We start from the raw sequence: 144,179 nt of genomic DNA, 5'->3' as shown, positions 1-144,179 counted from the left end.
TGGAAAGGGGGAAATCTCAAACACCAGTCTTCCTGAGTGTTCTTCACAGAAGGAAGATACATCTTTTCTTAGTATTTCATATTATAGAAGTGGATATTATTATGCTTACTTTTTAATAAAAAGAAAACCATTAACATATAAGATTTTAGCCTCTTAGATAATCTACATAAACTCCTTAATTGACCAGGTTTGGTAACATATGCAGATAATCTCAGTTACCTGGGAGGCTGAAGCAGGAGGATTGCAAGTTTGAAGCCAGCCTTGGCAATACAGCAATTTACTACCTCAATAAGTAAATAAAAATAAAACAAAAATGGCTGTGGATGTAACTCAAAGGTAGAACACCCTGGATTCAATCTCCAGAACTACAAAAACAAAACAAAACAAATCCCCTAAATTGTGTGGATAGTTCACTATTAATGCCAGATACTGGGATCTTTTAACCTGATGACATAGGAAGTAAATTGAGTCAAGTAAGAGAACATGTAGACGAGGCTTTTATTGGGGCCTCTGTTTAGGAAGGGAGACACAGTTCTGGTAAGACCTCAGGCTGGCTCCCTGAGACAAAGGAGGGAGCTCGTTTTATCGGTCACTTTTAGGAGTAGAAATGTTAATTTGTTTTAGGTGTACTGAACTCAAGCCTTTCCCCCTGTGTTAAAGATAACTTACTGCAGCTGTTCAAGAGGATGCATTCAGAGCAGCCTGCCCTCAATGAAGCAAAACTGGTGTGGATTGAGGGTGGTACACCTGAAGCTTCCTGGGTTCTGCTGTCAGGCTGTGGGCCAAGGCCCATAAGCGCATTTGCCCCTCATTCCAGTGGTGGTCCTGTCTCATGGAGTGAACTCAGGCAGTTAGAAAACCAATCTGGACAATTCAAAGACCCCCGAATCCGCTCTTGCCTCTGACTTCTACTGTACTTTTTTGGATAAGAATCCCATCTGTTTGTGTGTGTGTATAACCTGCTTGTGGGGGCAGGTTTATTCTGTTGTCAACAAAAAACTGTTGTAAGATATACAAGTGCAAAGAGACCGTTGAGTTTTTTGAAGTGGGTAAAACTTAAATCTTTCCTCAAGTTTGGAGCAAATGTGTTGTGCTGTATGTTTTAGTGTTTATTTAGAGAAAAATTATATTTCTTTTCTGTGGACATAAAGGGTAAGTTAGGAAGATCACTCAGTATGAGTAGAAATCAGAGAAAATGATAAGGTTACTCCAAGTGACACACCAGACTGGCAATTCAGACCCTGTCTTGAATTTATTGATGACTTTTATGACTAAGAAGCAGAAACCTCACTATTACTGTTAGTCCTATGTCTGTCAACCATAATGTGCCATCCCAACTTAAAGTTTGAGACAAAATTTCCATCCTGTTTATAGTTGAGAGAAATCAGATGATACTAAAGGAAGTCATGGAGTTACTTTGTTATGAGCTGTAATTTTAATCTTTTTTAAAATTCAAGATTCAGGGGGCTGGGGCTCAGTGGTAGTGCACTTGCCTAGCATGTGTGAGGCACTGGGTTTGATTCTCAGCACCACATACCCCCCCTCCCCCCTAAAAAAAGGTCTAATCCACAACTAAAAAATAAAAATTAAAATTAAAAAAATTCAAGGGGCTGGGATTGTGGCTCAGTGGTATAGCGCTTGCCTAACACATGCAAGGCCCTGTGTTCGATCCTCAGCATCACATAAAAAAATAAATAAAATAAAGGTATTGTGTCCAACTACAACTAAAAAATAAATACTTAAAAAAATCAAGATTCAGTTCTTCTGTCTCACTAGCCTCATGATAAATGTTTAGTGGCTCCACGTATCTTGTGGCTACACTATTTGGTAGTAGAAATTAAAAAAAAAATGTCTTTATGTGCCCTTGTTTTTATTTTTTATAGACTCTTGTTCAATTAGGAAGGGGGGAGGGCAAAATGAGATAGAAGCTATTTCTCATTTTAAACTGTGAAATCTAAACTTAATTTGAAGGTTAGCCTGATTGATCCAAGACCATAAGTAAAGTTGTACCATCTTGACCCATCATAAAAAATATCATCATCATAAAATCTTTGAATAGGTGAATCATTTTACTCATTTTCATGTTGGGATTTTGTGATCCTCACTAGGGTAGCACAAATTCAGACCCTTAGCTGATGCTCCACTCATGTCTAGCAACATTCACCACAGCAAGAGAAATCGCGTAGCTTCTTCAGGTCTTTGGGCATCATCTTGTTTCCCAGTCTCTGAATAGCTCAGGTCATTCCGTCATTCAACAGGCATACATACAGAGCGCTGTGCTCTATGCCTCGTGTTGAGCTAAACATTGAGTCTGCAGACATAAATAAGGCACAGCGTCTGCCTTCGAAAAACTCAGAGCCTGGCATAGGAAATAGACCTGTAAAGAGAAAAATCATAATATGATTAGGTGAATGTAGTAATAGGCTTGGCATTTCAGATAGAGAGTCACGATGTACAAGTAAAAATTTTTGGTCCTAAATGATTTATTTTTTCAGTTTTTACATGCGAGTTCTTTTGTCACTGCCACATGTTGAAAAAAAATAAGGACCCAGCAGGGCAAGCTGCTTTGACACAACTTATTCTGTAGCTCAAGCCTTTAGGTTCTGATTGCCAGGGGAGCGCAGCTGTGTGCACGGAGCTCTTCTGGAGCAGTTGGGAGGTGTGTGCAGGTGGAGCGAACGCGCCCAGTCACCGCTTTCTTCCTTCTCCGCAGCTCTCTGCGCCATCGTCGCCACCATCTGGTTCCCTGTGTGCGCCCACCGTGAGACCACCATCGTGAGCTTTGGCTACTCCCTGTACGCGGGCTGGATTGGTGCGGTGCTGTGCTTGGTGGGTGGCAGCGTCATCGTCTGCTGCGCTGGAGATGCCCAGGCATTTGGTGAAAACCGTTTCTACTACTCTTCGGGCTCCAGCTCCCCGACTCATGCCAAGAGTGCACATGTATAAGAGAGCCGCCACCGTCCCGTGGAGGTGCTGTAGATGCCGGGCCTGTGGCCCTAGGTTCACTTCTCTGCCAGGCACCAAAGCCAAAGGTCTAGAAAACATCCTGCCTGGAGTTTTGTAGTCTTAACACTCCCCCCCCCCCACCTCCGCCCCCCATCACGTTTTGGTTGCCTTAAAAGAAATCTCTGGCTCAGATTATGCCCACATAGTTTCCATGGTGTTGCCCACTATTATCTCCTTTCTCGGGCATCCCTTTGTTGTTTAATAAAAAGTAATAATTCTGTTTCTCTCTAAATTTTAAATGTCTTGCAAACATGGCTGAGTTGGGTGTGGGTAGGGGAGCGAAATAAAAAAGACACTTTTCAAACTGTTACAGATGACAATGGGAGTCTCATAAAGATGCCTCTCTTGTTTGCTCCCTCCTCTTCAATTCCAAGATCATTTACTTCTAAGAGATAGAAAAAGATAGAGTAGGGGACGCGGGGTGGGGAGGGAGGGGAATTGTGGAACTTTTTCTCCATGGAAAAGTTTTCCCTTTTATAAGTTGAGGGCAAGGGGTGGGGAATATTTTTTAGTTTGTGATTTTACATTTATCTGTACATACTTTTTTCAAGATGGATCATTTTTATAACCATGGTTTTCCTGAAATTCTCAGTTCATCAGTATGAAGGAAATGAACCAAATAGACTTTAATCATGCAATAAATAACAGTACAAGTGAGTATAACTTTTACTGACATTCCACAAAACATTTTTGATTTCCAGATTTGTGTGATATAGTTTTTAATCCTACATTTGCATATGCTTCAAATTAACCCATTTTAAAAAGCCCTTTTCCCTTTCTTTGTTTTTGTTCTATTATCTATCATGAATCGATGTTTAATATAAACTGTACTGTTGAATTTGGCTTTACGGGTGTTAATGCTGATGGTGTTATCAGCATCTGAGACCCCCAGACTCTCCAAACACGGATGGTGCATTTGGTTCCTTAAGTGAAATCTGTGCAATAAAATAACAAACTGTCTGCAAAACTGGCCTTCAATCTCCTGATATATCCAGAGGTATCGTCTACTGATTTAAAAAAGTCTCATTCATAATAATCTACTGGTAATTTATAGGGGACCTGATCAGTGAGTCAGGAATAAGTTATTCTGCATTGCCCTGAGTAATTAAAAATTATACTTTATTCACCAATATTGTGGGTGGTAACGTATGATCATAAAAATGTAACCTTGATGTTCTCTAGGTTTCTGTAGCACAGTGACTTTATGGCCTCTTTAAATCATAGGTAAGTGGGCTGCAATCAGAAACCAAGTGCTAAGCATTAAGTGATTAAATTCCTTTATTTGCTTTGAACATTTAGTAAAGAATTGACTAAGTACAAGGGAGAATTAAAAAAAGAAACCCATTTTACTGGATCAAAAATATTATAATACCTAGATGCATTTTGTTGAAACACATATAAGTAAATGTTTGGAAATTTTGGACAAAGACACATACAGTTGATTTTATTTTGTTTTCTATTCCAGAAACTGTCAAATTATAGGCCTGTTCTAAGAAAATAGATTATTATCTGTTTTGGCAGACATTTTCCAAATAAAATACTAATCTCATTAGTTGATAGTAGAATAATTGGCAAACATTTCCTCTTTGGAAATATCCACTTGTGTCAGATATTTGCAGAAATTTATGTACATTAGGATATTGTAACCTGGGAGAAACTATTTCAAATTACCTGTGGAGAAAAGATAACATTCAGGTTGACAAAAATATTTATTTTGCTATAGGACGGTTTTTGGTAGGATGTGACTCATGTGACTATATTGGAGGACCCTCCCTACCTCATTAATACATGTCAGGGTACAGTGGATTGTGAACATGAATGGAGCAGAGGCATGTGGAGGGAGATGTAAGATGTTAGGTCCTCTTGCTCCCTCTCCTCACTGCCAGTTAGAAGCATCATAAATGTAGTAGTTATCTTAGGGACGTGCTGGTTCCTATATGAGGCTGCTGCTTGCTTTGCTGTAGGAGAGGTGAGCTATCTTAGTCCCACTTTCCCCTGAAGCATGAGGGGAGAGACCTCACATCTCTCCTAGCTAACATTGTCTGGACTAATTAAGGAATCCTATTTTGTAGGTCATAACCATAGTGTTAGGGTTTAAGATCAGTTTGAGGAAGGAGGATAGATTTTCCTCTAGAACAGCACTGTCCAATGAGTACATATGTACTTTAAAATTTTCTAGTAGCCACATTAAAAAAAGAAAGCTAAAAATAAAAGAAGAAATGCTGGGGAAAGATATTGGTCCAAATTATATTGTTATATTGTGTGCATGTATGAATATCTAGCAATCAGTTCTACCATTATGTACAATTATAATGCACCAATAAAACAATATGGAAAAGCTAAAAATAAACAAATAAAATTAATTTTAACTTATTTTACTTGATGTAGTATATCAAAATATTGCCATTTCAATATATAATTAATTATTTTTAAATTAAGCTTTTGGATTCCAATGTGTGTCTTACACTTAATGCACATCTCAATTTGTACTAGCCACATTTTAGGGGCTCAGTGGCCACATGTGGCTAGAGGCTTTTTCTTTTGCGGTGCTGGGGATTGAACCTGGGGCCTTGTGCATGCAAGGCAAGCTTTAATTAGACAATACAGTTGTAGAATAACAGGGTCTTTCTCAGTAATCATCAAGAGATATTCAATCTTATTATGTCTACTTTCAATAAAATTCCATTAGAACTTGGCAATTACAATTTATTGAACAATTATAATAAATCTTCCTCCAGGTGAAGACAATGACCCCCAATCCTGTGTGAAGTGCCAGACCTAATGTATTCTATCTAAATAACAGGGCAAAGGGAATTCATGCCTTTCAGACTGTTTGTGTCAGGAACTTCACATATTAATTCCTTCCTGCAGTCCCCACTTTATGGATGAGGAAAATGAAATGTAGAAAAGTTCAGTTTTTTTTTTGTCAAGGTCAGACACTATGAAGAATCAAAAGAAATTTAAGACTGTTTAAAATCCCCATTCTCCAACTTGAGAATCACTCCTAGGGATTGGGAGTCAGGTAAAAGGCAACTTCACTCTTCACCCCACCGGGACTGACTCAGTATATCTGGATCTTACTACAGACCTAAAAGTCTGTTATTTGTTTTTGGGAGTGCTGGAGGTCAAATCCAGGACCTTGTGTAGCTAATCAAGTGTTCTGCCACTGAGCTGCACACCCAGCCCTAAGAGTCTGTATTTTTATTGGGTACCCTCAGTGGTTCTGATGGGGTGGTGCCTCCACCACACGGTAAGAAACAATGAATGGAACATCTTTCTCATGCTTAGTGTAGTTGATGTCGTCCCTTGTCTCTTCTTGAAAAGTCGTCAGAAGTTACATGACTTTGAGAGTTATCCCAGGCTTTCTGCCCCTCTCTTTAGCCTATTCTTTTTTTTTTTTTCATCTTTCATACATTTTATTCAAGTGAGTTATGCACTTCCATTTTTACCCCAAATACAAATTGCAGAATCACATCAGTTACACATTCACAATGTTTACATAATGCCATATTAGTGACTGTTGTATTATGCTGTTTTTCCTATCCCCTACTATCCCCCCCTATTCTAAAGAGACAACATGCAGGGGACCTTTGGATTGAAACTGAGCCGGTCCTATTTATGCTTTCCAAGAATTTGAAACCAAATTAAAGAAAAGAATGTTTCCAGGGAATCTCTGAATCTAGGAATGTTAGTTACAATAACAACAACAAAAAAGAGAAGATTGCATGCTTAAAGAATACAAGATACATATTTGTGCTGAATTGGTGGTTTGGTGTAACAATAGAACAAGGTTTGGTTGTGTCTTGTCCTTTTTTTGAACAATTTTAATCTACACGTCAGTGTCTATACAATGTACACAATGTGAACTGCAACATCTTAAATGTTTGGCAGGACATTCATGCTCATGACATCACATGCTGGGAGGACAGGGAGGCCTCTGTGGGCCTGGCCCCCAGGAGAAGCAGCATCAGTGCTACCATTGAGATGGCCCCACAAAAGAGTGTGTGACAGCCAGATGTGCTGCTTAATGGAGACTGAACCAGGATTGTGAGTGGAACATTGGCACATGCTGCTGATGGCTTGAATAGCAGCTCTTGAGGAATCTATATTTCTCTACCTCACGCAGAAATCTCAGAGCTCGGGCTTTGTGGCCCTGTGGTGGCCGGGGGAGGGAGTGGAGATGGGGGAACTTGTCACTGATCCATGCCCCATTGTTGAAATGGAAAATGTGGAAACGTTGAGCCATTCCTCGAGGATTGGGTCAGGCAAGATTGCTTCATTCTTAACTTCCAGGTTACTTTCCAAATAGCAAAGAGCACCCGATGGTCACAGTTGGAGGCTTTCTTTAATTAAGATAGTTATGTCTCTATTTCTCTTATATTGAGTTATATACTGCTGTGATTTTCAAACTGGAACGTGCATACAGATCACTTGAGGATCTTGTTAAAAATGCAGATTTTGACTCAGCAGGTGTGGAGATTCTGCATTTCTTAGCAAGCCTTCTGAGGATGGTGCTGTTCCTGGTCCTAGTCTCACACCTTGAATAACTAGCCTCTGAGGGCTTCCTCATGCTGACACACACACTGTCCTCAGGCATCTGCGTAGCAATGGGGGCCTCTTCTGTGGAAAGTACTGGGAATGGTTTTTTGCTTTTTAAAATAATTCTGGTGCTCCGCTGGCCAGTTAACTCTGGTGCAAAGTCCTTCATTTGACTTCAAGGTTTTGTTCTTCATTAAAATATAAGCACCCAGTGGAATGCTGGGACCAACTGTTACTGACTAGTCATTCAGTACTGACTCATGAAAGCTGATTATTACAGTTTTAGGAATTTTGTGAGCCAGTGGATGACACATAGGTAGCCTGATAACAGTCTTGGTGGGATACTTATACCGTAGAAATCACTCAACCTTACAAATCGGGTACTTCTCCTCCGCTGTCTCCCACTTTCCAGCTGGTCCACCACTGCTCTGCTCTTGGGGAGCCATACATGAAGCGACACCAACCTTCAATGCCTTCATTGTGAATGACTGTATTCTTCCTTTTCCTGGGAATTTCTCATAAGGGAAGGTGAGAGTATATGGGGTAACTGAGGGAAAGCAGACACACCAGCTGCAGACTCTTGTAACCATGTGTGCCCTGATTCCTTTGCCCTGAGTCTGAGGGACCTGGTGACCTGGGCAGAGGAGGGTGACTTCTCTACCTCTTAGCTCTGATGCTCAAGGTTTGGAGAGCAGGCAGCAAAACTCACTTAATTATTAAATACCTTGGTACCAGCTTGGTGTTGAGGTCGTCCCAGTGCCCTCTGAGCTCGTATACTGTACTTATTGGTCCCACCAATCTGGCTTTTGAAAATTTCCTGGCAGATTTAGTTTTTTTTAAAAATATTTTTTTTAGTGTTGGAGGACCTTTATTTTATTCATTTATTTATATGCGGTGCTGAGAATTGAATCCAGTGAGGCAAGCACTCTACTACTGAGCCACAGCCCTAGCCCCCAGATTTAGTTTTTAAAAGTCACATTTTTTTCCTGATTGTAAAAGTAATAATAATCTAACAGCTAACATTTATTGAGAACTTGTTCCTTAGTAGGCACAACCCTAGTACTTTACAAATGCGAACACATTTAATTTTCATAACAACTCTTTTTTATAAGAGTTCGGGGTTATTAAAACTGTTCCTATTTTATAGATAATGAAATTAAGACACAGGCTAGCTTGCCTACATCACACAGCTATTGTATAATGTCTATTCTTATAAAGAATTCAAACACTGTGGAAAAATACAAATAAGAAAATAAAAATATCACCCATTACCTTTGCAGTAGAATCCTTTCTTTTATATGTGTTCTTGGTCATTATCTTACTTTAATATAAAAACTCCAACATATTCTACATGTAATTATATAACCTGCTTTAAAAAAAAACAGTATATGGAAAACATTTTCTCATACCATTTTTTTTCTTTATAAGGTTTTTAATATTTGCATAATTTTCTGTTGTTTGGCTGCACCATAATTTATTCAATGAATATCCAAGAAATCTTACCTATTTGGGTTCCTTTCTAATTTTTTTCTGAATAATTTTGCCATGACCATCTTTACAGGTAAATCTTTGTGTATGCCAATGATGATCTCTTTAGGAGAATTTCCTGGGAAGGAGTTGCTGGATCATATATTCTAGGTGGTGTCCTAAGAATAGCTTATTTTTTTGTGTGTGGTGGTGGGGGGGTGCCCAGCTTCCCCTAATACTTATAATAGGATACAGTAAATAAATTTAATATGCTGTTCTTTTAAAATTATTTGAAATATTTAATCTTTTTCAGTTGGTGTGAAATGATATAAGAGAATATTCGTAATAAATGGTTGATACCAAAAAATTCGAAGGTATTCATGATGGGAGAGGCTAGGGGCCAAGGAAAGGTGGAGGCCAGCCTGGCATGACAGTTCTGCTTCAGTGGGGCTCTGGTCCGCAGAGAAAGGAGCATGGGTGTCTCTAGGAAAATCTGTGAGGGACACTCTGATCTGATAGCCCAAGGCTACAGTGGAAAGCTCTGGGAGTTTCTTTAGCTAAATCACTGTTCTTTTCTAAATTACTTCCACCATATTGTACTAAACATAATCTATTAAGACAAAAACCAAAAAGGAGTCATTTGCCTTTTCCCCAGGCCTTTTAGATGCTGAATCTAATGCTTATGCTAGAAAATTTATCTGGATTCCAGTGCTGCCTGATATTTATTTATTGTTTTGTCAAAATGTCAGGGAAAATGTACATCTAGAGGAGTGAGAAGGCCCAGGACTGCTGGGAATGAGGGCATTTGGGTAGCTGAGGCCTCTGGGTGTTTCTCTTGGGTCTGCTCTGGCCTCCTGGAGCTGAGCAGAACCTTCTCACTGTCCTCCCAGTCCACTCTTCCCTTCCATTCCAGGTTATACAGAACCCCTCCTCCCCCACGGGGCCTTTCCCCAAACAGAACAGAGTTCAGATGGCTTCAGCCATGGAGTGTCTAAGCAAGGATCTCGGGCCATTCCATCCAGTATTTCTAAAGTATGGAATGGGAATCATCAGGGTATAACTTCACTGAGTAAAACAGAGATCCCCAGGTCCTATCCAAGAACCTACAGAGGCAGTTTCTGGGGGAAAGCCTGGGAATTTGCATTCTAAATGTCTTACCAGGTGATTCTGATGCACCATAAAGTTTCAGTGAGTGAATGGAGGTCAAAAGTGATTTGACCAAGGCCATATTACTAGAGAGTCCTTTCCTGTTACCTATTTATATTCTGTATAAAATTTTGGGGTTTGCGGGGACCCCTGATTCTTTGAAGGATCTGTTCCATCAGCATGAGAGCTGACTTGTCCAGCTTGATGTTTACTACTGGTCTTGAGAGGTGACCACCAACTTCAGGCTGGGCCATTCATGGTAGCTTACTTCCCTAAGATTGGCTCAGGATTGGCCCAGGAGTCCAGCATTTCATCCATATATCTCCATTCTTTATTGGAGTTGTGGGTCTGAGCACTTTTCTCCTTGGAGGAAAACTGTGTAGATATGAGCCTGGACGCTCTCAGCTCCCCTGTTTCCAGCAATGTGGAAAAAAGTGAGCCTGGGAAAATGAAGCCAAGTGCAGAGAGAAGTCGAGGCTTAAGAACAGAGAGTTTGGTGGTACACAAAACACAGAGGCCGAGTTCCATTTTTGTTTCTGAAGTCAGTTTCACAGGTGCCCTTTGGTTACACAAACCAGTACCCCTCACATTTCCGACTCCGTAATGACAACATAAAAACTTTGTGACTCTGCAGATTCTGGCTAAGACACAGTGCCACCAGGCCCTTGTCTGTTTTCTCCCCTTCCTTTGGGGCATTGCACCTTTTCTTTCACTAGGTCTGATTGGGACCCTGCCCCTGTCTGATTGCCACGTGAGGTCTAGAAGGTAGATGTGTGACTCAAGTCAGGAAAATCAAATTCTGTCCTGGAATTCCTCCTGCTGTGGTTTAAAGAGGAGACCTGCTCCAGTATCCATGGTGTCAGCCAACCTGGGGAGGAAGCCTGTGTGTAGGGAGGGACAGGAAGCAGCGATGAGAACCGAGGTCTCTAGTTCTAGGTGACCCTGGGGCCAGCGCCAACATATTTTGGTCAAAGCTAGTGGGAGGAGAGTCACTGTCACTTTCAATCAAAAAGTCCACTGGTGGAGGGCTTTCTGAACCACTGGGCTCACTCTCGAACGTGAGGTTTTGTATTTGGGCTGCGGTGTGTGAACTCACCCAGGGCAGAGAAAGGGCCTTCATCACTAGTGCTCATTCTCACTGAAACTCACGAGGCCCCTGCACCTCCTGCTCACTGCTACTCCTCAGGCCGTTCCTCAGGCTGGGGTGAAATATTCCGGATATACTTCTTTTCTGGGTGGGAGGGATAGGAAAGAGGAAAACTTTCCCAAGGGAAGTAAAGTGCTTTTACCCCCAAAAAGAGGACATGGATGATAAAAGTGTTCAAAATAACACTGATGTCCATGCTGCTTGCCAAGATCCACTAGGGTTGATTCAAGATTGAACTTTTATTACATTGGCCCTCTGCTGCTCTAGCATATTATGGTCGGTCTCATCAAGAGAGAATCAATCATCAGTAAATAAGGGATACTTTATAGGAACAATATCCTGGAGAATTAATTATCATAAAATTTAAACTCTTTCCTAAGGCTATTTGTATTTTCAGGAAATCGAAAAAGCTTTATTAATTAAAACATCTCCCTCATTCTCCCTTCTGCTCAGAATGGAACCAAATTCTGAATAAGGAGGACTTCAGGGCCCAATGCCTGCCACATAATTCGTGGCTGCACTGTTTTCAGATCTAGGCTTCCTTAGAACCTACTGATATTTTATTAATACCTGAAATCTCACTTATTTAAAAATTCATGAACTCTTAAAATTTGGCTCTCTTAAAATGGGTTTTCTGAGCATCTGCTGATTATGTTGTTTATTAATTATTAATTAGCTAATTAGTTCATTAATTCAACAAGCGTTTAATGAGCACTTGCTAGGTGCCAGCCTTGCATTAGCCACCAGCTAGAAAAGGAAAGCCCAAAGACACTCCCAGCCCTCAAATAACTCACAGTTTAGTGTGGTCAACTGCGTCATGAATAACAATACTATGAGTTTCTTATCATTGTGGTCTTTAACCTGGGTTGGAAAGTTACACACCGACTGAAAGGGAAAATAAAGTACCAACAGAAGCACATGGTGGCCCAGATTAAAGATAAGAGGCTTCAAGATATTTGATGGGTGAAGACGTCTTCACTTTACATTTTCCTCAACCTTGCACTTTTCTTGATGGGTGTGGAAAGTCAGCCAATCCCTAAACTTCCTAAAATCTAAGGATTTGCTGGGAGTGGTGGTATAAGCCTGTAATCCCAGCAACTAGGGAGGCTGAGGCAGGAGGATCACAAGGCCAGTCACAGGCAACTTAGTGAGAACTTGTTTCAAAATAAAAAGGGCTGGGGATGTGCTCAGTGGTTTAGTCCCTCTGGGTTTAATTTAAAACCAAAGGCGCTAATGATCTGATTGTGAGCAAAGCTGTGGAGCACCTTCTTTAGGCTTCTGTGGCACGTCCTGCCAAGACCTTTTGCAGAGGAACATTCTGTTTCTTCTTCGGGCTCTAACTTAGGGAGGGTGTCAAGCTTTTGCCTGTCTGAATGATGTAAAAACTCACTCTCCAGGTGTCAAATTTCAGCTTCTGTTGTGACAGGTGCAACAAAAACATGGGTGACTCTGCTGGCACAGGCACACGACAAGATGCCTGGCCAGGTACAGCCATTAGAGTGAAGGAGTGAATAGAAGCTATGATCTCCAGGGTGGGGACTGCAGATGGTGTCAGGGGGCTGAACCGTCCCAAAGAAAAATAGGAAGAATAATCTTGCTTTTCACAGTGATACAAAAACCAACCAAACAGCAAATAGTAACAGCATGCATATGGGCATTTACTGACTAATTAAGGCAACACACCATCATGTGAGCCATACAATGAAATCTGTGTTACAAAATGTGTAAGTCCAGTAATTCACAGTCCAGGCCTAGCGTATTGGTGATTCCCAAGCTCTGTGGTGAAGCTATTTCAAGCTTGCTACTTCACCAACCCTAGGAGGTGACTCTTTAACTCATGGTCCAGATGGCAGCATTTACACTGTAGGTAGAAATGGTCAAAGAAAAGAGGAGGGTCCCTCATGCCTCTCTCCTGAAAAGGAAGGTTCCTGATATCGCCCCAGGATTCTCTTTTAGGTGGAACCTTGCTGCAAGAGAGGCTCAGAAATAGCGTTGGTATCAGGGCAGGCTGCATAATATGAGGTTCTCAGTGCAAAATAAAAATATGGAACTCTTTCTAAAAAATGTTGTTAGATAGTAAAATAAAAAGCATTTTCTTTTTCTGTGTTTTCTATCTCTGTGTCTTGTTTTTGCTATTTAATGGTATTCTCAGTAAAGAAAAATTAAAAATGCAAATTACCACCATGAATTTTGCCATCTGATTTTTATACTGTGTAATGTTAATTTTAGGTGCTAACATAGGTGCACTGCACTTTTATGCAGAAACATTGAAGTTCCACAATTTGAATCTGGTAACTCATAACATACTTTTACTAGAACAGGGGCAACACTGAATAAAACTAACTCAACTGTTTTTTATTTTACTCTTTTTTTTTTTTTCCTTTTTGGTACTGGAGATTGAATCAGAGGCAACTTACTACTGAACTACATCTTTAGCCCTTATTAGTTTTTATTGTGGGACAGGGTCTCACTAAGTCGCTTAGGGCCTCACTAAACTGCTGAAACTGGCCTCAAAACTGTGATCTTCCTGCCTCAGCCTCCAGAGTTCCTGGGAATACAGACATGTGCCACTGTGCCCAACTTTCATTTTATTTTTTAAGTGCACATATTCTGCAAACACTCTCTACTTTTATCTTCCTGGCGAATAAGGAAGAACTGGCATGAAAGGGAACGATGGGTTGTCCTATCTTTCCATTTCCTTCTGCATCTTCATTTTCAGTGTGAAGTGGTGATAAGACAATGAATTAACAGAAATGAGAAAGGATACAGTAGGGTTCCTTGTTTATTTTTGTTCTTAGAATTCCATTCCTTCTTTCTGTATTTGAAGCAAATCCTGGTCTTAATGGTAAGTGTGGCCCTGGGGACCATCAGTGCATCCACTCAGCCCTAGACACACACTTAGCTTTGAATCTTGCTGACCTCCCATATATCATGGGTCCAGCTGGAGTCTGTGTTCATGGGACATTGTGATGCCCCATGATATAGGGTAGCAACAATATAGGGTGCTCATTGTGAGTCTTTGCTCCCATGCATATGCCATTGTCCCATCAGGATTCACTTACAGAACACAAGGTCAGTGGCCAGATTATTAGCAACGTCAAGATGTCAACAGCAGAGCATTAAACCAAGTGCTGGCTCCTTCTGTCCTGGGGCCTGTGAGATTATGCAAGTCACGTGTCTGTGAAGCTGGTCACAGACTTTCTTTTCTTTTTTTTTTTTTTAGCTGGCTGGGAGCCCAGTTAAAATTTGATTAAGTCTGTAAGAAGTAAAGAGTGGATCTTGAGGGAAACTTGTAGGCTAAGTCATACCTTCTAACACTGCTCTAAGAAAGGTATTGTCTCTTTTTGCCATATGAAGAAACAGGGGCTCAGGGAGCTCATGTATGAGTCAGTATCAAGGGCAAGATCTGAACCCAGGTTTTCTAATGTTCGGGTCAGTCTTCATGCTGCTGTGGCATATTTGGAGCTTATAAAATAAAACTAAATTATGTTTAACAAAATACAGGTGTGTTAGTTAGCTTTGTGTCTCTGTGACAAAATACCTGAAAAAATAACTTAGAAGAGGAAAGATTTATTTTGGCCCAGAGTTAGAGGTTTCAGTCCATGCTTAGCTGGCTCCATTGCTATGGGCCTGTGGTGAGGCAGAGCAACATGCAGAAAGGGTGTGTTGGACCAGAGCTGCTCATCATGGTGACTGGGAAACAGAGAGAGGGAGAGAGAATGGGGCCAGGGACAAGATATAGCTCCCGAGGTCATGCCCCCAAGGACCCATTCCTTCAAGTAAGTTCTATCTCCTACAGTTTCCACCACCTCCCAATGATGCCTTCAAATTACAACGCCATTGATGAGGCCAGAACCCTCATGACCCAATCACTTTCCAAAAGCCCATCTCTGAATATTGCTGTACTGGGGACCAAGCCTTCAACACACGAGCCTTTGAGGGACACTTCATATTCAAACCATAGCACAGTAGAATAAGAATGTAAAAAATGTGGATCTTTCTCATAGGATATTAAAGAGAAATAATTTTATTTAAAATAATGACACAGATACACTCTACATGTATTCATTCATTTAATTCTTCTAAGAGTCCCATGAGTTAAGGCTTATCAGTAGACCCATTTTACAGATGAGGCAGCAGAGACACAGAAGGGTTAAGTAGATTGTTTTTATAAATGTAATTGTAAATGTAATTATTCCACAGAGAGTAAGAGAACCCATGGTATATGACTAGAAAGCCTGAGGTACTAACCACTGCCCTTGCCTTCAAGTGGAATTTATTCCCTATGAAAGTGAAATGAATTGTAGTAGAAAGCCATTCAGTGAAAGAACAGACTCAAACATAATGTTAGATACTTTAATATAAATATGTCCAAGTTACAAATATCAGTTTTAGGGTTAGGATTAAATTTTGGGTCTGCTCATCTTCAGAACAGATATTCTTAGAAAGAAATGATTTATTTGTAGCCCATTGAAAATTAGGGAACCCAAACTTCTCCACAGCATAAAGGCAAGGGGATACTGTGTCTCTGGAAAGAAGAAAGGAGCTCATAGTCTCCATACTCCACAGTGGGAAACAGGGGAATCAGCTACTGAAGTGTAGTCTCTTGTTATAGGCTTTGGGGTCCTAGTCAATGACAGAGCTCATAATGTGTATGTAAGAGATTCCGATTGCCTGAGAGATGTGGTTCATGGTGCCCACCGACCGCCTCTTGGTGATTCTCAGTGTTGTTAGGTGAGGGGATGGACAGGGTTCAAACTGTGGATTTGACTTGCAAACAAAATGCCCAAACGAGAGAGTACACTCTGTTTTTAGCAAAGAAATCACTGGGCTGGAAAACCCTGGACACATCAATCATTCAATAAGGCCTCCTTAGGAAAACAATGTTATGATTTTTACACAGAGCCCTTTTGAAGTTAATCAGTTTGGGCTTAAATTTCTAAAAGAAGACAGCATACTGGATTGTGAGGTCTTCTGAACTACTTTCAATCCCGGAAGGACCCTAGAAGGGACAGAGGACCTTGGCTTTGTTAAAATAGAAGAAGAAAGGAAGACAGAAGAAAAAAAGACAGGAAAAAAATCCCCCAAGACAAAACTGGCTTCAAGATGGAAAAGAAAGAGAGCCAGGGTTCTGATTTCCTAGCCACGTCCTCTCTCCTAGCCCAAGGAGAAAGGGCCGTGCCAAGACCTGGGAGGCTATCAAAGACTCCTTCTGTGTTTTAGGATTTGGAATTTGTTTCTGATGTCGTGATAAGAATAAAAGAATCTAACGCTGTATCAGGCCAGGGTGGCTGCTGTGCTCCTGGTGGGGAGAAGGGTGGGGCAAGTGTCCTCCTCCTAGAGGGCCATGCCCAAAGCCTGGAGTTTTCCCAGAACAAACCCAACTTTCACTTCACAGCCTGTCAGAGAATCATTCTCCATGAATGCATCTGAACCCTCCTTGACCCTTGGAATATTCCAGCTAGCACTGTTGCTTGGAGTTAACAAGTTCCATATGTTTACCACCCATGGCAAAATGAGCTTTTTCTTTCATCAGTCCTCCAGTTGTCTCCTGTAGGGTGGTTGCTTCGTTCTATCAGTTGGTCATTTGATTGCCTGTCAAGGTGGCTTGCCTCATCTCATAAGGTCATGATATTGAACTCAGCATCCGAGAAGAGCAGCCTTTGGGACGCCAAATTTGGGGAAAGAAGATTGGTAAACTCTTTTGCAGGCTATGGGAGGTCTGGACATGGCAACAGTGAGTTAGCTTTAAAGGCATCCATCTTCTGATCTGTTAAGTGGAAACAAAAGCAAAACAAATATGTTTCAATCTCATTTTCAAAGCACTAAATTGCTACATAATGATAAGTGATAAAAATGCCTCTAATTTTCCTCTCTGTTCTTTTCCCTAACTGGCTGGACATTTTCTGGCTACATAGAATATCACCATATTCATGAATTCAAATTAGAGTGTTCTTAGGAAAAATACCAGAATGTGCCTTTGTTTGGTCAAGTGAATTTATTTAAGGATCAGATCATCAGAATTTGCCAGAAAATACCACTAAACTTTATATAATTCCTCTCTATTATGCTTTCTTATATGGATATATCTATAATTTGACATAATTATATTTTATTAAGTTCTAAGGTGCCAAAAATTTTAGAGGGATTTTGTGTTTTCCTTCACATTCTCTATATAGGACTCATAGTACTTTTTATATGTGTGCTAGTAGAACTTATAAGAGGACTGAGATGAGCTCAATAATAGAGCTTTTGCCTAGCATGTATGAGGCCCTGGGTTTAATCCTGAGCACTGGAAATAAAATAAAATAAAAACCTTAAAAGAAGATTTTCATTCTGTGACCTTTTATTAACTATATTCTCTGGCTACACATGTACCTATGTATAATTATTTAATTATTTATAAATGTGTAACTGTACTGATATGTTATATATGGTATAAAATGTACATCAAATATTAAAAGAATGGGAAAAAGATAGCATAGCATCTGAATTATTGATGCAAATTCTTTTTCTTCATTTAATACTTGTAATATTTTAGTAAGAGCACTGAGTTTGAACTTACTTCATTCTTTAATACTTGGAATTAAAAACATTTAAAATTTTATTACTTGGTTTTAATGGCTTCTCTTGTTTTTGTTTTTCTGGTTTGCTGCAGTGTTGGGGATTGAACCCAAGACCTTGCTAAGCATGCCTTCTATCAGTGAGCTACAACCCCCAGCTCTGTAATGGCTTCTTTGAGATATAAACTATCTCTTATTAATACATAGAATTATATTGGAGAAATACATCATTAAATCATTACATTCTGTGTCAACTTCCTCCTCCAATTTTGCAAAGCCTTGCATTAAAATTTGGCAGTATTTCTCTATTTTCCTTGTTGCCTTTCAGTTCTTGAAAACTAATCAGAACATGTTGCATTTTTATATTTCTAACAAATGGTTTGAACACTCACAGAGACCCTTGATTAGTAAGATTGTCAAAACAGGCTTAAAAATTCTATGTTTTCTGTATTTATAACTATATGGCAGGACCATTTTAATAGTTTTTATATATCATTTTTAGTAATAAGATCTCATGCATGTCCATATATCTCTTTTCAACCTGGCTTCTCCTTAGCATTAATTTCCTTAGAAAAGCAATTGCTTTTTCATGAGTTGTTATATTACCACGGATTAGCAGTGTTCCTTTTATTTTTAAACTCTTGTTAGGTGGCAAACTTTTGTGCTTTTTGCTTCACTGTTTTTGCTGCAATGATTATGTTATAATGCTGTTGTCAGGATCTTTCTAAACAATTTGTGTGTGTGTGTGTGTGTGTGTGTGTGTAATGTGTTTAGTAAAAACAGATAATACAATATAACTTTGAACATGTAAATTGACATAAATAAAGAATGCGATGCGAACCTGTGGTTGAAGGTGGGGGCAGAAGGTAAATCCTAGAAATTCAAAGAGAGGAGATATATTTGAGAGCAACTTGAAGTAGGAGTTTGCTGAATGGAAGAGCCAGTGAAGGTTGTGCATGACACAGAGTGACTTACCCATTGAAGAATCAGAATATGGTATGCCTGGAGGAGGGTTAGATCCTGGACCCTGGACGGGATATAGACTGTGAAGGGCAATAGGGAGCCACTGGAGATAGGTAAATTTTGAAATAACTACATTTTTGGCAGGTCTGGAGAAAACTCTGTTCAATCTAATTTAATGAATAACTATTGAATATATTCTATGTGGCAGTCATTGCAAAACAAAAGTATATTTGTGCATATTTTACTTGGTGGAAGAATTAAGCTGAATATTTACAAATGAAATATACAAATACACAAAATTGTCCTCTAACTTGTGACTTTTTTTTGGGGGGGGGTTATCCTTGACATCCAGAACACATTAACACTAGTTCTTAAAAATACACAGTTATGTGCCCTATAGTGATGTTTCAGTTAATGATAGATGGTGTATACGACTCTGGTCTGTGTCTTGCTCAGTGCTATCATAGCCATCTTAGTTTGTGTGACTGTACTCTGTGACGTCTGCACAGGGATGAATCACCTAGAGATGCATGGCTCATTACATGATGCGTGATGGTGTATGTTTGGGGTTTACACTGTGGCACTACATTATGAATGAGGCAGTGTTACCATGACATTCTTCAGAGACTGAGTCCCTAAATGTCCAAGGCTGACCTAGAGCTAAAGGATTCTGTGCTATCACACTGATGACCATATTTTCAGAAACCCCAAATACACTTTTTTCCCCAATTGAGAATTTATACATGTCTATGTGAAATGATGCTTACATCCTGAACCCCATACCCCCATATACATGTGAGCCAAGCTTCCATGCTAAAGAAATCTATTCAAGTGTGGACTCCTGAAGGAGTAGAAGAATTCTAAACTGATATGCCCCAGTGTAGACAGAGAGGCCATGTATGGGATGACCTTGAGGGTGCAGCTTCTGGTGTTTTTCTCATTGCTTGATGAGAGGTGCCTGGATGCCCTTGTGGTTTGTTAAATATCTGAAAAGACTTTTATGTCACAGGAAATAAAGATGAATTGCATTTATTTCTGATTATAACAGTAAAAATGTGCTTTGAAGAAAATCTATAAAATGTGAAAAGTAAAAAGAGGAAAATGCAAAACCATCCCAAATCAAACTCCTCAGACAAAGGGGAATGAGGGAAGTGAGAGAGAATGATAATAGGAAAGACAGTAGATTGAATTAGACATAATTTTCCTATGGTCATATAGGAATACATGACCAGTGAAATTCCACATCATGTATAACCACAAGAATGGGATCTTAATTAGAATAAGTTATATGTATGTATAATATGTCAAAATATATTCTATTGTCATATATATCTAAAAAGAACAAATAAAAAAATAAAACCCTCAGAGGTAACAATAATTGATATTTTATGTAATTTTCTTCTAAGTGTTTTTCTATGCTATATAAAATTCATATATTTTCAAAATGAAAGACTTATTATATATAATTTTTGCATACTGCTTTTAGAATTTAACATGATTAATGAAGATTTCCCATGCTGTTAAACATTCTTTGAACACGTGTTTTTAGATGGCTGCATAATACAGTTGATTCTCTGACTTTGGAGGTGTTCTGCACCTTGGATTTAAAAAACCACAGATTGAAAATATTCAGGAAAAATGCATTTGTACTGAAAATGCACAGATTTGTTTTTTGTCCTTATTCACCAAACAATACAGTGTAACACTATTTACATACTATTTACACTGTATTAGGTATTATAAATGATCTCAAGATGATTTAAGGTACATGGAATGATGTGCAGGTTGGTTATATGCAACTAGTATACCTTTTTATAGGAAACTTGAGAATCTGTGGACTTTGGTATCCTCAGGGGGTGTCTTGAAACCAATCCCCTGGGGCTATCAGTCACCCCTGAGGAGTGACTATATTGAGTTCTTTTGTTGTAATTAATTCAAACAATTTCCATTTTGGGATATTAGGTTGATTTCAATATTTTTGGTTATTTTCCCCCTGTAATAATAAATATATTATTTAGCATAAACTCTTGGCCATATCTCTGATTATTTATTTTCTTAGGATCTATTTCTAAAAGTGATTCAAAGTATATAAAATCTGTCAGAGAGGTGAACTGTTATTTTACAGAGTGATGGAAAATATTCTCCACTTTGGCAAAGGTGCAGTATGACAGTGAGGGCCTCTGGATGATGGAGAAATATTTAAATTTAATTTCCATTTATTAATTTCTTTGGCAGATTTTTAAAAATATTTTTTAGTTGTAGTTGGACAAAATATCTTTATTTTATTTATTTATTTACTTAATGTGGTGCTGAGAATTGAACCCAGTGCCTCACACATGCTAGGCAAGTGCTCTATTACTGAGCCACAACCCCAGCCCAACAGATATTTATCGAATACCTTTCGTATCCCAGGCTATGCACTGGCTACTGGGGTACAGCAGGAAGCTAAAGGGATGTGTTCACTGTCCTCTTGGCAGTGACCTGGGTCAACTTCTTGTTTACACATGAAGAAAGAGGGGAGGTGGCTTGCCCATGCTTACGAAGCCAATGATGGAGAGCTGAGTGCAAGCCACTCACAGTTCAGGGCTCTGTGCACATCCCCTCTGTGCACATCCCCTCAGTGGTACCCAAGGCTTCATTTCAGGATAGATTTTTGGTGTACTCTAGCCTATCATATTTACATTTAGCTCTGGGCAAGGTTGTAAGTGTGTCTTTGGTACCCTGGTCTCTCCCTTCTGTGCCCTTTCCCCAATTGGGTTCCCCCTAATTCTTCCCAGGCATGCAGGGACCTCATAATCTTTTTTTTTTCATGATTTATGAAAATCTGCTTTCTATGAAGGGGCCTATGGTATCAGTCATTTATATTTCATGGTGGACAAGTTAAGACACTGTGTTCCTTCTTCTGGGGGAGTTAGCAGTGAAGGTATTTAAAGATTCCCTTCTTATTGAGAAACACCAGACTTTATTTCCAGTGGGGGAATTCTAAGCATCAGGCAACAGATAGGGCAGAGGTGCTTTTCTCTGCTGGGCTTCAAAGTTCCCAGCTTTTCTATGGAAGGATACTTGGCAAAACATCTGCTTCTAGGTCTGGGGTTGTGGCTTAGTGGTAGAGCACTTGCCTGGCCTGTGTGAGGCACTGGGTTTGATCCTTAGTACAACATAGAAATTAACAAAATAAAGGTATCATGTCCATCTACAACTAAAAAATTAACAACAACAACAACAACAACAACAAATCTGCTTCTAGCTGGGTGCAATGGGGCACACCTGTAATCCCAGTGACTCAGGAGGCGGAGGAAGGAGTATTGCAAGTTCAAAGCCAGTCTCAGCAACTTAGTGAGGCCCTTAAGAAACTTAAGGAGACTCTGTTTCAAAAGAAAAATTAAAAAGAGCTGGAGATGTGTCTCAGGGGTTAAGTGTCCCTGGGTTCAATCCCTGGTACCAAACAAACAAAAATAGAAACAAACAAACAAACAAAAAATCTGCTTCTACTTCTCTGCCCTTTCCACCAAGTTTGCTTAGCCCAGTTTCCATCTTCTTGTACAAGACAGACAAAGCTGGGGGAGAAAGTCAAGGACATTGTATCAAACCTTGAACAAACTTAATCCCAGTCTTTTCTAGAGGCTGCTTTGGAGCTTGATGGAACAGGGAACCCCATTGCCAGGAAGCCCCTTTCCTTTTCCCCACCCCTCCCAATGAGGAGGGTCTGTGCTCGGAAGGAAATTCAATCATGGTCATCCAGCCACCAGCACTGAATTTGGATGAACTGTTTCCTCTTTGGATTCGGTTCCAAATTGCATTCCTGTTTCAGTGTTTGAAGTTAATTAGAGTCACAAATCATTTGTATTTCCCTTCTATGAAAGAAAGCCTGCCATGGTACTTATCTCATCGAGTTAATTGACTATCAGAAGGCTCGTTCTTTCCTGAAAACACTCTAAATGGCACCGATGGGTAAACACCAGGCTTGATCATCCATGTAATAAAAGCTTAGAGAATTCGAATTTCTAGGTTTTAGAAATGGGGGTAGGTGATTTCTTTCTCTGAGCCACACAGCCAAGCATTCTGATGTCCTGGATTTGATTGAGACCAAGGTGAGAATGGATGAACCTACCCACTGGTAGGGGACACAGTGTGTGTGGACAAAGGAGAGGAAGTGAACAAAGTATAAGAAAGACTGTTTGCCAGCCAGTGGGCTATTGACAGCTGGAAATCAAATGTGGAAGCTCTGTCAATGTAATAATGTTTGAATTATGAGGACTGCTTAAATTTCTATTAGAATATTTAATTTTTAAAAGAGTTTTGAGTTATGGCCTCAGGAAAAGATGGCCTCTAAACCAGCTTTGATACTCTGAATAAACTTTTAACCTTCCCCAGTTTGAAAAAACTGTGATGAAATACACATAACGTAAAATATGCATGTTAACTATTTTTAAGGGTAAAGTTCAGTGGCACTAAGTATATTCCCATTGTTTTGTGACTGTCATCACCATCATCTCCTGAACTCTTCATCTTGCAAAATGGAAACTGTATCTCCTAAATAATAACTCCTCATTCCTGCTCCCATAGACCGTAGCAACCACATTCTAGTTTCTGTGTCTAGATTTTGACTAGTCAAAGTACCTTATGTAAATGGAATCATACAGTATTTTTCTTTTTTGGGGACTGGCTTACCCAGTTAGCACAATGTCCTCAAAGTTCATCATGTCATAGCATGTGTCAGGATTTCTTTCCTTTTCAATTGTATGAATTTTACCACTTGTGTAGTAGCATCCATATTTTGGCTAATGTGAATAATGTTGCTACAAGCTGGTTATACAAATGTCTCTTTGAGATCCTGTTTTCAGTTCTTTTGGATACATGTAAAGATTTGCTTGGAGGAGGTCAAGGTGCAAGTCTCTTTGGTCATCCCAAATCCGGCTTCATTTGACACCAGCCACCTCCACCATGCCACCCAAGTTCGATCCCAATGAAATCAAAGACATGTACCTGAGGGGCATTGTTGGTGAGGTTGGTGCCATGTCTGCTCTGGTCTCCAAGATTGGCCCCCTGGGTCTGATTCCCAAGACGGTTGATGATGACATTGCCAAAGCAACTGGTGATTGGAAGTGTCTGAGGATTACAGGGAAACTGACTATTCAGAACAGACAGGCCCAGATTGAAGTGGTACCTTCTGCTTCTGCCCTGATCATAAAAGCCCTCAAGGAGCCACCAAGAAACAGAAAAACATTCAACACAGTGGCAATATCACTTTCGATGAAATTGTCAACATTTTCTGACAGATGTGTCATCAATCTTTAGCTAGAGAACTTTTTGGAACCATTAAGGAGATTCTGGGGACTGCCCAGTCTGTGGGTTGTAGTGTTGATGGCCGCCATCCTCATGACATCAGAGATGACATCATTAGTGGTGCAGTGGAGTGCCCAGCTAGTTAAGAAGTACATGGGAGAATTTCTTTCCCACAGAGTTAAGAAACACATGGGAGAATATTTTAATAAAGGATCATCTGATATAAAATAAAAGAATTGCTAGATCATATGGTAATTATATTTTGAATTTTTTGAGGAACTATATTGTTTTCCATCGCAGCTGTACTATTTTACATTCCCATCAGTGTAAAAGTGTTCCAGTTCTCCACATTCTAACACTTGTTTTCAGTAAACTTTGAATTGCAAGATCCATGTAATGAAGTTATATTTTGAAATATTAAATAATTATTTTTTATATTGATAATATAGTAGTGCCATCTTGGCCAGTGACTCCTCTTGGATACTCTATGGTTTCTTCCATGATAAAATATGGACAACTCTTCCGTGAGTCATGAGACTTATTGTCCCTAAGAAGAAGAATGAGGTGTAGAGAGTCCTTGCCAGACAAGAGGAAGAATGGAAATCTAGCCCCTCCTGGTCCTGCTGAATGGTGAGCTGGGGAAGGGAAATCGAGGTAGGAAGGGGAGGGAAAAATACTGATTCAGACTTTTCCCTCCTCTATGGGTAGAGGTGTGGCAGGAGTGAGGAATTTGAAAACAGTGAATGGGTTAGTGGTGTACGTGTTTGAAAGGGATATAAGCTGTAGTGTGCTGGTAAACATTTGCGGCCAGCTCTTTGTAGAAACTCAAAAGTCTCACTTTTGTAGCGTGTGCTAGTTTCCATGGTCTAAGTACTCCCACCATGGCCGATTTCAAGTTATCAAGGTGAACTCTCCACACATGCAGCTGGGAAGGGCTGTGCAACAGCTCATCATTAGGGAGCATCTTTTTCCCCAGACAAAGCAGTTGTAATTAACTTCAAGAACATAAATAGTAAAATGTAATAGAAATAATTAGCTTTGAGTATTTATTACCTTTTTTGAATATAATTAATTTAATTTTAAGTTTTAATAATGGTTGTGATTAGCAACTGAAAAGTCATGAAAAATTAGCCATCATTCTCATGATCAGGTTGCAGCACACCACTGGCTCTAAGCCTGCATGGACAGAGCCCAGAGATGATAGTGTTTACTGATGGAGGAAATGGCCTGAGGTGCTGCTCATGATTTCTTCCTCAAGTCTCAAGGCAATATTGCAATGGATCCTAAAGTGGACCAGCAAAGTCCACACTGAACAAAGAGGCATCAGTGTGAAAGAACTTCACGACTGATTGAATTCAATGATGGACTAGTGGACTTTGAAAATAAACATCCTCATGAAGTCTACATGACTGGATGGACCGGTGATCACCTGTCCAGGAAGCAGTTTAGGTAGACACGGTGCAGCAGCCTCCATTAAAGGTCCATAACATCCTACTTCTCATCTGCAGCCTCAATCTCCTCCTCCTTAGGAGATCATATAAGCTCTGTTCCCAGATGCCATTTTGGAGAGAAGCAAGGTGTTAGGTAGAGAGGGGTAGGAGGAGATCCAAAAGATTGAGCATTTATCCCAAAGAGACTCACTCATCTAAAAGACACTAAACTGGAAGTTAACTGTGATTCTGTAAATTAACACATTTAACATATATTTTCTTTCTTCTGCTACCCAGGCAGGTGGAACTGTGCAAGGGAGATCAATGAGTTGTAGGAAATAAAGATGTTGTCGGTTCTTTGTATTTCATGTTTTGTGGAAATTATGTGAGTCTGTTACATCCTCTATCTTTTCTTCAGGTGTCAACCTGTACAATCAAAAAGAAAAATAAATTAAGCCACCATTATGCTATGGTAATTGGGTTTGGGGCTGAAGGCAGGTAATATATTTTTTAAAAAACTTGGCTTTAAAATGAATAGGAACAGCAATGTAATGTTCTGTATTAACCATGCTGAGGGTAGTGAGCTGCTATGGCTTGAGTAGCAGCTGGTACTGGGGATGGCGTAATCAAGGAGGCAGTATAGTGAGCAGGGTCCAGATATAGACCTTGTATCTTTATTAGAGGGAGACTGAACCTCACTTTGGGTTATCCCAAGTTCACTAATGTGGAAATTCTCTGCTCTTCTTTCAGAAGTCAAGTAAATTTAAAAAGGTTGGATGGTACTGACTTTCTTCAAGTTTGAATTTTATTAGTTGATCAGCTGTCATTTTTAAAATATTTTTATTCTGAAAATGAATTTTCCACAATAATGCAAAAAGTTTCAAAATGAGATATTTATCTGTCTCTTCTATAAGGAAAATTAAAACACTTAAGGTAAAACTCACTCATTCATCTCCATTTTAGGATGTAAAAAAAGTAACAGACTTCAGATACTTGTTAAGGTTAGCATAATATGGGAAGCTTCTTTGATTTTTTTTCCTCTTTCTTTCTCTCATTGTCTCCTATGTAAGAGCTTTCCATTACTATAGATATTTTTAAAGTAAGACACTTTTGTTTCCAACTTTCTTTATAAACTCATTTTTTAAATTTAAAGGCACACCAAAAAGCTTTATGCATTTATTAAAATATACACATTTTGGTAAATTTAGAATTTTCCCTTAGAATTTTGACAAATCAATATATTGTCAACATCACAGTCATTTAAAAATAAAATACACTCCATAATACATCTGCATATTATTTCTTTCTTCATGGTACGTTACAACACCCCATTGTACAGTGCACCAATGGGAATTAAAAACCACACAACAAACAAACTTTAACAAGTACAGCAATTCTATACAGAAAAAAAAAAAGTAGCAGAAAACGACACCAGAAATCACCATCTGCAAAATGCAAGTTGAACTTCTCAAGGACCAAACAAAAAATGAAACAAGTTAGTAGAATTTACAAGCTGTATTTATAACTTTGGATATGAATTAAACAGTAACATTTCTTTACCACAGTGAGAGAGACTAGAATGTCAAGTCCTGTTGTCAGATGGTTGGAACCACACGGAATGAGGACTGTAGCTGCTCTCTTATAAACCTGCAGCCCCTTCTCTCAGCCCAGACAGTTGAGGTATTTATGCGCCATCATAACATTAACAGTGTCTCTGCTTGGGAAAGTGAGGGTTCATGGTTTCCAGTGTAAATTCTCAACTTTGGGACCGTGAGTGAGACAAGTGTATCAGCAACTGCCAAGACCAAGCAATAGGTGTGCATGGAACAAACAGTTTCCTCATCCCAATATTGGAATGAACACAATCCTTCAAAGTCTGTAACGTCGGGAAAAATTCACATGACCCACAATTTCCTTTAGACAATGTCACCCATGTCAATGTCAAGAAAGCATAATAGAAATAAATAAATAAATAAATAAGCACAGAGGAAGTCCCTAGCATGAAAATCCAGGCTGCCCTTGTTTTCTATTAGTAATATAGAGCCATTGTCTTTCCTCATATGCCACGGACATGCACTGCATGTCTCAAAGAGTTAAGAAAGCAGAGCTACCTGCTGTCAGGCCCAAGCTGATTCAGGGATAGTTCTGTATGGGTTGTGGAATTCCATGCATGTAGTGTACTGGTTAGTGACTTATAACACTACTTTAGTTGATACTACAGACTACATGTTCACTTTTGATGGGCTTTCAAAAGTCCACTGATCCCTTTCAGGCTTTAAATCCTAAAAGAAAAACAAAAAGACCATTCTATTTTCTTAGAGAATTAATTTTGGCAAAAGGCAACTGCCTAGGTATTTCAGAATGATGCACGCCCTCCTCCAGCACAGCGAGATGAGCCCAGAGAGAAAAGCATTTCAGAAAGGAAGCTGCTCTTTTTTTTTTTTAAAGAGAGAGTGAGAGAGGGAGAGAGAGAATTTTAATATTTATTTTTTAGTTCTTGGCGGACACAACATCTTTGTTTGTATGTGGTGCTGAGGATCGAACCCGGGCCGCACGCATGCCAGGCGAGTGCGCTACCACTTGAGCCACATCCCCAGCCCTGGAAGCTGCTCTTGAGGAGGAAACTAAAAATCTAAATAGCCTCCTCTCAAAAGTCTTAGAGAAAATCAAAGTAGGACACAGAACTAATTATTATGTGCACAAAAGGGGCTTTTTGCTACCCATCACCAGTTGAATGGAGAAATGCAAAGGAAACACCTCATGAACAACATTCTGGCTCTTGCTCATGACCTGGGATGCTGTTTCTGTTCTTGCAGATTGTTTAATTACAGATATTGGCTTGTTCATGGCCAGGCCACCACTGGTTCCCTGTTGGGGTGTCTTTATTAGGGCCTCCAAAGGAACTCTGTAGACAAATGGATCTACAGCATCAGAGGGGTATGTGTGAATGGGGAGGCAGAGGGTCCACGAAAATTGTAATGGAAACACTTATCTGAATAAAGCTTGTTGCAAAGGGCATGAAAATGGAACACTGAGACACAGCCTGAATGGCCAGCTTTGGGGTGAGTTTCCTTGCTCTCCTCCCTCTCTCTGCTCCATAGGAAATTAAGGCCATCTCTGGACTGCTCATGAATCTGAGGTTTCAATCCAAGAGTTGGACCGACCACTCACTGCCACCAGAACTCCACATGAGCAGATCCCAGCTCTGGCTTCAGATAGTTTCCTATCTGTCTTCACACAACAAAACAGTGTAATCTGAGATACAAAATTAAGCCAACCTGTGATTGACTTGCAGGGGACTTTCTACTGACATCTCAGGTACCTGATAAAACCTGGTGGAAAAGGGGACAGCAACTTCTTGTAGCCCTGTCTGCGGACTCTCAATCTCCTATAGCTTCTATTTATGATGCAGAGAAGAGGTAGTCTCTTGAAAGCAGGCTTCCAACAAGCGTGACTTAAAGGATAAGTTTGTCAACCTTTTCAGCAGTAGAGAGTAAAGACATTTCTTTGAGTTTTGTTTCCTAATAATTCCCGGGTTTGTATCCTGACTGATCCATAGGTTCTAGAGAAGGATGAATTGTTAAATTCATCCACTTCCCCCACCCCCATTTTTTAAACAGGTTCATCATGACCACCATATAGGCATTTCACTAGTTATTTGTTACTAAAAAGTAGAACTGATTCTTCACCTAATTCTATTATTATTCAGCTTCTTCTCTATTTCAAAGTGGCCTCAAATTGAATAAAACCAGGAGCTGAAGTTTTAGTGTTTAGATAAACATAAAAATTGTTAGATTTGTTGTTGAAATTCATTATTGAAAACTTTAAAGTAGCTATAAATAGCTTTAGATTGTGAGCTTGCTGTGTTATTATTTTAACCTGCTGTCCCAGCATCATTTTGTATTATTCCATGTTTAAATCATGCAAAAATCGTAAGCTCCAGTCAAACTAGCTCCTTGCTTTCCCTTGAAGGAGGCACAGTACAAATTATTAGTCAGAGGACAGCCATCAGCCACAGTCTATGTTTTACTCACCCTCTGCTTGGCAGGCCTTCCTCCCATTTCTACCTGGCAAGATTCTGCTCATTCCACAGGCTCAACACAGGGCTGCCTTCTTTAGGATCTTTCCAATGGAAGGAGTTCTTTTCCATATTCGAAGCCCCACAGCATATTCTCACCTTCATCTCATCTGGTCACATTCACTGTGGTTCTTTACTTATAATCTCAGTCCCCTATTTCTTAAGGTCTGGATTTCTATCTTACTGATTATTGTATCAACAGATGCCATGTCATATAATAGGGACTCTATGAATAATTGCTGAATAAAATTTTGTTTTCCTTCAGTTTGCTCATCCATTCATCCATCAGACATTTGTTGAATACCTATTATACCCCAGGCACATACTTAGTGAAATCCAGGTTTAAAGAGTATCTACGATCTGTGACATGCAAGTCTTGCTATTTCAATACTTTTCCATAGCCTTCTATTTCTATATTTATTGAGTTGCTCACTTTTGTGTATTTTAATAGCAGCCTCACACCCTTCAGAAACAACACAGTGCCAATAAACAAATAAAGAACTTTTAAAAATCAAGTAACTAGCTCCAAACCACAAATCCACCCACTGAAACTTCACTGGAAGAATTCTTACTGTAGCGAAAAATTCAATAAAATGTAGATCTTCCATGAATCCTTTTCAAAGAAAATGAGTTTCTAAGGTAATTATGATATGATCTTACTTCTAATGTGGTTCCACAAACATGGTGTTCAGAAATCTGTTTAGAAATCCCTAATATATTAATTCTAGTGGTTGATGGTATATGACAATTACATTGTGAAATCCAGGACCATTTCCCAAGCTGGGAAACATGAGAAAAACACATCTACATGCCTTGAAACACTTTCCCTACCATTTTAATTTTTATTTTTGAGCCAAGGTTACCAGGAAGGTTTCCTATCACCTTTAAAAAAAAGAGAGCAAGGCTTAAAATACATAAAAATACTGTTTGGGAAAAATGGCTTCTAAAAAGTGAGTGGCTCATAGGATCTGTACAAAACCAAGACCAATAGTGTTAATTAAAGCTTGTGTTTTCTCTTCTTGTGCTACAGAAATTGCATATACCTGTCATCTGGCTAATGCTACTTTAATACCTAAATGTCACCAGTAAGAGGAAATTATTTACCCACGTCTTCACATGGGTAAATTGGTTATTTTGCATTCATATTTCTCTTGAATGTATTTGATGATTATCTAGATGTATATCAAGCTTAACAGATTCTATTTAAACTGGGAACATACCTTGAATTTAAAACTTTGTTTTCATGAAGACCACCAATACTTAGTTTACAGTAAATCCCCAAGGATATATGTCACAAACCAGATCCTCTCTTTATGGTTAAGCTTAGGGAGGAGAAAACAGCACTGTCAAGCCTACATTAAAATACAAAATGAACACAGACAGCTGGCATTCTAAACAATTAATATGGAGAAATAAAAAAAGAAGATCTAACAGATTGTTGTGTTTGAATTTAATGGTATACTTTGGCTAGGGAAATGAAATGCAATTTATCTAAAGGCATATTTTTAAAAAACCTGGTTTCAATTGATCTTGGTTATGTTAAAGCCCAGGTCACCAGTCATGAAGACTTATGTTTGTTTCTTTCATCTACATTTGTCAGGCTCCAGAGCTGCTCCTCCCTGGATTGTAATCTTCCAAGGGCAGCTGTTATAATTGTCATGCCCATGTTAGCACTTGGTATATTCTCAATCACTGTTAGTTGATTGAAGAAAAAAATTGGACTTTGGCCTTCTTTCCACAACCGAAAGCATTGCCAAAAAGTCATGCGCCTCAAATTTCAATGAAGAATAGATTTGCTGGGTGCAGTAGTGTATGCATGTAATCCCAACAGCTTGGGAGGTTGAGGCAGGGGGATTACAAGTTCAAAGCCAGCCTCAACAATTTAGTGAGACCCTGTCTCAAAATTAAAAAATAAAAAGATAATAAATAAAAAGGGCTGGGCATGCAGTTCAGCGGTTGAGCTCCCTTGCCCCTGGGTTCAATTGCTGGTTATATATTAAAAAAAAAAAAAAGACTTAAATGTTAGTTGATGTGTTTTGGTAAACTTTTGGTAAGATGATAAATTGAGGAGACAGAGGGCAAAAATATTTTTCCCCCTTTCAGAAAATTCTCATGAAGATTTTAGCATATACATCTCAACTCTGCCATGGGAATCCTTGCAGAGTTGGAGTAGAATTTACAGCCTTTGTTGTTGTTGTTTTCCTTGTTGCAAATTCTCTCATCTATTCTATTTCTGAGAAAATTCTTTTAAGAACCCCTCTGTGGCCCCAATTTACATCTAATCTGGTAGATATTTTGCTGGAATTTGATGAAACTGCTTTGGGAAATAGTAGGAAAAATAAAAGTGGGTTACCCCAGAGGAATAAGGTTCCGAAGTGCAACGTTATCTCATGGAATGCAATTACCTAAGTGGATGTGCTTCCACATTTCTTTGTTTCCAGAGTAGCCCTCACCAATCAAGTGGTCACATGTCTCATAAAACTACAGAATTTATAATTTTGGAAATATGAAATAGAACTTGCAATGTGATCTCAGTGGCTGGGTCACTTATCTTTGCAAGGATTTTTATCTGATTCTAAAACAAATGGGCTACTTCTTCAAGGCATATTAATGCTATGAAATCATGTTCCACCTTTGCCCCCTTTCATGTCAGCAGGAGCTTAGGGAAGGTATGACAGACGGTTCATATCTGCCAATGCCTTTCTGGCCTTCACTTCAAGAGAAGGCGATTTCATTTTCTCTGGGCATGTAAGTAGAGCTTTGATGGTGCTTCTTACTATATTATTGGGTCTGCATGATGCTTTACAGTGAATCTGAAACCTTTGGAGGAAAGATCTCAAGAGTCCTTGACCCTTGCTGGGTTCTAAAATTATAGTGTGGAAATTAAATAAAAAGAAGTTTGTGTCTTCTTCATGAAATTTTTTTTTTGGGTGAGATTTCAGGACCAAATGTTGCTTACTGAAGGAGAGCTGTCCTCTACCTACCGTGACCCTGGAGAGCAGCTGTCAGCCCTACAGGCTGAGAACAGAGCTTTGCCCTGGTGGTTTTCAGGTGGTTGAAATGCTGCCTTGTGCCCATAGAGGCTGCTTTGGTGCATCTCCAGAGGAGCTGCAGTCTTAATGGGGTCCAAGAAGTTTTCCCCTTGCTTCTTGGGGGTCTCAAAAAAAAAGAAGCAAAAACGATTCAACCAGCAAAGCAAAGCCCTGAGAAACATTTGCAGCCAACAGATCATGGTTGTACCTAAGATGGAATTTTGTGTAGCCTTTTGTTTAGTGTTGTTTACAAGGGGACCACTTAGGAACCCTGGGTTAAACACTTTGACAGATCTATCCTGAAGAGCAAAAATAGCAAATGACAGGCTATGACCGGGGATTGACTTTGAGGGCAGGCTGGATTTGTGAAATGAGAATCAAAAAAGTTTTCGCCTTCGAGCCCACAGGTTAAATTACTGAAAATCAATCACCATCATCATCTCTACCCTCTTGTGTTTACTCTTACTCTGGAGAGTAATCTAACTCATCATTTGCAATCAGGGCCTCCGAGTTCTGTTTGTGTTTGCTTTTGCTCTTTGCTTTGCTACTCGTCCGGCTGTTTGTCTTCGCATCTGACATCTGTTGGTAATAGAAGCCTTTGTCTTCCGCCGGCCCGCCCCAGTCCTCCTGGCTCTCGCCCTCAGTGGCGTAGGAGAAACCGTCCTCCACCGAGAAGGGCTCATCCATGTCGTAGCGCTGGTACGTGCTTTGATGCAGGGCCTCCTCGCGGGCACTGATTTCCAGGGTGCTGTTCCAGATGCCATACCCAAAGTAGATGAGCACACCTGCAGAGGAAGGCACAGGCGAATAAGAAGTTGCTTGGGGATCCAGGGCACAAGCGGGGGAATCACCCTTGGTAAAACCAGAGCAGGAAGCTATATGTATTCTTGGATCTGTGAAGTGTCTAGAATTAGATGCTATTTAAAAATTAGGAGATCTTGATAGGGTGTGGTGGCGCATGTCTGTAATCCCAGCAATTCAGGAGACTGAGGCAAGAAGATCGCCAAGTTCAAGGCCAGGCTGGGCAATTTAGAAAGACCCTGTCTTGCAATAAAAAGGGCTGGGAATGTAGCTGAGTGGTAGAGTGCCCCTGGTCATTCCTAGTAGGGGAAGGGGTTGGGGGGGTGATCTTGCTATAAGCATATTACAGCTTCCCTAAGGTCAAAAAATCTGACAACATTGCACCCGCATTCCTATGTGGCAATTTTTGGCTAGAGGTGAGAACTAGCTGCCTTTTAGACAAGATACAGACCCACTTCCCCTGCTGACATCCAGTTCATTACTGTCATATAGCTGCTAGCCAGGAATTTGCATTTTCTGGCCTGGGTTAAATATTTATGGATCAGCAACAGTATATTCCCAACTTTCTCATAACATGTTATTATCCCTTGCCTTTACTTAGGGACTCCGTCTCTTGTTTCATTGCTTAGCAACATGTATGAATCATTTTATTTCTTATCTTACCATTTGTCAACTTGCCAATAACATAATACATTGCTGCCCTCCAAGTTGCCCACTTTCTTCTATGGGCTCTCAGAGTGTCTAGGGCATAGTACTTCTGTGGCCCTTCGAACATCTGTTGTGTGATTATCAGCACAGGGTGGTTCTGTTTTATAGGCTGAAGAAAACTGGCACTCAATGTTTGCTAAATGAATGAATGAGAATTCCTGATGAGCATGAAATGCCCAGTGCAACTTCTCTATGTGGACGTCATTCCATCCAAACGAAATTCACCTCCCTTATGGGCTCATGCTTCATTTCTATGATCTTTTTGGAGTAATATGATAATATAGTTTGAGAGCCCCCATCTTCCACTTTGAAAGGCCCATGAGAACCACAGTGGTGGCAGCCATAGGGCAGGATGTTTAGTATCCTACCTCTATCACTGCTAACTGTGCAACCCTGGGCTGTTACTCAACCTTTTAGGTTTCTGTTCTGTAAAACCACGAGTGTCAGAGCAACTGTATAAAGTGGGACTGCTTGAGGATGAAATGAGTTAAGTGATAAGCCTCAACCCTGCTTGCACTGGAGAGTCACTTGGGGAGTTTTTGAACAACTCTGATACCCAAGCCCCATCCTTGGAATTTGGATTTAATTGGTTTTTGGTATGACCCCAATGTAGTTTTTTTTCTTGGTACTGGGATTGAACCCAGGGGTGCTTTACTACTGAGCTATATCCCCAGCCCGTTTATTTCTTATTTTGAGACAGACAGGGTCTTGTTAAGTTGCCAAGACTGGCATTGAACTTGCAATCCTCCTGCCTCAGTTTCCTGAGTTGCTGAGATTATAAGCGTGCAGCACTGTACCTGGCTCATGGTTAAATGGTTTTTTTAAAAAAATATATATTTTTTTGTAGTTGTAGATGGACACAATATCTTTATTTGATTTGTTTCATTTTTATATGGTGCTAAGGATTGAACACAGTGCCTCACACATGCTAGGCGAGTGCTCTGCCACTGAGCTACAGCCCTCATAGTTAAGTTTTTAAAGCTTCATTGACCAGGCTGAGAACCCCTGGGACAAATTGCTTGATGCATATTCTCTGCTGCCCACTAGCAGGGCCCTGCCACTTGGGCCCACCAGTCATGCAACCTCTTTCAGACTCTCAACACCCTCTTCTAAATGGCACTGGCTTCTTTGACTTTGCTAACCCTTGCTCCTTTGTGGTATCTGTTTGGTTGTTTGTACAGAACCACAAGTTAATCCTGCTTTCCTGTTCTGGGCTTGAGAAATCTTGCTCCCTTTTGCATCCAAAGTATGTCTTTTTAAGCTTGGATTTCTCCCTCCTTGTCTCAAATGACATTTCCCCTTCCTCCTCCTCAGTGCCCCGCCTCAGTGAAATAAACTTTCCAGGAGCCAAAGTAAGCAGAGATTTATAGTCCTAATTGGTAATAAATCCTAGAGTTAATCATTTGCAGATGTAGCTATTACTGCTCAAATAGCAACTTCATCTTTTTGAGTATGGGTCTTTACTCTTTCTTGTCTGGTGGGGGGTGGACATGGGAGGTAGTTATTATTCTTGTGAAGAACAGGGCATCACATTAAAGCTTATTCAAAAGGGCCAATGGGCCAGTTCTTAGAGAATGCCTGTTTGAAGCATGTCTGGGACCTGAAATGAATTTTAAGTGACCAAGTGGGACCAGCAGGAACATACCTTGTTTTACCGGATTGTGCTCTTTTGCTATCTTTATTTCTAGATATCTAGGCAGGTGCCAAATCTTACCACCTACTCCTGCTTGGTATCTATTATGCCATTTCTTTTCTTTCTGATCCCTCACTCTGACCCTATGTGGTGCTAAGATGGGTCATTTTCCTTTCGAACTGACTACAATTTACCCCTTTCCCCTAATTTCCCTCTTCTGCCACTACACAGGCACTACAGAACTCCATCACAGGTAGACACCTATTTCTTTTTTCTTTTTAAATTTATTTCTTACATACATGACAACAGTGGAATGCATCACATTCATAATTATCCATTCACACCTATTTCTAAAAGGCTTTTCCTTGCCCCCACCTGGAGTGGGAATTCCACTGGGAATTCTCTAAAAATGTTGGTGTGATTGCTCATAGAATCATAGACGCTTGAGTGGAAAGGATCATATAAGTCATCTATGTATTTTAATGCCTTCACTTAACAGAAGAAACAGACTGGCCAACATGAAGTGACATGCCCAGGCTCCTAGAGGGACAGAACTGGCCTTCCCTATGGGTAAGGTCTTTTTCATATGTAATCTTTCACACTTCTCTTCCCCAACCTGTCTTATAAACATGCTTATTAGAGTAAATGTTCAGTAAGTGCTTAGGTGTTTTTAGGGAGTAGCCAGGCCTGGGAGGAGCATGTTTGTGCACATGCATGTGTGTTTGTGTTTGTGTGTGTGTGTACAGACCACAATTACTCTGGAGAAGGCAACCCATGGAGACCTGCTCCATAAATATTTATGGGTCTTTTAATGTTCTTCCAGCCCCTGCAGTTCCAAAGGTGTGTCACTCTGTCTTCAAAAATACAATTCAAATATGGATGCTGTGAACTAAGAAGAGCCTGCATCAGGCAGCCTGAAGGAACAATCCGTCAGTCAGCTCAGGCAGAGCCATTTTCCCCGGTCTTGGCATTCTGTCCTTTCTGCTGGGTTCTTGAATCAATTCAGGAAAAGTGGTATGAAGCAGAGGAGGGGAGAAAAGGAATATTGGAGATGGACAAAGAAACAGAAGGGAGCAAATGAAGGGAGTGAGGGAGGGAGGGAGAGAGGAGAGAAACTCGCTCTACCATCTGTCACACATAAACAAGGGCTTTGTGTGAGGAGTAAACAGCGCTGCTAAAAGCCTCCTGTGTGGAAGCAGGGTGTTTTGTTTCTGCTCCTTTTTTTTTTTTTTTTTTTTTTCCACTTGGCTTGGAGAACTGTGCATGAGGTAGCTTCTGAAAAATCTGCCGGATTCTGGGAAACCTGAATTATCTAAACTAAACTTCGCACAACACCTGCGTGCTGAAGCTTTCTAATCATGGCAGTGAAGCTGCCCCTCTCTCCTGAGGAGCTTGAAATGTTACACAAACACTGTCTTGTTCAGACTCCATCTGGCCTGTTTGGGAAGGTGTGATGTGTGTGTGTGTGTGTGTGTGTGTGTGTGTGTGTGTGTGTTATGGGGGAGGTGGTCATTATGAACATCTCACAGACAGGAAACTGGTGGGCAGGAAAATTAAGGGACTATCCCCAGCAATGTGGTGAGAGACTGGGCCATAAATCCTTCCAGGTGCTCGTGCCCAATCACAGGGGGTTTGGCCCTCTCTTATTTCTCCCATCTGCCAGAGGAGGCTCTGAGGTAGATATTGATGGGAAACAATTTTGCACTTTCAAACATATAGGAAAGGGTGATGAATGGTATAATGAGTCCCATGTCCTCTCCTGCCTGCTTCTCTTTAGGTTATTTTGAAACAAGTCCCTTCTATCATGGGTTTTATCTGTAAATATTTCAGTATCTTTAAAAATAGGTCATTTGAAGACCACTATTTGGAATCATTACCACATCTAAAAATTAGTAATAATTTCTTAAAATTCTCTATTATCAGAAGTATTAAAATTTCCCCCAATTATTACACACGTAGGGGAAAACTTTCCACCTTATGAGCCTACACACTTGTTCTACCAATGCTATCATTACTTGAAATAGTTTTTGGGCACTGTTATTTAAGGCAGTCATTGGTCCTGGTATCATATTCTCCTGTGAACCCTTATAGATAGCCAAGTTTTATCTTTTGAGGGTAGATTTGATTATCAGCATAAATCAGAAGTGGAAGCAGGCTTCAGGAATAAGGTAGCTAATTAAAAAAATAAGATTTTTTTTTTTTGTTCTGCTCAGTATTGTGTTCTACCTGTTCTTATCCACTTTGATCTATTGCTTTGCAATTACACATCTTCTATTAGTAATGAATTATTTAAAGTAGGTGTGGTGCTAAAAATCAGAAGGGAGTAGGCTTTTGTGTTGTAGCAGGGTCTGGAGGCCTCCCTGTTGGGCTGCAGTGGTTTTCTTAGTTGTTGGGTTACACAGGGTGTGGTCAGGGCAGTGAGCCCAGAAACGCATCAGCATTTTAACAACAGCCAGGGCTGCACCAGGGCTCACCGGGCGAGTGCCAGCCCTGGTGGGGGTTCTGGCAGTGGGTCCTGTGAAAGGCTGCAGTGAAGGGGGGATATCCAAAGAGCGGCTTTGGCTTCTTTTCCAGACAGAAGTTCCCTGTTAGAGAATGTACTATGAGAGGTTCAGGCTAGACAGGATAAAGAACCATGCCTGTAGCAATCGAATAGACTTTGTTTATATAATAAAATATTCTGTGATCTTAAAGCCCTTAATGAAGAAGTACTGTCTCAGCCATCATCCCAGAGTGATGTCAGTCACTGAAATAGTGTTGGAGCTCACATCTCCGGATGCTAAAGCTGAGGGCTGTTCCTGGCCCACTCAGATTCCCCTTGAGAAGATGTAGGAATGTCAGGCCTGCCTCTAGATGCTGGGGTACCTCAGCATCATCAACCAAGCACTATTCCCCTATTTGTGTTGATCCATCTTGTGCAAGTTAAGCAAATGATCCTCAAACTATAAATGAGAGAAGTCTGGGGAGGTGGATCTCCAACAGGTGGGAGAAAACCTAGAACAAAAACTGAACTCTGAAAAGAGACTGGATACCATAAGCCATAGCAGTAGATTTCTGACTCTGTGGGTACAAAGTCATGTTGAAGAACAGGTCTCTGATCTCTAGAGTCCCCAGGGAGTTCCTTGCCCTCTGTATGAAGCTCCATACTCAGACTAAGAGGAGAGGGGCCACTTGACCTCAGGCTGGGTGGAGCTGCCTCTTCCTGGGGTGTACTTTCCAGCAGGAAGCCCTGCCCTCCACAGATAGCTGAGGCCCTCTGTTATGCCCGGAGGGGTTTTTATTTTGACTACTCTGGGATCAACTTTCCAAAACAGACATTTGCCAACACAGGAATGGAGACTGGATGGTAATGAGAAGGTGTCCTCTCCACCCACCACAGTCCCCACCAACTCCCACTCTTGCTGATGATTTTTAAAAATACCACTGTGTCCTGTTGATTGTAATAACAATGAGGTTTGTTTAATATGGTGTGGTCAGGAGGAGCAGGCTTAGCATGCAGTTGAAGGGAGGGGAAGGTTTTCTCCCTGGTCTTGCAACTGCTCCGAAATGAAACCATGTGACTTTATGCTCAGTTTCTCATCTGCAAAATGGAGTTGGAGACCCTTATTTTATTTGAGGCATATAACAGCCATGACAGGTAACACAATCCTCTTAAAAGAATGTGGAGCCCATGCGTTGGCGCATTCTGTAATACCAGCTGCTCAGGAGGCTGAGGCTGGATGATGGCAAGCTTGAGACCAACCTTGGCAACTTAGCAAGACCCTATCTCAAAATGAAAAACAAAACAGGGCTGGGAATGTAACTCAGTGGTAGAGCACCTCTGGGTTCAGTCCCCAGTGCTGAAAGACAAAAAAAAAAAAAAAGGTGGGGGTGGGTGGGAATCATCCAGTAATATGAACCAGCAATTCCACTTCTAACTTAACAAAAATTCTAGAGATATGTCTGTATGTGTCCACCAAGGACATGCACAAAAATGTTCATAGCAGCTGTGTTCTTTACATTCCCAAAATGGAAATCACCTAATGTCTGTGGACACCGAAATGGATAGATATTGTGGTGTATGAAAGAGGTGAAGGCTAGCCAACGATACAAATAAAACTATAAAACCACAAGCAACAATGTCATTGAATCTCACAAACATAACGTTGAAGAAAAGAAGCCCATTGTCCCCTATTGGTGGCTGGGTATCTGTTCCAGGTAAATGCTCAAACCAGCTCCAGGGCCTTCTACCTCTGCAGTAGTTCTCTCCCCGGGCATCCTTTTAGTTCAAAGGTAGTCAACATTCTGGCTGCCACTGGTGGCAGAGCCCTGCCATTGCCCTGGCTCTTCCTGCCCATGCATCTTGGTTGCCCTGGCACCCACTGCCTGCAGGTAGCCCCCTCTGTTGCAGGATTCATCTGCATACACCCTCCTTCTTGAAACGGCATCAGCCCTGTGCCTTCCTCATCCTGGACTTCATGATTTTTTTTTTTTTTTTAGCATGATTTTGATCTGGAAAGTACAAATTGTTTTCTGCTCTGTCTCTGAGAAGAGTTTCAGACCTATCTATTGGATGTGTCATCAAGAATTTGGTCATCTTGGTGCCTTCTCTGACCCAAATTCATAACTATCTTCTTCCCTCCTCTTCTTTCCCTAACAATGGCTGTTTCTGGTCAGTTTCCAATAGGACTTCAGATGATAGCTCAGGTAAAGACCACAAGGGTGTATCTTTTCTTTGGAATTATTACATTTTGGTATGGGATTTATGAAGTCCACTGTCCAAATCCCAACTTCTGCATGTTTTCTAAATCTATAGACAATAATCCATTCTCCTCAGAGGGATTGAAAAAATATTCCAAATGAAACCTTGGCAGGTCTCAAGGTAAGGGTGCCAATGAGCAAGGCTACCAGATGATTAATTCATAGTGAAGGCCCACAGAGAACAGTAAGCCTGAACCATGTCCTGGAAAACACCATGGTATGGTGTTCTCTCTGAGTCCCTGCTAGTTTCACATTCCCCCAGACTCTGCCTAACCCTTTGAGATGTTCTTTTACGATTCTGCATCAGCTAAAAGGAAATGAAGGCAGCTTTGTGTTCACTTTGTTGGGATTAATAAACATTTACTGTTTGCATTATTGCTCTTGTCTGAAGGAGAAGAAACATGTGCTGGGTAATCTTGTTGGAGATTGTATTACATTTTACTCTATGAGTTATGCTTTTCTGAAGGTCAAAAGCTTAGCAAAACATTGTTACAAAAATGCTATAATTAAGATTCATTTAGAGAAGGTTGAATAAAAAAATGTATTTAAGATTATCAAGTTATGACTCAGCTTAACCATGTAAATTTTCTTTTTAAAAAGTAGCTGATGTTTCCTAAGAAGCTCCATTTAAAAATATCTCTACTGCTCTTCCTAGGAAACTTATACTGTGAATAGAGAAATTGAGAAGAAAAATCGGATCTTTTAGAGGCTTAGAAGTGAAGATATGGGATATTTATTCTATATGATCATTATACATTTGATAAACCATCCGGGTGGGGTGCATGCCTGTAATCCCACCAGCGCAGGAGGATACTCTGCAAAGTGGGCTGGCCCCTCCAAAAAATTTGATAAGCCAATTTGGGGTTCTGGGATGACTATATTTTAAAATTTTGTAAAAATTTGTTTTTGAAAAACAATTTTTGTAATGAAATTATTTGCCCTGCTTGTTAATCTATTCTTCTTCTCTTTAGAGCAGTGGCTTTCAAATTTGAACATTCATTAGAATCCCTGGGAGGGCCTGTTAAACCCTAAATAACCCTCAGAGATTCTGATTTGGTGGGTCTGGGATGGAGTCCAAAATTGCCCTCTAACTAGTTCCCTAGTGATATTGCTGCTGGTCTGGGACCACACTTGGAGAACCATTGATCTCCATCATTGTAAACCTCACTGCCCACTAAAATTACCTGGGGGAGCTTTCAAAAGTACCCCAAACTTAGCTAACCCAGGCCAATTGAATTAGAAAATCTATGGGGGGTTGTGGGGGGGGGAGCCTGGGCTTACAATATTTCAAAAGGAACCCACAATATTATTGATGTATAGCCAAGGTTGTCAATCCTTGGTTGCCTTAAAAAATCATGATACCAAAGCAATTAGCAGCAGCCGCCCAGAAATACCAGCCATTTCCCCCAAATGTGGTTTGTGGGCTATGCATCATGATCAGTGTGGTGCCCACTGTCTGGCCAGCCCACTCTGCAGGGTGGCCTCCTCCTGAGTCAGTGAGTAGCAGTTTCTGCAGGGACCTTGGAGTTTGTGCTATCAGCAAGATTACAAGAGGCGTTCAGGGAGTTTTCCTCCGTTTGATAATTAGAAGGGCAGCCTGAGTCAGTACATGTTCACATTGTGCTTTGTGATAACTAGTCTGTCCACACTGGCAGACAATGAATCATTTTTAGAATTTTCAAAAGAAAAGCAGTAAATAAATATTTCTTATGACTTTCTCTAATGTTTTCTCATTTGCTCCCCAAGCAGGAATCAATTTAAGGATGATAGAATTATCTGCATTTTTTACAGATGAGTAAACTGAGGTCCAAAGAAATTAGGTGAATTTCTCAGTCATAAGACAGGAGGTAGTGGGCTATCTATTGTTTGAAACTAATGCTAATTCCAAAAGCGAGGGCCCCTGCCACCTTCCCAGTTTTGCAAAATGCCTCTGATGCTCCAGAAACCATAGCTATGCAGAATCAGTTATAGAATTTGTGAAAAATGAACATATGAGGACTCTTGTTCAGAAAGTATAAGGAATTCAAGATGCAACAGCAACTCAGGAGGTTGTGCTGCACAGGTTGTATGCCCACAAAGCTGATCCTGATGCTAAGTGTCAATCCCCACCAAACTTTTTTTTTTTTTTTTTTTTTGGTGGTGCTGAGGATCAAACCCAGGACCTTGTACATGTGAGACAAGCACTCTACCAACTGAGCTATATCCCCAGGCCTCCACTAAACATTTTGATCAAATAAGAAAGTCTGCTATGTGAGGGATATAAAAAAAGAAGCTATGTAAGGGACATAAAAAAAAGTTAATAAGGAATTTTAAAATTAGGCTTCTTTTAGGTGCTTAGAGAAGCCCCACAGCTGAGTGTGAGCATATTGGATTCTAGTAACAGCCCTTCAAATAACTTCCTGGTGCCTTGCATGCTGTCGAATTTCTTAGAGCTTTGGTTTACTCTTCTGTAAACCCATAGAGGGCAGGATAAGGAGGTAGTGGACTACATTAGTGTCTCCCCAACTCTAGTTAGTTATATGCCACATTTTTAATATAGTGGTTATGACCATGGACTCTGAACCCACCCTTCCTGAGTTCTAATCTTGACTTTAGTTAAGTGATCTCAGGCAAGTGCCTCAGTTTCTTAGTCTGTAAAATGAAGACTGTGAGATTAAATATGTAAGATGAGTAAATGAATTAACTAAGTAAAGCCCTCAGAATGATGGTTGATATGTGATACATGCTTATTAGTATTGTTACTATAAATCATATGGCACCTTTACTAGTACAAATGGTTTTTTAAAACATGATTTGCTTTTTAAGTTAAAAAATCACCTATAGTTTTGTCCTAAGCAAAACTACCTGTGAAACCACCAGATTCATGTGTATGCATGGTTTTTTAATACATGTGAAAAAAAAAATCTATGACTATGGAATATTCTAGAAAGTTCATTCAATGTCTCTCTAAAACCAGCTGAAATATTACCAATGGGATGGGCACCATGCTGTGGGTGGCACTGTGCTAGCAATGGGAGCCCCTCCAGCTTTAATCTTCTGTAAATGAGGGAATGTGTATCTTCTTTCACTTGACATATTCATGACTGAAATATTTCTACCCACTTTGGTCACTTCTCCCCAGAATAAAATCTTTCCTGGTTAGCTACATGTTCCGGTGGCAAAGTATTTAAACAGAGATGAGAGATTGTAAGTAAATAATATAAATGGTGAAAATATTGATGAATCAGTGGAGTCCTCTCAAGAAATCTCCTTAAGTCTAACAAGGGATGAGACTTAGAGCAGTGAAAGATTGGGACAAAATACAAACAGGAAGGCACAGAGTGGCCTGCAGAGGCAAGGAATCTGCTTGAAGATCCATGCCATTTCCTTTGACTGCTGCGTTTTACCCCAGTTTCTTCTACCTAAATCTTACATCACAGGCCCTGTTCAAATTCTACCTCTTCAAAGTCCTTTTTGACTGTTCTAACTTGAAGTTCCTTTTTCCCCCCATTTGCAAAGTACTGTATAATAATGTAAGACATATTTCTTAAGCACACAGCATAGGCACTGTTCCAGGCATACAGGACACATGCTGAACCCCAGTACCCTGGCCTAAAGCTGTGGACAAGTTGCTAATGAATAGGAAGGAGTTCTGTTCTCTTGCCCAGGATGGTTGATTCAGGGATTGTCCTGCCCTTTGCAGGGGGATACTTAATCTATTGCTTTTCTGTAAGCTCTGAAGGATCCTCCTTAGCTAAGTATTTGTTATCAAAGAAGCTATGTAAGGGACATAAAAAAGAGTTAAATAAGGAACTTTAAAATTAGGCTTCTTTTAGTTATTTCTCTCAAGTTACCCTGAATTCAATCTCTGACCTTCTCATAAACATTAGCAATTGTTAGATATGAAAAATCTGTAATGCAAATATAATACAAATTGATCAGAAGTAAAATTTGAAATTTCAGAAGAGGTAGGACCTTGACGTCAATGAAAGTGAATTTAGAGAACAACTTGAATTCATATGTAAAGCTATGAACAGTTGATCTAAGAGAGTCATATTAGTTATTAACAACAAAATGGAGACAATCAACAAGGATGATGGTGTGGTGGACATTCTCCAAGGGAATGGTTGGAATATCCAAGGATGAAGAAAATACCTCAGGGGAAGAAATGAAAAGCTCTTGAATATTCTACTAAAGTCAGTATGAAGTGAAGGCTGTTAAATGGTACCATGATAGCAATATTGTCAGAAAAACAATGCCCTCAAACCCACATTTAATCCATACTTTGTTCATTTTAAAAACCAGAGTATGATTGTTCTTCTCATTTAATTTTGCCAAATGAGAAACAATTTTTTTTCATAATTTTTTGTTTCACCATTTTAATTTTCTTTAAAATTTTTTAAAAAAACATTTTTATTTATAGATGGACACCATACCTTTATTTTGTTTATTTAGTTTTTCTATGTGCTGCTGGGAATGGAACCCAGCTAGGCAAGAGCTCTATCACTGAGCCACAACCCCAGACCCCTCACCATTTTTATTTTTTACAGCAGAATTCCAAGCAAACTCTTCCTCTTTCTCATTTCTATGCTATTTTTGTCCCTCCCCTCTTTTATTTTTTAAAAATATTTATTTTTTAGTTGTAGGTGGACACAATACCTCTATTTAATCTATTTATTTTTATGTAGTGCTGAGGATCAACCCAGGGCTTCGTATGTGCTAGGTGAGTGCTCTACCTCTGAGCCACAATCCCAACCCCCCTCCCCTCTTTTAAAAAGTGTATTTATTTTAAGCAAATTTTTTTTCTGATACTAATTATCCTTGCACAAGAACTTCAGTCATTCACTATTCACTATTTAATTCCATCAGGTTGATCAGCATTATTCTTCCAGAACCAAGCAGGAAGGAAGAGGACAACTGGCTTTCTTGATTCTAATGCAGAGAGCAAGGGTTCAGTTTTTCACAGATAAAAACAGTTCTAAAATTCATTTGGAAGAATAGGAAACCCAGAATGTCCAAACTAATTAAAAACAAAAATAAATGCTGAAGGCATCACAATACCTGACTTCAAATTATACTACAGAGCTATAGTAACAAAAATTGCACGGTACTGGCATAAAAACAGACACGTAGACCAGTGATACTGAATAGAAGACACAGAGACAAAGGTGCCAAAACCATATGTTGGAGAAAAGACAGTCTTTTAAATAAATGATGCTGAGAAAACTGATTATGCATATGTAGAGGGAGAGATTAGTCCATATCTTTCACCCTGAACTCAGAGTGGATCAAAGAACTAGGAATTAGACTAGAAATACTGCAACTCTAGGAGAAACCCAGGGCCAACCCACCAAATATTAGTGCAGGCATTAACTTCCTTGATAAGATCCCTAATACTCAAGAAATAAAACCAAGGGCTAGGGGGCTGGGGTTGTAGCTCAGTGGTAGAGCACTTCATTAGAATGTGTGAGGCACTGGGTTTGATCCTCTGCACCACATAAAAACAAATAAATAAATAAAATAAAAGTATTGTGTCCATCTACAAACAACAACAACAAAATTAAAACAAACAAACAAACACCAAGGGCTGGGGTTGTGGCTCAGGGTGGAGTGCTTGCCTTCACATGTGAGGCACTGGGTTTGATTCTCAGCACCATGTTAATAAATAAATAAATAAATAAATAAATAAATAAATCATGTCCATTTACAACTAAAAATATTTAAAAAAAAAGAAATTAAACCAAGAATCAATAAGAGGGATGGAATCAAATTATAAAGCTTTTGCATAGCAAAGGAAACAATAAAGAGTGTGAAGAGAAGCCTACAGAATGGGAGAAAATCTTTGCTAGCTACTCTCTGACAGGGGATTAATATCCAGAATATATACAAAAAACTCAAAAAGCCTCCAACCCCTCCCCGCAATAATCCAATTAATAAATGGACAAATAAACTAAACAGACACTTCTCAAAAGAAGAAATACAAATGGTCAACAAATATATGAAAAAATATCTAACATCTTTAGCAATTAGGGAGATGCAAATTAAAACTACACCGAGATTTCATTTTACTCCAGTTACAATGGCAGCCAGCGAGAATACAAAAAATAACAGATGCTGTAAAGGATATCAGGGAAACGTTGTTAGTGGTGTTGTGAATTAGTATAACTGCTATGGAAATCAGTATGAAGCTTCCTCAAAAGATTAGGAATGGAATCACCATTTGACCCAGCTATACCTCTCCTCAGAATATATCCTAAAGAATTAACACATGCATACTCATGATTATAGTAGCATAATTCACATAAGCCAAATTATGGAACCAGTCTAGGTATCTCCATCAATAGATGAATGGATAAAGAAAATGTGGTATACATACCCAATGGACTTGTATTTAGTCATAAGGAAGAATGAAATTATGTAATTTTCAGGAAAATGATGGTACTTGAAAGCATGATGTTAAGTGAAATAAGCCACATTCAGAAAGCCAAGGGTCATATGTGGAAGCAAGAGAGAAAAAAAGAGGGGGCAGGGGAAAGCAAGCAAGCAAGCAAGGGTCCATAGAACCAGCCAGATTTCTCTAAGAATGGAGGTGTCTAGTCCAGTTAGGAGGTAATTTTGGGATAAGCCTGTTCAAGACCTTAAAAAAAGGCTCCAGGGGAAGTTGCTTACCCACAAAGCACCAGACCGCAAACCGGATCCATGTGATGGTGGAGAGCTTTAGCATGAGATAGATGTTCACCAGCATGGCAAAGGCAGGCACAAAGGGGAGGCAAGGCGCCATGTAGGGCAGCTTCTTGGGGTTCTCTGGCTGCTGCAGGATCACAAACACCAGGGCGCTGATCAGCAGCACCATCAGAACAACCAGAAGGATGGCCCACCAGCTCTGCTCTGATATGTAGTCAGAACCAAAGATGATGAAGGAGCAGAAGATGAACATGAGGATGAAGAGCAGGAGCACGCAGATGGTCACCGTGTGCCCTGTTGCTGCTGTGGGCCGGTCCATTTTGCCTGGAAGACCCAGTCGGATTCTCAAGGTATAGTAACGGGGCCCAATCAGCTTCTTCAACTTGATGAGATAAATGTTTTCAGATTCATCAGCTTCTATGCCTGTGGTCATGTCCACGGTGCCATAGTTGGGGTGGTTGACATTGTAGGTGGACTTGTCTGATTTCCCAATGAGCATCTCATTGTCTCCCAAAGATGGTAGGTTTTTGGCCCCACATGTATTGGTGGCTGGGCTGGAAAACTCTTCCCCTTCACTCACAGGAGAACAGGTTTCCTTCTCACATTCGGCCAGAATGCCCTCCTTCTTCTTGGTGTGCTCCTCAGACAAGAACTTGACAAAACCATCAATGTCACTCTCAGGTTGGTATCGAAGGAGCAAGACACAGACGGAGACCAAGGTGTAGGCAAGGAGTGTGCCGATGGACATCATCTCTATCAGGTCTCTCAGGCTCACCAGCAGCGAGAGCAGAGCTGCCAGGAACCCTGACACAATGCAGGCCACCACTGGAGTCTCTGTGTAGGAGCTTACGTGAGCCAGGAACCTGCAGCAGAGGAGCAAGCGGAGAGTTAATGGCATGCCACACAGGTGGCACTGATTCTAACACGACCAATGTAGGGGACCAGAGTGTTTGTAGGTTTGTGCGGTTAGCTCCTCCTCATCCTGCCCTTCCAATTTACTTGTGGACACTGCCTTAATTCTGATGGCTATTTCGTTAGGGGTTGCTCCTGGAGTGTCATTTATAGAGAATTCACTTTAATTCCTTGATTTTGAGGCAAATGTCTTCATTAAATTTTCTATTCACTATGAGACAAAAAAGGCTGATGGAATCTAGGAGGTCTGGGGAGATCTAAATTGGAACCCAAGGCTTTGCTGGGAAAAAGGGATGATTAGAGGAAGTCATGCAACTGCTTGGGAATCCTCCGAACCTGTGGGTTTGCAGCATCAGCATCACTTTTAGCTTGTTAGAAGTAGATATTGTCAGGTTTTTACCCAAGATCTGCTACCTCAGAATCTCTCAGGGTGGTGCTCAGCAAATTGCTCTTTAAAAGACCTCTAAAAGGGTTCTAGAGCTTGAGAAACACTGCCTTGCAATAAAAGTACAGAAGTGTAGCTGGACAAATAGCACAGTAATCAAGAACCTGTGCTCAGAGATACAGGTTCAAGTTTAGCTAGTTACTCCCTAAAGAAGAGAAGACCAACAGGGCCATCAATGACAGGCACTTCTGTTGCAGTTCCTATAGGATGAAGGAGGCTCCCTCTTCCTATCTCTTCTCCTGGTCCTGCCTCCTTCATTCTCTGTCATTTCTCCCTTATTTTCATGATTCACACAGAACTATAAATTTGCCCAAAGTCCTTGTATCTTCCCTCTTTGTTTTCTTTGACAGCATAAAAACATTTTGGATGTGTGACATGTTCACTCCTCCATCAATGTAAGCCCTTCTTCTTCTTTTTCTTTTCTTTCTTCTTATTATTTTTTAATTTGTTCTTTTTTTAAAAAAATTTAAGTCATTGATAGACCTTTATTTTATTTATTTATATGTGGCACTGAGAATCAAACCCAGTGCCTCTCACATGCCAGGCAAGTGTGCTACTGCTAACCCCCAGTCCCAGCCCCTTAATTTGTTCTTTTTAGTTATACATGACAGTAGAATGTGTTTTGACATATTATAAATACATGGAGTATGACTTCCCATTCTTATGATTGTACATGGTGTGGAGTTACACAGGAACATAGGAACATTATATCTGATTCAATCTACTGTTTTTCCCATCCTCATCCTCCCATTCCCTTCATTCCCCTTTGTCTAATCCAATGAACTTCTATTATCTCCCCCCACCCCCCATATTAACTTCAGCATGTTAGACAACATTTGGTCTTTGGTAAGCCCTTCTTGATCTGCTTACCAACCCACACATGGAGCAGATGACAGTTGGTGGTAGAGATAAAGTACCTGGGGCAGCTCTCTCTGCACTCCTGAATGTTCCTTGGCTTCCCATGGTGGGCCTAGGGACCAAGTGGCAGGGCCACATCCCTTTATGCCCTGGGCAGATAGGCCAATTCATTGCCAATGTAGGGGACTAGAACTGTCCGTATGTTAGTAGTTAAGTGTTTGGCTTTGGGAGTCAGATAGTTCTGGGTTCAAATCCTAGCCTGCCACTCAGTGAATCAGAGATTTGAGGTAAGATTTGTTTTTTAACCTCTCTAATTCCTAGTATACCCATCTGCAAAACAGAGTTGTTGTGAGAACTAAATGGGATACTATACACAAAGCACCTGGGAAAGTCCAGCAATAGTAGCTATTGTTGCTACAGTTACTAGATTCTGTTGTGAGGGTTTTATCTTCTTTCTGATTGATTTTTATTTTAAACTTCAGTGGAGCTGTGAAGATAGGGACAGGCAGCTAGTCTCAAAACGAGGGCAGGTCTAAAATGTCCCCTGGGCAGGTTCTTCCCTTTGGAGCCCCACCCACACCCTTTCCCCTAGTCCTTTGTATAGTGATTTGACACTCACCATCTTCACAAGGGGGATACAATGTCAAAGAGAGAAGGGCAGGTGAGGGAACATGTCAGTTAGTACCAGACTAAGGGACCCTGAGTCACTCTGAGGGACTGTTTTAGGGCCTGAGCTCTTTAGACTCAAACTCTCTCTCAGGATATATAATAAGGTCCACCGTGTATGTGAAAGGCACTTATCAAAATTCTGTCCAGTTGACAGTGGGTGACAGTTTTCCTTGAAAGACACAGGAGAGCAGAGGACATTTCACAGAGCATAGCCCTTACCTGAAAAGGAGCCCATCACCAGCCATGGCATAAATGACCCTTGGCATTGGGAAGAGGGAGCCCAGCAAGCTGACTGTCAGTCCTGCAACCGACCCAATGGCTACTACAAATTTTGCAGCATAGAAACCGTGAGCCACAAACATCTCCATGAGTGGGGATTCTGTGTCAATGGCGTAATATGGCACCATCAGAGTTAAGATCATGCTCACCTGTGAAAAGAAGAGAAGATATGGCTGGAGGTGGAGGAACTGACAGCATGGTAGATGGCCTGCAGGAGAAGAGGTCCTCTGGACCCCGAGGCAGATCCTTGCACAGGAGTTTGGATCTACCACTGATTGGCATGTGGCTTTATTTTAGATCAGTTATTCAGCCTCTGGGGCTCTTGGCCTCCATTTCTTCTCACATGCAACTTTAGTGAACTGGTTCAGATAATGTCTAATATCTCTCTGTGGCCTTCTCATATCTGAGAAGTAAGTGTTTCTGCCCCCATGAAATCAGAGCTACATGGATAGTACAATGGGGACAGATGCTACCAGATGGAAGGAGCTGTATCCAGGAAGCTGCTAGCAGTGACCGTGAATAGCTGCCCTCAAGGACAAGACTCTCAATTCTTTTATTCCTAAGGGTCCTACAGGGACTTATCTGTATTCCTTTTACTCCAAACACCCAAGGTCAAAACTCCAAAGGTAAGCTCCTAGGAGGCCCATAACCAGTTAACAAGTGGGACCACAATGAAAACTCATATTTCCATTTCCTCTCTCTAGCTCAGTTCTGGGGGTCATGCAGGCCAAGGAAGACAATATGGTATCAAGATGGAATCCAATTCTACCATAGTAAGACCACTGTGGCTTTTCTTAACCAAGGAATACTTGGCTGGGGGCTCCAGGACCTATCTTCCTTCACATGGCATAGATCTGCCATGACATTGGTCTTTCAGAATTGGCTCAAGAAAATGGAGCCACCAGTCATAGATCAGATATGAGTTCCCTCAGGCCTGTGAAGACCGATCCTGAACTAAGGGAGTTCAAAGCCTGAAAGTCATAGGTAGACCGTTTCTTTGCCAGGTCCCCAGGTGCCAAGATCCTCTAGTGAAAATATGAGATACTAGGGAAGATAGCAAGATGTATCATCATAGTCTAGCAATTTGGGTTTTACCACAGTGATGGGTCTGCTGACCAGTACAAGAGCAAGCAGCTCCCAAGGCAAAGCTAAAGCCCACATAGTCTAAAATAGAATGCTTCCCAGGGATACCACCACTTGCTACATTCCCTTTGGGGATGGGGTAGGGTTGGATTACAGCAAGGCACATTGAGTCTCCTGGCCATGTTAGACCAGGATGAGCAAAAATTTGGTAGAGGCATAGACTCGTTGTTCTGTAGTCTATAATGTTGCTCTTCTAAGAAAGGAACTGTGAGTATTGACTTTGTTGTGTGTGTGCTGCCAAGGCCCTTTCTGGAGAAGGGGAGGCATGAGGAAGGGGCAGAAAGCAAATGTAGAGCAGGGTGTCTCTGCTGCCCCTACCCTACATCCTATCCTGCCACCCCTCCCTCAATATTCTGCCCTCAGGGATAATTAAAGTGCAATAGGATGAAGCTACTTGCACCTGTGTGTATAGAGGGAGGTGATAAATTGACCCATGCATAAAACATTTGTCTGGGCAACTAAATTGCTCTCAACCATATCTAAGGACACTCCTGTTTTTGTTTGGCTTCTAGGACAATCCTGTTTTGCAGACTGCCTTAACCATGAATAAGTCAGACTTTCTTAGTTGGTTGCTAAAGATGATTTTTTTTTTTTTTAAATGAGGAATGGCAGGGCTGGCAGGCTGCACCACCAGCTGCTAGCTCTTTCCTAATCATGACCCAAGTCAGTAGGACCCTAAGGATGTTGGAGCATTTGTGTGATCCCACATTTGATGGCTCGGCAGCCATCAGGTTCTCTCTGTTGCAAGGCACTTAGGGGATATTGGATATGGCTGAACAATCTCTGTGATAGAAATTGCAAGTGGGAGCTGGACGATGAAACATCAAAGATGTAGGAGGAGCGTCTCAGGGGTCCTGAGAGAGGAGGCTGAGGGCTTTACTCTGAGAGCCACCTTAGGCAGGGAAACCCCAAGGATGGATTTGAGCTAGTGTGAAAAGATGGGGCAACAGACGAAAGAAACTGCATCTCCCCCACCCTAGGATGAAGGGGAAGAGAGTCTCCAGAGGACAATGGATTCTCTCTCCCCACTGCGGGAGCCTCGCCTCTTTGCTGCCGGGAAGCTCCCAGTAGACAGAGGAGCATTGAGGGCTGTGCACAGAGGCCACAGTGGCTCTGCTCGCACACCACCCGTTACTGCCAGCCTATGACCTGAGCTCCTTGGACGGCAGCCCACTCCCTGCACACCATGCCCTGGGACAGCGGCAGGAACTGCGAGCCTGGGTGTAGTGAGGGATGAGGGTGGGGGACTCCAGAGGTGAAGGCCGAAAGGGCCTGCGGCTGCTCCTCTCCTGAGGGGAGTCCTGAGTTTCTTCTTGATGTCTTGGCATCCAAATGCCCAGAAGGCAGAAGGCAAAGCCTACTTCCTGACAGAGGAGGGGTCACAGTCCTAGAGCCACGTTTTCAGGTTAAAGATAAAAAGTCCAGGAGGAGGGTCGGTTCAGCATTTGGTACTCACAGACACATAGGCTGTCAAGCAGATGACCAGGGAGGCAGTGATAGCGTAAGGGATGGACGTGTTGGGATTCTTGGCTTCCTCTCCGGTGGTGGCAATGATGTCAAAGCCAATGAAAGCATAGAAACATGTGGCCGCTCCTTGCATCACCTGTAGGGATAATGGCATCTGTCAGGCTCAGGAGTTTAGGGCAGAACCAGGGCCTTCAATGTGGCGCCCACAGTGGTCCAATGTCCTGCAGAAGTCACTGAGTGGAGGAGGGAGTAACATGGTAGAGCTGGCACCCAACACCCAAGTTCTGGTCTCCTCTGCTTTCTCTCTGTGTGACTGAGCAATTTCCTCAGGTGTTAAATGGAGATAAGAATTTTTTATGGCCAAATAAAAATTGGATCATTTAACACATTTGAATCCTTTTTGGAAGCAAGTAGGAGTATATCAGTAAATCAATATATCGGGTTTCTATGTCTTAGGGAACTCATTAGCTTTTATTTTCCTCCAACAGTTCTCAACCACAGCCATGGGCCATGTGGCTTAAGGATGTTTGGCGAGGGAGGGAGCTTCTGGCGTTTAGTGGAGGGGACTCAAGTACTTCTGCGTAAAGAAGAATTTTTCTGCCCAGTGTCACGTTAGTGTCCCTGATAGATGATCTCTGTGAGTAACTTCCAGATCTGAAATGATATAAAAGATTTTCAGATCTTTAGATGTTCTGTTGCCTTCCAAGGGAAGACAGCAGAGACAGAGTTTGATTTTCTCTTCCTTTTGGAGGTTTAAGTGACCTAGCTGGGCATGAGGCAGGAGGTCAGAGTGAAGCTGGGGAGTGGGCATTCAGCCACATCTGCTGCTTGTCTGTCTGCCAGAGCCTGTGAGCCTCCAAGGGTGGTGGGGTCTATGTTAAGATGTCAGTGAAAATTTTCCACTGAGGAGTGTGTGACTTCCTTCTAAAGAATCTATTGAAATTTAAATGAGGTTTCCCCATCACAGTATTTTCCTTATTAGCTGGAAGTAAAATATGTTCCTCTGAATACTCAGAGGATGTCCTTATAGGGGAAGATGAGAGAATTTTTTGGGACTTGTGTGACTGTGAGGGGACAAGCTGCAACCTCTAGAGGAGTCCAGGAAGTGAGGTCCCTTGTAGATTGGAATATTTCCCCTGCTTTTTCTCTACGTTCAACTTATAAATGATGTCATTCAAAGCTGAGCAGATGCTTGTCTAAAATTTTTGCTCTTACCTTACACTCTAACTTCTTCATATGGAAAAACCGAGATACTGGATACTAGAACCTATAAGGTATATCAAAAAATTGAAGAGCTTCTTAAACCTTCAAAAGCAACCTTTGCTCATCTGTAAAATGAGCTAGTATCTTCTACAGTCCCTCCCAACTGAGATTCTAATGTTTCCATCCCTAGCCTAGCTAGGGGTTCTTACCCTCAGGCCAGGGACATTTAGGGGCTCTGCTGGGAAAGAGTTACATTTTTATTTTCAATAATTTCCAACTGGATGTTAGCATTTCTTTCTACCATGAATGCAGGTGATTTCTGTCACCAATAACAATCTGATATAATCATAGAGATTAGTATTTAAAGCACTAATTAAGAAGCACATTGTTATTATATCACAATTAAAAATATTTATTACTCTATATTAATATGATTGATTTACCTCGAATTACGGCATAATTGGGTTCTTCATTGAAAATCCTAATTTTCATAAGGTGTCCATAAGCCTCATCAAACTGCAAAGGGGTCTATGGCACAAAAATTTAAGAATTCCTGTCTATTTTAATAAGTCAGGCAAAAACAACTTCCCAAACATAAGTGGTTCCATCTTGCGAGTGCTACTTTCTGGGAAGCAAGAGAACTACTTTGCCTCCTGAAAAACCTTCATGTCAGGGTATGGAAAGTGGATTTGGCTGCCAGACAAGGAGAGAAAACAGATTTCACCTCCCTATCCAGGGAGATTCACAGTCTTGAAATGGTGCTGGCTTTCACTTGCCTAGAACATATCACTGGTATTCAAGGATGAGCAGATGATGGGATTGCAGGCTCACTAGGTTATCCTGAGCAAGCCAAGCCTCACTTTAAGACAGCTTCCAGAAAACAGGTCTTGCTTTCCTTTCCTTTAGCATCTTTCTTCCCTTCCACAGAGGAAGACAGGTAGACACTCAGCCATGGGCACATCCCACTCTTGTAAATCACACAGTACCTGGCACAGTAGCAGGTGAATTTGAATAATATCCTTAGAAAAAGGCAAGAGATCTATGAACCACAATACATGAGGCATAATGGGGGACCCAGGGATGTGTAACCTGAAGAGCAGGAGGCTCTGTAGAAAGCATGGATACCTACAAATTTCTGAAGTACTGGAAGTATCACAGCTGAGGTGGAGGTGCCCTGTAGGCTCCAGAGGGGACTCCAGAGCCATGAATTTGTGGATTTGTGTTTATTAGAACAGTAGACCTTGTAGACTGTCAGACCTAGGCTGGTTCTGCCACATATTAGCTTGATGATGTAGAACAGATTCCTAACCTCTTAATCCTTAAGTTTCTTTATCACTAAAAGTGAGATAATAATAAATAACACATAGTTTAATTACATTGAATATTGACTTTTACCACCATTACTATAATTACTATTGTAAATTTTTCTAGAGCAGATAAAACCCAAGAGAACAAATTCCTTCTCCTTCCTATCTTTTTCTTTCTCCTCCTCTTCTTATTCTACTCTCTTTCATTTAGAACTCTCTCTCCATATATACAGAGAGAGAGGGAGAGAGATAGGTAGAGAGGGAGAGAGAGAGAGAGAGAGAGAGAGAGCGCACTGCCATGTGTCAGGCACTGTGTTTGGTAATGGTGATAAAATCATGAGCTCAAAGTACTCTGAACATGACCTTGGGAGAATTGAAGTCTGGAATATTTGGAGTCTGCAAGAACCTAAATGCAAACTTGACTGTAATAATAAACTGGAAGATATTATTAGGTATTTACATTATTTGGAAAACATAAATGCTTTTATTTTCCAGATGAATGAAAGAATGGATGGCAATTATTAATAACGATTAGATACCAGAAAATTAAGTATTATCAAGCTGGGAAGAGAGAGAATGTTTATAAAGAGGATGTATGTGAGGCTGAATTTGCCTTTATGGAATATGAAAAGCAATTAGAGTTGAAGAAAAACTGAACAGTTCAAAGTTAGGACATCTGGAGGTTTTCCTGTATTAGGCAGTCAACAGAATTTAACTCAGATGATTCAAAAGAAATGACATCAAAGAAGGAACTATAGGTGGATATGAACCAGAAGGACAGGGTTAAGGAGCCAACTTGGGATGTTGAGGCAATAGTAAGATAGTATAATCCCTAAGCCCAGAGGCAGGGTAGAATGGTGTTCCTGGATGCCACCGGGAGCTGGAGAAGTGGAGCAGGGACTGCCAGTGTGGTTCCAGGGCTGGGAGAGAATGAGGAAGAAATCCCCTGGCTTTTTCCTCTTCTCATCTTCTGCTCACCTGATAACATCTTCCACTGGCTAAACCCAACAGGAAGCAATGAGCAGGAGTCTTCTGGAGCACAGGACAGAGCATGAGGGTTGGAGAATGGACCTGGGCAGTGGAGGCAAAGGGGCAAAGACCAGCACAGCTGCCAAGGTCAAGCACACCTGGCTAATCGAGACACAGATTAAATAAACAGATTATCAAAGGGAAGACAAAATTAGCAAAAAGGTTGCCTTTGTACTTGAGCTAATTCAAATGAGTTTTTCTTCCCTGCAAATGGTAAATATAAAAGAGTCATGAAATGAAACTGTGTAGGTGCATCTCTACCCAAATAATCACTAAAACTGTTTTTCACTTCACTCTCTCCAGATCTCCTATCTGTCCGTTTATGATTAGGATACCTTTACATGCATGAAAGAATATGTGAGGTTCCCTGGGAGTGAGCATCTGGGAATAAAATTGGTGAGTAAAGTGGTGTGTGTGTGTGTGTGTGTGTGTGTGTGTGTGTGTGTGAATGCATGTGTATGTGTGTTTCTGGGGTTATTGGTACTTTATCCTAATTCTTTCCTTTAGTGGCTTACATAATTTAGAAATTGTATTGACTTTTACATTTGATGACAAAACTGAAGTTGTTTTCCAAAGTAAGCCAGGTGATCCAGAATGGGTCCATGCCTCTAAGAGCTTTGTGGGGAAGCAGCATGTGCCTCAGTTGCTGGAAGGCTGTGGCTTACCTAGTTGTAAAAAAACAATGTCACTGTGGCCTGCTACTCAGTGTGTGGGGTCCTTGAAAGCAGGCTCCCGTGCCTTGATGATATTTGAGAGGCATTAGGATAAGGTGGCCCTCCCATATTCTGTCATGGCCAGTCTGCCAGATGCCTGGGAGACAATTAGGCACCTTTACATAATTCACTCCCAAGGTACAAGACAAATTCCCACTTTAACAGCATTTTTCAGCCACCCTCGTGCCCCATCTCTATTAGCAGCCCATCCACCGTGACACTGGAATGTGCTAATAGGCTCCAACAAATGGATTCAGATGTGGGGAACATGAGAAACAACTTTCTCTTTGTTTGGGAGGTTGTCAGAATTCCCCACACATGCTTGCTGCAGACCATTTTCCTGGGAGCTATTTGTGCTGGTAGAGTATCTTACGTGGTGAAAGAAAAACTGTAAGATAGCATCAAGAACAAATAACATAAAGGGAACACACATCCAACAATTTTCAGGGGATGAGAAATTGCAGATGGAAGCTGGGGTTCAGCTCAGGGCTGGAGTTACTTGATATAGGGGAAAATGTTTGTTGTTCTTCAGCTCTTCAAGACCCAAGAAGCATTTGACCCAGACCTGTAAGTGAGTAAACCATTCCTTAAGCTATTTTCTTTGGAAAGAAGCAATTGGAGCAGGGGAACTAGCAGGCTTGTGAGGACTGGCTGTTCCTTAACCCTTTTGAAGTTCTTGAGAATTATGTTTAATGTCATCCTTACAAATGCATCCTTACAAATGATGGGCCCGAAAAAATGGTGTTCCCCAGTCCATCCTACCCAGAGTAGATTGGAACTCTGCATCTGTCTCCCAGTCAGCAGTAGGGGTCAGGATTTTCCAAAGGAGTGAAGAGTTCATGCAGCTGCTGAGTAGGAAGTACATTTTTGTTGATATTTATTAGGTAAGAATGGGAAATGTGTTTACTACCTCAGTGGATAATATGCTCATGAGAGGAGACCTTCAAAAATAGGATTTAAATTCACAGGGGCCTTGCTGGACTGGAAAAGTGACCTGAAACCAAAGTTGAGAAAGAATAGGGCCAGGCCCACGTACTAGGGAGGAAATGTACTCTGTAGCAATCCAAGGCCAAGCAGAGAGCAGAGAGGATGAGTCAGCAATGTCTTCACACTGGGCTGGGCCTCGGCCTCAGATGATACTTTTAGTCACAGTCACTAGGACGTACACTTGAGTTCCCTTCAGGGATAATGGATTTGCGCTGAAAATCCAAAATCCCAGTTAAGCTTTTTTGGTGATAATGACGAGTCTACTGAAGATGGTAGGTGTGTGTTGGAGGAGGTGGTAACCAAGGTGCAAAAAAAGACCATGGGTCCCACAGGTCCAAACCTGGGGTGGGGCAGTGGAGTAAATATGGGCGTTGGCTCATCCAGAATGGGGACTGGATTTCCATCTATTACAGTCCAGATCTGTGATCTTCAATTTTTAAAACCCGTTAATTTGGTCTAAAAGTGGAGATGGTCATACTAATTTTAAAGGGTTCTTATGAAGATTAATTGAGAAGTATGTATGAAAGAGTTTATCACACAGAAAATGGAAAACAGTAGGAAAGTCAGACTTCTTTTATTTTTTTTTATACCTAAATTCTGATCTTCCCTTGGTACAGAAGCTGGTGGGAACCCCAGGACGAGGGACCCCCTAAGGCTGACTTGATTACTCCTTCCTTGACAAGGTGGTCCTTAATGGAGGAGGGCTGTGGAGCCCCTGAGAAGGGAAGAAGGGACCTCAAAAGAAAATCAAGACCCCAGAACAAAGCACCAGGGGAAAGAAAAGCCTACAAGGCTTGTTTAATCTTTTTTGAGTGTGTAAAGAGCTTTTTCACAGAGGATATGAACTCTTTCTACTTTACCTGGGGCCTGAGCTACAGTGTGCACCATGCAGGTGAGCCATTAGGAGGATTCTGGCAAGAAAAGAGCCCGATTATCTTTTAATGTGCCTCCCAGCTCCAAGATTCCAAGACTTTGTGAAAATTTAAAAAGAAATAGAACATGCCACATGAATTACCTTATTATTTTATTGTTTTTAAGAAGGCTTACAACAAGGTACTTGATAAAGTAGAAAAGAGCTTGGGAGTCACACAGAACTGGGCAGGAACTTTAGTCCTGGAACTGACTGGCTAAGTGAGATCAGGTAGGTTACCCTACGTAGGCTGCCCCACAGCTGGTCAGGGGTGAGTTTCTCTGCACCCTGCATTCTCTGCTTTTAAGTTGGGGCTAACATCACCCGCTTTGAAGTATTATTATAAGAGAGATAATATTCAAAAGTGTGATGCCAGCATTCAACAGGGTGGTCAGTAAAGGGCCAGCTCTTTCCTCTCACCACCATAACTATTTGTAACTGCAAGAATGTACGCATAAAAACAGCTAAGGTTTTGTTCTTGTTTAAAAGCATTTGGTGCAATTTGTTTTTCCACTGATATGAAGAGAAGAATACCAGGAGCACGAAGGTTAACTGATGCCAAAGTCTTGTACGAAATCCATGACCCGATAATTTCTTATATTGTTAAGAAAATGGTGAGAACATTTTCATGCACTATAAGAAAAAATTCTATTGAATTCCAGGAAAACATTCTCTCTTTTCACTTTTATAATTTGTTGTTTCTTTTATGTGATAGGAAGGGAACAATTTGTACCATAAGAAAATAAAGATGTGGAAATGCAGAATAGGGTCAACAGTATTTCTTTGTCTCTTCTTCTGGTTTTAACCAGTTTCATTGTTTTTTCATTTCAGAAGGGAGTGATGAACTTGGTGGTTCTGCGGAATTTTTATAGATAAGCACAAAGATAGAAATTTTGACTTAAATTGCTCCCTTGCTTGTTTCTCTGCATTGAACAGCATGGCACAGTTCAGAATAAACAGAAGTTATTTTGAGTGTTCTCCAAGAGTGATTTCGGATCCCTGGACATCTTGGAGGGAAACCAGTTTAAGCAAAAGCTACACAAGCAAAGCCAGTAGACTCTTGGACTTGCATTTTTGCCCCCGGAACTAAGCAGACTCTTCTCTCTTGGCCTCTGGTTATTCATTCTTTTGTCAGATGAGGGAATAGGACCAGAGGACCTCTAAGATTCCTGCCAGCTGAAAATTCTCTAGAGGATTTATGTTCTACCATCAAAAAAAAAAGCTTGTGAATTTTACCAATAAATCCCAAAATGAGCATTTTTAGTTATACTAGAGAAAGAAACCAGACACAACTTAGAACCACCTGTCATTGTAAGGAATTTGCCACTCTGACCTTCTCATTTGGGTTTAACATAAACCACACCACCAGATCATGGGGATGAGATCTGAAAATGTCCTTTGGTCTAGCCTGCTCTCTTGCCAACTCCCTGACAACACTAGGTAGATTTCTCTGCTGTGAACCATGCCTCTAGAATGGAATTTACAACCAGCCCTCCACTGAGCCAGCTCAAATGCCCTCAGACTTTCAGTGGGTCAAATGTTGGGACTGGATTAAAAACTGTCCTTTGTCTAATTTTATACCAAGGCAAGCCTCATCCTTCCCTTTTGTGTCCACTCTCCCTGGCTTCCTTTACTGCCTTTTCTATTTATTTAGGTGCCTGTTTGTCTTAGTAGACTGGAACAGACTTCTACAGAACTGAGCTGTTCTTGTACAGGCTTTGGAGTCCACAGTCCTGGTTTTGGGTCCTGATTCTGCCACTTACACAGTGTGCTTAATAGCAAGTCCTTTGTCTTCTCCAAGCATGTTTTCTTTTTTAAATGTGTATCTTTAAAAAAATTTTTTTAGTTGTTGATGGACCTTTTTTTATTAATAAGTGGTACTGAGAATCGAAACCAGTGCCTTACACATGCTAGGCAAGTGCTCTAACACTGAGTCACAACCCCAGCTCTACAAGTGTGTTTTCTTTGCCCTGACTGTAAATATTTTCCTCTTGAGATTATTGGGATGATGAAATGAAATATCAAATGCAGAGTACTTTGCACCATGTTCGGCATATTGCAAGTGGCCACATGGGGGTCATTATTATTATTTGTATAGAATAGAATCATGATAGATGTTTGTGAAACAAATACATTTAAAAAAAGCCATTTCTTCAGAACATTCCAATTAAATTCAGATTATAAGGAAGAAGAGGTGCCATGAGAATTATGGAACAGAGCAACATTTTCTTGAAAATATGTCTTAGACGGATCTCAGGGTGGAAGACAGACAGCATCTACAGGGCTTTAGGAATGAACTCACCCCTGACCAGCCATGGGGCAAGAACTGGCCTTCTGCCCAGTACTTTCCATTGATGAAGAAGAGGCCTGCGATCATGATGAACACCCACACTGCCAGGTTCAGCACATTGAGCACGTTGTTGAAGCCCACGGAATTCTTCACCCCCAGAGCAACAATAATGGTCACAATGACAGCAATCACCAGAGCCAGAAGGTCTGGGTATGATTCTTCACCTTTCCCTAGAGCAGAGGGACAGGGTTTAGTATTGTCCAGAGAGAAAAAAGGGTCAGGCCAACTCCTGACCCATCCCATATTCCTGCACTCAGCTCTGTCCCTCCAAGTGATGGTCAGTCTGTCGGGAGAAGAAGGAACTCTGTGTGTGTGTGTGTGTGTGTGTGTGTGTACACAAGCCTATGCTGTGGCCCACAAGCAAATATAAGTGTCCATCAGGTAAGATGACCTGATATCCTGGACCCAAAATTGGGATGTGTGATGTGACAGTTACAGCAGTATCTATGGAAACATGGCACAGAGTATTTGAAATCAGGACAGTCCTAGAATCTTTGGGATGTATCTAGAGATCTAACATGTTCTTTGAAAATGTTTTTATCTTCATGGTGGTTAATTTTCTAGTGTGTAAAATTTCCATTACCTTCCAACAATCTTTTATTAACAAATTTAAAAATGCCTATCTCTCAGCTATCCTACTCCTTGGTCTATATCCAAAGGACTTAAAAACAGCATACTACAGGGACACAGCCACATCAATGTTTATAGGAGCACAATTTACAATAGCTAAAATGTGGAACCAACCTAGATGCCTTTCAGTAGATGAATGGATAAAGAAAATGTGGCATATAAACACAATGGAATATTATTCAGCTTTAAAAGAGAACAAATCATGGCATTTGCAGGTAAATGAATGGAGTTGGAGAATATAATGCTAAGTGAAGTTATCCAGTCTCAAAAAACCAAATGCTGAATGTTTTCTCTGATTTAAGGATGCTGAGTCATATTGGGGGTGGCGGGGTGATGGGAGAAATAGATGAACTTTAGATAGGGCAAAGGGGAGGGAGGGGAAGGGAGGGGCCATGGGGGTAGGAAAGACGTGGAATGAGATGGACATCATTACCCTAAGTATATGTATGAAGACATGAATGGTATGACTCTACTTTGTGTACAACCAAAAATATGAACAATTGTGCTCTGTATGTATAACATGAATTGTAATGCATTCTGCTGTCATATATAACAAATTTAAAAAAATACTCTGAAAAAAAAATGCATGTCTCTGAAAACCATTTTAAGAGGAATTTTCTTTCGATTCGTGGGGATGTGATTGTAGAGAGAAAATGACCAGCACACAGGCCCTTCCTGCTTAGTGTTGCCCATTGGTCAGTGAACTCCTGCCCTCTATAGAGTAGAAAAGGCACTGCTGCCGCAGGCATCTATGGAACATAAATACATTTTGTGCTTAGAGTTGGGTCCTGAATTTCAGATGTGCTTTGGCCAGCAGCCGGTGGTGTGGCCTTGGGTGTGATGCCTTGTGCTGGACGTCATCTGTAAAGTTTAGGAGATGGATGACTGAATTTTGGGCCATGTCATTCCTAAATTTTCTGAGATCAGTATACGGCACAGGCACAGTCTGCGTACTTTTTATTTTGTCATGGTATCTCAGTGCTCAACATTTTTGTCAGTTTTTCTGAGCTAGAGACACTGAATTTAAATGACTTGTCACAGCCACAGACTCATTCCTTGGGAGTTTGGAGGAAAGACTGCAAGACTTCCTCGCTTACAGGTTAATTTCCACAACTGTGAAAGGATGGAAAGTGAGTGGCAGGTGACAGATGGAGCCTGAGGTCTTGTGGTATGCTAGGTGTTTCACTGTCATTCAGCTCTATTACCCTTCCTTGAGCTTTGCTAAAATGGAATCCATTTTAAATATTTTATTTTAAATTTGCTTACTTATGAAAATCTGAAAAATATATTCTGATGAAGCTACCAGAGAAGTTCTTTCCAGTTCTTTTTTTCTGAGTTTGTTTTGTTTTGTATAGTCATTGACATGGTGCTGTTTGTATCCCTTTATATATGACATTACGTTAAAATATATTTCATATTATTATCACAGGCTTCCCTAATCATCTTTTTAATTGTTATGTGCGTAATATGTACAATTTTACTTACTTGCTCCATTAAAGAATATTTAGGCTCTTTCTAATTTTTTGATTATTATAGGTTCAGCTTCCCTAATCCCAAATTCCTAAATCTTAAATGCTGAAGAATTTGAAACTTTTTGAGTCTTGACATGATTTTGCCACAGTGGAAAAAATCACACTATGAAACTTTGTTTCATGCATGAATATATTAAAAATATTTAATGAAGCTATCTTCGGGTTATATATATAAGGCATCTATGGAACATAAATGAATTATGTGCTTAGATTTGGGTCCTGTTGCCAAGATATCTCATTAAGTATTGGCAAATAATCCCAAGTCTGAAAAAATCCATAATTCAAAAAATTATGATCTCAAGCATTTCAGACAAGAGATACTCAACCTTTTTAAAAATAAGGCTGTAAAGAACATCTTTTTATATAAAGTGTTCAGGGAAGTTAGAAAAATTTTCTTAGTATGAAGAATTTGCAAAACCAAAAAGAAGCAGGTGAGGTTCTTGATACATTTTGCCAAATTACAGTCTGAAAGAAGAATCCATTTGTTTGGCTCAGTAAATTTGCATGTTGGGGAAAGAGGCTACAGCATTCTCACCCAGTCCATTGAGGGTTCCCACACTGTTCACCATCCAGCGGCTGATGGTATGGTTTGCCAGTGAGTCAAACATGCTGCTCAGAGCACTGGCGCCAGCTGCAGTGCCAATCAGGTACTCCAGGATCAGGTTCCAGCCAATGAAAAATGCCACAAATTCACCAACAGTGACATAGCTGTAGGTGTAGGCAGATCCTGTGGTTTTGGGCACTCGGACTCCAAACTCTGCGTAGCACACACCTGCAAGGAACAAACACACACAGATGGTGGACTTCAGGAGTGAACTCACTTTTTGGTGGCTAACAATCTTGGGTGAAAGATATTGGGGATCTCTGGGATCTTAGAACAAATACACAAAGTTTTATGTACCCGTCATGTGTCACCTAACAGTGGGATACTTTCTGAGAAATGTGTTAGGTGATTTTGTTCTGTGGACATCAGAGAGCTTATTTTCATGATATACCTAGATGGTATAAGCTACTACCTATTGAGGTTATACGACATTTATAAGTATATATCTGTCTATAACTATATATGAAATAGCTGGTTTACAAGAGAAAATGATATAATCGAGAAGTGCAGTAAATACAGTATGAGGCTATTGCTCATGTAACACAGCCTACTGTTTTACAGTAACCATTTTTTATAAGTAGAAGGAGTACAGTCTAAAACACGGATAAACAGTATGGTATATTAAAAACACAAGCCAGTGACATAGTCATTTATTTTCATTACAAAGTATCATGTTCAGTTAATAATCATATGTGCTATACACTTATAAGCTTGGCAGTGCAATAGGTTTGTTTATACCAGTATACCCACCAACATGTGAGTAAATGCGTTGCACTACAGATATTGAACCATTATGATAGCTATGATGTAATTGACTGATAGGAAATATTCAGCTCTATTGTAATCTATGGCACCCAGTCATATGTGTGCTCTATCATTCACCAAAACATCATTATGGGACACATGACTGGACATGAATCAATTCTACACTAATTCTAGCCAATTTCAATCTCATTTTCAAAACACTTTTAAGTGAATGTCTGGGAAGGCAAACAGAACTAATTTTATCGAACTATTAAAAACTGATCTTTATTTAGAAAATTTCCCCTTTGTATGTTGTCTCTGTTGTATTCCTTAGGTGACAAAAATCCTGAGTTACTTGGGCCTAATTCAGTGTGATCCCTTCAATGGCACCAGGGTTATAGTAAGCAATAACATTCTTTTTTTTTTAAACTTTTTTTTAGTTGTCAGTGGACCTTTATTTTATTTATTTATATGCGGTACTGAGAATTGAGCCTAGGGCTTCGCACATACTAGGCAAGTGCTCTATACCACTGAACTACAACCCCAGCTTCCTGCCATAACATACTTCTAGTTCAATGTTGACATGTTATAGAAGATACTCCTCATTTGAGAGTGATGCTTTAAGCAGCCTGTGAAAATGCTTTACTATATCAAGGGGGTAAATAAAAATATAGTTATTAATAAGGAAGTTAGCACATGCAGATTATAATTTAATAAACACTTTTGGAGTGCTTGGCAGAGTGTTAACTGCTAGGAATAAGAAATACACATGCCGTGTACCCCTACTTTCAGGGGAAGATATGCCATAAAATCAGTGCACATGGTTGGCTGTACACACTCAACAGTGTGGAAATGCAGGAGAACAATGACAGCAGAGATGTGAGATGTGTACTCAGTTGTCTGAGGTCTAGGGAGGAATTCATTGGATAAAAAAGAGGTAAAGACATAGTAGAGAGAGACAGTGTGAAGCATTTGGGTGGAGGAGCCGTGTACATGGGGTTATCAGGAGATGAGTCTGGAGGGAAACAGAAGCTGTACATTTTCCAAAGCAGGTTCAGGGCCTCTTTTCATCAGATCATCCACTGAACCCTAATTTCCAGGGGGATTTGCAATTTAACAAGCACCTCAGTAATGCTCTTGTTCACTTACATTTGAAAAATATCAGAACATTTCTTTATTCTTCAATGTGATTAGAGATCACATTAGAAAAAAAAAAACAAAAACTGAGCATGCACCAAACTTCTGGAAGCTGGCAACTTCTTTTGGCTGGCTGCAAATTCTGGGTGTGGGGCCAGTGGGAGGACAGAATAGGACAGCTTGGAGAAACACCAGGAATTGGACAGACGTAGGCCAATGTACGTGGAACTCAAACTTTACCTTCAGTCCCCATGTTATTAAGGGTTAACCCTGAGGTTCTCTCATCACAAACCAGAGAACAATAGTTCACTCTTTTGTGAATAAAGAGAGCAAGTTTCTTCTCCTTTTGAAGGGGGTAAAATCAATGCAAGGAAGTGAAAACAGAGGTGTCAAAAGCAGTGACACGATACACGATTCAATGTGATGTAATCTCTCTTCCTTCCCCTGGGTTGCTTCAGTTGTGAAGATGTCCCTATGGAAGAAATGCTGTACCTGTTAGGCTGGGCTCCTGTCTCCTTGACACCCCTTTAGATTCAGTTTCCTTATTTGTAAAAGAAAAATATTATACAAGATGCTGTCATAAGGGTCTCCGAACTCTGACACTCTAGGGTTCCATAAGTTATATTGAATCTTGCTGCAAAATATGCTGAGCATAACTTAACTTTTCTTCTGTTTTTAAGTTAACTCTTTTCTATCAATTACTAAATTGTCCTGTATTATGCAGATGCTCTTGGGGATAGTCAAGCCCTTTGTCCCCATATTAAATGGCCCAGGTTGCTATTTAGTTTTAGTTCCTATGTCCTCCCCCAACTTTGAAAAATAACTTTTCCATTTCCTTCCTTCATGTTAGACTGTCAGTTGTTACTTCTTGTTGCTGTCGTGGTGCTTACCTGAAGCAGTCAGACCACCTCTTTTCTAAATTGCTGCTTCTGACACAGGATGTTTAAATTGTTAGAGTGAGTCTAGAATTAAAAGGAAATGGTCTTTGAAGGAAAGCCTGAAGAACTCTGTCATGAGGAGAGTAGAGAGTATGCATTAAGTATGAGGACCTAATGATATTTTCTTGGAAGCCTGGAGACTTTGTGTTAGCTTCTGAGTTCTTGGGTATTGAGTTTGCACATACAGATTGTGTTTATCTACTAGTTCTGGGTGAGGAAGTGATTAGGAGACAACTAATTTCTTTTTTTGATGTAGCTTTATCCAATAATCCCTGTATACCATGAGCTTATTCTCTCTACCCATTTGAACTTCCTAAAAACGTTCAAGGCTCATAAATAGAATTTTTTTTTCCAAGTGATGCTTTGAAACAGCATTGATTTGACTGTAGATTTAGTTTGGAGAGCCAGTGAGTATTGTGGAGTTTGTGCAATCAAATATACCCTCCATAATATTTGATATGCTAAATTAAATGTAAAAACACCCAATTCACCATTAGACCCCACTTGCGGAGGGTAATTTAGTTGAAAGCCAAGTCTTCTATAGGTCTTGGGAAGGGACCAGTCCTTTGCTGTCCTGAGTCAGAGGAAGAGGACCTGACTGTGCATGGTTTAAGCAGTCTTTGGAATCTCAGTCATTCATTTCACAAGGTCCTAAGGGGAACCTGGTGACTATAGCATGGGGAGAACAGGGAGAAGGTCAATCAGCCAGTAACCATAGAACACAATTTCTGTTTCAAGAAATTCTTCTTTAGACACATCTTAAGTGCTCTTCTAGTGTTTTCAATTCCTTCTGATTTGTTTGTACGCAGGAATCCAGGCTTCCAGTGGGTGGGCACCAGACATTATCTAACTGGTCATTGAAGCTTAATGGAGAAGTGAAAGTTTACAAGCCCAAATGTCCTTGATAAAACTGGAAATTTTGTCAGTCAATCAACTATTTAAAAATAGTTGATGCATGAGAGAGATACATTTAAAAATATCCTTCTAATTTCAATAAAAAATAAAAACTATGGAAAGGGAAACCTGATTTTCTTCTTAGATTACCTAGTAACTGAATGTCCAAGACTAGGTTTCTTACCCCTCTCGTGGGTGAAATGAAGAGACCTACTTGATAAGCTTTAGAATCTCTTCTATAGTGCATCCTCCTTGGGTTTCACAACTAGAGTCAACTTTTAATCATCTGGGCCAATGGGGGAAACCTATAGAAAATACTGCCAAGCTGTGGTTATCAACAAAGGCAGAACTTTCTCCTAGTGGGGATTTTGGAAATCTTTGGGTTCATCTATGATTCTCACAATGATTGTGGTCACTTGTGGCATTAAATGGTCAGGGGCCTGGGCTGCTAGACATTCTGTGAATAATGTCCCAGAGCAGAAAGCACTGTCTTATGTTTTACATGACTTCTGAAGGTTCCAATGGACATTCATTTAAGTACAAATCTGTTTGCAGTTTCTCAACCTGAAAGTATCTCTATTTACATATAAACTTTTTTTTTTTTTTTTGCATGGCTTTATATGCGTTTTCTAACACTGAAACAACTGGGTCAATTGAGGGACAGCTGGAACTTATTTTCTTTGGAATTTATCAAGACTTGGTCAAAATAAAAAATTAAAAAAAAAGACTTGGTCATCATTTTGGAAAACAACATTGTCAACACAACATCACTCAGTCTCTGAGCATCACATATACACCCAGGTGAGTGTGCATTTGTGACAATTATATTCATAGTGCTCTACAAATGACTACAAGCCTCTGACAGCTTCATTATGTCTCCTGATATACTTGGGTCCCAGCGTTCACACAATGAAATAAATATTGTTTTTCTTAGAAATTTGCTTATCTTTCATGCTCAGAGCAGATTGATTTTTTTTGAAGAATTAAATAGATAGGAACATAGCATTATCTCTAGTCAATACACAGTGTTTATTTAAAGAGTTATTTTAGGTGTACTAGGACGGAGAATCACTATTCTAACTGAGAAATAAATGTATAAAGAATCTATGTAATGTTTTGAACAACTAATAAAAAATTAAAAAAAGAATCTTTACTTAGTTTGAGAATTCATTAAAAATATTTTTGTCCTAGAGTTATCTGCCTAATCATATGTGCCTTATGTTTTTATCCAAGTGATTTTGCTTTTCTTGATTATCCATCAAATGAGTGGAGAAGAAGAGGCATATTAATTCCACAAGAGGATCACTTTGTAGCTGGAGAAAATCAATATTGAATACAATATTGGGGTGCAGGTGGCTGTCAGAAAGTGACTGCATGCTGTAAAACACATGCTGAAAATTTTCTCATTAGAGTTTTTCAGAGTTGGGAACTCCAAGGCTGGCCTGGTGGGGATAAGAGTGATTTCCCACAGTCACAACTTCAACACCTTATCCCATCAGCCTTCCTTTAAGAATACTGTAAACATATCCTGATTTACATTTTGTCATATCCCTGCTGTTCAGTTTTATTTCTATATCCAGAACTATTTGAGGGTTAATTGACAAGTTGCTAGCCTAAAAGCAGTTAAACTTAGAACTTACACATTTAAAAGAGGGTTGGTAAAGACCAAATGTTTTCTCTGATATGCAGATGCTAATTCACAATAAGGATGGGGGAAGACTAGAGGTCATTTGGACTAGACCAGAGGAATGAAGGGAGGGGAGGGGGCATGAGGGTAGGAATGGTAGTAGAATGAATCAGATATTCTTACCCTATGTGCATATATGATTACATGACCCCTGTAACTCTACATCATGTACAATCAGATAAATGAGAAGTTATATTTCATTTATGTATGATGTGTCAAAATGCATTCTACTGTCATATAGAACTAATTAGAACAAATTAAAAAAAGGGGGGTTGGGATAAGATACCAGGAGGCTCTTTATTTGAAAAAGCCCCCACTATTTCCCTCTTGTATATCCTTGGTGATATGTGTGATATGGGGTTCAGAAAAATATAATGTCTTCAGTGTCAAGTTCTTTCCAAGTCAGAGTCTAAGATTCTTCCATATGTAGGAAGAGTCATCTTGAGGTTCATTGTTTCCAAAGAGCCTGTGTATGATGTTGAACTTCCAAACTGGATCTCATACAATGTTGCCCAATAGTAAACATATTTAGTCCATGTAGTCCCATCCCACCCCTGCCCCAAACCTGCCCCAGATCTTGTCATGTCACTTACAGCCTGCCCTGCTCTTTACACTCTCTTGGAACCAGGGGAAAAGATTCTCCATCCTCAGAGTGGGTGATGGAAAATGACCCAGCTGGAAGTAGGCAGAGGGTGGAGAAGAACTTCTCCCCTTAAGCATTTTATTTGCCTCCACATCCCACCAAAGAAAGCTATGAGATAAATAAGTACTTCCAAATAGGTGTACTTTCACCTGGAATGTTGAAGTCTCGTGGTTCTTCACTCTTGAATGCCAATCACTCTACACAGAGAGGGATTCCCATTAGCATGTAGCTTAGCTTACTCTAATTCCCTAACCTACTTACCAGCTAACTTGGCAATTTTCTAAATTCTGACTTCCTAATTTGCTTGCTTTATGTGACATGCATTAAGTGCCTACTAAATCAGGCACTGTAGTGAATGTCAGAGATATAACCTGTGAGTTGACCTTGAAGCATTTATTTTCCAATCAGGAAGAAGCTTAATAAACAGCTGAGCCCACAATATTAGCTGCACACATTTGATACTACAGAGTACTTACGAGGTACCTGGGGGCCCAGTGAGGTGAATGTGGCTCTTAGGGAGCACTTTCCTTTATTGCTGAGGAAATAGGAAGGTAGGGAGGCTTTTGAGTTGCATATTGAAGTGTGAGCTGGGATTTGCCAATTACAAAAAATGGGGGCTAGGGTAGCTTTAGACAGAAGAAGGGGCATTGCTGGAATGCCACGTGAGGCTCCTTTGGGGATTGAGGAGGAGTCTGCAGAGGTGGGTCAAGTGATTGAAGGGCTGGGCTTTAATATATTAATAGGATTAAGCAGCAAAGGACTATACATTTCACCATTTTCTATAGTTTTAAAAACTTTCTTGGTTGTAGAATCCTTTTTTTTCACTCACAGTTTCATTTGAGAGCTTGGTACATACATAAGCAAAAACAGCTCTATCTGAGGGGGTGGGGAAACCGAGGGAGGTCTGCTTAGGATCCCCTTCATCCCACACCTCCCCAAAGCCCTTGACACCCCTTTGTGGACCCACAGAGTAGTTCTGAGCACAGGAGAGGGGAGACGTGTCAACTACTCATTGGGGTTGTTTCTTTACTTTATAGATGATGCCACTGAGCCCCAGACCTAAAGTTGTCTGTTCATTTAATGACAGAGCCAGGGCTGGAACTGAGGCCTCTTGATAGCCAGTGTGGTAGCTTTCCAATCCATTCATTCATCCCAGACATTTATAAAATATTATCTAAGTGTATCTATGTTAGATCTTCGGGATTTAATGCTGAACAGAAAAAATGTAGTCCGTTTTTTTGTGGGTCTAACAGTCTAATAGAGAAAAGTGATCTGAAAAATCTACCCACCAGAGAACTATCCAGAGTGGGAGAGAGAGATGGGAGGGAATGGAGCAGGGAGTCCATGGGAGCAATCTTGCAGTTTCATCCAGGCCTCTGGGATGGGCAAAAGTGTGATGGGTCAGAGGTCATAGGTATGAGGCCTGATTGATAGTTTTGAGCATATTTTATCTATTATGCTGCATATGGGGGAGAGGGCAGCAGGTTGGGGTGGGCTGATCTAGTCAATTCTCTTTAGTGCCAGTTATCTGCTCTCTCCCAGGCCCAGGATGGAACCCACTGCAGGTCTATACCAGTGCACTTTCAGAACATCCTCACAAAGCATAGCATTTTGCAGAGACAGTTGTTACCCATTTTCTTAGTTTTCATAAGACATCTCTGTTTCTTTTATAAATTCACAGCAGAGCTAAGACATGTATATCTTCCTATGGTTGCCAGTCCTGCTTCAGTGTAGACTGGAGATGGGGTATGAAGAGAAATTATAGGATCAAAGAGAAAAACAGAGCGTGAATTCTCTGGGAAATGTTTGTTTTCTCTGTGAAACCGAGTTCCAGATGGCAGGTAACGAGGTGTCTCCATCATTGCTGTTTCCCTTGAGAGGCAGGTTGCTGAATTCTGAGAATCACCTATGTAGCCTCAAGTCCCGTGGGATCCAACTAACCAGTCCTTATGTCCTCTTTCTGATGCTCTTGGTTAGCCAAGAAAATCATAGTTTTCTTTTTCAAGGGAGTGATCTGTCAGGCTGTCTCTCTACCTGAACAACCTTGGTTACCCCATCGCCTGTCAGGGAAACCCAGGCAATTTTTACAAATGTGTCTGGAAGAAAAGCAATTTGTCTGGGAATGCCTATGTATCTTTGTGTCAAAGAAGAGACTTATGATTACTCTGCCAAAGCAGGGCCCAGGTGGACAGTAGCAGCCCGTGTTCAGGGGCTGGGCAGCATCGTCAATCAGGGAGGGCATGACACCATTAGTTATTGAACCTGACAGGGCTCCAATTAAAGCTGGGTAGGGAACAGAGAGCTCTCAAGTCCCCAAACCACAGCACCCATAGATCAACATATAAACAAGGAGGAAAGAAGCTGTCCTTATAGCCAGAGAAATGACTCCAAAAGCTGCTTCAGGAAGTTTAATCACTAGCTGATTAAATGTGTGACTAGCCAATCTGTTTACTCTCTTCTCTGGATCTTCTTCTATGAAACAATTTCAAAGATTATTAGTGATGCAGTTTCCATAATATGATCAATTCAAGAATTCTATTTTTTTAGTCATGCTATTTTTAATCATCTTCATTGATGTAATTCTCATGGCACTATATTCACAGGGTGAGCTGTTCCTGGAGCCAATCTTAAGCCCTAGATTGGTCCCCACCTGGGAATGGCAATGGTTTGGGTCTTCAAAGGATACATGTAAAGCTCCTAGCATAAGGCAGGCACTCCTTTAGTGGGAGATAGGGCTATTATTTACAGATGAGGAAAAGAAATTAGAGGAGTCTTAGTTAGCAGTAGCTTCTGGAGTATTCATATAGGTGCATGGGCTTTGGATATGGAATAAAACAGGTTGGAACCCTATATTGTTGACTGATGATTTTAGAGCCTCAGCAATGACAGATTTGTTGGAAATCATCTGGAGTATAGACCAGGTCCCACATGAGCTCAATGCATTTCTAACATAGAATCTGGAAAATTTCTTCTTATATTTAAAATCTTTAATCTAGAAACTTCTTGTTCCATTCCGTGACTTCAACTAGAAATTGTGAGGGTGAAGAGAAAGTTCCCATTTTCTTGCTAACCTTTATGAAACCTGCTGCCGCTTGTCCAAGTGACTTTGATAAAACTGAGCTGAAAAGACTGTGCACACAGGAAAAGGAGTGGGAACTGAGGTGACCACCAGCAGTTCTCTCTCACCCAAATATTTTCCAGTTGCTCACTCTCAAGGATCAGGCAGTGCCCATTTCTACTGCAGATGAAAGTGACATGGACAGAGACAACGGAAGCTCCTGTGTGGGGATGAGGCCACCATCTATTTCCTTGAGAACATGATGGGCAGGTTAAAGGTGAGTGCCTCTGTGACACTTCTGAGCACTCACGCGTCCGTCAGCTCTCACTCAAGGAGCACGTACCCCTGAGGTTCCACAGAGAGAGGTGCATTCTCATCAGGTGCCCTGGGAGGGTGGGGCACAGCACATCTTTTGAGGGCATGGATCCCTTTCCATGGGGGACCTTCCCAAAGGCATGAGAGACCCTCATGAGAGGAATGCCACCTTGACTTTTTTCAAACAGGGCCAGCATGTAGGGAGGAGAAGCATGGGGGCTGAGATTAAGAATTTAGGAAACTTGCTGGAGAGACTCTTTTGGGTATGGGGATTTGGTTACAGCTCTTACTTCCAGTTCTCCCTACTCCTGTGATATGAACACTTACCATCACCTCCCTCTTCCTCCCCTGCCCTTTATACTCCTTGACCCTCAGAACTATAGGAGAGACTGGTCTTCTAATGGGCAAAAGTATTAAATTTGTATCTCCAGGCATAAGTGTTGCCACCTGCTGGTCTGTGAGATCAGAGGGTTGGTGTGTGAATGGTGAATGGTGGCTGCAGTCTCTTCTGTGCATAGGTGGCAATAGATCAGGTTGCTATTCTTCCCAAGAGTCTCACCTACATGGTCCTGATGGATGGCTTCCACCTAGACAGTCCCTGATGAATGAAATGGCAGTGGCGGGTTTTTGGCTGAATTTTGTACGCTGGTACAGTAGGGAATGAAGAATGACTCCCTTGGATATGTTGGTGGCTTCTTGAAAGAGGCATTTCCTCCAAGGAAAACATCAGTGTTCTTAGCTGGACTTATAGTATTCTGCCACATGTATATTCTCAGAATTAAAACATTCTCAGAAATGTTTTGAAAGGGTGTTTATCCCATGGTTGTTTGCAGGCACCTTACTTATCTCTGCATACTTGACAGTGCATAGAGATGAAGCTACTTAAAGATCACTTCTTCCGAGAAGGAGGAAGGGAGAAAGACAGAAAGGGAGAGAGAGAACTTTGCCATGGTGCCCTGCTTATTTTCCTTTATGGCACTTATCATGACTAGTAATTATTGTATGAATTCATTCCTGTGTTTTCTGAGGCACAGCCTATTTATAGAAGGCTATCCCTGTGGAGAAGAAAATTTCTCTTGGTTAAAAACCTTTAGGACTCAAAGCATGCTTTTCTGCAAGGTCCACCTGGAGAAAGGTGTGTAGGAGGCAGGCCTCCTATGTTCTTTAGCTAGGAGTGGACTTCAGGACTTCAGGATGGGAAACAGGGACTGCTCGTTTGCAATAAGAAAGACTCTAGCCTTGTTAGGTTGGCAACCGGCCAATAGTATTGATGGTGATAATGATGAGAGTCAACATTACTGAGAACGTACTATGTACATAGGCCCATATTAAATACTTTACAAACACAATCTCCATGAAAACGCTATGGTGCAGAAGCTCATGTTCAGCTACATAGTAATTCACTTACTATCTTATTATGTTCCTCTATAGGTGATGAATCCAAGGTCTAGACAGGTTATCAGGTTATCCCAGTCTTTACCATCTTATACCACATAGAAAATGATATTTGTATGCATATGGGAAAGAAGTAATGTGTGAAAGGGTCAGACTGTTCACAGGCAGAGGTGACTAGCCTGGGGCCCCTGCCACATGGCAGCTGCCCTGAGGGCTGAAGGATCGATACCTTGGCACACCTGTAACTTTCAACCTTTCTGGGAAGTTGTGGGTTGAGTATATTTGTCAAGTCACTCAGGGATAAATGGCAGAGAAAAAGTTGGATGGAGACAGCTCAGCTACAGGGAGTAAGTACATCTGGAGCCCAGATTCTGGGTAGGATTGGAGGGCCTATGTGGGGAGTTGAGACAATGGGCCTTTTTAAAACACATATTTTCCCTTCTTGAGTTTATCCTAACTCTTGTTATGGACAACCACACTCAATCTCTTCATTTTGCAGGGGAGGTACCAGACATCAGGAGATGTGAACGTCTTGCCCAAGGGCCTTGAGCTGCCTAGGGGCAGACCTGGAACACGATCTCAGGTATCCCTACTTTTGACCTGAGCCTGATTGTATCTTGCAGCCCTTACAATTGTTTCATGGGTGCTTATCTTGTTTCTTCTCACTTCTTGTTGCTTTGTCTCAGAGTTCTTTCCTATGTTCAGCAGCATGTCCTGCCATGCTGAGCCCAGAGCAGGTGGTCAGTCCCTTCTACAGCCATACTAGTGCTCTTGATATACACTGTCCACTCTACTAGGGCCTGCAGAAGGTGTAGAAGGAGTCCAGGGTTTCCTGGGATTGCCAGAGGAGGCTCATTTTCACCATCAGTGATTTGAGAACCTTGCAAATTTCTTTTAAAATGTGATCACTGTCTCTGAACTAGTAACTGACATCCTTCCTACAAGGGCTGTCAATCAAGCCCTATATAGAAGAGCTACATGAACTTCATAACACCTTTCTCCTCACTGATGACAGGTGACAGAAAGATGCTGAGCTTAGGAGTCATTCTCATGACCTAATTTCAAGAAGTTTTGATCCAGGAAAGTGCTCTCCTAATCAATAGAACAGGATGAGATACAGGCTCTTTTGAAACCCCAATAAGTGTGAAGATTTCCTCTATGCATTAGATTCTCTTGATAGGTTTTTCATTTGGGAATGTGTGTCTTCATGAAATAGCTTGGGAGTAAGAGTCTCTGGGTCAGGGGCAGATTGGATTTATACTCAGCCTTTGTTTTTGACCATTTTGTGGTCCTGGATAAGTCACCTAACCTGACTGACCTAGGTTTTGTCATCTGCAAAATGCAAAATGGCATTGATTTTTGTCGGGTATTGTAGAAGGATTATGTAATTGGTGTCCAACTAGGGCTCGGGGTGTCAAAAGTCCTCAAGATTTTGGCTATCATGATGAGCCATCACACAGAGACACTGATATCCAGCTGGCAGGGAGGCTGAGAGGACTAAATGAGGTAAGGTGGGCACGGTAATCTGATGCATGGTATTTGCCTAATAATAATAAAAACAATAGTAAAGGCTAACATTAATCAAATGCTTGCTAAGTTATATCTTGGAGTTTTATAAACTTGGGGGTAGCTGCTACCCTTATTAAGATTTCAGCATTTGATTGTGTATTGAATCCTAGTTTGGAGAGCTAGTCACCCCTAGGTTGGAAGACAGACACATTCATCTTTGCATTTCCTCCCCACCCTCTCAATATTTTTGTTTCCACCATCCCCAAGTGTGATAAAGAGCAGTCCTCAGAGGTGTTTCAGGGAACAAGCAAATGCAAGTTTATGCATGAATGAGTGATCTTAGGTCACTGAGAAGGGGTTGCAAAGCACCAACCCTCCTGGTTCACCTCTCAAGTCTGGCTTCAATCTGAGAAAGGAAAAATTGGTTTGTTGTTCTGAAAAATAAAACCAGGGAATTCATCAGGCTCTATATAGAGACTCTGAATCTTTAGAAATCTTTCATGGAAAAGATTTTTATGTCATGGAAAACCCAACCGGAGATAAACAGCAGAATAGGAGACTCTGTTTGTGCCCCCGGGAAGAAGGCTGAGAGGCTCCCCAGAGCTCTGCTCCCCTAGTACCTCCCCAGGGATTCCATTATGACCGGGGCTCACCTAATGTCCATGACAAGATGCAAATGAAGGTGGCAGGAAGCACAGTTTAGAAACCCTAATGCTAAACTCTAACCTAAGAGTGCCACGAAAAATACAACTCAGTGTGATAGCCCTTCATTGCCTTTAAGATCCAATCAATGAGAATTGATCACAACTTGTCAATCCATATTGAATGAGAAAGATTGACTTGCTTCAAACATCTCAAGAGACAGGCCCCTGAAGTGGAAGAGAACGAGCTATGGAGTCCAACGTATTAGCTTTGAGTTCTGACTCTGTATACCTGTGGGACTTTCCTTTAACCTCTCATCCTGCTTCCCCTTGGTACAGCAGAACAGAAGCCACCCGCCTCTCTCCAGAGGGTGGATGAGGATGGAGGGAGGATTCGCATTCAGGCCCCTTCTGCCGTGCGCTGTCCACGCCAGAGCTCAGCATCCCTCGGGTGTTCTCTGGTGGCCCTTTTGCTAGAGTTTTCTGTTTCTCCTTTCACCTTCTGTTACCAATACTGTGTTGTAATATTTATTATTCATTGTTTCAAAACGTTCTCATTTATTGCATGTCTCTTTTTGGCTATAAAGACAATTTCCCCTTTCCCTCATTGTCCCTCATCCACCTGTACCCAAATCCTCTCCATTCTAAAGCTTCCTCTTGACTTCCACTGTCAGGGACCAGGCACTCATAATTTCTAGTCTGTTTTGTGCAATACGTGTATAATTCCGTGGCCTTACTGGTCACATCACTGCACTGCTCAATGCCTATAGAATGACTTCTAATTTTCTTGGCTTCACAAGTTTCAGGGCTTGACAGTGAGCAGGCTCAGAAGAGGAGGTAAGGTTGAAGGAGAAAGGCTGCTTATGAACGGGGGAAGGAGGTTACAGCCAAGAAAAGGTTGAAGGCCTTCCCTGCAGTCATAGAGAATTGAAGTGTCCTATATTCAAGGGTCAGCTTGGCCTCTGCTGGGATTAGCTGTGTTGTGTCCTCCATTTCTGGCCCACACTTTCCATGAGATCCACTGTGCATACAACCTTGCATTAGTTATGCTTTGGGGAGAGGAGAGATTGGGTGACATTTGTTTGATGATAATCTAAGGAAAAGAAGCAACAGGAGGTGATGTGCTGAGTGGTGACAGAAGCTTTGTGAAGGAAGAGGTTCAGAGCTAGAAAAAATCAGAAAAATGTAAGCTTTACAACACCCTAGACATATTGAGGGGGACTCTAGATTTTCCAACCGCACATAGACGGGAAATCAGAACCAATTTTAAAAAAAATATTTTTTATACCTTTATTTTGTATATTTTTTTTTCTTTTTATGCGATGCTAGGGATCAAACTGCTAGGCAAGCACTCTTCCACTGAGCCACAATTCCAGCCCTCCAGAACCAATTTTATTTGAACATCTCAGTATTCAGCCTACTGGAGATCTTAGGGGTTATACATCTATTATAGATGTGGTAACGCCAGTCACCTAAAGGTGTCCTTTGGGTTAGGGACAATTCCTTTTCTATTTTTGGTACTACCCAGGATTGGTATATGGTGGGGACCCAATAAATTTTTACTGAACCATATTTCATCATATTTTTTCCAACTATTTCTTATGGGTAGATGATAAAAATGACTAGCATTGTGTACCAGGCAGGGGATGCTGTGTGTGCATACTGACATTTAAATCCTTACCCAAACCCTTGAGATATGGGCATGAAGGGTTATTATAGAAAGTGCATGAGTTTAGGAGTCACTTAGACCTATGTTATGCCTGAAGTTCAGCTTTAGAAATATTAAAAGAAAACTGGACATAAACCTAGGGGGAAAAATCAAACCTGCCATTCTTCCACCATTCAAGTTCAGAGAAGCCTCTTTGGGCTTTGAATGGCCAGATGTCGCTGGCTTGATGACTTTGCTTTGTTTCATCCCCAGCCAACTAAGTTAGAGAAACTCCATAAAGCATCCTGCCTCCACCCCTCCGTCTCTCCACAAAGCTGTAGGTGGGAACCAGGAAGAAAGAAAATGCTTTCCTTTATCTGGGTTTTTATAATCTGCAATATATAAAGGGGTTTTTAGGGTTGGCATGGGCATGGAGCCTGGCGGTGGCCTACTGAGCTATTAAAGAGTAGATAAGCCCTTTAGGACACAGGGGGAAAGGTTACAGGGCCAGCTGCTTCCTCTGATAAGTTGCCTCCACTTGTGATAGGCCTGTGGGCAATCATGGTGTTGGAGCAGAACTGGTAGGAGGAGCTTGGGAAGTTACTGTGCCTTTGGGTCTTGTCAAATGTAAAGAAAGTTTCTCTCTGAGTCAGATTTGCCTCCTATTATAAACTGGCTCGCAGAACATAGGGAGTGGAGCCACATGACCAAGAGAATCGCTTGAGATTCAGCTGGTCAAATGATTCTGCTTTAACACGTTTCCTCTTTGTGTGGGTCACGGCTGCAGCAGAAGGTGGGCCCTAGTTTTTATAATGCAGTTCTCAACTCTGGCTGTAGATTAGACCTCCCCTTGGGAACCTTAACAATTACTGGTCATTGGGCTCCACCCCTAGACAATCAAATTAGAATTTCAAGGAGTGAAGTCTGGGCATCAGTATTTTTAAAAAGAAATAAATAGAAATTAAAGGAAAATTAACAGAAAAGCCACAAATTACATGAAAATATTTGCAAAAATACTTTGTGTATCCAGAATATATATATATATATATATATATAGAACGCTTAAAAGTTAATAATAGAAAAACAAATAACCTAATTTAAAAATGGTAAAAGGTTTAAATAGAAACTTCAACAAAGAGAACATTTGGATGGCAAATAAACATATCAAGATATTCAACATCATTTGTAATTAAGGAAGTGCAAATTAAACCATACTAAGATATCACTGTGTACCTTTTAAAATGGCAAACAAATCAACAACCAAAATAACAACACTTGACAATTCTGGGGGCTGGTAAGGAATGGAGCAATTAGAACTCTGGTAACTGGCATGAATGAAAAATAATGCAGCCTTCTGGAAAAAAGTTTGGCTCTAACAAAGTTAAACAGCTACTTACCATACAAACCAGCAGTTCCACTCCTAAATATTCACTCATGAGAAATCACAACTTGTGTTCACACAAAAACCTGTACATGAATATTTACAGTGACTTTATCCACAGTGACCACAGACAGACTGGAAACAATCCAGTTGCCCTTCAGCAGGCAAATGGATAAACCAACTGTGGTGTTCTCACACAATGAGATACGGCTTAGCAACAAGATGGAACCAACCTTGGATGCACATGACAACATAAATGAATTCCAACAGCATGTCTTACTAAGTGAAAGGACGAAGATTCAAAAGGTGATATGCCAAATGTTTCCCTTTCTATGGCATTCTTTAAAAGGCAAAACTGTAGGGTCGGAAAAGGGATGAGCGGTCGTCAGGCGTTAGGGGTAGGAGGGGGAGATAAATAGAGGTGGCTTGATGGAACATGGGGAGGGGGTGAAACTCTTCTGTACCTTGATTGTAGTGAAGGTTATATGAAGGTACATGTGTGTGTTCAAATTCATAGAAATGAAAAAAAAGGTGAATTTTACTATATGGAATTATAACTCAATAAAACTGACTCCCAAATCCATTATTCTAGAAAAAAGGAAAAGCTCTCAAGTGATTGAAATCAATAGTCATGGTTGAGTGTTTTTCTTGGCGTAATAGATTTGTACCAGGCTCTGTCATTTAAACCTTGGTTTTCACATATGTAATTTTGGAGATAATAAAACCTACTTCTATTGTTTGGATGTGGTTTGTCCCCCAAAGGTTCATATTTTAGTACCTTGGTCCCCAGTGTGGTACTGTAACAGGTGGTGAGACCTTTGTGTGTGTGTGGGGGCGCCGATTGGGAGGTGCTTGAGTCACTGAGGGTGCTGCCCTCAAAAGAGATTAAGGTGGTTCTAGTAGGATCCTGGTTAGTATCTTTGAAAGTAAATTGTCCTAGAAGAGTAAAACTGACCCCTTTCCTGTTTGTAACTTTCTGTCTCACTGTGTGATCTTTCTTTTCTTTTTTTTTCAGATTATTTATTTATTTAAAAAAAATAAATGACAGCGGAATGCATTACAATTCTTACTACATGTATGCAGCATAATTTATCATATCTCTGGTTGTATATAAAGTAGGTTAACACCAATTTGTGTCTTCAAAAATGTACTTTGGATAATGATGTCTATCACATTCCACCATCTTTGCTGATCCCCTGTCTCCTCCCTTTTCCTCCCACCCCTCTGCCCTATCTAGAATTCATCTATTCCTTCCATGCTCCTCCTCCCTACCCAACTATGAGTCAGCCTCCTTATATCAGAGAAAACATTCGGCATTTGTTTTTGGGGGGGGATTGGCTAACTTCACTTATGCCATCCGTCAATCAACAAATATATGAAAAAATGTTCATCATCTCTAGCAATTAGAGAAATGCAAATCAAAACTACTCTAAGATATTATCTAGTCAGAATGGCAGCTATTATGAAGACAAAAACATTAGTGTTGGCGACGATGTGGGGAAAAAGGTACACTCATACATTGCTGGTAGGACTGCAAATTGGTGCAGCCAATATGGAAAGCAGTATGGAGATTCCTTGGAAATCTGGGAATGGGGGATTTAACCCAGCTATCCCTCTCCTTGATATATAACCAAAAGACTTAAAAATAGCACACTACAGGGACACAGCCACATTAATGTTTATAGCAACACAATTCACAATAGCTAAACTGTGGAGCCAACCGAGATGCCCTTCAGTGGATGAATGGATAAAAAAATGTGGCATATATACACAATGAAATTTTACTCAGCAATAAAAGAGAACAAAATCATGGCATTTGCAGGTAAATGATCTTTCCTTTTCACACATGATGCTATCTGCCATGATATGTTATAATCAAAGGGGGCACTTCACCAGAGTTGCTGCTGTGTTCTTGATCCTCCAGAACTATAAACTAAACAAACTTCTTTTATTTGTATGTTACCCAGATTCTGGTATTTTTTTATAGTAATGAAAATAGACTAATATGCCTACTTAAAAAAATACAATTACCTTGAAATATTGTGCTATATGGTGAGTACCTAACATAGGATTTGGCACAAAATAATAATAATAATCACTTATTTGGTGCTATGTGCTAGGCAATATATGGGCAATTTTTAGGCATCTCATTTAGTTTTTAACATTGATTCTATGATGTACGTATTTTTATTTTTAAAGTGGAGAAACTGAGGCTCAGAGAAGTTATGAAACTTGCTCAGGCTTTTTGAACCAGATTCCAAGCCTGATTACTGAACCATTTCAAAATCTATGTTTTAAATATTCCCTTCTGACCTCATTTTCTAGCCTCCCATCTCACTTTCTCAGTAGTTTTATTCCCATGATTTCCTGATCTCGTTGAAACCTCCAGTTTCCACCGATCCTACCACTATTCATGAATCATCATTGCTTTCATGTTTTCACTTTTCTCCTCGTTCAGCCAACATTATGTTGTTCAGCATGGTTTGCTTTTCCTTTGCAAATGCCCTTAATTCCACTGTTCTTTTCTTCCTGGGCTCAAAAAAGCCAAATCTAGTTATTCTAATTAGCAATTATTGCTAGAGATCAATATACCACTGTGGAGATTGGACTTACCTCCAGGTGAGCCAGGTTTTAACAAAGGCCAGAAGGAGGAAAGGGCCATGTATCCACAGGGTGGAGATAAAGGGAAGATGGACTACTGTGGAATGAGAAGCAATGGGAACCTTGTCATGGGGGAGGCAATCTGGGGATGATGATATGGGAGTGGACAGAAGACAGTGGGGTGAGGGGGACTTTAGTGACCCAAGATCTCAGGAGTGAGAGCCCTGGTAGAAGAAAACTGCTGGCAATATGCTAACGTTGGCATGAGTTATTTTGGTCCTGGCCTTGGCTGGGGCTAGGAGGATGCTGGCCGGCCCCAGCAGGGAGATGAGTCAGTTGTAAAGTGCAGAGGCATGTTCTTCATGGGGCCATGTGTGGCGAAGGGGACAGGCAGGGTTTTTTTTTTTTTTTCCCCTCTGGTGCTTGATGTCGTGGTGAAGACATCGGTTACTGGGAAGTGCCAGGGTCTGTGGTGGAGCTGGGCCCATGATGTGCTGGTCAATGTTTAACAACTAACCCCCTGAGAAACAGCCACATAAGGACAACAAACACAGAGTCCCACCATTGCTGGTTTCAGGTCAACAATGTAAAATCACTGCTTGTAAAGTTGGAAAGAGGTTTGCACAGCCAGGGATCTTGGCAGCTGGTGCAAGCTGGCTCCAGCACAACACTGCGCCCATCTGTGCAAAAGTCAAGATTCTACAGTGCTTATGAGAGCTGAGGCAGGAGGCAGGTTCCCGGGATGCAACTCGACCAGGTTCTGGTTTCTGTAGCACTGTGAAGGATAATTCATGATTTACTCCCAGGAATCATTGTGGTCTGGGGTCTGAGTCAAAATAGTACGGGGATCCCGGCACAGTGGCACAGGCCTGTAATCCCAGCAGTTTAGGAGGTTAAGGCAGTAGGATTGTGAGTTCAAAGCCAGCTTCAGAAACTTAGCAAGGCTCTAAGCAATCCAGTAAAACCCTGTCTGTAAATAAAATTTGGAAAAGGGCTGGGGATGTGGCTCAGTGGTTGAGCACCCCTGGGTTCAATCCCCAGTACTATAAATAAATAAATAAAAATTTAAAAAATAGGGGTTTAGAGAAAATTGTGTAGGCTTTATTAGCTGGGAAGAACCTGAGGCATCTGCCTCCTAGGTGTGTGTCTGCCTTTTGCCCTATCATTTCTGATAATAATTTTAGACCTATGGATTTCTGATGAATAAATTTCTTCATCAAAGATGTTTGAAAACAATTGTGATCATGTTACTAGAATTTCAAGTATTCCACCACATTCACTCATGTGAATAATTTGTTTTCATCTATAAGGGAGAACAATCCTCCATTCTGCAGAAACTTCAATTATTAGCATATTCATGCATATGAGAGAGTGACTTCAGGAAAAGGGGACAGTGGTAAGACTGACAGGAAGATCAGTCATGACAGGTCTTCTCCTATTAAATTAAAAAGAGGTCCGATGTGAATTCCTACTCTCAGGTTGTTTGTTTGTGGTCTTTCTTTGCATCCTACATGCATGAAGGCCACCTAGGCTGGCTGGATGGTGTCAGTGTCATGCTTTTCTTGTAGTGGTGTACACTGAACTCCTGGTGGAAGTTAGGTCCCTACTTCTTTTGCAACATTTGAAGGGACCAAATGTTCACTGCCCATCATGGGTTGATTCACAAGAGCTGCCACATACAAGAACCATTTTACTTTTGCAACATCACCACCAAGAAGCAGGAAGTTTACCTTCTCTTTTTCAAGTTGTCCATTGACCTACTTCGGATATTCAGGGAAGGTACTATGGATTGCTTCTCAAGAGAGGAGGTGGGAAGAGGGGAAGGCAATAGGAGAGTCATCCCACAAATTATCAACACGTATGTCCTGGCACCTTCTTTTTAAAAGTGAGTTTTGTGACTCTAAAGGGGAGAGAAGGAGCTAGTTGCTCAACCTCTGTAGATGATCAATCTGCTGAAGTGGTTGTGGCAGATGGCATTTTGTGATTCTCACAGTGACTTTAAATCTCCTAGCTTGGCTTCCTTCTTGGGAGGTACAATGACAGTTTAAAGCTTATTGGATCCTAATTACGTCAGATTTATTGACTTATCTATTCTTTGTTATTATTTTTTTATCCTTTGTCCCTCCCCCTAAAGGATTACCTATCTTCAAATATGAGGGAGGGATGAAATAAAAATAGAGCCACCAGAACATAACAGAGAATGAGAAATTGGGAGACATCTGGGCACCAGAATAATTATTTGCATTGAAAAAAACAAAGAAAAGGGAAGATGTTACAACTGAGTCAAAACCCAGCCCCAATCCCCCTGCAGTGAAGGCCAAAGAGAAAACAGTGAGCCAGTTCACTGCCACTTAGTACATCTCATCACCAAATACGCTGGAAAAATGGGATGAGCAGTATCTAGTTCAGCAAGCACTCCATTCACTTCCCTTCCCTGAGACATTTACCTGATAATATAGATGCAACGGCAGCAATGATGAAGGACACAATGACACCAGGTCCCGCCATTTCCTTGGCCACCAGACCAGACACCACATACATGCCAGTGCCCACGCAGCTGCCAACGCCAAGAGAGATAAGGTCCATGGTGGTGAGCACCTGGGCAAGCTTGGTGCCATGTGCCGTAGTGGCCCCCGTTCCCTCCAGCATGGACTCCACTGGTTTGGTGCGTAGGATCCTGGAGTGCATGGCATACCAGGCTGACCCCCACTGCACCCGCCTGGGGTCCAGTGAGGCCAGGAAGCCGCTCATCTTGAGTAATAGGAGTTGCAGTGAAGGTCAGCCGATGGAAGAGGGCTACAGAAGACTTAGATGGTTCTGGAATTCATCTAGTGAATAGAGATCTCCCTTTTAGGAAAGGTCCACAGCAGAGCAGCCTTCTCCTGGGCATGAATATCTGCACATACACAAAAAGAACACAAGAAAAGAGAAGATGAGAAAAAGTGGGAAACAAATGATGACGTGGAGGCATGGTTGAAGTGCACATCAGAGCTCGTTTGTCTTCTGTGCTCATAACATGGAAGGTTCCATTTGCCCTGCTATTCCCCTCCAGTCCTAAGTGACAGTCTGAAGCTTCTGTGTTGCATAGTTGTTCTGAAGGGGTGCGATGAGTCAGGGCTCTGTCACTTAGGCTCTGAAACCTTGGGTAAGTCATTTCTCTGTGCTTCCATCTCAACTGTCTAATGGGACAATGAAGTCTCCTAGTGCTCATGTGACCATTAGATGACCATATGTCTATAAGGAGCTTACAATAGCGCCAAACATGTGGAAAGTGCTCCTCTGTCTCAACTCTAAGTTCTTTCTTGGCTCTGCCAAGACTTCACCTACGATTCTTCGGCAGGCTCTGTGGGGTCATGATACCTTTATTTTTTTACACAAGGATGTAGAATGAGACCTATGATTCTCGAGAGGGGTTACGCCACCCACGGGGTCATTTTGAACTTGGATTTCAAATAAAATGAAAAATGCCTTGGGTGCTTTTTGCTCTTGAAGATTAGGGTGGCAAAGAGTACCTCCTGGCATTTGGGGCTGGGGCAGAGACAGTAAATTTGTAGGACAGTGTCCCATCACACAGCTTTCCAATATCTTGCCTGACATTCCTGTAGATGAACAACCTGGTAATGATGATCTAAGGCTAAAACAATGTTGGATTGTTTTAATATGCAACTACATTGAATTCTCCAGGAAGGTAACTACAGGGCTTGGAGTTGTGGCTTGGTGGTAGAGCACTTGCCTAGCACGTGGGAGGCACTGGGTTTGATCCTCAACACCTCATAAAAACAAATAAATAAAATAAAGATATTGCATCCATACATATATGAAAGTAACTATAGGATAAATCAAAGGAAAGTCGTAATTTGTTTACTTTAGAACTTAAGAAGAATTGCCCACCATTTCGGAAAAACAACACTCCACGCAGTGCCACTCATGGTTTGTGTATGTCATTCACACCCCTGTAACAGCCTGTCATTTGGAACTGGCACATTTGCAGTGATTCTTCATATTTTGCAAGCATCTGACAACTTCACTTGGATATGCCTGGAAATTTACATACTGAAATATGTTGGAATTGGGCAGGTTATCCATGAATTCCACTTCAGTATACTACAGAGGACAAAATATTTATTATACAAAAGGATGCTGGGTCTGATAGAGTTGAGAACTATGGTTTTAGGTGATTTCTAAAATTTTGTCAAATTAGAAAACACAAATATTTTATGAAGCTACTATCCTTGGAAGCCAGAGACTTTATAAGTAAGATTCTATAAAAAATTTTTTGCCGTTTAGCCAAGCACTGATTCCAAGTACTATACTGTTAAGCGTAGACATTAACATGTATAATAAGTACCTGCTTACATAATCTACTATTATTAATTAATACTACTTAGCACTTAATGTAGCACTTATCTGTTTCTGAAGGCTTTGCAAACACTATCTAATTAGGAAAATCAGGTGTGTGTGGCAGTTTGGTTCACGGGGGTTGGGTGACAGCCCTTCTGGTTTCATTTCCTCCTGGAGTCTAGAGTGTCCGCATTTCCCCTTCTCCTCCTTGCCCCCAATCTCCCCCTGCACCTCCTCCTCTTTCACCAATATACCAGGGAGGCTTCTAGAACTGCTTTAGTTGTAGTCTTGTGGGGAAAAGAGTGAACCTCTCTATTTAGTTTCAACTCATTCAGGATGAACTGAGCATTTGTTAACTGCCAAACATGGTGTTAGGTGCTTGATTTGCTGGTGAACTGTTAGTCTGGGATGGTAGATGATGCCCACCTGCTTCATCCTGCAAATGAGAAGCCTTATTTGTTTTTTTCTGAGAGGCTTCTCTTTTGTTATTTTTTTTTTTTTTGATTACAGAAGCATTGCATGCCTATTGCAGACAAGTGAGACAGTATAAATAATAAAAAATGAGTAAATAAAGTACTATGACTAGCAACGGCCCATCAGCCCCTGGTTTATTTTCTTTTAGACCCTTTTCTGCAAAAAATATGTGTAAGCATATATTTGTATGGATATGTGTGTGTGCGTGCACTTTATAAGTAGGATTATATTACTTATTATGATTTAAAACTTTCTTGCTTTGCTTGACAGTATGTTAGAATGTTTTCTCATATCTATGGTTATGGAACTATTTTAAATAACTGCATAGTCACTTCATAATTCTGGCTTCACCAGTATTCTTACTCACAAAACTGACTTGTTGTCTTGGCTTTATTTCATTCATTTATTCAAGAAAATGTGCAAAACGTCTTCTCTGTGACAGCCAGCCTTGGGCATCAGTTGCTGTGGTAAATAAGATATCCCTGGTCCTGCTTTCCTGGAGCTGATGTTTGGTGAGGAGAGACAAAATACATCTGTCAACAAATGAACATAAGGGCTATATTATCGGTGGATGATGTCTCTCCCTCAAATTCATATGTTGAATCCTAATTCCCAATGCCTCAAAATTGTGGCTTAAATAAAAACAAGATTACTGCTTTCCTTAGGATGGGTTCTTTCATGCTGGAGTAGGATGGGATCCTAATCCAATATGATTGGAGTTCTTTTAAAAAAGGGACATTTGGACACAGACACACAAGGACAGTACCATGTATATATGAAGGCAGAGGCTGGGGTGAGGGTCTATAAGACAAGGAACACCAAGATTGCTGCTAACCCACCAGAAGCTGGAAAAGAGGCAGGGAGGAGATTCTTCCTCACCGTCCTCAGAAGAAACCAACTGCTGATACCTTGACATGGGCTCCTAGCCTCCAGCATAGCATTGTTAAAACCAGCCAGTGTGCAGCACTTTGTTATAGCAGCCCTAGAAAACTAGTACAGGCTCTAGAGGAAATAAAACAGGGTGATGAGAGGCGGAACAGTCTCCAAAGACAGGGCATTGGCTGAGTGACCATAAGGAGCCAGTCGTGTCAGAGGGCAGAGTAAAGGTGGGGTCTCCCCAAAACTGTGTGACTCCTACTGGGCAGGGAGGAACAATTTGAGTGCCCTAAGTTAGCTGAGTGTCAACTAACTTAATCCTCACCACAAATTTGCCTTTGTAGAGGAGGTGATGGAGGCCAGGAGAGGGCAGTCACTTGCCCACAGTCAAGGTTTCCAAGCTCTTAAGGGACAGAAGCAGAACATGGCCCTGAGCACCTGCTTACAGAGCTCAACATCTGGACTTCTGGATCTCCTGCTGGAACTGCATAGGGGTCGTACTGTTGAGGGACAGGTAAGCCAAGATAAGCAGCTTGAGTTTGATTCTAAACGCTGTGAGAAGCCGTTGGAGGGTTTTATTGTTTCTCTAAAAGTAGCTGCTGTGCAAAGTTTAGCAGAAGAGTCATGCTCTGAAGAGCACTTTAAATCAGTCCTGGGATGGATATATGTGAAAGGTGAGTGGGGTACGGGTTTGCCGTAGAGGGAGGCTGCTAAGTGAACACAATCTCTGAGCCAGTGCCAGCGCAATTCTGCAGCCAGGGCAGAGCCGGCACATAAAGGGGTTGTACACAGGAGAGAGAGACAGATAAACTGTCACAGGATGGAGAAGGGCCTCCTGGGCCACATGCTTTTGGAAACAAGCAGAGCGATCCCCCGGCCGGGCATGACCATGGTAAATGCAGGTGGTTTCATTCCCAGCTTTTTGAGGAGGGGTGCATGGATTTCCTCATCTTCAGGCTTCTTTGTAGTGGTCTCTTGATACACATTGGGATCACCCAGGGAGTTTTCAGAAATTCTGGGGTCTCAGCATCATCCAGAGATTCTGATTCAAGTTGTCTGAGGTGTGGCTACATATAGGGATTCTTTAAAGCTCTAGAGCAACAAAGCTAAGGCTCCATGTCCCTTGCAGGCATAATGACTCAAGTGGGCCCTGGTGTCCCACAGATACCTCGTTTCCTGTCCTAGCCTGGGCTGGTGGTGGGGTCTTTCTTCAGCTCTTCTCTGCGGGCAACCACTCTGGATACTGCACAGGTATCCCAGGATACTTGTCCTGCTCAGCCCTTAATCAGACACCATCCCAAGAACACTGAGAAATAAACCTGGCCTATTAGGGAGACAGCAGGTTCTATTTGCATTCCATATACGTGGTAATTAGAAATCGGGGTGAAAATGTGGATAATTAACTGGAACAAAGATGGAGGGTGGCAAGAATTCTGTGCTGGCTCAATTCCCTTCCCACAATGCGGCTGAGCTCTGGCTTTATTGATGCAAACAGGGGTTTGGGGGCATTTCCTTTCTTGGTAGGAAATTTACTGGAGAGAACAAAATGTACAAAAGGAAACATGCTTCTAGGTGACTATTGACAATATCCATATTCATTACCCCCAGAATATGTTAATCAAAGACAGTTTTGGAAGCTTATTGCTGTTGTCTTTCCAAGATGAGCAATAAATGCGTGTTGTGCTTTCTCTAGCACTTTAATTCAAGTTTCTCAAAATACTTCACTGCTATAACTAAGGAAAGCTTATGAGGCCTCTGGGAGGGGAGAGTCATCATTGTGGTGTTTGCTGGCCTGTCTGAGGGTTCATGGGCTCCAAGTATAATGATGGTAAGAGCAGGTTTGTTTCAGAATGCAAATGATTATGGTTTAGAAACTCACTGAAGAGGTAGGATTTAGAACGAGATTAGAGCCTACCTTTGGAGGTGAGGAAGGGAAGAAAATGAAGGCTAACAAAAGTAAACAGCCAAAAAAATATCATTCCTGCCTGATTTTGCAAATACACCAACGGATTACAAAACATTCCTGGTGAATAGTAGACCAGGCTTTGCCAGAGTATCTGGGGCAGCAGGGAACATTGGCTGATGGAGGCAGCCCCTGTGCATGGTTGGACAGTTATGAGGGCTGCAAAATCCTTCTCATCAATGTCCCCAAGCGAAATGAAGTAATAGAGTAAAAGTAGCCTGATTTTATGAGTTCTACATGCTGATTGCAGGTCCAAATGCCCTTTCAGCCTGAGCCCCATCCCACTCCTGTATCCTGGGGTCTTGTGCTAACTTTCCCACTGGACTTACTGCTTCTCCTCCTCTGGATTGTGCTGCTGGCTTCTGATTAAGGTATAATTTGGGAGCTCTGCCCTTATTAGCTAAGTGACATTGGGCAGAATCTCTCAATGCTTTCATTTTGCCATCTGTAAAGTGGGGTAGCAATGGTACCTGGCTCATAGGGTTGGGGTAAGGAGCGAAGGAGCTAATGAGCGAGAAACTTTTAGTACAGTCTTTCTTGCAATGAATATCAGGGAGTGTTAACTAGCATCATCATGCGCTGGGCCTTAACCAGGTCTTCTTGTCCCCAACTGCAAACTTCCCTCCCATCTTCATCTCCCCAGACAGATCTCTGAGAGCCCTTGGCTTGCTTCTCAGTCTTTACCCAGGGATTTGTTCCTACAGAAACTTCCCTGGGTTCCTCTTGGCTGAAGACTTCGTTACCTTTTCTCAAGCTTGTAGACCCAGGCTTTCTTCTTCCGTAGTTGCCCTTATTTAAATGAACTCCTTGGCAGATTTCTTGGAGCTTAGGGTGCAATATGTCCTTTCATTCTTTATACCCTTGACTCCCCCGCCCAAGATGCACACACACTGGTGGGTGTCTAGGACATGGTGGGTCTACTCAGTTACCAAATGAACCCTGAAATCATGATCCCTGAAATCATGATCCCCTCTGATGTTGGCATCTGCAGCTACTCTGTTGCTCTTCTCTTCCTTCCAAACTTGCTTCATACAGCTCTGTGTTTGCACCCCAACTGTGGATGTGCTTGTGTATCAGTTGCTATAACTTTATACTGGGTGGCCAGGTATAGGCCAGCTGTATCTGAATCTCAGGGTCTTCTCAGCCCTAACAGAACAACCTGGTAAATTGGATTGAGTTATGTGTCCTAGTATCTCTCTTTTATTGTCTGCCGTTTTGCCCTCTGAATCTATGCCAAGTTGGGCTAATCTATTTATGGCTAATCCACTTTAAGTTTTCAAAGGCAACTATCATTTTTTGAAGTCTTATGATCCCTAGGCCAAACCTTTTTAATTTCTTCTGTGATCAAATGTGGCTCACATGTTATAATTTCTAGATCAATCAATTCTTATTTGTAGTTCTTGAACAGGTTGCAATTAATTATGGTTGATGTTTTTGGACCATGAGAGAATGGTAAGGGAGATATTTTTGGTTTTTCTGGCTCCATGTGTGTGTGTGTGTGTGTGTGTGTGTGTATTTCCACATACGAGCATTAGCATGCACCCTTAAATCATATAATGCTGGTATTCACTTAGATATACAACTGGATTTAAAACCAGTGTTCCCTGCTTGCTAATATTCCTAACTGCATCTTTGCTATGTGTTGATTGGTTAAGCCACTTTTCGAATATTTTTTTTTGCTACATATAACTTAGTGATGTGCTAGCCTCCTTTGTATATGGCATCTCAGACACAGCTGACTTTGTTTTGCTTGGAACGTCTTTTGCATCTACTGCAACCCCATATATTAGCTCTGCAGAAGAGGTGGTAGCAATTCAGCTTCCTTTTCAAGGTTACTGTTTATTTTTCTACTTCTATATAAGTCATTGAGTATACTAATCGGTTTTTGCAGGAGTAACAAACAACTCTAAATTTCAGAAGGTTACACATGACATTTGTCTCTGGTTATGGCTCTACTCCAGGATGTGGGTTGGTTTTAGGTCTCTTCCTAAATCCAGACTGTGTATCTACTCCACATGTCTTCTTATTCTTGGACTCAGGATGATGGAGCAATCTTCCTCTGACACAGGCTCTTCTCTCCAGGTGCAGGCCTGGGCCTCAGGACTGGTGGAAATGTGAAATGCCTCTTTTGCTTCGGGTGGGTTCTGGCACTTCCACTGGCTCTCTGTTGGCTAAAGTAGGTCATATGACTAAACCCAAAGTTAGTGGGAGGGGATGTATCCTCTCCCATTGGAAGCAGGTGAGTCACATGGCAAGGGACAAGGTTGTGTAATATTCTCATAAAGGAAGATGTGACTAATTGAGTTGAGAACATCTCACTGAGCCCTTGGTATGTATGAGGCAAAGCAATTGTATTTTTCTTTTGAGACTTTTTCAGAAATAAGCAGAAATCTGTTCACCTGAACCATAAGTTTAAAGAGAGTCTGATACGTTTATTCCTGTACTTCCACAATTAATTCTTTATAAAGATACAAATATTGATTTCCTTTAATGACCAGTTTAAATTAAAAATTCATCTGCTCCACACTGAGCAGAATAAAACAAAGAGAAATCAGTTTGATTTTGTTTGCTTGAAATAAACAATTCTTTAAAAATGCTTATGAGGATAGTTGATCTTTTTCTGGTCTGGGATGATATCTCTACTTAAGAAAAAAGAAAAGTTTCACCAGGCATTGTGGTACATGCCTGTAATTCCAGCTACTCAGGAGGCTGAGGTGGGAGGATTTAAAGTTCAAAGCCAAACTCAGTGACTTAGCGAGGCTCTAAGCAACTTAGCAAGAACCTATCTCAAAATAAAAAATAAAAAGGGCTGGGGATGTAGCTCAGTTGTAAAGCAGCCCGGGGTTCAATCCCCGGTACCAAAAAAATAAAAAATAAAAAATAAAAATAAAAATAGCCTATGTATTTGGTGAGAATTGTTGTGAAAAATGCTCTCAAGAGAACATCTGGATCTACATAGAGAAGCGAGGAGAAACTTGTTCAGAGATTTGGCTATTATTATAGAACACCGCTGTTCTCTAAAGCCTCAGCCTGGGAGGGCATCACAGTATGACATCACCTCTCCCCTCCTCTCTTCCCCTCTTCCACGGACCCCAGGTCCAGGGCCTCAGGTCCCTACTGGGGTCCATGGATCTCTGAATGTGTGGTGACAGCCTGAATCACTTTTCCCTTCTACTGATGCCAGTTTGGGTGCCTCGGGACCGTGCTTTGTTTCACGTGTTCTTTTGCTGGACCTACACTCACAGTCACAGAGCCAGAGCTCAGAAAACGGGAAAACTGCATTCATCAGATTTTTGTTGGGAAACTCTTCTTTCAGAAGGACAAAGAAAATCAGTTAAGCCTTTCATGCCACCAAAAAATATTTAAGAAGTTAAATTAGAATAATCTTCAAAGAAATGTTTAATGAGTTCCTACTGTGTGCTTCACTCAATGGTAGCTATTATGGTCATAAAAGAAATTACTATGAGAATATCAATATCAAGACACTGCAAGGTGTCTTCCGGGCTGCAGGTATCCTCTGTTCGTCCTTTTGGATTCTCTCACCAGTTCACCAGCTGTGTCCTGGGGAGCTGACCATCATGGAGCACATCAAAAGTTCCCTTGCCCTTTGGCTGGATTGGTCAAAGGGTGGATGAGCAAGCCATCAGGAAACTGGAAGAGAGGGAGGCTAGGTGTTTAACCCTAGCTGCCCACACTGGGTCAGTGTGGGTTGACCAAGTCCATCCATTAGAGACCATGATCCTTCTCCTGTGGCCTTCTTTATGTGTTCCTTCTCTCTGGTCCTGATAATCCTTCATTCTCCTTGTCCTTTCAGGCAAGGGGTGCTACCCATGTGTCTAGCTCCTGCGGCTGTACTTTGCCTCATAGTTTCTTTCTCCACTCCCACACCTTTGTGTATAGTTCTTTTTATTAACTTGCCTCAAAATATCAGTTTTGAGTATGTGCTTCCTGATGGATCCTGCCTGATAACATGGGTATGACCTGAGGGTGGGAAAGACCCAGGACAATCAACCATACTCTCTGTGGCTCCAGATATATTGGGTTTGAACTCAGAACAATGAGATCTGGACTTTGACTCTGCTGCATGACCTCAAGTCTCTTAAAATCCCTGAGCTGCAATGTTTTCATCTGAATGATGGATATAATATGGAGTTAAGCATTCTTTATCCAAAATACTTAGGGCCAGAAGCATTTTGGATTTCAAATGTTTTTGTGGGGATTGGGATATTTGCGTGTGAATAATGAGATATCTTGGGGATGGGATTCAACTCTAAACATGAAATTCATTTATATTTCATAGATTCCTTATATACATGGGCAGAAGGTAACTTTTTTGATATTTATTTTTTAGTTGTAGTTGGACACAATACCTTTATTTCACTTATTTATTTTTACGTGGTGCTGAGGATCAAACCCAGGGTCCTGCTCATGCTAGGAGAGCGCTCTACCACTGAGTCACAACCCCAGCCCCCAGAAGGTAACTTTATACAATTTTTTTGGTGGACATGTGTTGTGACTGTTTGCAGGGCTCCTCTTGTCAAAGTAGGAGAGAGAACCATTCCAGTTTAGAAAACCTTTGAATGAATGGCTGGTAACACATTACTTTTTTTTTTTTTCTGGCTCACATTTGGCTAGCCAGAAAATTTAATTATCTAGAACATATTTTTCAAGCATTCCAGTAACTTGGGATTTAACTGCATGCCTAAGATTTTGGGAAAGAGGATGAGCCCACCCCATACATCGATCATCTCTAAAACATATAAAGATTTTAAGGTTAACCTGTGAGAGGTGAGAGGGCACTATAGTAGGATGGGCATCTGATTGAAGGGACAAGCTATAGGTGAGACCTTCAGTAAGCCACAGCTTGCTAAAAGTTCTGCTTTCTCATTTAGAAAATCATGATAATGACTGACTTTTTGACACTACTGGGTTGCAAAGTGCAGTCATAGGTGATACCTAAGGTGGCTTTTTGCACAAAATTCTGATCTCAACTTCAAATACGATTTTATAGGCCATTGTGTAATAGTGAGATCATAGGATGTTTATGTTAGAGATCATCCAGCTTGGCACCTTCAAAACCATGTGTCATCACAATGTCGCGGAGCCTCCAGATACACCTCCTTGGGTGAGCGCCCAACTCAGCATGTCCTCACACTCAAGACAGAAACACCAACTGGACTCCTAGGATACTGAAGGGAAAGCAGGCTTCACCGAAAGGGCCTGACAAAATAGAGAAATGCTGTCCCATGTCACAGAGCTTCCTTCTGTGTTAGGGTCCTCTGACTGTTGGAACAAATAGCCATGTGCTCACTGGACTAAAACAAAGTAAGTTTGTCCTTTTACACCTCTGAGTATGAAGGGCTGTGAACCTTGTGGATGCTGTAGGGGACAGACTGCATGGCTTTGACAGCTTCTAGAATCTAGAGCTACTTTCCTTGGCTCATTATCCTTTCCTTCATCTTAAAGCCAGTAGCCTAGCATCTTCTCTCTGAATCCCTGCCTCTTTCTTACAAGGACCTTGTGAGGACATTAGGCCCACCACTGAATCCAGGATAACCTCCCCATTTCAAGATCCCTAACTTAATCACTTCTGCAATGTCTCCTTTACGGTATAAGGTAACAGTCCCAAGTTCCAAAGATTAGGAGTGGATATCTCTGGGGGAACATTATGGAGCACGCACACCTTCTAAAATCATTCTTATCTCAGACATGTCTTTCTTCATATTTTCACACTCAGTAACAAACTGTCACCTCTCTCTTCTCTTTTTTCCTGAAAAACAAAATGGACTCAACCTTTCTGTATATATTCTCTCCAAAACCATGTCCCTGATTAAAACAAAAACTTAACCCAAATGATAACTACTTATTGCCTCTCAAAAATATCCACAGTAAGCTGGGCTCGGTGGTGCATGCCTGTAATCCCAGTGGCTCAGGAGGCTGAGGCAGGAGGATCACGAGTTCAAAGCCAGCCTCAGCAAAAGGGAGGCACTAAACAATTTGGTGAGACCCTGTTTATAAATAAAATACAAAATAGGGCTGGGGATGTGGCTCAGTGGTCGAGTGCCCCTGAGTTTAATCTCCAGTACCAAAAAAAAAGAAAAAAAAAAGAAAGAGAGAAAAATACCCACAGTAGAGTCATTTGCCAAACTACTCTCGGAGGAGCAGCTCTGTAGCCTGAGCCCTGGCATGACTTACCTACGGCCATGCACAGGTGATGCCACATCTCCTCACAGCCAACCCAGCACTTTCCCTTCTCTCCATATTTCAGAAGGTCAATGGAACAGCCTGTATTTTCTTTGTATGATATTGATCTCATGCAGGCATGGGATGATCTCATGAGATTAGTCATTTGCCCAGTTGTCTATGTGGTGATGTTCCTTTTAAATGTATTCCTTGTAGGAGGCGAGGAAAGAGAGAAAGGTGACATAATGTTCTTCAAAACACTTGCTAGTGACTTGGTCTCTCTGGGAATCTCCTCATCCCAATCTGGAGAAACACAGCTCTAGCAGGAGTCTTGTAAGTGCACTTGCTCACATGATTAACCAGCTGGCTTCCCCAGGGTTGTTCAGGGAAAAATCCTTAAGTGGTTACATCCTGCAGCTACTCACCCCGGATACGCCAAGTAGAGCTGCCCTTGTACGAAGCACCCTCCCAAATCAATAACTGCAATTTGGATGACTGATTTTGTGCCTCTGGGTTTGAAGCTCATATTGGAAACTACTTTTTTCTTCTGTTCCTCTTAACTCATACCAAGGCTTCTTTTGTACTTTGGATTCAGCAATTTTGAAGGCTGGTCACCTGAGATTCCTTCCACTGACCCCAAAGAAAACTTCTAGTATTGTAGAATCTATACTTTAAACCAGATAATTTCAATGAGACAGATCCTTTGAGTTTTCAGAATGGCCATTTCACATGATACAACAAAAAACAGACAAATTGAATTTTAATTTTATTAATGGAGGTTATTATACGTGTTCTGACCTTTCAGTTCTCAACAAAGCCTGACTCCAACATGCCTAGCCCCACTCTGCTCTTGGCTTGTACTCTTCTCAAGACACATTTACCTTAAATATATAAATGCTCATGATACATCTAGTAAATATCTGGCACTTTGTGTGAAAGATGCAGAGACAAAAAGAAGAAACAGATGGCCATTGCCTGCCAAGAACTCTCTGTCTGGCTGGGGAGTTAGTCATGAAGTGGCCATCCCATGTGAAACAGCATGTCTCTTTGCTAACAATACAACATCCCCCTTCTTAGCTTTCTTGTACTCTGAAACTATCCACATTTCTATGTTTCTTTGGCACTCAGCTCATATCACTTATGTCATTAAATGCAGGTTAACCACCTGAGCTGCCTCTTCTCTGATTTCCTATGGAATCTTCAACTCAAAATATACCCTTAAATTGTCTTGTGCAGAAAGTTAAACACTTGAGGGCTAAGATCTCTTGGTGTTGTATTGCAAACACAATGAAATCTAAAGTTCTTACCCTGGCCTCCAGAGCCCCGCACAGTCTGATGTCTACTGGATTTCTGAGCTGTCCATCTCCTTCCACCCTCCCTCTGTATTCAATCACACTGACTTCCTTTCTGTTTCTGAAACATACTAAACTCTCTCGTCTCAGAGACTTTGCACTTGCTTCCTCTTTCTGGAATCTCTTGCCCCTGGTCTTTGTATCATCTGTTCCTCTTGATTCTAGTCTTTGTAGAAATGTCACCCTGGCTGACATTTAGTTATTCTTGAGCTAAAAGTGGCCCTGGTCTTTTGAATACTTTCCCTGCCTCCCTCTCTCCCTCCCTCCCTTCTTTCCTTCCTTCCTTCTTCCTCCTCCTCCTCCTTCATCTCTCTCTCTCCCCACTCTCTTTCCATCCATTTGTTTTTGAGTTATTTATCTTGATTTGACACTTACGTGACATTGCTTTTATTATTGTCTCCCCATCTAGGCTGTAAGCTCCCTGAGGGTAGGGATTTGTCTCATTCTTTGTTGACTCTCCAGTGACTAGAGCGTGTACTCACACGAAGTAGGTAATCAACAAACATTTGTAGAATAAATGATTCCTCTACAGCCCTTAAAAGAGAGTTGAGCACAAAAAATGTATTCATGAAATGATATCACTTCCAATAGTAATTTTAAAAATCCCTGTTATTTTGAGACATCTATTGCAATATAAGATGGCTTTCTTTGATAACAATGTGCATAAAAATCACAGAACAAAAAATGTTAGAAATCATCTGGTCCAAGTCCCAGATCTGACAAATGAGAAAATTCTCTTTTCTTTGAATACTCCCACAAATTCTTTTGAGAAATGAGATTATCAAGAAATAATCATATCTAATTATAAATAATCATAAGGATTATGATTATTATATGCTTTTTATCCTTTTATAACTATTAAATCAAGGGAAGCCTGAGTTAAAAACCCATGACCTTATAATATTAAAGTCTTTAATATTAAAATTTATTTAGATGTAGAGTTGTCCTTTCTGATGTAGAGATACCACATGTCTCCTTAAAAACCTCAGGCTTTTACCTAATCAGTGCAGTGAAAACCTTGTAAATCATAAATATTCAACATAGAAGAGAAGGTATATTTTTTTTACCTTTAGTTTGCTTCATTTGTTTTCATCTGAGAGAAAAATAATTGAGATCTTTGACAGCCTGAAAATTTAAAACTTTTTTGAAAAATGGAGATGTACATTGCCCTGCAGGTGCACTGTTCATTTCTAGCTTCTGGAATCTTCTTGGAGGAGGCTACACTCAGGATTCACAGCCCAGGGAATTCCTCTTTGGAGGCAGGTTCCCTTCCTACTACCATCCTGCCTCCCATCAGGAGCATCTTTCAATGCTAACAGCCCTCGCTCACAGAAGAATGCCAGACTTCACTTAGTGACTTTTAAATGAATTTCTACAAGCTATTCTACTGAGAAGTGCTTGCTTGAAAACTGTTGAGTTAAAAATCTTCCAGATTGCAAGTTCTTAGGTTTGAGTGTATTTCTCACAGAGCACAGTAAGAAGCAACTGTTAATGCACGTATAAATATGAACTAATACCTAAAAATACATCCACTATCACTAGTAATAATAAAACTTGTTTTATTAAAAGAGACATTTTGAAATTATACAGGTGGCAAATGTTAAAAAATAAAAATATGTATTGCTTGTGAAGAGTCAAAGAAATGATTCTTCCATACATTGATAATAGGAATACATAAAATATATTTATATTTTATATAAATTTATATAAATTATATATTTATATCTTTATGTGAACATATAATTTATATTTAAATTTTGGATAGCAATTATATCCTGTGGAAATAATCAGGTGCAGAAAAAGGTTTTATTCAAGGACGTGTATTGTGATAGTATTTATATGGTGAAAGTCAGAGTGTCCAAAAAATGGCAACACAGTTAAATGAATAAGACACATTAAGGAATGAAACATGAAGCAATCATTGAAATGTGGGTCTAAAATAATAGGGACATGAAAAATTACTCAAGATATATGAAATGAAAATAAGTATGACAACACAGTACATAGAACTGAGGGTAGCATACCATCCATTTTACTCTGAAATGTTAAAAGTGGGTAGTGAGGTCTGGCGCAGTGGTGCACACCTGTAATCCCAGCGGCTTGAGAGGCTGAAGCAGGAGGACTGTGAGTTCAAATCCAGCCTTAGCAAGATGCTAAGCAACTCAGTGAGACCCTGTCTCTAAGTAAAATACAAAATAGACTGGGGATGTGGCTCAGTGGTTGAATTTCCCTGAGTTCAATCTCTGGCTCACCCCCTGCCCCCCAAAAAAGTGGGTGGTGGGATTAGGAGTGATTTTTATTTTCATCTTTTCTATGTTTGGCATGTTTCCTTTAAAATTAGAAAAAAATTCAGATAGTCTCTAACTTACAGTTTAATTTAAGATGGTACAAAAGTGATGTTTGAATTTGATCTTTGGGGGCTGTGATGAAGCTCAGTCCCTGAGCCTAGTCTTCAGCACCAAAAAAGCAAACACAAAATAAAATCCTCGACTTTTGCTAGACTTCTGATGTGCAGTAGAATACTCTCTTGTGATGCTGGATGGTGGCTGTGGCAGCAAGCTGTAGCTCCCAGTCAGTCATGTAATCACCTGGTAATCAACCAATCTCTACAGTGCACCATCTTGCTAAGCTATGATACTCAGCAGTTTAGGTGAATTAAATGCATTTTTGACTTATGATACTTCCAATTTATGGTGGGTTTATTGGGATGTGACCCCAGAGTGAGTCAAAAAGCATCTGGATTTAATTAAGAAACAAATCAGGGCTAGGAATGTGGGGTAGGGGTACAGTGCTTGCCTAGCATGGGTGAGGCCTTGAGTTCAATGCCCAGTACCACAAAAACAAACAAACAAAACCAAACAGAACACAGAAGCTCCTAGAAAAATGAGCATGTTTCTGCTCCTGACCATGAAGAAATATCCCAGTTTTTATAGTTATGCTTATATGCATCTCCATTCTGGCAAACTGATTTAGGATCTCTTCTCCCTACTGGGTTAGATTCACCAACATTATCATTATCATTCTTTTCACAATTTTTAGGCCAAGAGAAAGGTCTGACTTGGTTACAGAATCACCAGGAGACTGGAGTGGAATTATTCCATTGCTATACAACTCTCAGGCCAACATCCTTCCTGGAAAGACAGCATCTACTCTTGAAGCCAATAACTCAGTTCCATGACCTTGGTTTCTCAAACTTGGTTTTCTATGTTGACTCTTCCAAAGACAACCAATTCTGATAATTTCTTGGGCTGTTCTAAGAATTTTAATTATTCTCAACAGCTCCATCTTACAAAACAAATAAGTAAAGCCCTCTCCTAACACCATGTCCTCCTTAGGCACTGCCACATACTGGCTACTGTCCTCCGGACCAACTCCCTTCTTCACATGTTGTTGGCCATTGGCCCCCTCCATTCTGCCTTCCATAACTCCTTCTTCTGAGAGCATCAGTAGTTTCCATTTTACTAAATCCAATGAACATATCTCAAGCTCTCGTCTCCCTCACGTGACCTATCAGAGCATCAACAAAGCAACAAAGTTGTTACGGTCCTCTTTTAAGTGCTCTTATTTCTTGACTAAGAGATTTGGGTTCCATCTCAGCAGTGAGAGCCTGGGGTTGGATGTGTGTGCTCATGTGCAAGGCTGATCACCTTATATCTTTCTTTTAAGACTATGTCATTGTGATCTTTTTCTTCTTCAGTATATTAGGTATATTAGTACATTAGTAATATTATACATTAGTAATATTCAGTATATTAGTACACTGGCTGTTGGGAAGAATACGATCTCTAGAAGATCCTTACTGCTGGCATAGTTGCAGTCCTTCAAAAGGTGTCTACTACTAGGTGGAATCACATGAGTATGCAGAGGACAGTGTGATGTGACACCAGTCAAACATTTTGCCAGGATACCAGGAAGATCTTTGCTGAAAGAGTGACCTTCAAAGGGAGAAAAAAGACCATCTTAATGGTTGTTAATTCAAGAGAGAATCTACTTGTCAAAGTTGAACAAGAATAAGAATATCCCTTGAAGTCAAGGGTCAGATAGTTTACAAACTTGCAGGTCTATCTGGACCATTTGGTCATCTCTGTACCTTGGCCCAAGCTCTGAGAGTGTTTGAGATGTGAGACTCAGTTTGAATTGTAAAGTACCGTTGCCAAGCACGGCAGGTGGATCTGCTGCCCTTCTTTTGGACCCTTCCAGAAGAGAAGGCCATGATGCCTGGTATCAAGCATCAGCCCAAGAAGAGCCCCTTTTATTGTGTTCTTCATTGAAGAGAACTTTAAGTTCTTGACCCTCTTTGCAAGACGCACGGTCTTTCTCGGGTCAAAGGGTTGGGAAAAGGGATGGATGAAAATACATCTCAGATTTCAACAACCAAAGAGTATCCCAACAAACAAGTCTCCATGTTCAGAGGCTGGTATTGAAAGTGCTCAATTTGTCTTGTCCGTCATAGATAAGAGCTCAGAGTATAAGTTCTCCTTGCCTGTGGTCTGCGTCTGCCCAGGGCCTCCATCCCATTCATTTAGTGAGAAATCTCCAAATAAAAAGGGGTAAACTCCCTTTGGGACACATTGCAGGACTGATATAGCCTCCTTATTATTTTGAATTCTGGGTCTTAAATTTTGTTGCAAATAGACAAAGGATAAAATGAAACAAAAGAGAGTCTTTTTTTGTGAATTTAATACTTGAGAGAGAAGACTGGAATCACAGTGCTTAAAAAGAGATCTTCCTTCTCCTTTTTGAAAGCAGGTGGGTATTGAACTGTGGTGCTCTACCACTGAGAAATATCCCCACTTTTAAACTTATTTTTTATTTTGAGACATTTGCTAAGTTGTTCTCACTAAGTTGTTGAGGCTGGCCTTGAACTTGTGATCTTCTTGCCTCAGCTTCCTGAGTGGATGGGAATCACAGGTGTGTACCTCCACACCTGACTTCCCTCTCTGTCTTTTATGGTCACACTCCTGAGGTAGAAACATTTGCCGATCCCCTCCTGTATACCAGATGTTGTCCATATCTTGATGTAAGTGGCCTTCACCTAAATAGCAGCATGACTTTATATCATGCTCACCATGTATTGGGCACAATTTCAATGGATTCATATAAAGTCTTACAATAACCTTAAGAAATATATTGGTGTTAACCACCCTCAAACTAAAAATGAGGAAACTGAGGCACAGAGCAGTTAAAGCACTTGAGGAAAGCTGAACAGTTCCTGAGGGCAGAGGTGGGATATAAATCCAGGGGGTGCAGCTCCTAGGATTGGGCTCATGGGGGCAGTAATGCCCAGATGACTTCCTGTGATGAAAATGTTTTCCATAGCATTCAATATGGCAGCCACAACCACCTGTGGCCTCGGAGCACTTAAAATGTGGCTAAGAACTGAAGAACTGAATTTTAAATTTTATTTAATTTTAAGTACAGGCGTACCATGAGATATTGTGAGATTGCTTCCAGATCACTGCAATAAAAGTGAGTCACATGAGTTTTTTTGGTTTCCCAGTGCATCTATAAGTTGTGATTACACTATACTCTAGCCTATTAAGTGTGAAATAGCATTATATCTAAAAAGAAACCAATGCGCACTCCTTAATTAGAAATACCTAATTGCTAAGAAGTGCTAACAATCACCTGAACTATTGGAAAAACGGTGCCGATAGATTCAGCTGGAGGCAGGGTTGCCACAAACCTTCAATTTATGAAAAATGCAATATCTATGAAGCACAATAAAGCAAGCAATAAAAGGGGGCATGCTTGTAATTTAAATTTAAATAGCCACATGTGCCCAGTGGCTATTGTACAGAATGGCACAACTTAGGTCTGTGCTTAATAACTTCAGAAATAACATTGGAAGGGTGGATGGTATCCTGAACGGGTCAGGACATCTGGACAGTTGATCCACACCTCTGAAGACAGTCTCTAGAGCTCTGGCCACCAGCACTGCCTGTCCCACCCCCATCCCACCTGTAATCCATTCTCTTCATCTCTTTCCACAGAGGATCTGAAAGCATATCTTTCCTCCTTTGCTCTTATCCAGCAGTCTTTTTCCCTTCCTCTATTATTAACATAGTAATAGTAGAACAGCCCTTTGTGACAGACTGCATGCTACATGCGTGGGGGCCGTGGGATGTCCCTGTTAATGGGCCAAATTGGAAAAATTCAACTTGATATTAAGTGGCATATTTATCTTAACATCCTCAGGACTTATCCCAAACTATTCTTCTGATGTCTCTTTCTTGATTAATCTTTCCTCTACCCTACCCCACATCTTCCTTCATTTGGAATAAATATGTGCCATATAGATAAAATAGTTTTGGCTAAACGTACTGAAGCTATTTCTACCTCACACTTGGCATTTAATTTGAAGTTTCCTCTCCTCTGCCAAGAGACCTTCTTTCTATTAGGTTCATATTATTATTATTCTAGAACAAAATCATTTATGATTGGGGAGACTGTCACCTTTTCCTAAGCAATATTTGGAATAAACCAACTTTATGGTAATCCACAACAAGTCATGCAAGTGTGTTGTACCCAGTAGCCTCTCAATGACTGTTAACACCAAGTCACCTTCCTCTGCCTTCCTTTAGCGACTTAGGACTAACCTGAGTAGGAAACTTCACTGTGACCACTGGGAAAACAGAACTTGGTTCAACCAGGAAGAGCCAAATTCCAATACTGGTACATCCAGGCTTAAAGCACCGAGACAATTCCTTATGGCCCGAGAAATGAAGGAATTCTGCTACTTCGTCAGATAACAGCCTGCCCATCTGATCACAAAGTGCAATTGCTGTATTATCTGGAAACAAAGACTCACCCAGCTCCCAGACAAACCAGCAAGAATCTCATGTTACCTGGTGGGGAGGAGCACATCAATGTTTCCAGTGACCTGGAAAGTACAGCCCATTGGAAAGCAGCAGGAGGAAGTGACTGTGGAGGACTCTTGTTTAGGACAATGAAAACATGGGCAGAAAGAGCATTTGTGGGTAGGTCTCCTTGATGCCGCCAATTCCCTTGTGATATATATATTGGAGTGGGAGGGTCTCAAAGGAAGATTGACCTATGTCAGTACAGCCAAACTGCTAGTATTTAAAAAAATTCAGAAGCTTGATACCAATTAGTGTTACCATTTCTAGGGACTCGTTTAGAGGGATCAGTTCCTATGGCGGAATGAACAGTGAAAGAGAAAAGGATAAGAAGACATCTCAGGTCTGGGGTTGTGGCTCAGCGGCAGAGCGTATGCCTCGCACATATGAGGCACTGGGTTGGATCCTCAGCACCACATAAAAATAAGCAAATAAAATAAAGGTATTGTGTCCATCTATAAATTAAAAAAATATTTCCCCAAGATATAAAATCCACCCCTGTGCTTTTAAGTAGAAGTTCTTTCCATTTCCAAGCAATCAGACCTCCTGGAACAACCTGATATAAAACCGTGCCTGTTCCTTGGTGCCAACACAAAGCCTTCTGTGGGGTGGCCCCTCACACTGATGGACAGCTGGCTGGAGAAGGTTATTTTGCCAATTATTGTTTTCTCCCTACAGACTGGACTGGACTGGGTACTGCCAGAGACAGCTATAGCACCACGGACACTGTAACAGGCAGGTGGATGACGGACAGATCTTCTTGGTTTGTTAAGACAGTCCCTCAGGTGTTCACAGCCCTGGTATACTGTTAGAATCACCTGGGGAACTTTTGAAAATAACAGTGTCCAGTCCTATTCCTAAGATTTGAATATTTAATTGGTTTGAGTAGAAACTCAGCATGAGGAACATTAGAAGCCTCCCAGGTGATTCCCATGTGCACCGAGGGATGGGGCACCTAGACAGAGACCCCTTCTCTTCTACCCTCTCTCTTCCTCCTCCTCCTCCTCTTTCTCTGCTCTTCCTTTCCCCTTTCTTTCTTCTCCTTTTCCTCTTCCTCCCAACCCCTGCTGTATCCTGCAGACTCTATGAACCAAAGGGTGTCACTTCCACTTTGGAAATGGACTATTTTGCTTTCTCTTATGAACACGGAGATATTTTCCATCTCCAATAAACAAAACAATATATGCCAATTGTAAAAAATTTCAGACAATTTAGAGAGGTCTCGAAAAGAAAATGAAAAACTACTCATAACTTTCCACTAGAGATAAGACCTGTTAATATGTTGGTGTTCGATTTTTTTAGAACATTTTATACAACTATGGCAATATCTAGATTTTATTTGATGCCCCCTTTTTCCACTTAATATATCAGAGATGTCATATATCCAAGACATAATATATACATTCACATCATCTTAAAGAGTGACAGGGTTGCTCATTTGAAGTATATTCAACAATGGTTAAATCTCCTTTTAATGGAAATTGAAGCTAGTCTCATTACTTTGCTCTTATGAGCAATGCTGCAGATGACATAAAATTCAGACAGACATTCCTGAGGCTGAGTTCCTAGAAGTGGAATAACCAAGAAACTGAAGGAGCTTTGAATTCTCCTACCCTGAGCTTCTAAGTACTTTAGTGTGCATAAGAAATCACCTGAGAATCTTATTAAAATGCAATTTCTACCTCTAGTAGTTGTAGGATGGAGCCTAAGGTTCCACATTTCTAAGAAGCTTCCAGAAGATGCTTCCATCTGTGGGTTGGTCTGTATCTAGCAGCAAGGCTCTTCAGCTGTTCCAGCTGCCTGTTTTGCTCTTAACCTAACCTACTCTTGCCTACTTCAGTACCTCAGAATTATCTGGGAATATTTTTTTTTAAAAAAAGCATAAATGTTATTCCTTGGATTCTTTCATGGAGCTTTTTAATCCACATATCTGGGACTGGGGTCCAAGAATTAATATTTTAAAGAAAACCATTTGAGCAGATTCTTGCAATTGCCAATGAGTCAGCTCTTACTAACTTTCCTGGCCTTGCTTTGAACATGGCATCTGACCTCTGAATGAGTTTTGCTTATCCCACCCCTAAAAAATTGTATAGCACCCTGTACTTTTCCTCGGAAGCACTTCATGTGTTAGATTAGCTAATTGTGTCATTATTCAGTCTTTAAATTCCCTGAGGACTGTGTCTGTCTTCAGCCCTATGGTGTCCCTGGTGCCAAGCCAGGGCGTGCTGGCAAGTAGGTAGGACTCAGGACCAGGATGAATAAACATGTAGACATATCTTATAAAGCACTCTGCAAATATCCACATTCAATTACCATAAGCCTGTAAGACAGGAGGGATAGACGTTAATATCTCCATGTTATAAGATGAAAAAACGAGAGGCTTAGAGAGAAAATGACCTGTTCAATGTTGACACTCTGTTCAGACTCGAACGCTGGTCCTCTGAGCCCCAGACTAGATCTCTCTGCCTCTCTCCAGGCTGCCCATCTACAGCTCTTTCACTGAGTCTACGTTGAGGAATTTGCTTAAACATCCCAGTGTGACACTTATTATGATCTCGGAAATTAAAAATGCTAACAGCCGTCCCCATCTCACATCCTGGGGAGAGGCACTTAGCTTAAACAGTGACATGGCCTTTGAAAATAAACAGTGGTTCCCCTGGTCACCTCCTCGGCTTACTTTTTTAATATGAGCAAGGGAGAAAATGTACTTAGATCAATCAGCTAAAAACCACCTTTGCTCAAAGCTGTGGAGGTGTGAGAGCCTGAATCCATGAGAACTGGAAAGCAACTTAAGCTCTCTACAAGGAATCTTTATAATACCAGGGGCAGAAGCCAGATAGGTGAAAGCATTAGTCTAGGGAAACGATGAAAGCTATGGCTACTTGGCTTTACCTGCCTGTAATTTTATGCGCAGAGGGGAAAAGACGGAGCCCTAGGGCTATAATTATAGGCTGATTGTGACTAGGCATGTGTGTATAATAAAGGATTGATCTGAAGTAGGTCAATGGTCCTAATTCTATAAGCCTGTTGTCACCCTCTTAATAGCATTTCAAATGTGATGGGGCATCACACCCATCCCCACCCTGAAGTGAAATCCATAGATAATATAACCAACCCTCACCATTATTTAGGAAAAATCAATATAGTGCACTCACGGTAGTATGAAGAACTAGAAGGCAATTAATTAATAGTAAAAAAAATGCTCTTCCAGCTGTAAATGCCCAAGTACAAAATAATGAAGTGCTTAAACTTGCATCTAGGCCCAGAATCACTGTGCTCTCAATAGCCACCAATGATTAAGTTGTGGGGTGTTGGTGGGTCATGACTACTGGCAAGGGCTGGTGGATGAAGTGACTTTCTAAAATGGTAAATGATTGCTGTAAACTTCCAAACTAAACCTAATGCTGTCTTTCCTCGATTTGTATGTTCAGTTGTCTTTCTGAAAAATTCAGCACATATAAATTTTAAAACTTCAGGAATAATACACATCCTCCAAAATTTGCCTTTAAAAAACATATAATTCAGTGTTTTTAGAGTCATGTGACTATTACAATAATCTAATTTCAGGAAAATTTTATCACTCCAAAAGGAAACCCAAGTCCTGAGCAGTGACTCCCCCCTTGGACTGTCTCCTGACTCCTGGAAACATTAATCTACTTTCTGTATTCATGGATTTGCTTAATTTGGACATTTCCTATACATGCAATAATATAATAAATATGTGGCCTTTTGGACTTCACTTGCCATAACGTTATCAATATGGATGATCATCACATCATCAACATCATCATCATCATCATCATCATTGTCACAGCAACAATCAAGGGTAGCAGTTCTCTAATGCAGGAAAGTCTTTTGGTTCCATAAAGAAAGATGCAGTTTAAAATACAAATTCCCCATGTGAGATATTCAAGGGCAGGGGTCATGTCTGGTGGAAGATGGCAGAAGCTATGGAGACAAGAGGAAGCCCTAATGCTTAAAAGGAGACATAGTGCTGGGATCTCTGAAAAGACAGCAGGAGGGAGGATAAACTTGTGGAGTGGCAGCTACTATGTTTAAGTGACTTGCTTACAAACATTGGTACTAGGTCAACCATAATCACCAACCCCCCTGTTTTAGCCCTGGTGCCCAGCCACTGTTAAAAAAAAAAAAATTTGCATGGTTTGACATTTTAAGATTAGTATTCCTCACCCCCTCCACCCCAATTAATAGATGCCAATTAGAAAAATCTTAAGAAACATGGCTAAATAAAACAAGCAATGCCAATCCTCATGAATTTCACTGCCTGTGGATGGCACCATGAATGTTTGGTGTATATGCTTCCAGTAACTTTGTTTCTCTTCAGTATTTTTAACTTCTCCTTGGTGTAACTCTGAGAGTCATTTTTTAGGGAAACACTGAAAATTCTGAGCTATAAAAGAAAATAAAAGGCAATAGCAAGAGAAGGGAAAGACAAGAATTATTGAGAGGTTTGCCAGCTCTTCTCTGTTCAGGGACTGTGCTGGGCATGGTTAAGTGTGATGAGAGTATTTATTCTATTACATCTTCCATTGCACAGCCATGACGTCAGTAATGCAATTCACAATGATCAGAATGAAATAACCCATGAGTCAGACAGCAGCTCCTGGCATGTTAAGCTAAGGAGAAATGGTTTTATAGGGGGTTTATTAATTCAACATTTTCTTCTCTACGTCTGTGTTTCATTTATTCAGTACATAGTCCAGGGGCCATATTGACATTGTGCCGTAACTGATGTTGCGCATTTCTTTCTGATGCTGGGAGGCTCCTCCTTCTCCACAAATAGCTACCGCAAGGCCTTTGCAAGGCAAGAGGCTCTTCTCTTCCCTCAGTCTTCACGAGCCAGCTGCCCCCGCCACTGTAGTCACAGCCTGTCTGGCCTCTTCTTTCAGTCCTTGCCTCCCATTCTGTGCTCCATGGCAGATGCTCCTCCTAAAGCCCAGCTCTGGTTATTAGTACTTTGCAACAACGCCCTACTGCAAAGATAAGGAAGTTCATACCCTTAGCAGTTTCTTTTACCTTTCCAGCCTTACATTTGCTTGCTTGAAGTTGATCCCAGTGCAAAGAAATCTCTAAAGAGGTTGCCAAGCATTTTGAAAAAGAATATTGCTTGCTTAACTAATTGTAAAATTGTAATGCTCATTATAGGCAGTTTGGAAAATACAGGGAGTGTAAAGAAGGAAATAATAATCACCCATAGCTTGATGTCTAGAATTAGTCACTGATAACATTTTGGTGCAAAATGGTCCCCAATAATGCACAAGCTATACATAAATATTGCATCTGCTATTTTCACTTATTTTATTATGGACATTTGTCAGATCATTAACATATCCTTATAAAATATGATTTCAATGGCTATTAAATGTTCCATTATATATTCGTGCCATAACTAATGTAATCATTCATCAATTGTTGGTTTTGTTAGACATTTAGGTTTCTATAAAATTTCCACTATTATAAATAATGTTCCAATGAACTTATTTGCATATAAATCTTTGGTCACAGTTTTGGGGTTTGCTTAGAAGTTTTTCCAGAGATGGCACCTTACAACTCTTCTCCCCATTACTTTAATAATTGGCATGCTTGTTTTTATCTACCTATTAAATGTGCATTCACCCTGTGCAAACTGTCACAAAGTTCTGCCATATTGGATGCACCACACATGGTAGCTGAATTAAGACAACTTATTTTCTTGAGCCTCAGTTTCATCATATGTGAGATGAAAAGGTTGAATGTCACTTTGAAAAATTACATTCTCAGGGTTTTGTGCCTCAGACAAAATATCCATCTAAGAAAAGATATTCACAAGTGGTTGTGATTACAGCCCATTTCTTACCTGGGTAACTAATTTCCTATGGGGCTCAGATGACCTGTAGCCTGTACTAGACTGGAATTTAGTCCAGAGGCAACATGGTGAGGTGGGAAGTGTGATAAGAGTATTTATTCTATTATACTTACCCTAGCTTCAATTTCCCATGTGAACTTGGACAAGTACTTCAGCCTTTCTGGATTTCAGGTCTTCCTTTGTAAACAGCACTAATTGTGCCTACATTCAGGGTTGGTGGGAGGACTAAATGGGATAATGCATACAGGGCTCCTTGTAAGAAAAGGGCTTTAATTGTTGCAGCTCTCACAGTAATGCTCATTTCACTACATCACTTGGGAATCATGTGACCAGAAGGATCACAAAATAGCTGGAAAAACCAAGGCTATTCTTTGAGGAGGGCATTAATCCTCTTTTTCAATGTCACCACATGAGCCTATTTTCTGCATGTGTATTTGAATAGCAGAATCTAGACACAGGGCCTATTAGGCATCTCCCCCACCCCAAATCTAGAGAATAGGTATTGATTTTCCCTAGCTTAGACAGACACCCTGAAAGAAGCCAACTCATTGATTTTTCAGGTGAATTATATGAAGGTGTTCATTATCCCACTGAAATAGCCTACCTGGCCCAGGCCCTTCCCAGCTCATCATGACCTTTGTAATGAAAGTAATAATAAATGAATAAACGTGAGACTCAGTTAAAATTAATTTTCATGAGGCCTTTTTGTCCCTGTGGAATTTCTCTCCCTTGCCCCTGTCTCTGTGTCCTAATCAGTCAGAAGAATGGATCTGGCTTCCTGTGGGTTCTCACTGTCTGTGCTCTCCAGTGGTTTCCCAGTGGATTATGGGGCACAATTTTCCTAGTGTTTTCTGTGGTAACTCCCTGCCTTTTGGGGGGAGGTGGAAGGTGGGGAGAATGGATCCGTTGATCCCTTTACCAGGTATGGGCCCTCCAGGACTTAATGGGATCTATTTTGGGGATCCACTGGTAAGGTCATACTTCACAGTGTGGAGCTCATTTTTCCAGAACTCACACGATGGTTGGCTGTTCTGCTGTCCAGCTGAGACTGAGTCATCAGTGGGGATGCAGGAATCAGAGGCAGAGCTGGCCCAGCAGAGGAGGCCAAGTGTGGATGAGGAGTGCTGGGGCAAGTTATAGGTAAGGTGCTTGCTGCCCAGGTGTTGGGTGTTGCTAGATCCCTGCTGGGTTGTACCTCAGAGGAAAGGGCAGCCATGTTCAGGGCTCCCCACTGAGCTAGCTGTGCCTTGGTGTCTGACTCCTGGGTCCCCAGGATTATTCTGAGCAGCTGGAATAGGATGGGGATGTGAATCTTTATATTGACAAACAGATAAAGAAATTTTGGGAAAAAAACATCAAACTGACTGGATTAACACATCTTACATTTATATTAGTAATATGGATCCTTTGGACCTTTTTTGGCGGGGAGAGTTTGTTAACAGAGGATCACAGCTACAAATATATCCTTGACCAAAGAACCGTCCTTATCTATTGGGTGTATGCAGCTTTGGGAGGGACACACGTGGAGTGGTGAGGGAGGAAGAGACACCCATATAGCCAGCCAGATCAACTGAATCAACTCTGGTGAGCAATGGGGTGACATATATTACAGTCAGCTACCCTCACACCCAACTGGTATCCTTTGGAACAAGACATTCCTGTGCCAAATGTCTGCTTCTACCACTTACTAGGTTCATGGCCTTGGGCAGATCCCTCTGTGTCCTCAAGTTTTCATTCATTTTGTCAATTGTAAATTGCAGGGCAGAATAGCACTTGTCTTACTGTGTTGCGAGCAACTATATGAAATAATACATACAGTGCTTAGCCCTGTCCAGGCACACTGGAAGTGCTGAAAAATTCATCCAAACAAAGCCCCAAACCAAACATTTTATTATTTAAAATAATAAAATCAGGAAATTTTCAATCAGATCTTATTTGTAATTCTTCCTATCATGTAATTACATCATGATCCTAAAAATAGTACAATTGGAATTGGCCAATTTTGTTACCTAGAATAGTTTAATTTCATCCATTAACATTTTAAAAGATGCTGATCCAAGACCAGTAGAGTGGAGGAGGGGGTTTGAGAAGAAGGGAGGAGCATGGGAGAAGTACTGAAATCTACCAAATTAGGCTAGGTTCCCATATAAATATGCTACAGTGAATCTCGTGTGTGTGTGTGTGTGTGTGTGTGTGTGTGTGTATGTGTGTGTGTGTGTGTGTGTGTGTGTGGTTATAATGCATTAATTAAAATAACAATCACAATAACAGAAGGGAGATTAGTAGAGCAGTACAAGTGAATGGGGAGGAAGGAAGAGAGGGAAAGGGAAGTACTGGTGAATGAAATTGATCAAGTTATGTGCACATATGAATATGGCATAATGAATCTCACTATTATGTATAATTATAATGCACCAATGAAAATATAAAATATTCTGATTCTGTGTCAGATACTATCCTGAGTTCTGAAGCATGAGATGAGAGGGACCAGGTTCTTGCCCTCAGAAATCTCACACACAGTTCCTTGTAGCCTATGTAGGAGAGATATTATTAGATTGGGAGATGTGGACCCAAAGGTAGTGGTAGGGGTTAAGAGTGGAGATCTGGTGCCCAGCTTCGCTGTTGGAATCCTAGCTCAATCATGGACTAGTTGTGTGGCCTTGTTACTTGAGCTCCACATCTCTGTGTGATATTTTCCATTTGTAAAATGGAGTAGTAATAACATTGTTTTAGTCAGCTTTTTTGCTTCTGTGACCAAAAGATCTGACAAGAACAGCACAGAAGAGGAAAAGTTTATTTTGGCTCACAGTTTCAGAGGTACGGTCCATGGTCAGTCAATCCATAGCTCTGGGCCCAAGATGAGGCAGAATGTCATGGCAGAAGGGCGTGATTAGGAAAGCAGTTCAGGACATGACAACCAGGAAGCAGAGAGAGCTCCACTCACCAGAGACAAAATATAAATCCCAAAGACACGCTCCTAGTGATCTACTTCCTCCATTCACACCACACCTGCCTATAGTCATCACCCAGTTAATCCATATCAGTGAATTAATCCACCGATTAGGTTAAAGCTCTGTAATCTAACCATTTTACCTCTGAACCTTCTTGTACATGAGATTTTTTGGGGAACACCCTATATCTGAACCCTAACCAACATCTTCCCCAAAAGCATCATTGTAAGGAGTTTTAAAATGAGATGATTTCTGGAAAGTGTTTAGAAAATGGGAGCATATATTATTGTTGTTATTGAGAGTCAAGGACCTTGAATTCTTGTCTTAGATATCCTCTTGAATAGTTTCATATTTCTATATCAAAAGGCAATGAATATCAAAATTGCTAAATCACTGGACTGATGGGTCCTGACTATCAAGGGGGAAATTGGGATATACTCACTAGGGGCAAGGGGAGTTTGTCTGGAAGAAGGAAGTGCCCTGAGGCATCTCAGCACTCCCATACCCTGAGGTTGAAGGCAATGGAAATTGCTTCAGCCCAGTCCAAGAGAACAACTATAAACCATTCTCAACTTGAAAAATTCAAGGACAAGGTGGGAAGGGTTGATGCAAGGAATATATCTGGATGGCATATTCCAATATGTTCCTGCAGCTATCAGTAGGGAGCATGCTAAACATTGGAATATTCTGCCTGGGGATAACCAGAAACACCCATGGGAATAATCCAACACACCCACAGGCGTAACCAATGAATGTTGAGCTCAGCATCAATTTAAACCGAAAGCAGGAGACTACTGCAGCAGCATTCGAGGACACCCCAACAAGACTGATCACCTGTCTTCATGGGAGGATGCTGACCCACCAGCCTCTTATCTGAGACTGTTGGAAGGAACCACTGAACCATGTCCACTTTTTGGCTAGAAGAAGTCACATGGCCTTGGAGGTACTCTGGGACTTGTAGTTATCCCTAGGGTTGACTGTAACTATTAGCTGAAGTGTTCACCGTATTTTAACATCTGTGTGATTGTATTGGAATTATAGCTGTGTGATGTTAGTGTTAATATATGCATTGCAAGGAAAGACAAACCACCTCTGAGTTATCATTCAAGTAAGCCACCTGTGACATGATTTCCCAAATTCCCCTTCAGATTTATAATTCTCGAGTTCTAAGTCCCCATTCTAATTCTCCCTTGTTGGGTGTTGTATGCCAAGGTATCTGGGCAAATAACTAATTTTATTTTTTCAGATCACCATGGTCAATGTGAATAGTTCAGTAATAAGACCATGTGGCTAAAGTTCAAATAGGAAACACACCCACTTCATATGGAAAATGTCAAATGACAGAGTTAAACATGATGTTTTTCCTACAATGTCATTCTATATGGAGAATTACTAAGTTGGATTTCAATGACAGGGCTTTTTTGCTGGCTATAAATATAAGGTTATAGTATAAAAATGGCTTGTTTAAGCATCTCCTTACACCTAAGCAGAGCGGGTGGTAATTCCTTCCTGTTTTAATAGTGCTTAGTGCTAGTATAAATGGTTCTTTCTCTGTGCAGCTCTGCTCAACTGAAGGATGTGAGCTGCTGATTTCCATGCTAGTAACTGGTTGGCTTGGTGACTATATTGGGAAGTTTCTATAGGAATCCAATTGCATGGAAGTCCATTTCATAAACCCACATGTGACAAGCAGTTCTTTCTAAACTTGTAGCCTACAAAATTACTAGCTAATATATTCCTATTAATTGTTGTTATAATACTGATAGAGGACTTATTTAAATAGTGCATTAGTGGTTACAAAGGGTTTCTCAACTTCTAGATTAACACAGGAGGAAAATACAGAATTCAATTCTTTTCTCTTTCAAAAGGTGGATTGTACTAAATGAAAACTGATTAAGTTTTTGTAAGATTGCCTTAAGTTATTGTAAGATTGTCTTCTGAGTACCAGAAGAGATGCATTTCTCTCAATCAATAGGACTAATTGATTTCAGTAATATAATACTATCCCATTTCTTTAAAAAAGTTTTTTTTTTTTTTTTTTTTTTTTTACTAAAAATGTTAATACTTGCCTTTATGGAAAATGTATTAAGTGAAAAAAAGAACTAGCACCTTAATGTACCTATGGTTACATCCATTATAAAATTATTTTTATGTAAGAAATGTACCATTCACAGAGTTATTTTTTTGCTCATTTCTCTTTCTGGGAAATTTATTTTAACCTCTGAATACTCATTAGTTTGCATTATTCCAGAAAGGAATATTGATTCATCCATGTTCTAATTAAAAGCTATAGATAGATCTTTTTTTTTTTTTTAATTAACCAATTCCAATACTTGGGTTTAAAAACAAGCCAATTTATTCAACTGAAAACATACAATTTTCTTTCTCACTTTCCCTCTTTTTTTCTCTCCCTTGAACTTAGGAGGCCACTCTGTGGTTGGCTTTATTAAGTGGGACACCAATCTCACACGATGTATAATTAGCAACCAAACTGAACCAAACACTTTCAGTCCATTGGCCTTTCAGAGGGAGAGGGACTGGCTCAGTCTTTCCCCGGTCTAGCCTGGCTGAAGTATTCTCCAGTTAGGTGATTTCTTCAGGTTCTATAATACAGGCATTGTTTTTTATCAAATGTTTTTGGAAAGACACAGCAGTATTATCTTTTTTTCTCATCAGTAATTTCATAAGAAACGAGTGACTAAAAGCATTATCCTGACTAAATTCCCTTCTTACATTAGCTATTGGAATGAAAACAAAGCAGCACAAGAGGTCGACATTTGCCTTCATAATTTTAGCATCTTCAATAGTAGGTTCAGAAAAACCTAGCTTGATGGGAAAGAAAGATTCCTTTCTGCATTTAGGATTCTGTAAGCAGAATGTTAAGCGTAAATAGCTGTAAATCTCTTTGACACCATAATAAACCGACTATAAAAGGTGGTGGTTAGGAGTAGAGAAAGAAAGAAAAGCCACAGACCCAGAAAAGACACAATCAAAGCATATAATTAACAAAAGATTTTTTTATAAATAATGTACATTATAAAATATCTACAAATGCATAAGAAAAAAAGTAAACAGTGGAAAATGGGCAATGGTTAGGAACAAGCAATTTGCTAAACAGGAAATCCACGTGGTTGAAAAAATATGAAAAGATCTGCACACATATAAAGAATAAACACATGAAAAGACCTCACGAATAATCAGACATACAAATTAAGCCCATTTGAAGTTATTTCAAATCCCATTATTTAAACAACAATGGTAGAATCTGCTAACACCAGGTGTTGGTGAAGATGTGCAGAAGCAGGCACTGCCTTCTCCTCAGATACCCTCATAATGTGCGTCACACAGGATCAAGGTTTTGGTTCATGGAAAATAATAGCAATAGCAGAAAGTGGCCTGGCATTTGCAATTGCTCTCAATAACTGAGGAGAGCCAGGTTCAATGTCACACACTTGTAATCCCAGCTACTCAGGAGGCTGAGGCAGGAGGATCACAAGGTAGAGAACAGCCTGGGCAATTTGGCAAGACCTTATCTTAAAATTAAAAGGGCAGGGGTTATAGTTAATGTAACTCAGTGTAGAATGACTCTGGGTTTAATCCCCAGTGTGACTAAAAGAAACTTTTAAATCAATTTTTAAACATTTATTTTTTAGTTGTAGATGGGCACAATACCTTTATTTTTATACGGTGCTGAGGATCGAACCCAGTGCCTCATGCATGCTAAGTGAGTGCTCTACCTCTAAGCCACAACCCCAGTCCTTAAATAAATTTTTAAAGAAGGAAAATTTTAAGCATAGCTCAACAGTGCTTTTTTTCATTTCTAATGAAAAGTAATACTGAGTGGAAAAGGGATTGAGAGGGAGGGAGGGAAAGAGAGAGGAAGGAAGGGTACGGGAAGTACTGGGGAATGAAATCTATCAAGTTATGCATGTCCACTATAAATATACCACAATGAATTTCACTTGTATATATAATGTACTAATTAAAATAATAATAATATAGTAACAGAAGGGAGATAAGAAGAACAGAGCAAGCAGATCATGGAGAGGGAGGAGGGGTGGGAACAGGAAGGTACTAGGGAAGGAGACTGATATTGTTATGTGCACGTACAAATAGAGCATGAATCCCACTCTTACATATAATTATAATATACCTTTCTTCATTCTCTGGGCCTCAGTGTAGGCCCTGCAACTGTCAGCTCCCTGAGGACACAGTCTGTGTTTCAACCTTTTCCAGAGTTAATATAGAACCTGACAACCTTATTGCAACTAATATTTGTTCATTGATCCTCAGTTGCCCCACTTTAGGCAATTGCCATTATATCTTCATAACGAACGGTTTCAGCTGTGTTCTGCTGAAACAGAATTGACCGGATAACTCAAGGCTCCATTCCTGCTGGAATGTCATAGATAGAGCTCTGAATGAAGAGTTAGAAATCTAGAATTTTAAAGACTGACCCTTTTAGAAAAACTGTGTGTCTTCAGACAAATTGTTCTACCTTTCTGAACAGGTTTGTTGACAAAATGCAGATAGTACATCTGCTCTGCTTAGCCCGCAGGAGGTAACAAGGATTAATGACAAATGCCATAGGGAAGGAAACGTGGCAAACATGCTGACAGGCTATCCACTGGGTGCTGCTGAAAATAAATTGTTCATGGACCGGGACATGGTAAACCACACAGGCAGTGACGAGATTTCCCGGTTCTCCCTGGAAAACATTGCCTATCCTGGCATTGTCTTGCCTTACTGCAAGAAACGTAGTTTTTACCTGTCAGATCCCTTTAATGGTCACCATGCCTACTAAGGAAACCTATGAATGCTTTTTTAAATTTTTTTTTAACTCATACATATGAACTTAAAAGTTGTACCTATTTTAGGGGTACATGTGATGTTTCAATATATGTATATATTGTATAGCATTTAAATTAGGATAAAGATACCTATCTCCTCAAACATTTATCAGTTCTTTACGGTGAAACATTCAAAAGCCTTTCTTCTAGCTTTTTTCTTTTTTATATTTATTTTTCAGTTGTAGTTGGACACAATACCTTTATTTATTTATTTATTTTGATGTGGTGTTGAGGATTGAACCCAGCACCTCTCACGTGCTAGGCAAGCACTGTACCACTGAGCCACAACCCCAGGCCCTCTTCTAGTTTTTTGAAATAGACAATTATCACTGTCTGTAGCCACCCTACTGGGCAATGGCACCCCAGAACTTATGACTCTTAACTATAACTTATGGCCCATAGATCAACCTCTACATCCCTCCCCATTCACACTCTTCCCCCCTCCTCTGGTAACCACTCTTGTAGTCTCAACATTTTTAGATTCTGCATGAGTGAGGTCATGTGGCATTTGTCTTTCTGTGCCTGTCTTATTTCACTTAACATAATGATCTACAGTTCAATCTATATTTGCCACAAATGATAGGATTCCCTTCCTTATTATGGCTGAACAGTATCCATTGTGTAAATGTACCACATTTTCTCTATCTATTCATCATCTGAGGGACTCTTGGTTGATTCCATTTTCTTGGTTATGGTGAATAGTGCTACAATAAACATGGGAGTGTAGATGTCTCTTTTTTTGGGGAGGGGGGTTGAACTCAGGGGCACTTGACCACTGAGCCACATCCCCAACCTTATTTTGTATTTTATTTAGAGACAGGCTCTCACTGAGTTGCTTAGTGCCTCCCTGTTGCTGAAGTTGACTTTTGAACTTTCGATCTTCCTGCCTCAGCCACCGGACCCACTGGGAGGCTTACAGGTGTGCACCACTGTACCCAGTGCAGATGTCTCTTTAACATACTGATTTCATGTCCTATTGATACTCAAGTGACTTAGAGGAAATTCCCCTTTTTGATGGTTTAACTCAAGTAATTACATCAAATATCAACTCTCCTATCAACCAATATTTTTATAATTAAAAAAAAATAATACAGCCTTGGCCACCACAATGCCTTTCTAAGCAGAATAGCTCACGCGTGTTTTTCTTCTACTTCTCTCCCTCCTTCTCTCCCCAGTATTCACCCTGCCCCTCTGTACATATTCACACCCACAGGTTTTCCTGACACATGAAAAATGCACTCACATTAACTCATTCAATACTGGTCCCACAGGTTGGGTGTGAAGTAAGACTTTTGCAAACAGAATATTCTATTTTCACATCAAATGGAACACTCTCCCTCTGGTCTGGAGCTGTTTTCAACAGCTTCAATTCCCAGTGCCTTAGATTTGGTACCTCTCTCTCCATCATATTTAGTCTTTGATGGACTATAAACACATGATTGGTCAGAATCCTGGGTTATTCCTTTTCATTAAAGGAAGAAACCTTGCCATTAAATAATTCCAATGCCATTTACCATTAACATGTCGTTGTAATGGGTTTTCATATAAGGGATATGTGTGGGTGTGTCATATTTTTCTTTTCTCCCCATTTCACTTTTGAGTCACTACCCTTTTAAACACATCAGTGACAATTATTGGGCACAGTTCCTCCCTCTGTTGTCACCAGAGAGTGCCATGGAATGGTGAAGAAATAAATGGCAGTGAATGTTACCTAAGCCAGCCCTGACCAGTGGGAAATCACAGTCGTACCAATAATAGGTTCTCTCAGGTGAACAGAATTATTCTGTTAGTCATTTCCAGGATCTCTGCAGTGGCTCTTCCTGTTGTTAGAAATCTGTTGTGCTAAGGGTTAGATGTTAGTTGCAGGCCCTTCTGGAGGAGGCACATGGGGATTAGATAGCACACTCCCAGGTGCTAGAACTGGAAGAAATAATTGGATTTAACATTCTCCTTTCATAGATAGAAAACCAAAACTCAAAAGATGTGTCTAGATCTGACACTCTCATTTCACAGACAAAGAAACTGAAACCTCCAAATCATGCCCAGGGTCACACTGCTAGTTAGAGTCATTGACCAAGGAACCAGGGGCTTCTCCTTTCCAGTGAACTGGTTTGGGTCCTATTTTATGAAGCTTAAGTTTTAGCTATACAGTTTCTGAAATCAGACAGATCTGTGTCCTTGCCCCATCTGTTTATGATTTTACAGTTTTTCTGAGTCTAAAAAATGAGGATAATAATACCTACTTTGTAGGATTATTGCCTATATCATGTTAATAAATGCCTAATAAGTGCTAGATCAAAACACAGATATTATTAGTATTATTATTGGTACTTGGGATGGATTGACTTGTACTTTCTATAATGCTTTTTTGGCAATTAAGTCTTTCCTCATCTTACTCACTTTGAGTTATTTATTACTTATTCAGGTTCCCCATAAGCTGATCTTGAGAATTGGGTATTTCTTTTTAAGGGTTGCTAGAAATCTGGTTCTTATTGTAGAGTCCTGGTTTGTCAGGAGGAAATCTCCAGCCTCCATACTGGCAAGGATCAGGAGAAACAGATTCTATGTTCTCCTTTTAATATTTCAAGGGCAACATCAGTTTTCTCATATGAGAGGGCCAGATTGTCATTGGAGGGAGATGAGATGTCCAAGCAGTAGGGAGGAAGCCCTAGGCTGAGGCTGAAGGTGGAGGAGGGTAGAAAGGTAGGGGAGAGCCTGCTGACCTTAGCTCCAATGGAGATGAGCAAAACAAGGACATGATGATTCTCAAATGCAATAGTAAGTCAGGGAAATAGAAGGCAAGTGACTACTCAGGGTCTGATCCTTTCCATGGGAATGAGGTTGCCATGGTCTGTTGACCTTTAGGATTTGAGCAGGTCACAGGTAAGTAGAGCCACTGCCCATAAGGGGCTGGGAGCTATGGATGTGGATATGCATGTGGGCACTGTGTCTATTTTCCAGCTAAGATTTGTGCAAATCATCTCCATCTTTAATATTTTTCCTAGGAAAAGGAAGTGACAGCAGTCACCTTTGCTTGCTGGGTTTGCAGGTGGTGAAGAGGAGAGTTGTCTAGAACATCTGGAAGCCTGCAGCTTGGCAGATGAAGAAGTAATAAACAATAAGTCAGAAGGAAGGCTGAGGTCATCTTTCTCTCCTTGCTGGTACAGGGTTGAGGGTCACCAGGAGAACAGTCTGGAAAAAAGCTGGCTGGATAAGCCCTGCCTTGGACCTTCGTTGTCCTGTGGATAAACAGATGACCTCAGCTTCTTGTCTTTTTGAAGCAGTCTCTTCCCTGCTGTTGCTAGAAAATGAAGAACAACACAGAAGGGGGGCGGGGAATACTGCATTGGAAAGTTAATGGAAAAAAACATGAAGTAAGGGGTAGGAAAAGAAAGTGAGGAAACAAGCCTTTAGGAACTCTGGCATTTTATACAATGGTGCATCCTGCAATTGAATTGAATTGAATATGATCCATGAAATGCATCTTTAAATTAATAATATACTGCTGATGCTATAAACTTTCAAGCTGGAAAGAACCATGGCAATCATCTGTGTTTGCCTTTCTGTCGTACAGATGAGGATCTCAAGAGCAAGACAAGCAAAGGGACCCGTGCCAGGTGAGGCTCATGCAGCTGGAGGAGGGCTGCACCGACACCACTACCCCACTCCACCTCTCCAGGGGCTTTCTTGGCATCAGTTTGGCTCCAGGCATACAAAGGCATCTGTTTTTCTTCCTCTGCTCCTCTGTTTCTCCCACCCCCAATCCTTTACCAAGCAGAGTGACTCCTGCCAGTTGAGAGAGAAGAGGTCATTGAAGTCAGGTGTGAAGCCAAAGAGAGAAGCAGTTTTTGGAGTTGGGCTTTTCTCAAACATGATTTAGGCAACATGGTTCAACACTAGCCAACATAGCAACAAATTCTACAAGCTGTGAAATGCTCTTTTTCTTACACAACGTCCACAGTTTAATCTCCTGATTTGATTATTTCTAGCCTTTCTCTCTCTCTCTCCACCCTCTCTGCTTACCCCCTCCCCCATGTCCCACTCGCTGTCGTAACTTCTGTCACTCTGCCAATCATAGCCAGGTTTGGTGGCTCCCACTGCTGTGGCTTAAAGCCTAATCTCCTTAGCTCAGCATTCAAAGTCTAGGAGAGTTGAGTTTCATCCATCTTATAGCCATTGAGCTTATAATGAACGGCTTCTCTAAAACATGCAAAGAGCTAAGCCAAAAACAAACTCAGGTAAGGACCACTCTATAGTTTTTTTTTTTTTTTTTTAAACCTGAAACTTTTGCCTTAACATTTAAAGCAAAGTAGAAATAGACCAATCTGAGTTATGGGATGCAGTCACACCATGAGTTATACCTTGAACATTCCACTCTCCACCAATGTTACCCTACTTTTTATTAAAAATTGGCCCTGTATACATGCTGAGCTGTAAGTTTTGGCTGGTAAACATATCACATTTTCAAAGAACAGTGGTTTCCTCTAGATTTTTGTTTGTCTTTGGACTTGGTCTTATGCTAGGTAAGTCTTGATGTCCCTCTGAAGATGAGAAAATCACCTTCAAATTCTAAATGTAGTTCGCTGTACATAAACTAGGCCTCTAGGCTTGCTTTTTTAGTTAATGGCTTCATGGGGATGTCTCTTGCACGTGATTCCTGGAAATTAGGGACAAATTCAATGACTCAGAACTGAGAAAGAGCTGGCTGCTCATTTAAGTGTACTTCTTACTCCCAAGCCCAAGACACTGGTAAAGCTTAGGGGCAATGAGATGTATTTTCACTTCCTGCCCAGCAAATACCCCCACACTTTCCCCCCTGACTTTCCCTTTCAATGAAAAGTACTTTAAAAATCTGCAATTTCTCTCCCCTTCTTTTTTAGTTCACATAATTTTCTTTACTCTATCACTCAGTCTTCCTGCCACACACTCCAGTCCATCAGCAAGATTAAACTTTAGAATTCTCTTAAGCAGAATTAAATGACCTTTCAAGTTACTTGCCTTCTTTTCAAATCCTCCCTTCTGTTTTACTTAATAAATATCTCTTCTGCCATCGGTTCTCTCATTATGGCTCATTAGTCTTTTTGCACTATATTCTTGCTTTGGGGTAATTAAACAATCTCAGACTTCATGAAAATGAAAAGAGTTCCTGGCATCTGAAAAATGTATCATGAACTTCTAAAATATTAATTTATTTGGCTTCTAGAGACATGGTGCCCATTGCTGACACTGTAGGACAAATCTCTTTTCTACAAACCACTCCCAGGAAACTGGAGGTTCTAGGCCTTTGCCTTTGTGAGTCGTAGCTTGCACCATGTTGACCAGTTAAGTCTGTGATTTTGGTTTCTTTGACAGCTATGTGAGGAGAATTTAAATCACTTTACTAATTAAGAAAACTAAACCAAAATAACTAACCTTGCATATAATCCTGCACATATCCTAGGCAATGAGAACTTTAAATTGTTTTTGTTTCAGTAACACTACTCTGGACTGTGTCTCCTATTTTTATTCACAATTCCAGTCTGTTTTTATTTTTCCTCCTGTGCTTCAGTTTTTAGACTATTTGTTGAAGAAATGAATAACCAAATGAATAAAGAACCATTATTTCTCTTTTTCCCAGAAGGAATGAATGAGTCTTTAAAAAGGCACAACTTTGCCAAAGTCCCACCAAAACTTGTGGACCCCTGTCTTTCATTCTTGACTAAGGCAATGATAGACCTGCTAGTCATTCTTGTTGTTGACACACTCACATAATATGCACTAGGATTGATCTATTTCAAAGAGAATTGAAAAACAGTGAATGGACTGTATAGATGGGAAGGATTGTCTGTGTCTGTGTCTGATGACAGCATTTCTTGACTCTAATCCTTACTGGCTAAGACTTACCTTACTGGGTAAGTCATTTAATGCCCTAATCTTCATCTGTGAAATGGAGAGCATAATACCTGCTTCATATAATTAAATAAGTAAATATGGGAGATTGATACTATTATCAAAAGTATTATGAGGGGCTGGGGAGATAGCTCAGTTGGTAGAGTGCTTGTCTCGTATGCACAAGGACCTGGGTTCAATCCTCAGCACCACACACACACACACACACACACACACACACACACACACAAAAAGTATTATGATATAGCTATCCACTTATCCTTGACCTTAAGAATGCTCAGTCACTTGCCACTCTGGAATCACATGCATATAGAGATGACGTCATGATGCCCCAATGACCAGTGATCCCTAAATTCTTAATATACTATCATGGCACCATAGTATTTATTTATAGATGAAGGTTAGAATAGATTGGGAGTAGCAGGAAGAACAGAGGCTATTCACTAAGATAGTAATGAAGCAGCGAAATCTTGTTTCTATTTTGATAGTTGAGTTCTATAGTGGCATGTTTTAGTTGTCTATATTAGGAATTTATTTCTGGCACGACAGTCTATGCTCATTCAGATATTTTCTTCCTTTGCATTCTGATGTTGGAACAGAAAGTGTGTCAAAAGTCTTTGTGACTAGGACAGAACCTAAAATCAATCTCAAGCTGTCTGTGTAGTTTGTTCCTACTTGGAATCAGGATAACCAGTCAGCTCAAGGGGAAAATAAAAATAGTCAAAAAAATTTTGTCCTCTTTTAGAAACAAACAATATTGTCTGATTTTTAAAAAAACCTTCTGAGAGTCAATTTCTTCTGCATTTAGAAGATGAGTCATAGCCACCCCAGGACTGTTCTCTGCATTAAGTGATGAACAGATACACTTTCAAATGTCAGGGTCCACACACAGTGACTACTGAGGAAGAGAAACCAGACCCAGGTGGACTCAGAGCAAGGCCAGATGATAGCACCCTCTGAGTGGAATAAACAGAATCAGCACGAAGTACAGAGACGTGTCCACTATAGAAATAACTCAGTCATTCAGATGCTTTATTCATTCTTGGTAGTGAAGCTGCAGCATCTCCCTAAGGGAGATTGATGTAGCTAATATAAGACAGGCCATGAGGAAAGTAGTTACCACACGTCTGCGGTAATATCCTAATGGAAGATACGGGCTACAAGGAGATCAGATTAAGTCTGTATCGTTTGTCAAAAGAATTTGCCAGTTTCTCTGCCACTAGGGAAATAGAAGGAACAAGACCCTTTATTTGAAAGGCACAACTATTCCAGTAACCTGAAAGGGGTTCTTGCATGGGATTTGGAAGAATCTTCTCAATCTGCTGCACCCCAATGGGCACTTTCCAGCCCCACTGGTGCTGGTGTTGTACCCACAGATTATATTTGATCACTTGTTTGGATTTCTTACTATCTCAATACTAGGAAGGGAATCACCTGGGTCACACCCATGAACATAGGCCATTGTGTGTGCCTAAATTTGCATCTAGAATACAAATTAATCTCTTGGGATTTGGAGAATGTGGCTTGGTTCTGCAGAGCTAGATCACTCTTGATAGAATTGATGAAATTGAGTTTCTGTACCTAATAATCTTGGGCATATTATGAAACCATTGTGACCCTACAAAGCCTTACTTGGGTAGCTAGTTTTTGGTTTCTCTCTCCTCTCCTCCACTTCTCTTTTCAATATAATCCTTACTGAAACATATCCTATTTTTGTTTTAAAATAATTCATCAGAAGTAATTTAAAAAGAAAATACCCATTGACATAAAAAAACAAAACAAAACCTTTTATGACTATAAACTTTGTCTACACTAAATGAATTATGTGGATTAATTCAGTCAAAACACTTTGACCCCGAAGAAGAAATGGTTTGGGAGTTGTCTTTTTTCACTTTCTTGGCCACTTCTAGTTTTTAAAAGATCCATCTGATTACCCAATTTTGGGGCTCTAGGATTATGAGTCTAATAACCTGGCACTTACAGTGAACTTTGGGCAGTCTTTGCTTTATTCTCAAATGATGGGAGCCATGGACCCTTCCCACCCCTCTTTCTTCTTGAGCACACTGTTTCTTGTGGTGATCACCCCCTGAATGATGATGGCCTTGACAATAAGTATCCTCTAGACCAGAGAGAGTATCTTAACATCTTCCCTAACCAGCATCTCAAGGTGACGGATGGATCTAGGGAATAACAAGTTGTGGGTGTTCTAAACAGGTCTTGGGATGATCCTCTTAGCACAGTGCAATCAGCCACTTCCACCTTTATGCAATGAGAGTGAGGGAATATGAGAGTGAGAAAATAGTATGTCATCTCTGATGCTTGGGAAATAGCAGTTTGTTGTGCAAGGAAATGCACTTGACTGGGAGTCTAGGGATCAGTCACAATACTTTATTTAATTTAACTGTGCAAACTTGGGCAGTGGCTTCACCTCTTTGGGTCTCAGCTTCCATTCTTATAAATTGAGTGGATTAGTTTAGATGATTTCTATTGGATGTGTATCAGACAAGAGGTGGTAGAAAGATAGCTGGAGAAAAATCAGAGTGGGAAACAATTGATCTCAAAAATCTAAATATGCACAAACTAACTTGACTATGAGGTGAAATTTAAGGCCAGAAACCTGGGTAAATTATTAGGATTTTGCAGATGGGAGAAAACATTAACCCTGTTAGAAACAGGGCTGAAGCTTTGCAGCCTGAAATTCTGTCTCTGCTGTGCTGTGTGCACAGGCAGCTTCATCTTTCTGAAGGTTCCCTCATCCAGAAAATAGAGACGCTGTGATCATTTATACGTGAGCATGAACAACACATTATTTACAGAACCACCAGAGATTAAGATGCCGTCTGTTCAGGCTGCGCCTCTGTAATCTCTGGCAGTTTGGAAGGAGAAGGAGGGGAGGATGTGTGAGGTGGGGGAGGAATATCATGCCCACATGTTGGTATGCCGTTCTGTCTGCATTTCTGAAAAGAGTGCTCATGTGCAGACACAGCCCAGAATCTTAACAATCACCTGGTAGCAATGAAGGAATCATGTCTTAAGAGTGAGCAATGGAGAACTTGGAGCTTCATCAATACTTACTCATCACATTGTGCATTACATTGGATTATGCTCAAATGATGAATAAAATTCCCAAAGGCAGCACAGAGTAGGGTCGAATCCTGTGAACTGAGGATAGACTAGGTTCTGGACCTTATATTAGCACTAACTTGCGGTTGATCTTGGGAAAGTCACTTAATAGCTTTGAATTTTAATTATTTCAGCTACAAAACCCAGGGAAAGGAGAAGGTCGAGATGACTTCTGAAATTTCTTTTAATTGTAAGTCTAGACTCCTTGATTCTAGTGTCTACTGTGAACTAACCCTGAAGCCAACAATGTTCCTGAAGTACTCATAAAATCCCTGTTCAAAGGATAAGCTCTAAGTTGATGCATACATCTACACAGCTGCATTCAAGTCTCGTCAGAGTCTTTCCATTACAACCTCCCAGCCTTCCCAGGTAAGTACATCAACCTGTACATGTGACATTGCTGGTCACACCTCCAGCATCTGTTTCTTTTGTTCCCATTTCTACAACAGTCTTATCTCCCATTATCCACCTGAGAAAATCCTCCATACTATTCAAAATATGGTTCAACTGTAATTCCTCTTATGGAGATAAACTTTTTCCTGGTCTTTCCTCAGAGACACTTTTATAACATGTTACAGCATGTGTCATATCACAGACATAATTAGTGGAGTTTGCATCTGTCAGATTACTATTGGTGACTTTAGCGTAGACATTGTATGTCCAATGCCTAGCTAGATTCATGTACATCATAAAATAAGGGCAAATTCCAATGTTTCTTTAGTAAACTGCAAAGAAGGTGGTTTTTGGAAAGATGATCTATTGATTTTGGGTCCCTAAATCCAAATCTTTAGGCCAGTTCTTTTACATTATGGGAGTATTAAACTACTGGGGTTCCTTGCCCCAGCTGAAGTTAAGAGAGGCTTCTTGTAGAATTTTGGGGGGCTGATTTTAAAACCATTGTTATCTGCTTCCATTTTTTGTTTTACTTCTCCATAAAATTACCAAAATCCTGGTAATGCTTCTGAACTATTTTAAATCTCACATGGATGGATTTTATCTGGGGAAGGAGACCAAAGGTAAATTCTGTCTGCATTAATTGAAGGATGAGGGACCATGCACACCATATTGCTTTGAGCAGTATTTCTCAGTGGAGGAGGAGTGCTGTTGGCCATTTTGGGTGGAGCATGTTCTTATGTTATGGTACTGTCCTGTCTAGTACAATATTTTTAGCATTCCTCATCCCAGCTTCAAAATCTAATAGTAATCCCCTTCCCTGGTGTCTATGACAAAAAAAAAATACTCTTTATTGAAGTGGCATTGCTCATGTTGAGAGTCATTGATTTTAGAAGAAGCCAGATAGCTTCCCATATTATAATGAATACCATTTTTCTGAACTTGGAAGTTTAGATTCAAGATTTTCTTAACCCTAAACACATCGATTTAGCTGTCAATCCTAGTTCAGCAACTGGAGAGTTGCTTTTGACTAAGAAAAACTGAAAAGAGAGAAAACATATACCCTTCTTTTGTCTAGACTCTTTAGATCACAAGGAACTTTAACAAACACCATCTTATTTGCCTTTTGTGTGGTCTGAGGGGCAGTTTCTATAATGCCTATTTTAAGAAAACAAAACAATCTTAAAGAAGTTGAATGGTACTGACTCAAGTTTCACAGCCATATATTTCAAAGCCGAGACTGTAAACCAGGTCTTCTGACTCTGAGGCCATTTCACTCCTCACAAAGTGTCTAGAAAAACCACAGAGACAGAAGTTATGCATCCTATAATTACCTTTAATATTGGTGGGATATGTGGCTAGCTTACCAAGCCAGAAACTAGACCTAAAGAATAATGTGTGTGTGTGTGTGTGTGTGTGTGTGTGTGTGTGTGTATGTATGTATGTATGTGAGCATTCTCAGCTGATTGACATGTTCATATTAAATGCTAAATGCCCATTAGGAAATTTAGCATGTATTAAAATCCACAGAGACAAAGATGGGTACTGTGATGAATTGTTTTTATGACTAATTTGGTGGCACAGGATTAATGGGAAGAAAATGAATTTCACAACATGATTTTGAAAGTCTTAGTCTTACACTTTACCAAAGCTCATTTTCAAGAAATGACACTCTAGGAGCTTTCCCTGTCTGCCTTAAAGGCTGTTAGATTGTTGCTCTGAGTCACAAACCCAGAAGCAAAAGCCAGAAGCCTCCACTGAATAGTGAGGATGTGGTGGGCTGACTTTTACAGCCTTAGATGGTGCTGGATCCTGCACTGGTATCCATCCATTTCTGGTGGTTCAATTGTCCACACTTTCTGGGGAAAGGCAGTAAAGTGTCATCATTGCATGCAGCAGCCTGCAGAGCACCAATACTCAATGCTGAAATGTTGAAACTATTGAGCAATAACATCAATTGCAAAAGGACAAGAATTATCTCCTAGAAAGAAAATGCTGATTCCTAATGGCATTGCAACTGCAGACTCGAGTTCTATTCCCCTTCTGGATTGCTCTTCTAGTCAGAAAAGGGAAGTTAAATAGGAATTTCCCAGAGAAGCAGTTTGGGTGTTAAGTGAACTATAAATGATGGACATTAGTTATCTGAGAAACTCATGGTTTTCACAGAGGAAGTGTAGCATGGGAGTTAAAAGCACAAATTGGTTAGTTATGTAGAATCTAGACAGGTTATATAACTACTGTAAAATAGGAATAATCAGCTTACAGGGTCATAGTAAATGTAAATAAGTGCTAGCTGTTACTGTCATTATTGTTATTATGACTGTTGCCTGGTGAAGTACTATAACAAAATGTCAGTACTTTCAATCAGTAATGATCTAAAAAGAGGAGTTTTGATTTCTGATTCTGTAGGCTTGATGAGGAAGAGTACAGATTATATTCAAGGCTTTGGTCCTCTTTTATATAACCATGTTAGAATGTTAAATCTTGCAGGACCTAGAACACTATTTAGAGATTTAGACTAAATATCTAAAACATCTTTCTTGTTTTAGAGATGAAGATGGAGTAGGAAAGAAGAGTTAAATCCTTACCCAAATTCTTGCAACAAGGATTCTCACGTTTTGAATCTTTCTTTTCTTTCTGGCTCATAGTTATACCTGTGAAATTTCCACCTGGTGTATCCCTAGCCACTAGTTCTTTCACCTGGAGGTGCAAAGGGGAATAATCTAAAATCAAACTACTTCAACTTTCCTACTCCCAGAAGCTCTGGTACAAGTTTGGTAGAAGAAGCTAAACTCATTGGCTAAGCAAGTTTTCATGACTTACAAAAAATATGCATGCTGTTTAAAGAGGCAAAAGGGCAGTGGATTGAGAGAAAAGAGACTTCAGTTTTGATTTTTCCTCTGCTATTAACTCAAGGGCCTGTTCTAAGTTGCCATTTCTATGGTTGGGTTACAAAATTTTTGTATGATAATGTTTTGTATAGATATAATTCTAGTGTACAATCAATGAAAACAAATTATGAAGACTGTTCTGTCAGTAGAATGTTCAAACACCTGGGTGTAATTGTTTTTTGCTTACTGGTTATTTTAAAAACAAATAACAAAATTTAAAAAAATTAAGAGGCCATGGAAACCAGTTTGCTCATTTCTAAGGAAGTTTATTGGGTTGGAATATTTTGCCTTTGGCAAATGAAAATGTTAATTCTGAACATTTGTTTATTGACTTGTTGCAGTAGAATGATCTGTTTTTCTTTCATTTTTGTCAGTAATCACCAGTTAAAACTCTTAAAGCCAGGCCTGGTTATTTTTGGAAAAGGATAATATTCCATGACCCATCAGGCTGTGATGTCATCTGCTCTCCTCTAACTAATAAATGTTCTTTCAATCTAAGCTATGCTTCATCTGAATATAGGAACAATAGGAATTCCTGCCACTCTCATGAAGCCTGACCATGTGAACTTTCAAGAAAATGGCAAGTATCTTTTTAAGGTGAAAGTGGAAAAGGACACATGACTCCACTGAAATTTTGTGTTTATAAGTTGCCTTATCACAGTGAAATCCAAGATCCTGGAGCTGATGTGTCTCTTGTTCTCTGGGAAAGACAGCAAAACATAATTCTCAGGAGTAGTCTATTTTGGCCATCATTACCCATCCCCACGGAGGGGCTAGAAATGTGGTTGTCAGGGTAAGATTTGATGATCTATGTTTGCCTCCTCTTTTATGTGCTAAAGAAAAGTGCCACAGAGAACATTGAATGCAATGAATATTTATAGAACACCTATGTGTCAGGTTATAGGAGTTCCAAACAAACACCCTTAAACACAGTATTTCTGTGCCAGTATAGGATGAATTTCAAAATGAGTGATTACATGCTATAAGCATGAGTATCAAAGCCACATTGTCAATTCTCTTTGTTTCCTGGGATATAAAATTAGAGAATCCCTTTAAGTCACTGACAGAGAAAATTGAACTCTCTTCAGCTCTGACATAATGGTAAGTTTTCCTTTCCAAAATTCAGGCCCTTCCATGACATACACAAGATCCACCAAATGAAAAACAAGACTCCAGACAAAATATGCTTATTATTAAAGCTAGAATAGTATACTAGAGGCCAGAGTTGACAGCCTCACTAAATTTCCCTTCAGTAATATAATTTCATATGCAGCAAAGGCCAGAGAATGGCATACCTTACCAGCGTCAGGGGCTAAAAGAGCACTTACAAGTTACTACCCATGTCTTTGTTAAGACATAAGTCCCCAAGAAGAGAAATGACCTGTCAGAGACCCTGGAACCAGAGATCTAATTATTGATAGATAAATGAATAGATAGATAGATCAACGACAGACAAAATGACCTCATTGAGTTTTCAAGATGAATAGCAACCATAATAAATAGAATTAAGAATCATCTGATAGAACAGCTTTAATTTCAGGCTTACTTTCTACAATGCCTGAACATTGTGTTAGCCTTTGTGGTATAAGAAGAAAATATTTAAGTACCAAACAGTGATTCATTAAAAAAAGTATGGTTGCATTTGAAAAATGGTCCTGCTTTAGGCATACAAAGCACAAAGCAAAGTACAGGAGTAGTCACTAAACATCAATAACACAAAGTTTGAAAATAAATGTTAGCTAGGCACTCAAGTTTCTATTCATGACCCCAACAGATTTTTACTTAGGAAATAGATGGTATAAAGACTATTTATTTACCGTCAGAGTCCTCAAAGAAGCCTCAAGAATTTAAAGAATTTAGTCAAATTATTGGATTTACTTGGATTTGAGGTTAAGCAGTGCATGAAATAAAATTATTTTTGCTCACATTGATTTATGAGATGGGTAGAAGCTCATTTCAATAAGTAATTAGTAAAAATATTTCTATTTATCCCTTTAACCCACCAATATTGAGAAATATCTTTAATACTTCTTTATTAACTCTGAACTCCTATTATCATGACAAGATAATTATTGAAAATTAACTTAAAACTATTAGTTAAAAGGCAAAAGCTGTTTCAAACCACTGAGACTTCTTAGTTAATTTTTTTAACCTTGAGATAGAAATGTTCAGGATCAAGTAAACTAAACCACAAATAATGCACAGTTTTCCCATTAATTGAACCTAACCAAGCCCAAATCTCCACTATCAAAAATTTTAATTCAACATTCACTTTTCAGTAAAAAATAATAATAAAGGCAAAACATATTCATGTTGAAGGTTAAAAACATTTAGAAACACATTCAACTTGAACTATTCTGTTGACTATCCCATACCTATATGAAATAATCAATAATTGCATATTCCATCATGCTCATTACAAGGTGCCTTCAAATATCTACACTTTGTGTCTTGCCAATAACTTTTTGAGATAGTTATGTCAGTTATCATCAACATTTTGCAGATAAAGGAATGGAGCTTTAGAGGATTTTATAATGTTGCCAAGTTGTAAGTAGCACACTTCCTACTGACTACAAGTCTTGTGTCATTTCCATGTTTATCATACTATACTTACTAAGACAAGGCGCACACACACGCATACTTGAATTAAGAACTCTTGGATTATTTCTGAGTTGGATTTCAGGAAATCAGCAAACTCTTTCATGGAACACTATACTTTATGGTAAAATGGAATCTATATGAAGCAAACCCCAGGTTCATTAGTAAGGCATGTGCTATCATTGTTACCCTGGTTGTTCTGGGCATCTTTGGGCTGCTGGACATGTACTAGGTTCAAGTGGCCTTTTCTCCTTTCTCAAAGAACATCTAGTTCTTGGTTACTGTGAGAATGTTTTTAGCACATTCTAAAATAGCATTGTCCAACAGAACTTTCTGCAACAATGGAAATATTCTATATCAGCACTTTCCAAAAAAGTAGCCATTAGCCATATATGGTTATTGAGCAGTCAAAATATGGCCAGTGTGACTGAGGTACTGTATTTTAAAGTTTTAAACTAATTAAAATATAAATTTAAATAGCTACATGAGACTAGTGATTAGAGGTCAGAGGATATCTAGTCAGTTAAGATTCTGGTCCTTAGGACTCAGAGTACCACAGCAATAGCATCCTTGCAGGATCACCGAGTGAGGGTATAATGGAAGCTATGCATTTAATTTTTTGCACTTTGCCTTAATTGGTTCTAGAGGGGGTTGGAAGCAGAATGCTGCCATGAGCAATAAGAAAGCATATGTGAATCTTTAAGGAATAACAAATGGAAGAGAATGTGTTGTGGTAAATATTAAGAGATGAAAGAGCTAAACACTGTCATTTGAATTGAATTTGAATTTCTAAACATTATGTATTGGAACAGGACAGAACTATCAATTCAATATAAAAATATCCTCCTTGCCAATGCAATTGCAGTGCAATTACTAAGGCCACAGAATTCCAATTAATGAAGATGGAATTTAACTATGAGCTGGAAAGAAAAGCAAGAAGAAGAAATGAACAGAACATTAGGTTCTGCTATATGTTAGAATGAATTTTATCTCTAATGAAGCTATTTACTTGAAAGAACTGTGAATATTCAATGAAATGACTGATGAAGGGACTTAGCATAGAACCCAGCAAGTGGTAAAAAAAAAAAAAAAATATATATATATATATATATATCATTATAAGTACTAATATATATATTAGTATCATATATAATTATATATTAGTATCATATATAATTATATATTAGTATCACATATAATTATATATATGAGATATATATATATATATATATATATATATATATATATATATTTATTAGTACTTAAAATGGTCTTTGTTTCTCTCTAGATTTTTGTAGAGCCTCTTTCAAATTTCCATGATAGCTTAGGAAGCTGCTTACAGTAATCAATTTGGGGAAAATTATTTTTGGGGGAGGAATAGGTCAATAGAAGGTGTACAGACAACATAAGGGCAAGCTGAGAAATACCACAGCACAATTCCTATTTGTGAATTGCTACTGTAGGGAAACTGTTACTGAGGAAGGTTGATGATATCGCTCAGGTATGTTGAGACCAACAACACTGTAATAGTAGAACTAAGCAAAGTGCAGGAAAAAATAATAGCTAAGAGGTTTGCTTATAATTTAGTGTTTTTGCATTTTGCTGACATTCTTGTCAAAATCTGTGGAAAAGGAAGCATGCAAGAGTAGTAGGAAGGGCCATGGAATCAAGTTAACCAGGTTCTAATCCTAACTTTTCAAACATGTGACTTAGACTGATGACCATCTTTGGGTTCCCAAGTTCTCCTGTAAGACAGTGGTGCTGAATGGATCTTTAATGTTATTCCAGCCCTAAACTCAATAGTGTAACTCAAAATATGACAGCCTATATGGATTTTGGCTTTCCAACCTTTCTGCAATTCCATTGCTGTTTCAGAAAAGTCTGCTCATTTATTTCTCTAACCTGTTTCTGTAAACGCAGAGCTCAAGTTGTGTTGAACAGTGGCATCTCTAGCAGTGTGCATAAAAGCAGTTGGGAGGGTGGGAGTGAGTGACAGTGGGTGGGTGAGCAGATTAAAGAGGAGATGGCTGGGAGAGAGAGTAGTATGTATAAAAGAGAAAAGCAGGTCTCTCCCTTTATTATTCTTTTGCTATATTCCCCTATAACATCTGTTCAAAGCAAAACACCAAATCAAGTGTATGAAAATGGCTTGGACATTGGAGGTGAGCAGAACTGAATTTGAGTTCAACCTCTTGATTCAATACTTCTAACTTCAGTTTCCTTATCTGTGTGATACTAATGGTTAGCAGCTACTGTGAAGTTCAAATGTGATAGTGGATAATGAGTGTTCTGTAAATATTCTCTTAACTTGGTCTCCCCAAACTGGCTCACTCCTTTTTCCATCTTACAAGAAAGAAATGGACACACGGGACTGCTTAAATATCTTTATCTAGAGGATGTAAACGGTATGTACTGGAGAGAGAACTGTGCAGAGGAGGGAAAAAGTCATAATCTGAAACAGAAACCCCAGTCTCCCTATTAATAAAGCCTCTTTCTTTCATTGTAGCCTTACAATTCTCTGGTTCCCGAGAGCCACAGAAATGTTTATTACAACCAGCGTCCCTAACTGTGTTGTCAACACTTTACAGACAGGAAGACACACTGCACAGGAAGAGAAAATAGGATGAGGCAACACCCGAAGTTTCAAGCTGTATCCTGGAGTGATACGGGCTTTTTGGCTCTTCTATCCATAAGTGCCAGCGAACCTCTCAAGTGGATTCCGGGGTGGGGGTGGAGGCAGAGAACAGGGAAGTCAGAGTATCTTTACAGTTTTCTAGGTAAACACCAGATCCTCTTTATGTGATTCAACGCTTGCAGGAAATGCTGGCCTCCAGTGAGCCACCAGCTCCTGGGGGCATTAGCTCCCAGCTTCTGACAACTTTCAGCACCGTGGACAGCGCTCACTCCCTGGTCCGACCTGAGGCCAGGGCTCAGCTCTCCCTGACCCTCACCCCGGGGGGAGGCGGGTTATCCGGCGACCCTTGGCTAATTCCAGCCAATGACTACCCTCTCCACTTAGGCGAGAACATTTAGAAGGATGAGGAGTGCCAGAAACAGGCAACAGCCCTGCTCCAGCCTTCCCGCATCTTTTCTCCGCCTTGCCTTTGCGCCTAGTCTTTTGACAGCTTGTATCTTTACCTTTCAATCACAATATAAAATACACAGGGGGGTGTTCAGGAGGAAAGGAGGTTCGGGGCCACGCTGCCCTACCCCAGCCCTCTGGATTCGTGGGAAACTGATGTGCTTTGGGGTTGGGGAGAGAAGGGACTGAAGGGGTGAAGTAGTGCTTGCTAGAGTCATCTCCCCAGGCTGCCCTCTCTGGGCAGGAAGCTTCCCTGGACACTTCTCCCGTCACGTCCTCCTCCCAGCCCCCGGCGTATCACCGTTCGCCAGGGACGGATGCCCCTCGCGGCTCACCAGCCTAGTTGGGGCGCCGGGGCTCAGCTGGAGTCCCTTTGAAGAGTTTGCTCTCAGGTAAAGGGCAGACGTTGCCCCCGCCCTCCTCTCCCGCTGCGGCTGGGAAAGAGTCTCTTCCTTTCCTTGGGCTCAGTCCGAGGCCGAGAACCGAGCTGCCCGAGCCCGATGCGTGCCCAGGCTGGGAGGAAAGGACGGGCCCGGCGTCTGCCAACACCGGGCGGCCCAGACCCAGCTCCAGCTCCAGCTCCCTCCTCTGCTTCTCGCTCCCGCCGCGCGGGGACTGTGCTTGCCCCCGCCCCGCCTGGTAGCTCTAGCGAGTCGGAGCCCCGCGGGATCCCTTTCGCTGCCAAAAGGCGGAGAGACCCTGACCCCAGCTCCTGCCTTATTTCAGGGAGCCCCTTCCCAGAGTGCGCCCTCAGCCTCCGCGCCATGTTCCTGCTTCCCCCCTCCTGGTGGCTCCGGTTCCCTGCTCATCCCAGTCGCGGGGTACAGATGAGTCGGGGTGTCGCGGAGGGGGACAGACTGTGGGGAAGGGGAACGTTCACTCACCAGAGGGGCTGGAGGCGATGGACTGCCTGCTGGGGCTGGTGGCTGACCGTCCGCACTTACGGCGCGGGCTGTCTCTCCGGCTGTGATGGGGGGTGATGGTGGCGGCAAAGGAAGGCAAGAGTCAGCCGCTGCTGTTGAACAGCTCCTCAATTATTCAGATGGAACCCCCTCCCGCAACCTCCCCATTCCTGCCAGTCCTCTCTCCAGCTCGCCTGTCTCCGCCTCCTTGGAGTCACGTGGCTAGCCCAACCCCTTACATTATTGAGTCCAAGCCTCACACCAGACCCCTCTCCCCTCTGCTGGGTTCTGCCTGGCACTCAGAACTCCTCGCTGGCCTTCTGAGCTTCAAGGTGAGGCCTCCAGTCTCTCAGGCTGCAGGGTGGCTGAGGGGACCTGGAATGGGGACAGTTCTCTGTCCTGGGAGAAAGCAGGCCTGGCAAGACTCTGTTGGTGTGATAGGAAGGCATCTACCACTTCTCTGTCTCAGCTACCTCTGAGACTTAGACTTCCAGGCCTGTTGCCTGCCCTCTGGAAGCTTCCTGCTTCCGGCCTGAAGCCCTCCTTGGTCTTAAACTTCTTCCACTCTCCTCACCCCTACAGGAAAGAAAGGATCGGGGAAGCTGATTCCCTCACCAAGAAGGCAAGATCCAAAGCTTAAGTGGGCAAGTAGGCCAAGTTTATCTTGGGGTTCACAACATCTTGTGTGTGCAAAGTCCATGGTTTGAGATTTTAAAGACCCACTAGAAATTTCAGTCTTTTTTTTTTTTTTTTTTGTAATAGAAATTGAAACCAGGGGTGCTTAATCACTGAGCCACACCCCAAGACATTTTTTATTTTTAATTTTGAGACAAGGTGTTTCTAACTTGCTGAGTTTGTCTTTGAACTTGCCATCCTTCTGTCTCAGCCTCCCAAGCCACTGGGCATATGGGCATGCACCACTGAGCCTGGCTAGAAATTTCAGTCTTTATGACTCTGGAGTTTTTAGTTTCTTTCTTCTCTCATCTGTGAAATGACCAGCACAGTAGTGTCATGAGAATTAGAAATCATCATGTTCTTAAAATTGCCTAGCCCAGGCTTGACACATATTTGGAGGTTAGTAAATGAAAGTCCATCTTCCCTTGTCAGTGCTTTGATAAATTTCAGAAAACAAGGAGAAGCTTATGCATACCAGTAGAATGGAGATATCTTTTTTAAACATATAAGGAGGCTTCCATGAGGTCAGGTTAGACATAACTGGTCTAAGTGGGGACAGCAGAAACACAAGCTTGTATTTTACATTGATTCCTTAAGATGGGTGTCCTAGAGGCATGTAATATCTCAAAAATATGGGAACTGGACAGTACCAATCCAAGTATGTTTGGCCTTATCAGTGAATGAATCATTTAACATGCACGGAGTAGATTGATTTGGATGGAAGATATCTACATGAATTCTTGCACCTTTATCCAAGCACTCAAAATACATGGGAACTAATAAAATGTAACTCCCTGGACTTTAAAAATAAATTCACTGATCTTATGTTTGAGGAGTACACTGGCTGTCTGATATTCTCTTACTAGGGTAGAACAATTCAAATCTAACTTTTGATTTTGGATCTGCCTTGGACCCCAGTGCTCCTGGCTTCTGCACAGAAAGATGGCTGATCATGACTAGGACAGCCCTGATAAGTCCACATCACTCATGTTCATTACGGTCTTGAGCCAGAATTCAGGCCTAAATATCCATGATTTAACTTCTGAATAGTCATATAGAGTGCATCAGAGCTCTTGAGATCTCCCAAGAAGTTGCAGAATTTTGAAGAAAAAGAGTAAAGTTAAAGAATCAGAAGTTTGAGATGTTAATGCAGACTCTGCCAGTTACTTATATAATCCTTGACAAATCATTTCTACTCTCTGAGTCTTACCTTTTAATTGGGAAATTAAATTTTAATGGGAAAAGAATGTCTATTTTCTCTCTAAGATAGTTAGGGTGTTCAGATGGGATAATGCATGAGAAACCACTGTGAAACATAATGAGTAAACAAATAGGAGCTATTAGATCATAGATTGAGGAAAACTCTTGAGTCTGCTTTAGTCCAAGTGCATTATAGGGGTGAGAAATGGGAAATAGATTTGTTAAAGAACATGCAGTGCTAAAAAGTCAGTGTCTCTGTAAGTTTGCTAGTGTGCCTACAACTTAAGGGCTGTGGTATTTTGAGAACTTCATTCTTTCAGTTTCACACTCCTTTTTGATGGATTTCTGAATTAAATCTTCATCCTCACCCCTTGGCTTTTCATCTTTCAAATACCAATCATATACTATCTAAGATAATTTTGTGCTTTTATTTTAAAACAGCAGGGTTTATACTTTTCTGCCTCGGCTAGGTAAATTTGATTTGGGTTGGTAATTCAAAATGGATTTGATTTCAAAGACAAAAATATTCAGATTCCAGGAGGAATTTCTGGATATTCAGCAGCAACCTGAATGGTGATATGAGTTTCTAGTTCACTGCCAATGAAATCCTTACCCAAATCAGGAATTCATGGAATCCCCTGAATTTTAAGCAGATTCCAATCTCATGTCCTGGTACACTTTCATTAAATATTCTTTAGAAATTATCAATGTAGACCTCTTTATATTTAGGGAGACCATAAAATCAGAAAGTGTCAACCATACTTATATACATATTTTTTAAAAGATTGTTCAAGCTAGGTAAAATGTTACATCTGATTCTTATCTGCCTCTGAGTTGTAATCAGGAAGTGTGAAAAAAGGGAAGAATAAGCACGGAAGCATTTAATTTGGCTTCAAAAATGGTGCCTTTATGAGCGGTTACTTAGATGAGCATACATTTTAGAAAAATTTGGACAGTCTCTCTATAAATTGTTTTAGAACTCTGAATAATCTTTTCAAACCAGTTTTAAATGCCCAAGTCAACTTTACTCAGCAAGTGGCAGAAAGGGGAGATTAGGGGACAGATCTTGCATAGATTGCAATACCAAGTTACACCTTAACAAGATTTCTTGATAAGGATTCCCTTGAGTCCTTCTCCCTTACTTACAAACTCTTACCTTTTGCTGGTGACTATTAGCTTTATCATAGACCACTGAAAACACTTCCCAGCTATAGGTCGAGCATTAACTAACCAATAAATTAGAATGCAATAGAATAACTACAGTTAAGCATTTGGAGCCTTATACATCAGAAACATCGGCACATATCTCAGTTCTAAAGTTAAACCATGATGCTACAGAATGATGGCTAATTAAATCTTAAAAGAACACGCCCTAGTTTTCTTGTTCCAACAAATGGAATAGGGATATGTTGGTTCATTTATTTCTAGATGCTCAGGATAAAGCCATGAACAATACAAAAAAGATTCCTGTTCTCCTTGGGCTTACAGTTTAAGGGAGGGTGTCAGATCATAAACAAGTAAATAAAGCAGTAGAGATAAGGCCTATGATGAAAATAAAACAACAATAGAACTAGGAGGAAAGGGTACCACTCTAGTTAAGTGGTGGACATAAGTAAATGTGGGGCCTGGACACAAAAGCTATTATACTCCAGGGAAAGGGTAGGGCCCTCTTACCCAGGACCTTCATCCAAAACAGTTCATATCAGGCAATCACTAAAATCTCTTGATTGACCTCCTTAGATGGATGGTGGTTAGAACACAAGGGAACTGGTCAGATGCCTTGAAAACAATTATGTGTTTTTGTCTCATGATTTATGATGACTACCCACTGGTTTCTTCTAGAACTCTAAGCTCATCAATGCACCTGATTATTTTCTGAGCAGATTCAAAAGTTGAGAAATGAGAGACACTGCAACAGCCTATTGGAGAAAGGCTGGTCTGGAGCCCTCCAGAGGAGTTGTATTTTGGGGTAGCAGGAGGTCAGAAAAGAAGACACACAACCAGAAACCGGAATATCATAGGCAAACCTTGAAGATATGTTAACCTGCTGCTAGTATCCTACCAACTGGACTGGAAACACTTATCTACAAGAAAATTTTCTTCTGGGTATCTAAATTCAGAGGAAGAAGGGCAGTGCTGGCCTGAGCATGTTTATTTCATTCTCAAATTTGCAAATAAGACATGGCACTCTCCCACCTTCACCCCATGCAGAGTAAATAAACATGTTTAATGAGTGAGGTGTGGTGAGAGGTCAGAGGTCTGGAATGTCAGACCAATGGAGTTTCCTGACATAGAAGGAAGCATTTGAACTAACACTTCTTCCCATTTATTTTATTTTATTTTATTTTATTTATTCATTTATGGTGTGTGTGGTATTGAACCCAGGGGTGTTCTACCCCAGCCATTTTTGAAAAATTTTGAGGCAAGGTCCTGCTAAGTTGTCCAGGTCAGCCTTAAACTTGTAATCCTCCTGCCTCAGTTTTCCAAGTGGCTATGGTTATAGGTGGGTGCCACTGTTCCCAGCATTATTATGTGTTTCCTTTAAATACATCCATATTTCTCAATTGATTCATTTTATAGAGATGTCTATCACTATCTTAAATAGGAAACTGGGATTAGTTGCAATAAGTGCAGGGCAACCATTTAAACGCAATGAAAATAAAAAAAAATGCTATTATAATCAAGCCAAATATGTTTGCCTTTCCAGGGACTCAAGGCTTGCTTTCTCCTTAAGAGAGAAATTATCAGCTGTTAGTGAGGTGTTAAAGACATAGTGGCATCAAACTGAGACATTCTCCATCTCACTATTTCTCTAGCATTAATATGCATAGGAATCCTCTGAGGGATCTTGTTAAAAATGTATAATTGGGGCTGGGGATGTGGCTCAAGTGGTAGTGCGCTCGCCTGGCATGCGTGCGGCCCGGGTTCGATCCTCAGCACCACATACAAACAAAGATGTTGTGTCCGCCGATAGCTAAAAAAAGTAAATAAATAATAAAAAAAATGTACAATTGGATTTAGTAAGTCTGGGGTGGGAGCCAAGAACCTGCACGATCTCAGTGATGCTGGTGCTACTGGTTCTTGGACCACTTTTTGACTAACAACCATCTAAAGTACCAGGCATGGTAAATGCCCCACATTCTGAGAAATGTTAATCGTAGTTTATAGATGAGGAAATGAGGACTTGTAGGGCATAACTAACCTAAAGTTCTAGAGTTGGTTGATAGGCAAGACAGGGCTGAAATTCATATTTCATAGATCTCCTTCCTAACAATCCAGTGGTCTTTCCCAAACAACTTTAAGGTCATGACTTTCTTATTGAGGGGGAACTCTGAATATGAAAGCCAAGGTTTCGAATGCTGCATTCTATAGGTTATTTCATGATAATGAACACACCCAAACTCTCAGCATCTTAGAATGCATTTCTTGATCACTTTGTGCATCTACTGTGGGTCACTGTACACTCTGCTACATGGACTCACTCCAAGATTGTGATTTTATGATGCCCTGTCTCCTTATGACACTTTGGAGTTGACCTTGGAGAGCAAGAGCAGGGCTAGAGGACCTTGCACTAGAAACTAAATGCTTTGTCCTGGAAGTGATGCTCCTCACTATTACCCAAAACTTTTTTTCCAGAACTGCTCACATGGCCCCACTGGACTGTAATCCCAAGGGGAGTGGAGATGAGTAATACTTCCATCAGCGTGGAAGTAGAGTCAGTACAGTGAACAGAAGTGTCGACCATAGATAGTTTTTCTATCACCAGCAATCCTTGATTCTATCACCTTGATCTTATCTCTCTTCTCATAATCTCCCCTGGCCAGGTTTTGCAGGCCAATGGCTTGCCATTAGTCTGCTTCCTGTCCCCACCACCCAGGCCTTGTCATCATACACAGGGAAAATGTCCAACAGGAACACAGGATGCCAGGAAACTCTGGTGACAGCAGGGTCATCAAAAAACATAAGTGAGTAAGGAAAAGGGGTCAGTGTGGCTTGGAGGGAGAGAGGGTCAGAAAAAAAGTGAAAGAAGGGGAAGAAAAGGAAATGATCACTTCCTTAGGGCCTAGTAAGCATTAAGCCCTGCATTCGAAATTTCACTTGATTTTGTCCTCAAATATTCTTGTCAAGTTATTGTTAACCTGCTTTACATACAAAGAAACAGAGGCACAGAGGGTTTAACTACCTTCTCAAGGTCAACACAAAGAGTAAACCAGGATCGATGGCAGACTGTAAATCTAGTCTCTCCTAGGAAATCTAGAAAAATCACTCTTATAGAGCAAGGCCACATCGGTTCTGATGAATGAACTACTTTCACACCAACATTGGAATTCCTGAGACTTGGATTTGCTGTATTAGGCATTTGCAGACAAACTGCTGAAAACATCCTGATTCCATAGTGGCTATTTCTTGAGCAGCCACCATCTTTCTGAGAAACCAAGATTTCCCTGAAGCCACTGAAAGGAGGTGTATTTCTGAGTCCCCATCACCGCAAAGGTGAATCCCTCTCCTCAGTCTTTTCCACCCCATGAAAACCTCTTTCTGCATAAGACATGATGTACTTCTGCATACGACATGATGTACATATTAGCAATGGTTAAAATAAATAGTCTCAGGATGTGATAAAACATTTTCTGAGCTTATGATGAATCTATAATCAATGTTAGAAAGAACTTTGCAAAAAATTAATGGACTTATCTCACAGTATAGAATGGGCAGATGTTTAAAGTTTGCCCTATGCTGGACAGTAGAGGATATGATAGGCTAGGCTAGTGTGGGTGTTGGGGTGTCTTTCTTTGGAGCCCAAAAGCGGTGAGGCCTAGAATTTTCCCATATATTGCTAATATCTGCAACTATACACTCATGATGCAACTATATACTC

At 40.7% G+C, this 144,179-nt stretch overlaps 2 protein-coding genes and 1 pseudogene across 2 annotated transcripts in view; 2 read left to right on the top strand and 1 right to left on the bottom strand.

Annotated features, from left to right (window-relative positions):
* Positions 1–3,194, top strand: part of Cldn11 (claudin 11) — a 14,436-nt gene extending 11,242 nt beyond the window's left edge. Inside the window, exon 3 of the mRNA XM_076868719.2 lies at positions 2,714–3,194. Coding sequence (XP_076724834.1) covers positions 2,714–2,946 — 233 coding nt within the window. The 3' untranslated portion in view covers positions 2,947–3,194. The remainder of the gene's footprint in view (positions 1–2,713) is intronic.
* A 20,581-nt stretch (positions 3,195–23,775) lies between these two features.
* LOC143408814 (large ribosomal subunit protein uL11 pseudogene) lies at positions 23,776–24,272 on the top strand (annotated as a pseudogene).
* An 8,847-nt stretch (positions 24,273–33,119) lies between these two features.
* Positions 33,120–85,582, bottom strand: Slc7a14 (solute carrier family 7 member 14). Its single transcript, XM_076868507.2, has 7 exons — positions 85,279–85,582; positions 64,172–64,408; positions 61,427–61,644; positions 52,965–53,111; positions 50,306–50,514; positions 47,188–48,065; positions 33,120–33,442 (listed from the first exon to the last, which is right to left on the bottom strand). The coding sequence occupies exons 1-7, from the start codon at positions 85,580–85,582 to the stop codon at positions 33,120–33,122; spliced, it is 2,316 nt and encodes a 771-aa protein (XP_076724622.1).
* Positions 85,583–144,179: the final 58,597 nt, after the last annotated feature.

The sequence above is a fragment of the Callospermophilus lateralis genome, chromosome 10 (assembly GCF_048772815.1).
Source record: "Callospermophilus lateralis isolate mCalLat2 chromosome 10, mCalLat2.hap1, whole genome shotgun sequence".
NCBI classification, from domain to species: domain Eukaryota; kingdom Metazoa; phylum Chordata; class Mammalia; order Rodentia; family Sciuridae; genus Callospermophilus; species Callospermophilus lateralis.
This window is presented reverse-complemented; position numbering and strand designations above follow the sequence as displayed.

Excerpts from the sequence above, each read along its gene's own strand:
- Slc7a14 (XM_076868507.2), bottom strand. The coding sequence starts at position 85,582 with ATGAGCGGCTTCCTGGCCTCACTGGACCCCAGGCGGGTGCAGTGGGGG. Across the intron at positions 64,409-85,278 it reads CGTTGCATCTATATTATCAG|GTGTGTGCTACGCAGAGTTT; the intron begins GTAAATGTCTCA and ends TGTTCCTTGCAG. Across the intron at positions 48,066-50,305 it reads GGTGATGGGCTCCTTTTCAG|GTTCCTGGCTCACGTAAGCT; the intron begins GTAAGGGCTATG and ends CCTCTGCTGCAG.